Source organism: Mytilus galloprovincialis, chromosome 8 (assembly GCF_965363235.1).
Source record: "Mytilus galloprovincialis chromosome 8, xbMytGall1.hap1.1, whole genome shotgun sequence".
Classification (NCBI taxonomy): Eukaryota; Metazoa; Mollusca; class Bivalvia; order Mytilida; family Mytilidae; genus Mytilus; species Mytilus galloprovincialis.
In genome coordinates, this window is record NC_134845.1 from 35,712,208 (window position 1) to 35,856,386 (window position 144,179).

Below are 144,179 nucleotides of genomic sequence, written 5' to 3' on the forward strand. Positions count from 1 at the left end.
TTACAATGTACAAATAATACATAAAATTGAGAAAGGAAATGGGGAATGTGTCAATTCGACAACAATCCGACCATAGAGCAGACAACATGCCTACATGGAATACATATTTTGTTTTCGGTATAAGGTACACAAAAGTCTTAACAACACTTTGAATTAATTTGTTAGCCAATTACTCGATAAAAAAGTGTAACAATATAAAAATGGTAAACTTTATTTAATAGCATTCACTGCTTATATGTTTTATTCCATTGTATGTTATTGGCTGATTTGATGAACTATTATCTTATATTTACATTATTCTTGCAACGCTGAAAACGTTATAAACATCAAACAGTTCCGTTCCAGTTGTCATTTGTACCCAAACCATGTCTCCTTCTGTCAGAGCATAGTCGATAGATAGTGATGCCATGTTATAAGTTATATCGGTGAATAGCCACCCCAAAATAATTCCAGGTGCGGGACCCGTCCTTACAGTAAGGTGGGCGCTTTTAAAGCCAGACATCAAGGTAACAGATATTAAGTAAATACCAGTTTGACCAGTTGGAACAGTATATATACCCGTAGCGGGAACATATCCACTGCCCGTGTAAATTGGCTTGGTGTATTTGACTATACTTCCTGCATTCACATATAGTTTTCCTGATTGTAATGAATATGAAAATGCAGCTGAAAAAAAAATTAAAAAAGATTTTGAAAAGTATAATATACACATAAATACACGAACATAAAGTATGCCTTTTACAAATCATTTGACATTAAATAATGTATAAATTAGAGAGTGTGGTAGAGCAGCTTGTTTCTCCGAAATAACATTGTAAACCGAGGTGAGACAATTTGCTCTATCATCCGTTACATTCATTAGAAATGTAACAAAAGTGACGAGATGTATGTTAGTTATGTAAAACAGTATATGAAAAACCTTATAGTCAGAGATAGAACAAACTGTCTCCCTCGTATTAACCAATCAAAATCTGGTATGTCATCGTGAGTTTTATAACATATATTTATACCAAGTAACAACACGTTATTCTCCTACGATGTGCATAAGAAATTTTGAAATTTGATAGATATTTAACGAGTTTTATGCAGTAATTCCATTTTGCTGCATTTCAAAATCTTTTCTGTTTAGATTTGCAAACAATTGTGCTAACAATATGAAGTCAATCCCTTCTCTTCTAAACAAAATATATCAAAATCTGTTTGTAAAGTAAGTATAGAATGAATTGGTTGCAGTTACACTTTTGTCATGTTAATATAATGATCAATAGATGAAATTAATCTTTAATATGATAAATGAAAAAAGTTGAAGATTTCGTCAGGCATATAGTTTAATTATGAGTACAAATTTTGTCTATAGGGGGACAACCGTTGTCATTATAAACCAAGATAAGATATCAAAACTTCTATTTTTAGTGTCGGTACAGCAATATAAATTGAAATATAAAGTTAGATCTTAAAGCCGACGTAATTGTGTAATGTTAGATCTTAAAGCCGAAATAATTGTGTAATAGTTTTCAAAAGTACCAGGATTATAATTTAGTACGCCAGACGGGCGTTTCGTCTACATAAGACTCATCAGTGACGCTCAAATCGAAATATTTATAAAGCGAAACAAGTACAAAGTTGAAGAGCATTGAGGATTCAAAATTCCAAAAAGTTGTGCCAAATACGGCTAAGGTAATCTATGCCTGGAATAAGAAAATCCTTAGTTTTTCGAAAAATTCATAGTAACCGTTTTGTAAACAGGAAATTTATAAAAATGACCACATGATTGATATTCATGTCAACACCGTGTAAAGTTAGATCTTAAAGCCGACATAATTGTGTAAAGTTAAATCTTAAAGCCGACATAAGTGTGTAATCATTACAATAGTCAATACATCATACATTACTATATTTATTGATTGGTAATACTAACATACACAGTTTTGTGTTTGATTAATGTGAGCAAATTAATTTGATTTTCTAACAATCCTTGCATGTCAAAACTACGGATTCCTAATGCAGGTTCATTTTTGTTTTAATAACAAAAAGAAATAATAGGACTCTAAATTAAAGACGACCATCAGTTTTATAGTTGTACACCAACATTACTGTCATTTAGCATGTTTATATTACCCTGTAACCAAATGTTAAATATTGTCATAAATATATTTCTATTTAGAGTACGTATGATACCCTTGTTATTCGATGCTATCATAACCAAACTGTAAGCTTATGAATATTTACGGGCTGCTACATGATTAAACGGGTTAGAACTTTGCCTTCGACCAAAACCTTTTATGATTTGAAGAATATGGTCTTCGTTTATTTATGCAATGTACCTTATCTTATTTTAAAAGGGTAACAAAAGCGTTTTCGATATGCAAAAGGCAATTGAAAATTCCCTTGGAGATTGAATACATTTAGTAATGTATATGATAAGAAACATGGACAATTTAATGCAAGCTAGCGCCAGGCATAAGTTGAAATAGTAAATGGTGGACCAAGGCAAACGTTAACTACCATGGTTTAATCAAGGATGGTCGAAGTGAACTTTGTGCAAGACTCGTTTTAAAGTTATTTTAGTGGCTGATCCGTCTAAAATTATTTTTTATTGCAGTCACAAAATAGTCCCATGACAAGCAGTCGTCTTGTTAAGTTAATGATTGTCGTATTTGTTAGTCAGATTAAGCAACAGGATGTTCTTGAAACACTTTTCGCTATCAATACATTACATATTTGTACATTTTGGTGAATTAAAATCTTACCAGTACTTGCAAGACACATCGACACAAACAAGATCCCTGTTAGAATAGTAGTCATTATAATTGCCTTTGAAGTTGATAAGCGTATCTGCAAGAAAGAAAATTACCTGAATAATATGTATATGATTCGTTAATAGATAAATGCCATAAGGAAAACATTGTGCATGCATGTGTTTAAACATGCATTCATCTTATTCAGTAAAAAAGTATAAACACAAATATCGAACTCAAAAATAAATTTAAAAAATGAAAATTTCATAAAACCTAACCAAATCAATCTCTCGATTATATCAAACAACGGAACAAACGTAAACGATATTTCAACTCTTCGACTTAAGGCGGTCAAAACGAAGTTAAATCAAAATTTTAAAGAGATGTGCCAAATCTGGCAAAGTCAATATAAGCCAAGTAGTACAAACACTATATGGCTTTGAACGATCCGTGTGGTTAATTAACAGAAAAATATACCGGGAGTGAGTGTATCAATAATAGTTCATGTCAACGCGGGAACTCTGACACTTTGCCTTAGACAAATGACAACAATGTGAAACCATGGTATATTACAAAAGCATTTTCATTCAACAATTGAAAATATATTCAATAAATAGTTAAAGATAGAAAAATTTTACGACATTTATGATGTAAAAGAAGAAGATGTGATACGACTGCCAATGAGACAACCCTCCACAAGAGATGTTTGTTGATCATTATTTTCTACTGAACTTACAACATGTATGTATGAAAAAAGAATTCAGTATACCAGCAGCACAATGATATAAAATGTAAAGGAAAAAAAATAAAGATAAACAATCTTTTTTTATACAACTTATTTTTTAAAATAATTAGTTTTGCTAAATCCTTTTAATTTCAACTGTTAGCAATTATTGAAGAAAATACATACCGAAACACACACACTAACCTTTATAAATAATATAAGGCTCTGCTGCTACAACTCTGAAGTTGAAGTTTTGTCAATCAAAGGTGTGTGGATACATGTATGAAGGAACAACAGCTTATATACCCTAAATCAATGTCATGCATATTCATTTTTCTAACACATCAAACGAATAAAAAGCAGGATGCAATTGTTTACAATTAAAAAATGTAATAGAAATGTTAATGCATAGGAAATATATTAAGATGTTTATCGGTAAAATTGTCTTTACTTCTAAACCAAGTGAAAAACATTGCTTTACACCAAAAGATGTTATCATGAATCCTGAAAATGAACATTTAAAGGGAAAGATGTTCTAACATGAAGTATATGTGGATTTTCAAAAAGAGAAGGGGTAATAACTTTGATTGATATCTTAATGTGCCCTGTTTAAATTTTTGGTAACTTTTTTTTTTATTTGAATCGCAGTGTTCTTCCTGGTTTAACTTTATCTTCTTTTGAAAAAGACATCATAAAAACAGCTCGATCAATGGAAACTTTTTCTTATGATAATGATACAAGACAGTTTTTAATAGTGACCAGTTCATACTATACAAATATCCAAATCGTGGAGTCTTTCTTTAGATTATCAAATTGAATGCAAATTTTAGCAATAAAACATTATCGTTTACTTATTGATGATTTTTTTTTTAATTATGATTTGCTTAAAAAGAACCCACGATATATACCTTGAAGATATTTCAAACTCATATACATGTAACATAACGACATATAATTAACGGCGTCAAAAGCAAGAACAAGTTATAAAAAGTATAAAGGAAACTTTAGATTTAGCAAAACAACCCCTACTAAGTAAAAAGCTGATCTGGATAAAGAGCCGATTAATAGTAAATGACAACTACATTAAAAAAAATTTTTTTTTTAATTTAAAGGTTTATCACTCATTATTCTGATCTGCATTTTTTCAAAGGTCAACTTCAATTCTGAAATTTATTTTCCTTAAACAATACTTCAAGTTTTTTCGCAATATTTCATTATGAAATGTATAGTATTATTTAAAGTTAAGTCATAGCATTTAAAACAAATTACAAATAATAACAATTGTCTCCATGTATAAGGTATCAGCATTAAGGGTTTACTCATTTATATATACTTTAAATTTTAATCCTCGAAATTGAATACATCATGATGATATTCAATTGGCAAGAACTAAATTTAGATTATTAACTTCTAGAATTAGCGTGAGTATTCCAAATGAGAATTTATATTAGAATTGTTTTTCAGTTTATTAAGAACTTTCTATTAAGCTTGTTAAAGTTGGAGTAAGTAGGAAGAAAACACTTTTAAGAGGGGGGGGGTAAATTCTGTAAATAAATCTTCGTCATCAGGGACCACCTATTTGGGGAGAGCTTTTGTATAACACGGAAGTCATATACTCCTCTTGTCGGTTTATAACGTTGACAAAATACATATTGTTTGATAGATTGATCAAAACTGATTAAGGGCGAATTGAATGATGACACTACGATAGTTATAAATATATTTAAGAGTTTTTCCTCCCCATCTCTACCTCCTCCACCTTCTCCTCTTCCTTCTCCTCCCCTTCTCCTCCCCTAGTCCTCCTCGTCATCATCTCAATGTTAGTATATATTACTCTGGTTATGAATAGAATAAATAAAGTTGTGTTTATAAACTTGTTTGTACCCCTTATGTAAACTATGCAAGTGTGCATTGGTACTTGTAGGTCTTACTACCCTATGAATTCTAGCTTGAAAATAACTCTGCGCTCAGAGGCAAATATTTTCATATTATATCCCAGGTTTTAATGAAACCCTCTCAACCCAAAAAATGCAACTTCCAAAGGAAAGGATACCCTTATAACAACATAACCCTTTTTGTATAGCATCTTTCAGTTTTTAAACCATTCTGGTTTATGTTTAGTATTTAAAAAATATAGTCCCCTACATACATTATACTTTTGCACGATCATACATGTACAATACTTCTGTTAGAATAAAAACTACAGCAATCCTTTTTTCATTGGATATTATTATGTATCCTGTTTATACTCTAAATACATTGATTTTCTTACTGAAATATCACATGTTTTCTATTTTAAGGTGTTGACAAACAAAATTACAATGAATAAACCTCAAGGTATATTTGTTTTTGGTTAGCCATGTTAACCATTGCTTTTGTAATTGAATTTGCTTTTTATTCCGGTTTTGACAATATTAATTGAGTCATTTAAGTTTGGATGCAAACCTAAAGGCACACGATACAGTTACAGGGGAGTTAGTGACGTTTCTAAGGTTAACTGTTAAGGCAGCCTCAAACTCAAATTATGGGGGAAAGATGAGTTTTTCGAATGATTTCAATAATTAGCTAAAAAACGAGCACATGGTTTAAAATGACATTTAACTTGACACTGTACTAATGTCTTTTGTTCCAATTTTTATGAAAAATTCAACAACAATAGAGAAATATGCAGCCAAAAAATTTCGATTTTTTTTCTATAATCACGAAAAGTTAATACAAATGAATAATTTTATAAGAATTTTAACACAAATTAAATGAAAACTTTGTAAACAAGATTCTTATCTGTTTACAAAATACCACAAGTGTTTATCTGTTGTAACAAAAAATAATGTCTGAAAGATAAAAATGTCTAAGAAATCTCAAGTAAAATTCTAAATTTCAACGTCATTAATCCTGTCACGGATTTGGCTATACTTTTTTGACCTTTTGGATTATAGCTCTTCATCTTTTATATAAACTTTGGATTTCAAATATTTTGGCCACGAGTATCACTGAAGAAACATGTTTTGTCGAAATGCGCATCTGGTGCAGAAAAATTGATACCGTTCATGTTATTATAAACACTTAATTTAGCATATGAAATTAGATTTTTTATAACATATTTGAACTAATTAACAAATAGCTCGACTGTATTATTGGATCTTTTCGGAATACGGTCACCATGGGATCAAAACTGTATCGTATGCTTTATTATTTTTACGCTAAAAAGGCAAGCTCGAAATGTTAAACTAGAAATTTAATGAAAACATTTTGTAAGGTTAACAAGTAAACTGCTTCCTTTAAGCTATATTGTTTGCGGATGTACTATGTATAAGACAAATATTCGTATGACTGAATCTGTCATGGATTACCCGGAGAATTAAACAGAAAGGTCGAAATTTTTTACTATGGGCTTCTGAATTAAAAAGGTTACTGTTTGATTCAAGACACTTTTAATTTTCCCTCTTCTTCATAAACAGAAAATACACCACATGAATAAAATCAAAAATTTCCAATAGATTTCTTTCACAAAACCTCTGAATTTTGTTTCGGTCATTACAATATTTTGATGTCCTAGGGGACAAATTATTTACACTCTTTATATATTTATACATCTTTACATCAAATCTCATATTTGTTACATTTATAGAAACACCCTGATCACAAATGAGCTATTAATACTAATATAGGTTAATTTGAGGTTAAACCTCTTGCAGGTAGGTTGAGATTTTTTCATTAAAAAGAGATAACAATAAACTGATTTTTTAAAAATATCAAAAGGTATATGTATATATATATGACAGCTTTTAAGAATACTTTGCGCTAAATCACCTCTCTTTTGTTTTTGTTTTATGCATGGTATTGAGACGCAAATTCGATATTCTTTTCAAATTGTACCAAGCATTCAAGACAAAACTCCATCACTTAAAACAGGTCGGGGTCACTACCTTATATGGATATGCATAAATTATCATATTAATGTCCCCGCAAATATATTTTGTATTTACGTGTGACGACATGTTTAAACCTGTGTTTTTTACCAATTAACTAATGGGTAGCAATAGACTACTACGTATTTACGACGAACCGAGAACACGTGTTATTTGCTGAAAAACCACCTCTTTTTCGTGCATTGTGGGATGACTAATTTCGCTAAGTTTTTCCTCTTTTGTAATTACATTTATATTTCGTCATATAAAGAATTCGTTCCTTGCTCATATTAACGAATAGTTGTTTCTATGTAAAGAAACGAATGTTTGGATTACTTGAAGTATATGCATTATTATTATTGATGCGAATTGTCCACAAAACAGCTACAAAACGTTATGTATAAACCCTATTACCAATACGATGAACTATCATTCAGACGTAAACCTCTCAATTTACTTTCTGTCATTACAAGATTCTGATGTATTAGAGGCCGTATCAGTAATAACTATATCAACATTCATGTGTAAATTTTTGAATATTTGTTCATGTATAACAAAAACCAAAGCTGATTAATACACCTACGATGTCATTCAAGTCAATGAGTACCAAGAACATGTTACGAAAGCAATACACAGAGTACAGCTTTTTTTGGACATTAAGGTTGTTTATTTGTGGATTATAGGTTGCACTCCACTAGATATAGACAATGCAATTTCCTATAGGAACTCGTTTTACTTCTAAGATATAAGACCGGTTTTTATCAAAACACGAACTTCTAAGTGTGTCAACTAGAATTTACTTTTGTTTCAAATGATATTGAAAAGATAAGTAAATCTGTAATACCCTTTCCTGACCTTTTTGGTTATATCTATTTACATTCATGATACTTTTTTACAACTTTATATCAAATCTCATATTTGTAACATTTTTAGAAATGCCCTGATCGACAATGAGCTATTATAGACAAATATGTGGAAAATTTGAAGGTTAGCTTTTTACCAGTAGTCAGAGCGTTTATCATTTAGACATCAATAAACTTATTTTCCATTAATAACAAAAAGTATATGTATATATGAGAGCGTTCTAAAATACTTTGCACTAAATCAACTCTCTTTTGTTTTTGGCACATGCTTGAGGCGTAAATTCGATAGGCAATTCATTACTTTACACACACACACACACACACACACACACACACACCCAACCCTCCCCATCGCTATTCCCTTGCCATGCAAATAGCGTTTTTTTCTTGTCTTAACTCTTATATTATCATGCATGGATAACCACCAAAGTTAAAACATCGCACATAAAGCCAATTAGTATCCTGCAATTGGGTGTCCTACTATACAGATACAGCCCTACAGATATCGCTATGCTGTATCTGTATACTATACAGATATCGCTTTAAAGCTCCGCCCACTGCCGGACTGAGTATTGTTTGAACCTGTGTGACCTCATAATTTGTATTCCAGTTGCATTCCAATGACGATGACAATTGTCGATTTCAAAACTTGAATGTGTATGATTGTGTTACAAAATCAACCATGTCAATTTCAGCATGCATGTTTAGTGAATGTCAAGTCTGAAGCATAGGACAACTTGTGCACTTCTGTTTCAAATCTGACAATGTTTTGTTCTTTATTTTTACTGTTGAAATGTAATGTTAAAATAGATAATTATTCACATTGAGCATGTATTATTGATGACCATTCGAGATTCTTTTTTTGCGAACCCGTCTTCAGCGTAATGTGTGATTTTGATATTACTACGCGGGCCTCAAGGGATTACAAATCGAAAATAAATGCTAAATATGATAGTTTTTTTTTTGTCTTTCAAAACACAAACAATATACAGAATTAATTGCAGGATAAAGACAATAACTGTTTAGTGTCTTTAAATATCAGCTGTATTTGGACTCGGCTACAAACAGGTGTAGTAGCTCGCTAAAAGCTCGCATACACCTTGTTTCTTAGCCTCGTACAAATACAGCTGATATTTATAGACACTTAACAGTTATTGTCTATGTAACCTTTAGTATTCATCTACACTACTAGGTATGTAATATTTGTTTAAGGTGGTACCTATTTATCATTAAATTAATTCGGCTCGTCTAATTTTCATAATTTTTTACATAGTATTTACTTTGACCCTTTAACAAAAATAGTAAAATTTAAATAAAAAACTTGGCCAAGACACATCATCGGAAAAAACTGGTTGGATATATAGCTGTTTGGCAAACACTTATTTTGATCATTGAGAAGCTTCATATTTTCGAACGTGATTAAAACGTTCAGTTGATTTTACAGAGTAAAAATCTCTGTAGTATAATGTACCACCTTAACTATTTTGATTAAATCCCAGCATTAGTCGTCCGTAGCAGATTTGTTTTTAGTATTCGAGATGGATCCGTGTCTAACAGGTCTTTCCTTCATGTTATTGAAAGATACATTGTACCAAACTCACCGGCCAGTCAAAGTTCAATCTCTTAAAATAGGTCGTAAACACTACCTTATATGGATATGGATATGCATAAATGATCATATTTATGTCCCCGCAAATACATATGTTTTCACCTCGAATGACAAGTACATTTCAATCAATTATACACAGCTTTAAAAAAAAACAAAAAAAACTTGTATGCCCTTTTTATTTTCTTTACGTTTATTGCTTCGTGTGATACGATCAGTTTTCAGACACAAACGGAATAAAAAATAAAAAAAAAGGATGACTAGTGTTTGGTAGTGATATCTTTCAAAGACACTTAATTGTGATGGCACTTAATAAGTTTGTAATAACTGCTTTATTTTACATCACTTAGTCCTTCAAACGTAAATCCGGTTATTTATGTTCGCAAAAAAATCTACTCCGTACCTTAAATATATAAGTGTTTTGTAACTTACGTGAACGCCTTCAAAATGATAGATTTTATTGAAGTTGACAATAAGATGAATAGCTTACTTATTTTTAGAATAAATTAATTTTGCAATTAAAATTAGTTACTCATCGGAAAAGATGACAAATTGTGGCCTATCATTTAGGGGGGAACAGTTTTGATGTTTTTTATCGAACAAACTTCAAGTTAACTGACGTTCCTAAATAAATATGAAAGAAAATGTGAAATGGGTAACTGCATTTACTATAAATCCAGGTGTCATTCTGTATGTAAGCTCTGCTTTGTGAAATCTTTTTATTCTTTTTGACTCTCAGAACATATATTGTTGATTTATTGTTAATTTGATATCGTCCTGCATCACTTGTGAAAGCAAATGCACGAAACTTAGGAGATAAACAAAGCACTTCGAACGCCTAAATGTTATTTGTTGTTTTCATTTTGAACTCGAAAACCTGTCCTCAGAATATTGTTACGTTCTCTTGCTACAAACATTTACTTTTAAGGATTTAAGTTTATGTAGGGTCACTGGATTCATCTTGAATCATCCAGATTTTAAATGATATAGACTGAAAAAAAGAATCCGATGACCAAATAATTTTTTCATACAATTTATTACGGAAATATTATTCATTAAGGTAGCATTTGATTTTAAAACAAAATTTTAAAAATGTTCTTTCTACAATGTATATGATAGAGGAAAACATAAAGTCGCCCTCATTATCATGTCGAACAATCTCACTTCGTCCATTTTGTTGCAATTTAAAATTACAACATTTCACCTTTAGCATGACAATGACTGTAAAATATCTCTACAAACTGTAAGATTGGTCTTTCACAACAACAAGAAAGTGGACGAAAATCAAGTAGGATTGTTAGTATGTTTTATTTTGTCACCTTGCATTTTTACATTTTGACTCAACCGTTTGTTTATAAATTCTGACCAGTTTAACAGTTTGGTTTTGAAAAACAAATTGCTATTTGGTCAGAGTTTTGAATGAGTAACATTAGGTTGAGAGCAACACTAACAGTCAAGTCACTGTAATGTGTTACCAAACAAAAACAATAAACATATGGAAAAGATGGTATACCGCAACATTTAACATGGAGTGCAATAAAATGCAGGGCGCAGCTTGATACGACCGCAGAGGTCGAACCCTGAACTGTGGCAATTATGGACACAACATTCAAGCTTGATACAGCTCTGAATTTTGATTTTGATTAAATATTTGACACATTATAGGTTTCTGACACAGAATGAATGTGGTCTAAGAACTTAAAATTTTTAAATTGGACATTTACCTTTTTATGGTTTGTAGATTCAGCATATCAAAGAACCCCAAGAATTCAATTTTAGATGAAATCGAACAAAAAGTTTAATTTGGGACTCTTTTGACCTCACTGTAGACCAATATGATAACGGGCCAAAAATTCAAAAATCTACACGCATGGCTAGATTCAGAATATCAAATAACTTCATACATTCATGTTTTGTCAAAATAAAACAAAGTTTTATTTTGGACCCCGATTTGGACCAACTTGAAAACTGGGCCCATAATCAAAAATATAAATACATGTTTAGATTCAACAAATCAAAGAACCCCAATAATTCAATTTTTGTTAAAACCAAACTAAGTTTGATTCTAACCCGTTGGACCGTAATGTAGACCAATATGAAAACGTGACCAAAATTCAAAAAACTAAATACACATTTGGATTCGGCATATCAAAGAACCCCAAGAATTCGCTTTTTTGATGAAATCAAACAAAGTTTAATTTTGGATCCTGTGGACCTCAATGTGGACCAAGTTAAAAATGGAGCCCAAAATCCAAAAACTTAATGCACTGTTAGATTCAGCATATTAAAGAATCTTAAGAAATCAAGAATAAAACCTTATTGAAATATAGTAAAGTATTGCTTTTGTCCCCTTTTTTGCCCCTAATTTCTAAAAAGTGAGGTTCATGACCCCAAGAATCTATCCGAACCTTCCTTATTTGGTTCGGAACCTTATGGTACAATTTCAGAGAGATCCATACACTTACACACAAGTTATTGTCTGCAAACTTGAAAAATGCTTATTTGGGCCCCTTTTTGGCCCTAATACCTAAACAGTTGGGATCATAACCCCCAAAATCTCTGTCTTCGGACCAATATACGACCAAAAAATTTTAATTTTTGCTGTCATATACAAATTGGTACACCATATCCGGATTTCGACTATTAATTTCTCTTCAGCGATGTTATCAATCGAAACGGTATTTGGAAGGTCAAATAATTTACCACAATATAGGGTAGACCTTTTAATTTTGAATGAGTCGAAATACATTGAACCGATCATATAAACCCGAAGGCAAATATAATACAAGCCAAAAGCAAAAATTAGAAACAAGTCTAGTTTCTTGTGTACAATTTGGAAATTAGTATGGCGTTCATTATCACTGAACTAGTATATATTTGTTTAGGGGCCAGCTGAAGTACGCCTCCGGGTGCGGGAATTTCTCGCTACATTGAAGACCTGTTGGTGACCTTCTGCTGTTGTTTTTTTCTATGGTCGGGTTGTTGTCTCTTTGGCACATTCCCCATTTCCATCTTCAATTTTATCTTAATTGAAAAGAACGTTCAAAACTATGATTGCGTTTGATAAAAACTGCATTTTTATACGTGTGCATGCAAAACAAATTTCTTGGTAGGGGTTATAAATACAACACAAACAACATTTTCCAAAAGACAAAAAAGTGAAAAAAGTATATTTTAGCAAAACTAGCATGTCGAACAACTAATACGCTGACTGTAATTGACGATTGCCAAATAAATGGATAACCAGATGTAACAAAATCAATCTAATTATTAATTTATTACCAAACAGAACACAACAAACTTGTGGAAAAAATGGTATACCGCAAACATGAAGTGCAAAAATTTGTACACCATATCCGGATTTCAATAATTAATGTCTTTTTAGTGATTTTAGTAATCATAACGGTATTTGGGAGGCTATATAATTTTCCTCAAGTTAGGGTAGACTCCTGAATTTTGAAAGAGTCGAAATAGGATGAACGGATCATTAGTAACCCGAAGGCAAATATAATACAAGCCCGAACGAAAAAATATAAACAAGTCTTACTTGATATCAACGTTCAAACCTACGATTGCGTTGGATAAAACCGCAATTTTTATACGTGTGCATGCAAAACAAATTTCTTGGTGGAGGGGTCGAAAACAGATGTTCACCTGATTTAACAAAATTAGTCATTAATTTAGTACCATAGAGAAAACAATATTCTTGCGTAAAAGATGGTATACGTAATATGTAAGACCGAAAAAGCGAAATGGTATATTTCAACAAAATGAATTTGACTAGCATATGTGGTCTACCATCTTTTCCGAAAGAATATTGTTTTCTGTTTGGTAAACAATTATTAATTATGATAATTTTTTTTATTAAATCTAATGACTGTCATAGCGATTACCAAAAAAAGGATCACCAGATGTAGCAAAATGGATCTTACACTTATGGCCCCATTTCCCATGTCATAACAGGAGACCTTAACATCGTTTGCGACCGAGAGTTAAAATAATTCCTCAGTAAAGGACCTAAATATCGTCCCCCGTCAATTGTTAATTGGAATGAGTGTCGTAATATAATCTACGACTCACTCCGTACCTACTGTTTGAAATGGGTAAAACGGGAAAAAGCTGATAAAAAATCTGTGGACTCTTTTTTTAATTCAGTAATGAAGATAGTTGATATTCGTATACAACATTTTAAAGAACATTGTACTCTTAACAACAACCACAAAACCCCTATTTCGCGTATCAAACATAAACTAAAAGAACTAGCCAAGGCATTTGTGTTTGTCCCGGCTGATAAAGCTGCTAATAATATCATTATTGTTTGACGTAAATTTTATATTGAGGTTCTGCAAAAGGAAATCACGAATTCATCAACATTCCAACTGACTTCATTTTCAGAAAATGACATCTGTAACAAACACAAACGTTTAGCTACTTCCTTACAAGCCGAGCAAAATACAATGAAAGTCCCAACTATGTACTGGCTTCCGAAGCTACACAAAAAACCTTACAAATATAGATTTATTTCATCTTCAAGCCACTGTTCCACTCCTAAATTGTCTATTCTACTTACTAGTACACTTGGTACAATACAAAACCTGATAATAAATTGTTCAAATAAGGCCTTTGAAAATAGTGGAATAAACTACTTTTGGAGTGCCAAAACTCGTTGGAAGTGTTTGATAAATTGCATGCATATATTGGTGATTTTGAATCTGTTCAAAATTTTGTACACCATATCCGGATTTCAATAATTAATGTCTTTTTAGTGATTTTAGCAATCATAACGGTATTTGGGAGGCCATATAATTTACCTCAAGTTAGGGTAGACTCCTGAATTTTGAAAGAGTCGAACCATTGATTTTTCTACCCTATATACCATTTTGCCTCATATTCTTATTAAGAAAAAATTCACATCCATAATTAACTGGGCATTTAAAAAGTCAGAATGTGAGTACATATGTTCAAACTCTCTTAGGTCATTTTTTAGTAGCAATAAACAAAAGAACTATGTCAACTGGACATGCTTTGATACTATATCTGCGCTTGAATTTTTACTTGATAACATTTTTGTTCGCTTTGGAGATTCCGTATATCGTCAAGTTGTTGGAATTCCAATGGGGACTAACTATGCACCACTTATTGCGGACCTATTTTTGTATTGTTATGAGTTACAAGTTATGACTAAAATTAGCAAGGACCCATCGAAACAACATTTGATACAAAAATTTATCAATACTTTTAGATATTTGGATGATATATTGGCTCTCAATTATGACGACTTCCGTTTGTATACTAAATAAATTTATCCTGTTGAACTTACTTTAAATAAAGCTAATACCAACAATGACCACTGCCCTTTCCTCGATCTTGATTTCTATATCATTAACGGGAAGCTTAATACAAAAATTTATGATAAGAGATGATTTTTCATTTCCTATTGTTAATTATCCATTTTTAGATGGTGACGTTCCCTTGTCACCATCTTATGGTGTTTATATATCTCAACTTGTACGATTCGCTCGTGTATGCAACAACGTATTAGATTTTAGCGAGAGAAATTTACTGAAAAATTATAACACCAGGGTTTTCGATATCACAAACTAGTCAAAGCTTTTACTAAATTTTCTTTTTATTGTGCCTGATGTCCATATGATGAAGACATAATCTTTCAATCAGTTTAATTGAGGTCTGGAGCTGGCATGTCAGTTAAGTGCTAGTAATCTGTTGTTATTTATGTATTATTGTCATTTTGTTTATTTTCTTTTGTTACATCTTCTGACATCAGACTCAGACTTCTCTTGAACTGAATGTTAATGTGCGTATTGTTATGCGTTTACTTTTCTACATTGGCTAGAGGTATAGGGGGAGGATTGAGATCTCATAAACATGTTTAACCCTGTCGCAATTTTGCGCCTGTCCCAAGTTAGGAGCCTCGGGCCTTTGTTAGTCTTGTGTTTTTTAATTTTAGTTTCTTGTGTATAATTCGGAGTTTAGTATGACGTCCATTATCACTGAACTAGTATACATTTTTTTAAAGCACCAGCTGAAGGACGCCTCCGGGTTCAAGTTTCTCGCTACATTGAAGACTCATTGGTAACTTTCAGCTGTTGTCTGCTCTATGGTCGGGTTGTTGTCGCTTTGACACATTCCCCAATTCCTTTCTCAATTTTACTTAATCATTAATTAAACACCAAACAGAAAACAATAAGCGGAAAAGATGGTGTACCGCAAACATGAGGCGCGAAAATTGGCACAATATATCCAGATTTCGACAATTTTCAAATGTCTCTTCAGTGATGTTAGGAATCGAAACGGTATTTGAAAAGCAATATAATTTATCCCAATTTAGGATTAAATATATTTATAAGGAGATACATTTAAGGCATGATTCTCGAATATGGATCAAGTATTTGGTCACTGAATTTAAATTTTATTTTAAATGTTGAAGCTTTAGAGAAAGTCCTGCGTAGGTGTACTCCTATAGCCAGCAATTCATTCATTCATCCCGGTGGGGGATTTTCTAGCTGTGTTGAAGACCCTTTGGTGGCCTTCAGCTGTTTTCTGCTCTATGGTCAGGTTGTTGTCTCTTTGACACATTCCTCATTTCTATTCACAATTTTATTAAGCCTAATGTCAGAATAGGTTACAAATCTGTCTTAGAAACTATTTAAATTGCCAGATTTTTTTAAGGTTTATCACTTATGATATATAAATAATATGGATAAATACATATTCATAATGTATTACTAATATTACTGTATGTAAGTTTGATGTGTTGAATTTGTTATGCTTGAAAATATTAAAAAATTATGAACAAAAAGATGATCACTTATGCATGATTTAGGGAATTAACCTCATAACACATGCACAACCTTAATCGGACATAAGGTTATAAATATGAGACAGTATAATGCTTTTGGTAGGCAGGACATACAACTGTGAAATTAATTTAAGCAGAGATTAAATTAATAGCAGTTTACTAGTATATCATAACTTTTTAACATACATTGTAATTGTAATGCTTTGTTTTGATTTATAATATCAAAGAGCAACACTAATTATATGAGATTAATTATTCTTCTAAAACATATCATGTATATTTATGGTTATATAAATATCAAAAAAAAAACAAAACTAAGTCATACAGAATATGCATTACAAATTGCACATTACTTTAAATAATGCATGTTGTATAATTTATAATTAACATTACAAAACTGTGATAATGTAAATAATGCATATCAAATTTATAATTTAACATTACAAAACTTTGATATCGTCATTAATTATAAAAAAGCAAAATATTTACTAATGTATATTCAAATCAAAAATAGAAGGCTCTAGGGAGTAGAGACCCTTTCTTGCTCCCATGATACCTAACTGGTAATACCAAGGAGTTTATATGAGGTATAACCTCCTTGGTATATGTAGTACTGATAAATGCTTCTCACATATTCAAAATCAGAACATTGGTTTTAATTGGATACATTAACAAGATTCTTGGCATCAAATTTCTTTACCTTGCCTAACCTGGATGGTTCTAACTTGTACATCTATTAAAGATTTCAAACAAATTAAAATTTAAATAATTATATTATAATAATAAAAAAAAATAAAAAAACAAATATCATAATGTAAATATATATAAATATTCTTGAAAAAAAAATAGGAATGTCATATCACAAAACAGAAACAAAAACATTTATAATGCTATGAGACCAGATCTAGAACAACACACAAAAGTATACCCTTTCCCATACTTTTCTCAAAATACTCATTATAGAAATTAGATTATGATATACTTTTATTATCTGGCTGTTACCTGTAGTGATTCTTACATTTAAAATGGTCTCTAAGACAATAAAACTGATCCAATAAAAAAAAATATAAACCCTGTATACTCAATATAACAAATATTATGCGATTAAACTTCTACATTTTTATATTTCAATAAACTTGCTTGGGGAGATGAAGAAATCTATTTCAGTATCTTACTGTTGCAGAAAGAGAGACAGCAATCAAACCACATCTTCTTTTTCATACTAACCACAAAATCTTAACAGATAAACACAGGTTAGATGAATCCTGTCAGACAAACATGAACATCTTGCAATCATTTTATACAATTAATATAGTTACCAATTCAATGTGTATAGTATCTGAAAAACAGTCATAACCATAAAAATGATTTCTTGGTTGGATGAACCCTGTTTGAAAGACATAAAACCCTTGTAAGATTACTATGTACATGTTAGATTATGTAGTTACCCTATCACTCAAAACAAGTGAGAAAAAATGTGATACAAAGTTTTTAAAGCCTGAACCATGAAAATAAGATATATAACAAATTGCAGACAAAATTCTGTAACATAACTGACTCAGCGGTACATAGTATCTGTATTCAAGTAAAAAAGTTAAGAATTTTTATTAAACTATTACACATTTAAGGCTGAAATCTCAGGCCCTATAACACAGTTATTTTGTAGTGCATTTCTTTGATACAATAAATAAAAATTAAAAAAAAACTCAGCCTCACACAGCATTTTTTCAATAACATTTGTTTAGTGTGGTGTACTACTTTTGAGACAAATTATATAAAAATTATAGAAAGCTTCATCGGCTCTAACTCGCAGTATGGACAATTTTATGGTAAGGGGTCTTGAATTCTTTTGACAGCTTCAAAAATAATAATCTTTTAGCTGGACCAAATCACTACTTTTCTTGAAAGTGCATGGATAAAATGATTTAACCATTTAATTTCATCCCCCTTTTTGCTATTTGAGGAACAAAACAAGATGAAATAAATTTGGAAAGGGTACCAAAAAAATGGCAAGTATCACATTGTCCACACAATGTAGGGACTATATTTGTAGACAAGAAAAAAAATTGTGTTCCCAGAACCTTTTATCATATCTAATAAACTATGTAATGTATAACTAATATAATAACACTTCTCCAACAGCACTCTGACGCTGTTAAAAGACAAAATCAATATAAAAATGAAATTCACAAATTTTTAATATCACAAACACCCTGCAACTCAATACAATCTTTTAACAAAATTGTGCATAGATATTTAATAAAAAAAAAATCTGATTTTTCAGATTTCTAACTAAATAATAGATTTTATTTATAGATGTAATTTATTTCATTGTTCTCATTTAATTGTTATAAGCCTATTTTTCATCCAAACACATGAAAAGTGATTAATTATTTTCTGTCAACAGGTTATTTCAATTTCAATTTTTTTAAGAGTTTTTTTTAACCAATATTGCTTGAATGAAAAGCATGCAACAAGTTGTAGTGATTGGCTTACAACATCCTAAACAATGAAAATTTTAACTAATAACAAGTTATATTAATCATGGGGTATGCAGAATGAAATGACTCATAGTCCTTTAGTGTTTACATTCTGAAATGGTGATTTAAAGTCTCAATTTTACTAATTATATGAAATTACACTATCTGATTGGTCTAGGTATATGTAAGCATTCTAGTTCCATTGGAATCTCTGGTAAATGACTTTTTGTCTTGTGACCATAGTAATCCAACATTGAGGAAGAACTATTGATGTATGATGAAGCATATTGGATGCAGTATCCAGATCTCTGGTTTATTCTTGTCAATAAAAATATCAGCTGTCTGGAAAATACAAATAATAAGTTATTAACTGTGTGACAGGATTGCTTCCCTTAGAAAAATGTGGTAAATACTTAGTCATTATATAAGCGGTAAGGTTAAGAACATACTTCTTAAGCTCAGTCGGTATACACGCTGCCTTGTAACACAGAGGTCCTGAGTTTGATTCCCAGTGGAGACAAAGATGATTTTGTAATATGAATCATGCTCTCCAGTGACAACTGTCAATATGAAAAAGAAAATGTGGTATGATTACCAATGAGACAACTGTCCACAAGAGACCAAAATGACACAGAAATTATCAACTATAGGTCACCATATGGCCTTCAACAATGAGCAAAGCCCATACCCTATAGTCAGCTAGAAAAGGCCCTGAAATGACAATGTAAAACATCAGACTTTTTTTGGAGGTTTTTATGAATGCAAATAATGGAACTCTGTGAATATCGCAATAAAAAAAAACCTTGTAAACTGATATATGATATCTTGTATGCAGATTTTCCTAAATTCGCAATAAATAATTTCGCATTATTGTTCATTTTTTAAAATAGTAACAACAAATCTACACAATTACTTCTGTATTTACAGTACTGTTAACTATTTTCGCATAGCTTTTCAATTTTATGTTGTAGCTTGTATATATATTTGTATGATGGAACATTTATTTTGTTAAAACATGTCTCAACCAACACTGACCCTGTCCCTCTTAAAATAATTGAGAACTACCACTCAAATGTATCCCTTACTATGTCATTGTATAAAGACAGACTATTCGTAGACAGTCAGCTGTATTTCATCTTACATAGATTTGATCTGATTTTAAATGTTATTAAGGCATCTTTTAAGCACTGCTTTTGGGATATTTCGTGGCAGTCAGTTTTTATTGATGGAGGAGGCCAGAGTGCCCAGAGAAAACCACTGTCCTTCCATAGGAAAACTGACAATCCTAGTCAATTAAGATTGGAGTCAATTGCAAACCATTCACGAGCAGGGTTCGAGCTCACAACCTCAGTGTTGACTCCAGGCTAGTGATTATAGTAGTAACGACTTAGACCACTCGGCCACCTAAACCCCTCATCTTATATAAAATAGTGATGGCAAAGATGTAAGTTAGTAACAACATATATTAATGTTTGAAGACTTTGAATGTAAGTTGTAAGTTCACATCATTGACATTAACATTAGGGGTTTCCCATAAACTTTCAACAAGTTTTGATCTGGAGGAAACAGCATGCTGTATTGGCATGATAACAATCAAGTTATTCTATCCATAATATTTTTCTTATAAAATTTCAACTTTGCTACTTGAAAATTCTTTTAGATGAGTTGTTACAGTGACTTGACTGATAGTGTTGCTATCCACCAATTGCAATTCATTCAAAATTTTGACCAAATTACAATTTGTTTTATTAAACCAAATTGTTCAACTGGTCAGAAATTTGAACAAATTGTTCAGTCAAAATGTGAAAGTGCAAGATGATACTGTGCTTATCCAGTGACCTTTGGGGTATCACAATAGCAATGGCTCAAACAGTTTACCAAATTGCAGTTAGATTTCTTCTCCAACTAACTGATCAACTGGTAAAATATTTTAGCAGATTGCTCAAGTGAAATGTTGTTATTATGAAGTGAGTGCTGTAAAATACTTACCATCCAGATCCAGTTAGTTGATATCTTTGTCATTTGTTTCAAACACAAAAATGACTTACTATAATATGAGTCACTGAATAAGAAGGTCTAATTTTGACATGGAAACTTCTATCATAAATAGATTTTATAAATAAATAGTTGAAAACATTGTTTTGTAAGTCTATAATTAATAGCTCCGTTTTCCAACAACAAGTTAGTGCATAATTGTAATTTGGATTTTTTTTTCTAAAGCAATTACTTATCTGCTACCATTAAAGGGAAATAATTTACATTACTGAAAATCAGCAAAATGTTGTCACAATTTTTGTCTGACAAATATCAAGTTTCCTAATTTAATTTGTTTGTAACATTACTTTTATGATTATTAAACTTTTATCCTCTGTTTTGAAAAGAAACAATGAAATTTATTTTTAAGATGATTAAAATTTTGAAAAAAAATTGTAGGCAAAATCAGAAGCCAGGTATCATTGATTAATTTTTTAGTGTACAATAATTCAATAAAAATTATTTCCCTTTAATGCCAGCAGATCAGTAATTTGTATAGAAAATATTATACGAATCATAATTACACAATAACTTTGTCTTAGAAGACAAAGCTATAAAATATACATCTACAAAACAATGGTTTGAACTATTTATTTATAAAATCTATTTATGATAGAAGTTTCCATGTCAAAATTAGACCTTCTTATTCAGTGACTCATACTATAGTAAGTCATTTTTGTGTTTGAAACAAATGACAAAGATATCAACTAACTGGATCTGGATGGTAAGTATTTTTGATTTCACAGCACTCACTTCATACTAACAACATTTCACCTGAGCAATCTGCTAAAACATTTTACCAGTTGATCAGTTAGTTGGAGAAGAAATCTAACTGCAATTTGGTAAACTGTTTTGGCCATTGCTATTGTGATACCCCAAAGGTCACTGGATAAGCACTGTAAAATAAATCATACTTACAATCCTATAAGACTTTAACTCCACTGTGCTGATGTTATTTTTAAATTAGTTTATCAATCTGTATAGTTATATATAGCTATTACCATACTAAAGGTGAACTGTTTTATTTGTAATTGCTATAAAAATGTCCAATCTAAGCTTTTATATAGTTTTTCTTTCAAAATGTATTCTATATTCATAAGAATCACACATTATATGAATAAAAACATCATATTCAGTAAAATATTTGTAAAATTGCAATATATTTGTAGGAAGGGGAGATAATCTTTTTTGGTTTCAAAAAGTCTTTATTCAAAAGAATAGGATTTTAGGTTATTTCCCCAAGGAAACTTATCAATAGCATATTGTTATTTCACACATAGTTTACTGAATATATGATGTATTATTTTAAATGATGTATGATTCTTATAAATATAAAATCCTTTTCGAAAGAAAAACTATATATAAGCTTAGTTTGGACATTTTTATAGCAATTCAAAATAAAATAGTTGACCTTTAGTATGGTAATGGCTATAATATAACATATATGATATAATATAATTATACCAATTGCAACTCATTCAAAATTTTGACCAAATTGCAATTTGTTTTATTAATCCAAATTGTTCAGCTGGTCAAAAATTTGAACGAATTGTTCAGTCAAAATGTGAAAGTGCAAGGTGATAAAATAAAATATACTTACAATCCTATAAGCCTTTAACTCCACTGTATTGATATATTATATCATATATGTTATATTATAGCCATTACCATACTAAAGGTCAACTATTTTATTTTGAATTGCTATAAAAATGTCCAAACTAAGCTTTTATATAGTTTTTCTTTCGAAAAGGATTTTATATTTATAAGAATCATATATCATTTAAAATAATACATCATTTATTCAGTAAACTATATGTGAAATAACAATATGCTATTGATAAGTTTCCTTGGGGAAATAACCTAAAATACTATTCTTTTGAATAAAGACTTTTTGAAACCAAAAAAGATTATCTCCCCTTCCTACAAATATATTGCAATTTTACAAATATTTTACTGAATATGATGTTTTTATTCATATAATGTGTGATTCTTATGAATATAGAATACATTTTGAAAGAAAAACTATATAAAAGCTTAGTTTGGACATTTTTATAGCAATTACAAATAAAACAGTTCACCTTTAGTATGGTAATAGCTATATATAACTATACAGATTGATAAACTAATTTAAAAATAACATCAACACAGTGGAGTTAAAGTCTTATAGGATTGTAAGTATGATTTATTTTATCACCTTGCACTTTCACATTTTGACTGAACAATTTGTTCAAATTTCTGACCAGTTGAACAATTTGGTTTAATAAAACAAATTGCAATTTGGTCAAAATTTTGAATGAATTGCAATTGGTGGATAGCAACACTATCAGTCAAGTCACTGTAATTTATTACAATAAATAACCAAGATTGCTCGTAGATTATAAACAAATAAATCTACAAAATGTAAACTTTACATTTGTCATATTAAGGCCTTTTATAGCCAACTATGCAGTATGGGCTTTGCTCATTGTTGAAGACCTATAGTTGTTAATTCCTGTGTCATTTGTTCTCTTCTGGAGTGTTGTCTCATTGGCAATCATACCACATCTTCTTTTTTATACTTAATTGATTTTTAAGAAGTAAGTACCTATGTCCTGGTGGTATTACATCTTGTGTAAACATAGAACCCCTGGTGCTCATCAGATTTGTTGATTTGGAACAATCTTCCTGTATTGCAGTATACTGCTTTTTGTCTTTGTTTTCAACTATTAATATTAATCCATCCCATGAAAGAGTATAGGTTCCAGTATTGCCCTTCAAAGTCTGAAAGCATTTAGCATAATAAAATCAATAAAAATTAAAAATTAAAGTTTATCTTCAATCTAAGTAATAAAATTCTATTTTTCAGCAATGAATGTTGAAAAAAAATCATCTTCAATATGTTTTGTATTCATATAAAATATGACTCAGATTATATGCTTGATATTTCATAATTTTTTATAAGACTGTTTTAATATGTGCATAAGTATGGTTTAGAGAATAAGATCCTTTCAAATTAACAGACAGACAACAACTACTCAAAGAGAACATGCAGACACCAAGTGACATTATTAAATAATATGAACAATTCAGCTCTAATACAGATTAATCAATTATCATTATGAGCAATACTGATGACTTTGCCCTGTCAATATAAATCTGGAGTTAATATTACTTATTCACACAGAGCCAATATGAAAAATCGTACCAATATTCTAATAGGCAATCACTATGCTTTCACTTATTGTTTCAATTTTTTTTACACCTAAGCTTTCTTAACTTTGGAGGTATTGTTCTGCATGTATCATTTTTTTTAATTTCGTATCATAACAAAAAGTATTTTTAAATCCATGGTTCCATCATTATAAAGCAGACGATTCAAGATTAAGAATGGTTTTACTGTTTTAACAATATTCTACCCAGCCACTCTGCATTTGCTAGAAAAAATGTATTTTGTAATAGCATATATAAGATTAAGTATTTGGACAAAATAATCAGAAATTACATCTGACAACGTTGACAAAAAACCATCGACATCGTGAATGTGAAAAGACAAGTTCAGATATGAATTTCTGTATCTTCATCAGTGTAAGTTTCTTAGTTTAATGTTATAGATTCTCAATTAGCTGCATTGGCCTCAACTCTTCCGCTATCCGGTCCAATATAGCAAATCTTAAATCTTTAACAGGCCATACAGAAACAGCCAGTTAAATACCACTATAATAGTACTTCCCTTATGGGATGAGTTAGCTTGTATTGGAATGACTAAATTAGTGTACCCATCAAAATGAATTTATAATGTAAATTTCGAAATTTTTGCATTTTTTTATTATCTAGAATAGAATAAGAACACTACCATGACTACCACACCTTAGTCTCTTCTTCATTAATTTTTGAGGTGAGACAAAAAAACTAAAATGAATGTGAGCATGACTAGCAAAATCATCAACAAAATTCATCTAATGAGATATATTTTTATACCTTTCTGTCTCCTTTATCAACCGCTAATTGTATCAAGGTATCTGCCAAAAAGTGTGTGTATCCAGCATTTACAGAGTCATTCTCTTCTACTACAATATTCTGTGTACTGTGTATTGTCAGGACAAAATCACGCTGAAGATTGACTCCATGTTTTCCTGAAAAATTGATACCAATAAAAAAAAGCTTTAGATATATTTTCTTTTTTACAATTTTTACACTTTTAGACATTTTTCCTAATTTTTTACCATTTTCAGGATATTATATACATCCATGCCGTATTTAAATACAAAATTCTAATGTCAAAACAAACACATCCTTAGGAGTTAGTAATAAATAAGTTATAAATGAAAGAAGGCAATATTTTCAAGTATTTCCTATGTTTAAAAGTCACAACTTCTACAAAAAAAGTTAATCTCAACAAATTCAACTCATCTGTATATTCTTATGATATATGTGTATATCATGTATAACAACTAAATCTTATTTAAGCCTTACAGAAGAAAGGTACAGAAACAGATAGACTAGCAGAATAACAAACAAGCATACAGACAAACATATTGAAAATTGTCTGAAAATTAGTAAAGATTGTAAAAACTAATTATTTCTACATGTATTATGAAAGTGAAATAGTGCTTCTATAAAAGAATCAGCATGGTTGGCAAAGAAAAGTGTTTTATTGCCTTAAAAAAGAATCTTTGAAACTTTATTGAAACTGAAATAAAAGTGTCAATTTCACCCTATAAATTTTAAAGCTACTTTCATAAATAAAAAAGATTTTCACACAGTATAGAAGAGCGGTATAGAGGGAGGGTTGGGATCTCATAAACATGTTTAACCCAGCCTCAATTTTACGCCTATTCCAAGTCAGGAGTCTTTGGTCTTTGGTTTGTCTTGTATGATTTTTAATATTAGTTTCTTGTGTATAATTTGGAGTTTAGTACGACGTTCATTATCACTGAACTAGTATACATATTTGTTTAGAGGCCAACTGAGGGACGCCTCTGGGTGCGGAAGTTTCTCGCTACATTGAAGACCGATTTGGTGACCTTTGGCTGTTGTCTGCTCTATGGTCGGGTTGTTGTCAGTTCGACACATTCCCCATTTCCTTTCTCAATTTTTTATTTTTTACTAATTCAACCTAATACCTCCATCTAAATGTTTAAAAGCCAGACATGCAATGATGTATTCTCCACTTTGTAGATGTTCAATTTCACATCCCACGTAACTTTTGATGTCTCTCTTACTATTACCCATAGTTCTCATCTTTCTACCATCCAGAATCTCCATTACCACTATCAACATGTCAACAAAGTCCTCGTAACTATGGTTACCCCTAATAAATAACATTTTGTAATCACAGTCTTCAGATGACCAATCAGATTGCAATATAAATTTTCACACATGTACATGTAACACCCACAATGTTCCGTCAGTTACTTTGTTCCGGCGGAACTTTTCAACTAGTTCTTCCGTTTAGAAGAAACTTTCAAACTAGTTGTTTTATTCCAAGAGCAGTCGAAAAGTTCCGGGAAAAAGTAGCTAGTTGAAAAGTCCCAGAACAATGTAGTTAGTTGAATAGTTCTGGCAGAACAGAACAACTAGTTACATTGTTCAGAATATACCATATTTTGTCCTTTTTGTAGAAAGAAGGGGAATATTGAGGGGTGAGTATCAGTATAAGAGCAAATCATTAATTTACAAGAATACTCAATGCACTGTAAGGGAACAAACTCCCCAAGCAAAATTTAAGTTGTATTTCATAGCTCTAATAAAACAGAATAAGTTGCATTATCATGCAAATTAAGTATTCATAGTACCCTCAAGAGAGGAAAGAATACCCCCCTCCTCATGTGGGTCTTTGCATCAATTCTCCAAATGGAACTTTGTGACTGGTTAATAGGTTCCCTTGGAACTTTTGGGCTAGTTTGCTAGTTCCGGTTTTGACTTATTTGACAAAGAGGAACTTTGTGGCTAGTTGATAACTGCCTTTTGACTTTTGTAATCAGTACCTTGATTTCCCTTTGAAAGGTTCAAATATAATATGTTGCGCTTTTACTTTGCATCGATTCTCCAAATTAACAGTAATATTTTTTTGTCAAATATACATAAAATATGAAACAAGTTTATTAATATCTGAATATTAATCAAAACTTCAAATTATATTTTGAATAAATGAATTATAAACTAAAAGGTTAAAGTTAAAAAAAAAATGCAAAAGTCTTCACCCCTAGAAAAAAAAAATGATTTTAAAAAGTACAGAAAAGAGAGTTTAAGCAACACTACATTAATAGCTTGAGCATCATGTAAACATATAAAGTTTGTTAGGAAAGAGGATTGATTTTCCACAACTGAGTTAATAAAAGCTTCTACTAAAACAGCATTTGTAATTATTATTAAGCTTTGTAAGTAATTTACTACTTAGGCCACACCAATTTAATTTCTTGTTCTACGGGTTTTTGGACTCCAAAATTTGGGGCGAGCGAGCGATTTGAAAATTTTAATAAAAAAATATTTAATTTGCAAATTTTTGAGGCGAAGCTTGAAAAGTAAAGGCGAGCGATTATAATTTTTTTTTGTAAACATAAAATAGTAGGTTTTGACAATATTAAAGCTTGATTTATCACTTGTACTTTGACATTTCTTTAATTTCTGAAGTACTTTTCCCCTGTTCACCAAGAAATAATTAAATCTGGTCTATGTATGTGTGACTGACAATGAGACAATTCTCCATCCAAGTCATAATCAGTTTGGGGACAACCCCTTAATGTTATAAATATCCCTTTTATATGTTTTATGAGGGATCAATATAAGTTATAATATATTTGTTTGTACAAAAGGGCTCATATTTTCTCAAAGAACTATATATCTATCTGGTATTAAATGGTCAAAACATGTCCAAGAATTTTGTAATATTCCTGGACTTTAACCATGTTAACACATTTACTTTAACAGTTTAATATTATTCAAAATAAGTGTACCCCTCTTAAAGAAAAATATGATGTAACTCTCCTTTTTTTTAGTACAAAATTCTAAGTTTTCAAAGGTTTTGTATAGAAAAACTAGATACAAATCCTTGGTATTTCTATTTTCTTTTCAACATCAGTAAAATGACCCCTTGTCTGAGGGAGGGTTGTTCTCAACCTGATAATAACAAACACAGGTCAAAGTATGGCCTTTTACACAGGGCTTTGATACAGACCAAACAACAGGCTATAAAGGACCCAAAAATTATTAGTGTAGACAATTCGAACAGGAAAACCAACGATCTAATTTATATATCATGTATACCCAAACGGGAAAATACCAATGAACAACATCAACAAACGATAACTACTGAACGACAGGCCCCTCAATCAATCTGGACAGGTGCATAAACATGCAGCGGCTATGGATAGTTTTGTTTCGCCAGTATACAATATAATTGCAGTTGAAGGCAAATCCTTCAGAACTTCTTTGTACTTTATTCTCTAACAACGACCATTTTTTTATAGGGAATATAAGTAACGGGGAAAGTAACCAATTTTTTGTTCTTTACAGGTATTTTCACTACTGTTATAAATTTATATCGGAGCACTCCCACTTTGGATAAATAGGTTTCATGCTGAAACAAATATTCTCACAGATATTTACAAAGTGTGGTGGGGTGCTTTTATGTTTAAAATCGTTATATACAGGTTAGACTGTGATTTAAAAACAAATGTTGATATCTTTTTATAATATTTACCAAAAAAAAACGGTGTGGGAAATGGACATGATTACATTTCCGGATGCAGGAAGCGGGAATATAAAAAAATAAAAAAATTCTGTTTTGAAAAAAATAGGTGAGGGCGGGTCCTTCGAACAAGGAATCAAATTGATGTGGCCTTAGAGTGTTTTATTTTTTTGATGGAAAGGGGGACCTTCAGAAGTTAGATGAGCAGTAGCAATAATACACTAATTTTGCCAAAAGCTAGGCTGATATCCTGGCTCAATGAAAGTGACAGCAGACTACTGTAAATTCAGAAATTATTGTATGCATTTATTATAGCGATTTTGTCATTTTAGACTTCAATGCAATTTAGTACCCAATATATGTGCATTGTTCTGTCAAAAACAGCCCATTTTAATGTAGCAGAAGCATTCTACTTTCCAATAAATAACTAAAACTTTCCATTTTTACAATTTTGTAAAACTGCTAAAATTTGGGGCCAAAAGGGGGTCTTACTGGAGCTACTCCTTTGAATAAACAAACAGATCACCTATCAATTGTTTAGGCTATTTGCACATTTACAGTTATTTGGTCCCAATAACTGCAAAATAATGGGTCATGTGAAGTCTTTCATGGCAATCTTTATTTGTTAATTTAATTAACTACTATTAGCCTATCATACCAGATTTCAAATAACAAGGTTTTAATAAATTTATTAAACATACAAACAGGTGACAATTTAAGTCATTATGCCCCAAATAATTTTTTGCATTTCAAAAAGGATTACCGTTTATTCTTTTGGTGTAGTCCTATACACAGATCTGTTTTTTTCTGGACATAAACTTTAGCAAACTTCCATGGTCCATCAGCAGTTGATGGAAACGATCCTTTGATTCTTGTTTCATGCCATTCTCTTGTTTTACAAATTTCTACAGAACCAAAATACCTGAAAAGAATTAAAAGCACTGTTCTTTGAGAGTTTGCTGTTATTGCAATGTTTTTATTATTGCCTAAAATGCACCAGGGTTATAATCGCAATAATTTAAATTTATATTTTGAAATTATTTTATATGAATTCAACAGGGTTTTTCTTACAATAGCTGCTAGCATAAATTTAAATCACATTTTAGTCTAAAATGATATAATTGGAATAATAAAGGCACACAATAATTTACAGTAGTTTTTGGTATATAAAACATGCCTTGGTTTTCTTGTCTGAATTATTTTACATTTTATCACTTGCTATGTGGTCCGAGTACACAGTTATTTCGTAGTGCATTTCTTTCAGACAATAAATGAAAATTAAAAAAATCCCACCTGCGCTTTTTCAATAATATTTTTACAATGTGTTGTACTACTTTTGGGACAAATTATATCAAAATTATAGAAAACTTCATCAGCTCTAACTCAAAATATGGACAATTTTATGTTAAGGGGGTCTTGAAATCTTTTGACAGCTTCCGAAGTGCTAATTTTTTACCTTTTTCAGCTGGACCTAATCACTACTTCACATTAATATTTATGACCCAATTTTTTTTACAGTGTCATTTCACCCCCAACTTGCTATATGAGGCATAAAACATGGAGAAATAAATTTGGAAGGGGTATAACAAAAATTGGCAAGTAACACACTGTCCACACTAAGGACTATATTCGTGGACAACGAAAATCAAAGGACGATAACTGTGTACTCGGACCATGTGGTATTGGTTTTGCTTATTGTTGAAGGCTGTACAGTGACCTATAGTATCTATCATGTATGTCATCATATCACATCTTCTTGTTTTATATGCTTTGTACCTGCGCTTCCAAAGCATATTTGAGCCACTCAGACATTTTTTTGTCTTATTCCGATTTCAATCCCTGAAGAGTAAGTTACAAAAGACAAGCATTTTAATCAGTAAGGCATCGATATGAAAAACGATTGAGACATAAATGATTCTAATTTAAACTGGACCTTTGATATATATATATATATATATATTGACTCGATGTTCTGACGTAATATGATATTATTACGTAAGTATTTCTGTATTGGCCTTGTTATTGGTCCGAGGCTTGCTGTATTGGCCTGAGGCGAAGCCGAAGGCCAATACAGCTGGCCGAGGACCAATAACAAGGCCAATACAGAAATACTTACGTAATAATATCTTTATTAATTAACTACAGTGTTGCAATATTTTCTTAATATCATTTCAAGAGATAAATATTTTTACCTTGAAGTGGAACTATCCAAATCTCAGTTTGTTTCTTTGTATTAGATGCAATACATAATGATCTGGTGCTGTTTCCAGGTGTCTTCAGCATTTTCTCATCTGATGAATTTTTCTACCCTTTTCAGTCACTATAAAGTGTTACAACTTAAATTTAGACGCAACACATAAATAGTAATTGGAAAGGTACTGCCATTGCATGTGTTATGCAGAAACTAATTAAAAATCGATGTGTACAATCGTGAAATTATGAGGTCGTCAAGAAATGAACTTTGTGATAATCTACTCGTTCCCCAAACCTGAAATAGTTCTATCGTCTGCTTTCAAAATACCTTTTAAATGAATGTGACTGTCTTTCGCCTGAAATGTATGCCATACTGACATTTTCAGCATGTTTAACTAAATGACAACTGCGTCTTCAAAACAACTGTTTACTTTCAGTTTGTGTTTATCATGACGTTCCGAATTCCTGCACTTGTGTCAACTCGGCCAATATAGAATAACTCGGCCAATACAGAAAAAAATCTGTATTGGCCGAGTTATTCTGTATTGGCCTAGTTTACACATTATATTGCATAGGCAGTTTTCATCATATTAAGTCCAATAACAGTGTAGTTAATTAATAAACTGTTGAATTGACAGTGCATCATTCAAAGTGTGGATCACCATCCTACTAATATCTGCCTTAGACTTTTTATTTGTGGAAAATTATGCTGTTAAGAACTATGTTTTTCGATTTATTAAAAACAAACATTTAACATATACCAGATATTGACTTGACATTTGGGAAAAACATTGAATCTGTACTAATCTAATAATTAAAAAAAAGTAATCATCATAATTAAATACAATACTTTCTAAATTCCTTGAACTCTATCCAGAATGTTCCATGTTTATTTCCATCTGGTTTCAGTTTCTTTTTGACCTCTGGTTTGACCTTCTGCCATGTTGGAGAGCTATCACTCCAATCACCTTTCCAGGATTCAGTCCCCCATGGATTTCTGATTTTCAGTAACCTATGGAAAACAAATATTTAAAACATTAGATTATCTCCCCTTTAACATCACATCAGAAAAGAATTATATTCCCTTTTACAATACACAAATAGTGTACATTCTACAAGTATGTGAAGTTTAATAGGCACCTAAAGACTAAATAAACATTGGAACCACCTGTGAAAATAATCCATAACCAGTAAATAATACTATCACTCGTAACAAGTAATATTCTTTCCAGATTGAAGCCTTAGTAATTACTCACTTTTCTCCAGTATCCATATCATATACATCTAGTAGAGAGTAAGCATGGCTTGTAATTAGTCCTAGGGATTTACAGTGTTCTGGAGTAAATCCATCTTTAGCTTCACATGATGTACACATCAAATACCTAAATGATATATCAAAATTAATGTAGTTGATGATCATGTTTATAGTATAAAAACATATATATTTATAAAATTCAAAGAACAACATTTGAGTTTGTTGAATTTCTTTAATGGAGCAGAGATATAGGCGATCCCCTGAATCTTGTAATTGAGGACAGAAAGGCACACAAAATTGACAAACTTTTGTGGTAAAGAACATTACAAAATATACCCTTTTTCACAGTTTATATGTGTATTATGTGCACATACATGAGAACTATAGAGAACTATATTTCAGTGTGAATACATTTACTAACAGTAGCTAACATGTCATGTTGTTAGGGAGGCTGGTGCCTAAGGAAAGAATTAGAAAAGTTCCAATCTTTCCAAAAAATGGTAGATCCTTTGATTGGCATTTATTCACAACATTTTTTTATTAACATGCATACAGTTCATTATCTTCAATGTTATGAAGTTGTATCTGTATAGGAGAATAAGAAGAAGAAAATACAAATCTCTATTTGTTTATAATTTGGACTTCCTAGAAGCTCACTTCCTAAAACTTGAATCTGATTTATAATCAAAATTAAATAAAAGTTCTTTTGCTTGTTGGGAAGGAAGTATGCTGGTAAAAACACTAATTTGCTGCTGCGCAGAGTAACAGTGAAAAAATTATAAAATAGAAAACAACACATTTCTTTTGTAAACAAACATTTCAAAATTTGTAAATGAGTTTGATAACTTATTGAGTCATACCTACATACAGGACACTTTTGCAGGGGATTTCCCCCATGGAGGCCCCAAAAAAGAAATTTTGAAAGTGCAAAAAATATATTTGAAGGCCCCCTTGAAGGTTTTGTAGGACTATAAGAGCCATCTTGCATGTAAAACCCCCATGGGCATTTTGAAAAGTTGGCAGGTGTGACTAGTATTTTGGAAGACAAATATTTTCAAAACCAAATATTGTCAACAAATCAACATGGATTAAATCATTCATTTATGACTCTTCTTTGAGATTCTTTGTTGCGAAGTAGTTATACTTTTTAGAACAATTTGTGATTAAAAAATTTAGTTTCTGGAAAGAACTTTTAATTAGTTTTTCTTTTTACTTTTCTTACCCACAATCTCTTGCATGTGTCAACTTTGACCAGATCAACATGTTATCAATGGTCTTTGAAAAATCCTTGTGTTCTAAAAAAAAATCCATAGCCAATTATATCATGTATATTTAACAGAAGAAAGATAAAAATTCAGTTTTGAAAAAAAGCTTATTTTAGAATAAAGAGATAACAACTTTTAAACAGATTAAGAAAATCATAGCTTTGCCAATTTCTTGTAGCTTTAATACAGATACAACCAAAAAACCATTCAATCAATCAAAAATTAGAAAATTACACAACCTAACATATTTACTTTTAAAATAATATATTGCGATTTTCATTCACATGGATGCACATTACAAATAGTTTCCAGTATATAGAAATATAAAACGATTGAAATGATTTATTTAAGAAATAATTCATGCAAGCTATACTTTATTGCAGTTTTAACATGGGTAAGCATTATATATATATTTTGCCCGAGCGATAGTGAGGACTAAAAAAACACGAATATAATGCCTACCCATGTTAAAACTACAATATAGTATAGCTTGCATCAATTATTTCGATTCTGATTAGGACAATTAAGGTTATTTCTATGTCCGATGTGTATAAGTGTAAATTGTTTGTGCAGGCTCTTCCATGAACCCTCTTTTTTTTTTTTTTTTTTAAAGCAAACAACTGGCAACTTGATTTTCAGAGGGAGGAGTTTGAACAGCCAGCATGAACCGTTGTCGTATCTAGGTCAAATATATCAATTTCGAATTGCAACTCGATCATTACATTCATGATAAATGAATTAGTAACAATATGTGCACCATTTAATAGTTTAGAAGTGTTTTAATTTAATGAAATATATTAAATGCATGCCAATTTGATAAAATTCATTATTCTGCAGTAGTCAATATAAGCATGTGCAAACAAATTTTATTGGATTTAGAGCATGGGTTTATTCACAAAGCAAAATAAGCACGTCATATTAGAAGTTTATTTTAACTATTGGCTATTTTTTTACCATTTAAAGACAGATGTTCACATGGTTCACCAGTAAGCAATGACAGAGACTCCACAGTCCTACCAGATCCTAATGCTTGATAACATCTGTGTATCTTTGCTGCAGCTTTCTCTATTAATGGAACCCATAACTGACCTCTTCTTGCCTATAATTACATTCAGAATTATAAAGACATTAGGGCAGTACAAAAATTGCTTTTTAACCTTCCTTGATAAGTTGATTCAAACTTTCCTTACAGCAACAAGCTGTCAAATGGCAACTCTAATTGAGGTGCTTTGAGATTCAAATAAATAAGGAATACATGTTAATAGGACACAGATGATGCCCCCTCTTGCATTTCACATTAAGTTATAAATGGACATAACTGAAGAATGGTAAAAGTGACAATACGAAAATTTGTTTTTGATCTGTGTTTTGTGGTTATAAGTATTGTGTGTAAGATTTATATTATTTGGTTGAGCCTAATTTAGGTAAGAGAACAGAAACAAAAAAATCAGTAATTTTTCCATTTGTAAAGAGGCATAACTCTTAGACGGTTTAAGTGACAGAACCAATACAAACATATTTTTTTTTGTGATAATGAGCATTGTGTTTATGTTTCATAACATTTGGTTGAGGCTAGTTTAAGTTAGAGAACAGAAGCGAAAAATTCAGCATTTTTTTCATTTGCAAAGGGACAAAACTCTAGAACAGAATAAGTGACACAACCAAAATTCAAATTTGATCATTATTTAGTGGTTATTTGTGTATAAGTTTCATAACATTTGGTTGAGGCTAACTTAAGTTAGAGAACGGAAAAGGGGCATAACTCTAGAATGGTTAAAGTGACACCATCATAGATGATAATTCAAACTTGATCTGTGTGTTGTGGTATTAAGTTTTTGTGTACCGGTAATTTTACTCATTTGAATGCGTTTTGAAGTGTTCACTTTATAGAATAAACAATTTTAAAAATCTATGAACAATACAATCAATGAGCTGATCTCCTTTTCCTTATTTGGTTACTTTTACCTTAGAATATTTCAGTCTGTTGTACTGATCTACAGGGAAGTAGTCATCTAAGACGACAGTTTTCCAGATGCCATCTTTACATAGTCGTACAACATATGCTCCTTCTGGACAGTAATCTTTGGTAACAACAATTCTCTCAAGCAGGTTCTTTCTCTCGGCTACAACAGCTAATGCACATATAAACCTAAAAAATATCACACACATAATTATCTAATTGTACTATTTCTACAAACAATTCTAATATGATACATTTCTATTGCTGTTTAAAAAAAATCATGCTTCAAATATAAGGTAGTGCACATGTGCTACTAAGGGGTAAGCTATTTATCACCCTTCCTGAGGGTCTCCAACATTTGTTTAAAGGGAACATGTGCTTTACATCATAATAGAATGTGGTTCATCACTTGTTTTTAAACCATGCAGGTGATTAAAAATTACACAAGCACTTTGCATGGGTGCATTACAAGGGTACAATCAGAATCTTTATTGATTTGGAAAAAAAAGATTATTGAGTGAGGTTCTTGTTTGTTTGGTTTTTTTGATGATGCAGACTGTTAAATATGCTGATAATTTATGTTACATTATGTGAAATCAGCATTGTGACTTTGACTTTTGACCTACTGACCTACATTAACAGGGGTCTTGTCCTTTTCTGCAGATTGAATGGGTATGGGCTGCCTAGGTATACCAAGAATTTAAAGAATTATCTAATACAGACTTAAAAGCAGATTTAGTCAAAACTGTGAAATAAAATATCCACTAAATAAATTTCCTAAATCCCTGAAATTATTAGTCATCATAAAAATGAATGAATCAACACAAAACTAAACCTTAATCCAAATTTTTACCCAATATTAGTATATCAAAAGCTAAGTCATCAACATATTATAAGCTGAATGATTAATTTTAAATATAATTCAACACAAATTATGAAAAGCAATTGGTCCAGCTTATCCTCTTACCAGCAGTTTCCAATTTTTCCCTGTATAATATCATTTGCTGTGGGTTTGTCATAGACCTTCAAATGTTTAGGAACTTTCCCATCATTATCTTTAACATCTTTTAACCTCAACCATTGTATATTACTGCCACCAGGTCTAGGATGTTTGAAGAGGGAGAAGTCATTTGGTGGAAATTCTTTATCAGTGAAGTTTTTCTTTTCCTGTAACAGTCAGTAATCATTTAACGTATGCATGTGTACTAAATAGTATTATGCAAAGATGACCTTCATGACCTTTAGATATAAATCTAAATATTTATGCATTAATTTTTTTATCTAAGTAAACATGGTAAAAGATTTCTATGTTTTCCTGTTTCTTTACCTAAAAGTTGCTAAGTGCTAATGATGAGGCTAAATAACACACTGTTTAAATGTCTCATTCAAACTATTGATTGGGCGTGCAAATGATAAGGCTAGATAACACTTACTAAATGTTAAAAAAGCTAACATTTATAAACTTCAATGTTTATCACCCAAAATTAAGAGTCAATAATTAAACACAAACCTGTTGGCAGTTTTGGACAATTAGTTTCCATTTAGCCTCTACTTGTTTTGTTTTAATGGTCCTCAAATCTTTAGCTCTAACTGATTCTCTGAGATCACCTCTTAATGGCTTAGATTTGGGTCTGTCGTTTAAATTAATCCCAGTAACTCTAGGTTTACTGAAACGACAAGCTTCACAAAGTCTGCTTGAACTGCTGTTATTTAAAGAACATCTTTCACAAGTCCATTTATCTCCCCCAGGCAATGGACTCTTCCCGTCATGATCAGTTGAATGTTTTTCATCTTGTCTTGCTTTCACTTTATCTAAGTCATTTCTAGGTCTTGGTGAATCTGGATCTTTTTTTTTCTTTGAACAATAGCTACACCTGTTAAATTTCTCAGAAGTAAAATTATCACATAGATGACATTTCCAAAGTTTGAGATCATTACAGCATTGACCCTTAATGTGACTACACATTTCACAATTACCTTCTTCTTCACCATTAAAAAATGTGCAATGGCAACATTTCCATCGTGACGCTAAACGATTATCAGCTGAACGTGGTCTCCTATGTTTATCATCAACTGGCCTAACACCTAAATAGTTGTTCTTTGCTGGTTCTTTGTCACCTTTATCCCTAGGTAGACGATCAGCAGAGTGTGGACGTTTCCTTTTCCCAACACTCTCTGTCCCAAACTTTCCACATTTGGCACACTTTTTTTCAGTAACATCATTCCAGTGAAAACAGTTGTGATCATAACATCTCCATTCAGGATACTTTAAATGTTTGAAACATGCATCACATCTCTGGTTGGATGAAGGATTTACTTTTGTACATGCTGGACAATGTGTTGTTGACATTCTGAGTGCTTACTTAATAAATCTAAAAAAATAAACAAAATCTTGATTTCAATTAGTATTGTACTAATACATCTATTAGATGAGCAAAATAACTTAGATACCCTTTAGTAAACTACACAATTAAAAGGGGATGTCAGGACATTAAGATAGATAGCTTTGATATGATTGACTTTTGGCACACACACATGCACTTCTCTATAATTGAGACTGTTTGTTGACCTACATGTGCCTTTTTTGGTTCTAAGGTGTTGGTTTGATGTATATCACTGTCATATATATTTTTATTTCAAAAACTTCCCAATCTGAAAAACATAAATTTAGAAATTCTCTTTATCTGGATAATGACCATGAAGATTTAGTTTTTAATACAGATTTTAGTCTATACCAAAATAAACATTTCCAGATCAGACAGGAAAAAAGAGACAAAAATTAAGAAAAAATAATAGAGTTATTCCTCTTTGTACTGGCTCCCTCCTATCATATACATCTGTTTTTTAATTATCATATTTCCATATTTGTTCTAAATTATATTTAATTATTAACAATCAGTATGAATGTTTGATCACATGTGTTGTTTGTGTAGATATTGTATGAACTTTGTGATTTGTGTTGATTTATATGCTCTTTAATGGCCCTTTGATTCTAAGAATAAAGATATTTGAATATTCAATAGACTATTCCATTGCATAGCTTATTATAGGGTATGTGATTGGTTTTGCTCATTGTTAAAGGCTACACAGAGACTTATAATTGGTTAAATCATATTTATTTCAACTCAATTGACTCTAAGACCAGTATATCACATCTCCTTTTAGTTAATGAATTGGTTTACAATGCCAAAGTGGACAAACTAAAAAATATGTCTGTTTCCTATTTCCCTACCTATATCTTAAGCTTATACAAATAGGCCCCTTAAAGTTTATTGTCATTTTTCAATAGCACTGTTAAAGTCAAATATTTTCTTGATGATGTTGTAAGAAACACACACATTATTTTCTTTAGCCTAACAGTAAATACTTATTAAATAAAAGTATGCATGTATATGGAAACTAGCATTTTGTGAGTACTGCATGGCAATACATAGTCCCCTACTGGATAAAAATTCATTGTAATTAACATTAACACATATTTTTTTTAATTCAACAGTCTTATTTCAGCAGTGAAAGAGGCATGAAAATAATCTTTCACTACAGAATCTTACAAATTATTTTGTCCTTTTATACCATCATGTCTGCAATATTTTTAAAACATTGTAAAGGATCAAAAGATATATGTATTCTGTACTGACAAGAAATAATGTTATTCCTACTGGACAGCTTAAGTGGGTTAAAATTTTAGGTGAACAGAATCTGAACTGGAAAAAGATTTCCAGACTTCCTTTTGCTGTTACTAAAAATAGTAAATTATAGTGGTTGCAATATAGGACTAACTATTGCATTATTGCAACAAATCAGTATTTAGTTAAAATAAAATTGAAAGATGATCCTGACATTTGTAAATCAGAGAATGAGTCTATAGAACACCTATTTTGGAATTGAAATACTGTACAAAATTTTCTGCAGGATATTGATAACTGGTTCCTTTCTAGTGGAATAAGTCTCCCAACATTGCCCAATGAATAAATTAAAATTTCTTTTTGGAAACTTATCCAAGATATTCCCCAGCAACCCATACAACATGATTTTCTTTATATTAAACAATATGTGTATAATTCTAGATGTTTTAGAAAGAATCTCTCATTGCAAGCAATTATGATAAAGCTGAAAGATATGTATAAATTAGAGAGTATAATAGCTGTAAAAAATCAAAAAAGAACTGAATTTGACAATGATGATGGAATGTTTTTGAAAAACTTTTATTGAAAACCAGCTAATGTCTTTTTTGTTACAATTACTTATGTCTATTTCAATATAATCTATTTTAAAGAAAATATCATTGTCATGTTAAATACTTCAACTTTATGTAATTTGATTACATACAACCACTAATTATGACACCTGTTGTGACTGTTGATTAGCGTAGGGTTGTTAACTTGTCATAATATGTCCCCAGGTAAAATTATAGATTTTTAAAAATTGATCAGAAAGACTTTCAAAATAGGTAAACAATAACTTTTTCGGGTATATTTGGTGAAAATCGGGATTTTGACTAGTTTTACGATCCCGATATCGGGATGAGGGATGAGGGATAAAAATCGGGATGATACCGTGAAAATCAGGATAGTTGGCAGGTCTGACTTGATGTGTGTTGATTGCTGTTACGAAAGAAATATGTCTAATTAATTTTGCAAAATCTTTTCGATATGAATATTGGATATTTAAATATAGATAGTGATGTAACTGGATAATCCTTTTGTGTTTTGTGTTTTATTTTTCTTTCTGCTTTATTTATTAATTTTTTTATTTTTGTTTTTTAATTTTTTCATTTATCTTTCCAATAGAAAACGTAAAATATTTCCAATTAAGATATATTTAAAATAATGACATTATATATATCTTATATATTATATTGTACATTGTATGTATGTTATGTATGTGTTGTAATTCATGTAATGTTGGAAATAAAAAGTTTAAAAAAAAATAAAAATTCATTGTAATGGAATAAAATTCTAATTTGATGCGCAACCCTAAATTCCCCTTTGACTTTGTCGGTAGGGGACTATTAAGCTGAAAGAATCCAATGTTAGGAGTCTAGTCAGGAGTGGGTGTCCATACATTGGCATACTCTGAATACACTCACAGGGGTGCATATCATAGATGTTTACGGGCGAAAATATTTGCCAGTCGACTGGTATTAATTAGCATTATACATTGTGTTCCGCCCCAAAACATCTACATGTATGATATGCTCCCCTGTGCCCTGACCACTTTGTATGAGAGGGATAATCACAGTCGCCTGAAGATTTCATCAGTATAGCAAAAAAAATGGGGGAAATAAAATATTTTTAGTAGTATTATATTTTTCGCTGTAATTTTGAAATCTTCAGTCTTACTACTAAAATATTTTATTTCCCCCATTTTTTCACTATAATTATGAAATCTTCAGGCGACTGTGGGATAATTTAGGAAAAATCTTCTGACAGTTAGGACTCAAACTTCGAAACTGTCTGACTAACGAGTTTAAAAAAAAAGATGTTGGACAAACAAAACAACCCCTGTTCCTCGTTCCTACTTTCGTTTTGCTTATGAAGTTATGTTAAATTCACATGTTTTAAAATGTGTTGACAAAATGCACACATAGAATTTTGAACATTAAATATACATGCTGCAACTATAACTTTAACATCAAACCGTATCATGATCATCGCACGTCCTCCTCATGTTCAGGGTCATTGTGTTCCTCAATTCTACTTTCATTTTGCCTTTGGCTAAAATTATATCTAAAATAGGTATTGACGATCCCGGGTTCATAATACACGGCTTTCAACATTTTCGAGTTGGATTACCTTTAAATAGAGCAGTGACGGATCTAGCAATTTTCATAAGAGGGGGCCCACTGACTGCCTAAGAGGGAGGGGGGCGATTCCGTCACACTACAGTGATTCCCTCTATAATCAACCAAAATTTTTCTGAAAAAGGGGGGGGGTCCCCCTGCCCCCCCCCCCCTAAACCCGCCTCTGTAGAGAGTGTTTTATACACACATTAAATTTAGTTTTGAACAAGAAAACATATGCTCTTGTTAAATTCTTTTTTTCGACACTAGTATACTAACTGATATTAGTAAAATTTAATGACTTCGTTTCGTAGCACTTGGACATTTTGTCAGGAATGTCAGGGACACACCTTCTAAAATTAAAAATCCCATGTCAAAAGCTGTTTATTAAAATATGTTGGCCCTTAACATACATTTAGAATAATTAAAGAACTTATATTAAGCTGAGACTACTATAACACATAGTAGTCTCAGTATTAAGTTAAAAACAGAGACATATAAAACATATATATTATATAATACTATAGTGTTATTAACTGGCTGTTTCTGTATTGGCACTGGTATAGATTCAAGGTTTGCTGTATTGGCCTCGAGACCCGTAGGGTCGAGGGCCAATACAGCTGACCGAGAATCTATACCAGTGCCAATACAGAAACAGCCAGTTCATAACACTTTTATTAAATGATTATAAGAAAATTAAAAACCGGAAGTGAACGTCCCGTATTAGCCCATGGGCCAATACGGCTTTTTTCCCGCTTTTTTCAGTATTGGCCCTGTTTTTTCCGTTTCAAAACTTTAAGACGTAACAAAACATTGCACATCATTTAACCTGTTTATTTTATGATTTTAATTTATCAATAAATATTATACAAATGTTTTTATACATAACGATACTTCCAAAGTTAAGTAATGGCGTAAGAAAATTGAAAACCGGAAGTGAACGTCCTGTATTAGCCCTAGGGCTAATATGACTTTTTTCCCGCTTTTTTCTGTATTGGCCCTGTTTTTTCCGTATTGACCCTGTTCGAAGAGCAATATTAAATCTTGATTTATATCGACAGTGGGACGTTTTCAGTATTGCACATGCTGATTTATCCGTATTAGGGCTTATTTGCTCATATCATTTAATAAATTCTAATATGACGTCCTTATTACGCTTTCACTGCTTGCAAAGGGAACGATTTTGTATGATATGTTTTACCGATTCCGATGTCTGCAAAATTGACTCACTCTTATCATCCACTATGTTCATAGAAATACATACAGATGAAACAATAAATGAACATATACGTACTATATCTAATAATTTGATTCCATACTTTTGGAGCAACATAGCAAAGCCTCTTTTCAAACAAAGTAAAAAAAAGTCGTGCTTTAGGCCATTAATCAACTGTAAAGAAACCGATCAGTACTGCAAACTGATATTATATATAGTAGGTAATATATACATATTATATATATACATGTATGTATATATGTATATGATCTACTTATCTCGTATTTCTAATCGACTTATATAAGTTTTAAATCCTTCCCCGTTATAGATTTACATATTATTTGTTTAAAACATATGTGTACAATGTTGTTTTTATTATACTTTTTTTAAAACCATAAATGTTGATTAATTATACCATTTGCAGAAACAAATAAATATTTACTTCAGACATGCTAACCTGAAATACCATCTCCCCGTTGACTCATTCATAATAACAATCAGGGGCGGATCCAGCCATTTTAAAAGGGGGTTCCCAACCCAGGATAAAGGGGGTCCAGCTAAATGTCCCCATTCAAATGTATTGTTCTGCCAAAAAGGGGGTTCCAATCCCCGGACCCCCCCCCCCTTTTTGGATCCGCCGATGACAATAAGTTTAAAACAGACTGAAATAAAAGGTTGAGGGAGGAAGTTCTCAACACTTTACAATAGAAACAATATATTCCCTTTTAGTTACAACTGAAAGAAGTCTGATGTTGTCCTACAACTGTAACGTAAAGGAAAATATACAGTAGTGTATACTTTGAGGAACAATGACAAACCCTACAACAAAAAGCGAGTTTTACTTGTAAAAAAAATACACTTTTATTTTGGAGGGTGTGTCATTGTTTTTCAAAGTATGCACTACCGCCTATTTTACTTTTAACACACATACTTTCTATTTTCGCAAGAGATCACAGCTTTTCACACTTATCTCAAGAAAACAAACGGTTGCGGGCAGAATTAGTGATTAACGTCTTCTTAAATCATTTTTTTTAATCTTGTATTTACATTTAAGGAAACAGGAAACACTCTTTAACAATAGAGTCCCCAGTGAAAAAATGTCATTCTGTAATATAAATGATAACAGTAGAATAAACTATTTGATCCATTTTATATTTTACAAACAGTTGTGATAAAATATCTTTATCAATATAAACTTTAGGAATAAGAATAAGAAGAATAAGAATAAGAATTTTATTAGTTTAAAATCCAAACAATGAGATTGTTACTAATTAAAATACAAAACAAAAACAGAAACAAACAGACAGACAGGCATATTAATCACAAAACGATAGACATTTAACACTACAAACATTTAGCATTGAAAGATTTTTTTTTTATATAGATTATTAATTTTAATTATAATACTATTTTTGACAGCATGCCTCCTCTTTAAAATTTTTAATTCAAATATTATGCTTATATATCATGTATATGTAGGACTTGGAACCGCGATGGTACTCCGAACCGCGATGGCCACGCTGAAGTGCGATGGTGTACGCCGAAGTGCGTTGGTTAACACGCTGAAGTGCGATGATAACAATGTGACGTTAACTTGTTGATATCTACGCTGAAGTGCGATGGTGGTTACGCTGAATTGCGATGGCGGCTCTGTCAGATATGGTCTAACTATAAAGTTGAAACTGTGTGATGGTTTATTCCAGCTAAATGCGATGGTCGGAAGTAAGAACTCTATTGAATGAGGTGTGGTGTAGTGGTTAGCGTTCTAGCATTTGGGAGATTGGTTTCAATTTTTAGTCAGGTCTAATAAAAAATACTTACAATTCTAATTTGCTAATCATCCGCTTAGCACGGAGACGTATGGAGTCAAAAAAAATGGGCTAGATGGCATTAACTTAGTATACGAGATTCGAGTTGGAGGAAATGTCAAGTGCGCCAAAAAAAAGAGTTCAGCGTGTCGGTCTATATAGTGCTACACAGGGTCCATCTCATTTTATCAAATAGAACTTGTTCTCGTCATATCATAGCCGAGAAATTGCTCATAAGACACTCATTCATCCATTTATATAATATCGTAACAGTTTTTAACAAATAAAAGCCATCAAGTACATGTATATATGCTTGACTTATAGCGAAACGTGACGCGAGTTCTGTGAAAACTTTAGAATAAGCTGATTTTCCGCTATTCCGCAGACTAACCTGTTAAGATTTATACTGTAAGAACAAAAAATTAGACATATATGTAGTGCGAGTTTTCTTACAAAGCAGAATTCATCTCAATAATAAAGCAAAATTATATCGACTCGAAAAATAAGATTGCTTTTAATAAGTTTTATTTTATCTAAAAAGAAATCACATATAATTTACTGAAACATACTTGAAGCAAAGCACCAGACTTTTATTGGTCGTACAAAATGTTTGCGGCATAACACCGAACGCTAGATAACCAATCTGCAGACCAAGATCATCTTTTAGCCGATTTGTTCCTCATGATTTGTAGCATGACTTAGTTATAAATTATTTTGTAACCTCAACCTCTTACGCTCAAAACTGTTCTGAACTTAAATTGTTCGTTACCTTGTTTTGTTTTGTTTTTTTAATTCCTTTGTTCGCAATTAATCTTAATCTAAACAATCTTATCCACCTGCCTGCGAATCCGTGTTGTTTAGAAAACGTCAAAACAACTAAAAGTCGTGCTAAACCATCGCACTTCAGCGAAAGGACCATCGCACTTCGGCGTAGACCATCGCACTTCAACGTCCTCATCGTACCTCCGAGTCCTACATATGTCTATAATATTATAAGTTTAGACGTCAATTACGCAGTTCATATAATGACATTATAATTGTTTCTCTCATTATACATTTCACTCATATAGTTAACAAAATAAGTAAAATATCACAATCTTTACAGGAAAATATAAAATCAAATTTTTTTTCTTCACTCATTAGATTAAAACTGGGGACAATAATAGAAATTTCATTAAACATTTTGATCCTAGTTTTATTAATTTCTGAACATGTTATGATAAAATGAAATTCATCTTCCACCTCTTTGGGAGATATAAAAAGACAACTATTGAAACCTTACAAGTCCATTTCTTTTAAATGTTCGGGTGCAGTTATAAATAATATTGTAAAAACATTGTCAAAACACATGTTTATGTTCTAGTGTTATAAATCACTTGGACTTGGTATACTATTCACAGGATATATATACTATAACAATAAAATACGTCTCAAGTAAATTCAATCCTTGACGAAATCTACTCGACATTGTTAACTTTTACTCCCTCATTTATTCAGTTTGTGAGAGAGAGAAAAGTAACATCAGCGATACCAGGCTAATAATTTTTTATAAATTTCGTTATCAAAAGACTCATTTTCTCTTACCTGAATTAATACAGATTTAATTCTTTCAAAATAGGTGGAAGTAGTGGTGTGATCTTCATTATCTTGTTACATTGCACATCTCAAAATGTGTTTCCTTTTTAATTATTTATTGAATTTTGATTACAAACCCAGGACACTCTCGTTTTATGGGTACATCTTTATGTTAAACTCCATAGTTTCTTGGATGTTGAAAATTGTAGAGAAAGTTGAATATATATATATACAACTCGTCTAAACATCAACCCAACAATGTTAGATCTGTAAATTTGCTTTCGCAAATTTTTTGTTCTTCCCTTGCCGGGATTCGAACCCATGCTACTGAGATATCGTGACACCAAATCGCCTGCACTGTAGCCGTACTGCTAGACCACACGACCACCTGGGCTTCACAATAATAAAGCTTTCAGTGGCCGTGTGTTACCTTTCCTCGTCAGTTTTAATCTAGCGGCGTACTACAGTACATGATATATAAGGTATGGAGATGTTATTGTTACAGATCAGCTCAATTATCTGTAGTTAAGGATCCTACAAATTAATGCAAGATACAGTCACAGAAAATAATTATATTAATAAGTACGTCTGAGTCAGTGACAACTCTACAACAGATGTATCCATCGGATCACCAGCAATGATGGTGATACATGGCTGTGTACATTATGTATATACAACTCGTCTATATATATATATAATAAAAATAAAAAATTAATTCGCAAACTACATTTCACATCAAATAATAACAGTTCGTTAAAAGATTGTCACTAGTGCTTTCATGCCTTCTGGCAATCTTCAGGCGACGTTTTATATATATATATATATATATATACCTGCATTTCATATTCAGTGTTAATCTTGAATCAACATTGCCACATTACTTTTTCAGTAAAAGCACTCCATCTTCAAAACATAAAATAAAGAACTATAAAATGGTTGCAGTTTTTTAGTTTTTAGATGCAACTCATGTATTTAGTTTACCACATACGAAAAATAAAAATGGATCAAGTATATATATATATATATATATACCAATTATACATAATTGGTAACAAAATTGGAGTCGACTCTTTTTGCCATAATATATATATAAGGAGATTGGGTATGAGTGCCAATGAGACAACTCCTCATCAGAGTCACAATTTGTAGAAGTAAACCATTATTGGTCAAAGTACGGTCTTCTTGACTCACTCAAAAGACCCCAAAAATGACTAGTGTGAAACCATTCAAACAGGAAAATAAACGGTCTAAGTTATATAAAAAATCCAGAAACGAGAAACACTTATGAACCATATCAACAAATCACAACCACTGAACACTAGGTTCCTGGCATAGGACAGGTGCAAACAAATACAGCGGGTTAAAAACGTTTAAAAGTTATAGACGCCAACCTTCATCCAACCTGAAACAAAAGTGTAACATCACAACATCATGTTTATTTCTAAACCGACTCTAAATTTCGATTTCTAGGCGTATAAGTAAACCGTTTATAGATACATGGGCTTTATTTTTAGTATCCTGCATTTCATATTCAGTGTTAATCTTGAATCAACATTGCCACATTACTTTTTCAGTAAAAGCACTCCATCTTCAAAACATAAAATAAAGAACTATAAAATGGTTGCAGTTTTTTAGTTTTTAGATGCAACTCATGTATTTAGTTTACCACATACGAAAAATAAAAATGGATCAAGTCGGCAAAGTGTAAAACACAGATGTTCTCCTAATATTGAAAGTTATGATAGCCAACAGAATGGAAAAAAAACTTGTTGCAAGAGATAAAACCTTTAAAACTTGATGCAATAATCATCGACACCAAAGTGAGGCGATCAAAAGGACATTGAAACTATTTAGTCGAAAATAAACTGCCAACGCTTTGACATAAACAGAAAAAGATCAAAGATTAACGTTAGAACACACAACAATATTTCTGTAGAGCCTAGGTAGTCGAATGGTCTAGCGTCGGGCATAATACAAGGCGATTTGGTACCACGATATCTCAGTAGCATGAGTTCGAATCCCGGCGAGGCAAATTTACAGATCTAACATTGTTGAGCTGTTATTCATACAAATAGTATATAAATATACACATATCTGACCATCATGAATGAAACAGCTTGTGTATGATTGTATTCCTGTCACGAGGTATTGTCATTTTGCGGTTTTTTTTAAAACATAACCATACAAGAGATAGGTTTGGCTAGCCATACAAATAGGTTAAACCCACCATTTTTCTCTAAAATGTCCTGTACCAAGTAAGGCATATGGCAGTTATTATCATAAAGTCCTTTTCCATGTATTTTTGCGTTTACTGATTAATTCAACTTTGCAACTTGTTTCCGGGTCATACTAATTATTTCACTTGTAGTGATATGTATATTCCAAATTTTACATATTGTACAGCTTCAGTTTGAATAATACAATAATTATATTTAAACTACTTTGAAATAACACAACGAGCTAAACAATGTTAAAATTGATTTCAATGTCTTGTGGGGGCCTCATCATTATAATGTGTGAAAAAGTTATCAAGTACTGCACCATCAAGTGTCTGTTCGCATATAACAATAGACTTTATTTCTTTGTTAATCTTTTACAATGTATCAGGAAGAAAAACACATACTCCGGTCATATCCGAACTTATTTATAAGCAGAAAAAAGAAGTGTAAGTTTAAGCGACACACCATTTTCTTATTATAACAAGAACATGGAAGACATAAGTTATCTGTGTAATCCTATGGTAGAACCATTTGTTTATGAAACTATAAAAGACAAGTTGGAAAGATACTCCAAGGAAACGCCAGATAAAGAAGCCATCGTATTTTACACACCTGAATTTGAGAGACAATCTTTGACTTTTGGAAATCTATATAGAAAATCATGGGAATGTGCTCAAGGTCTGATCAAGTTAGGAATACAACCAGGCGACGTTGTTGGTCTAGGTTTACCGAACATTCCAGAATGGATTTTCTGTCATTTTGGGATTGCTCTTGCTGGAGCAATCACTCTTGGCCTTTCGTATTTGTCAAATGATGGACAAAACATTGTTCAAGCACTAAATCAGAGTAAGAAATGCACGGCTATTATATTCGGAGATAGCGCTGAAAAGATTGATATAGTCCGTCAATTTGTAAGTGGCACTAACGAGAATGGAAGAGTTTTAAAAACAGAGGTTTCATCGCTGAAATATGCTATTCGGGTTGGAACAGAAGATGCCGGCGATTTTCCATTCACCATTGGTTCACTTCAGCAATTAGCGGAATTTAATTTTGGTATAGAACTACCAATTTTGCTACCAGATGACGTCTGTATAATTATGATGACCTCTGGAACAACCGGTCAAAGCAAACTCATCCCAAAAACTCATTTTCATGTATCATCTGTACTACCAATGACCAACCAAGTGATGAGGATGGAAAAAGAAGACGTAATCTTTAATTCTCAGCCATTTATATGGATTGGTGGTTATGTCTTTTCGTTGTTAAATTTTGGCAACACGTTGGTGACAGTAACTAGTTATTTAAACAACATAAGCACCGCGAGACAATTTGCAAAACTTACAGCAAAAGTAATTGAGAAAGAAAACTGCACTTTCGCTGGGATATATGGTCCATCTTTGCTAGAATTTTCGGATGGCGAAATAAATTGTTCAAGCTTTCCACTGAAATGTGTGACTACAGCAGGATTTCCATTATCTACAAACTATGCTTCTGTAATTGGAAAAGTAGCCCGCCGTTTTATTAACGTTTATGGAACAACCGAACTTGGATCTATCTGTTACAAAGAAATAGTACGACCTGAAGACTTTGAGGATTATTCAGTAGGATCTCCAGTCAGAGGCATAGAGATAACTGTTCTTGACCAAGCTGGTAAACTTTGTAAAAGAAACGTCACGGGAGAAATAAATGTTCGATCCAGTGTTCGTTTCCTTGGATATTTGAACAACCAAGAAAAAACCATCGAAGTTTTAGACCAATCTGGTTGGTTTAAAACAAATGATATTGGGTACGTTACTTCTGATGGCCAGGTTGTCGTCAGTGGTCGTTTATCGGATGTTATCATAATAGGAGGTTGGAAAATGTCTCCTGTACATTTAGAAAATGTACTATCTGCGCATCCAGACATATTAGATGTCAAAGTGATAGCTATTGAAGACAAGGTGATGTTCCAAGAAGCATGTGCCTGTTTAATGAAGAAACCGGAATCAACAACCACATGGGACGATCTTAAAGCCTTAATTCCTAACAAAGGCATCACCAAAAAAGAAAACATACATAACAGACTTGCTGTTCCAAAATATCACGTGTTCATTGACTCGTTCCCTAGAACAATTAGTGGAAAGGTTGACAAGAAACAACTAAAAGAGGAAGTTCTTAAAGTTTTAAAAGTGAAATAATGACCGAGTTTTACCAATTCAATCAAGTTCCAAACAATTTGATGCTACAATGATCTGTGTATTGTTAATGTATACAAATACTATAATTTCTGACCATTGTAAATAAATTTCTTCATTGAAAAACCATACAACATTGATTAATTGAATTTTATATAAAAAAAATAGTAGTTACTATGATTTCCAATGAGACAATTATTCTGCAAAGTCCTAATGACGATTGTGTAAACAAGTATATCCAAAATTGAAATTGCTTTAAGCTCGTGCAGGGCTAGTTAAATAACTGTATAATAACAATAATAACAAGGAGTTTTGAATATGAAAGAATTGATCAAATACAGAATAGAAAAAATTATTCCCAAATACCACGTGGTCTTTGACTCATTTTTAAGAACAATAAGTGTAAAGGATTTAAAAGTTATGTTACATATGAAGGAAGACTTATTTTTGTTAACAATGTTTCAAAATATTGTCATATAAGTAAACACCACTTAATGTTTGGATAGTGTGGTATTGTTTGTCAAAGTATGCACTACCACCTATTTTACTTTTTACACATATACTTCCTTTTTTCGTAAGAGATCGCAGCTTTCACACTAATCTCAAGAAAACAAACGTTTGGGCCGGAATTGGGGATTTAAAAAAGATGAATTCTTTTTTTTTATCTTGTGTTTGCTTTTAAGGGAACATGAAACACTCTTAATAGTTATCAAAAGTACCAGGATTATAATTTTATACGCCAGACGCGCGTTTCGTCTACATAAGACTCATCAGTGACGCTCAAATCAAAATAGTAAAAAAACCAAATAAATACAAAGTTGAAGAGCATTGAGGATCCAAAATTCCAAAAAGTTGTGTCAAATACGGCTAAGGTAATCTACTCCTGGGGTAAGAACAAGTGAACAAGAGATTTTGTAAAAAAAGATGACTTCTTAAATCTGTTTTTTATCTTGTGTTTGCTTTTAAGAAAAACGAAACCCTCTTAAATAGAGTTGCGATTGAAAAGTGTGAATCTGTAATATGAATGATAACATTTAAAAAAAATCCATACATCAACTTAAAAGGACTATAGCTACGAGATATACATTTTTCAAATTTTTTGTTCGATCATTAATAAAAGTGATAAGGAAAATAACAATTCACCTTTAGAACCATATTAGCTAAAAAAAAAAAATCACTGATGAATTATTCTCTTGCAAGTTAACGATTCGACCTCAATGAAATCTTCAATTTAATCTCATAGCTAGAGATGAATAACGAATGTATTCATCAGTTATAAGGAAAATAATGTCATCCTTAGAAGTGAACAAGGATGAACAATCTGGTTGATTCGATCCACAAACAATAATTCTTATACAGGTAAAACTGATGACAAATATGCTTTTAAACATACACTATGAATTAGACAGGATCTCGAAAATCCAATTTCACGTGGTCGCTATATATCATATCAATACTTATGTTTATATCATGTTATATGACCATCAGTAGTATTCGTAGTTAACCCCAATAAATAAAAAGACAACGTCAAGTTAACGTCACACAAAATGTTGATACATATACTCCGTGCATTTTCAATTGTGTATTCTAGACGTATTGTAATTTGGATATACGTTTTAGTATGTTATGAATCAAATATTTGAGTCAGATTGTTGAACATGACTTTGACATTTAATGCCGCTTTAATGTTTTACGACCAATGGTCAAAAAACTATCTATCAATATAATATAAAGGCGATAAGATATGTTTGCCAATGAGACAAATATTTAAACCTTTCAATTCATCATTTAAAACTGTTCATTTTAAAAAGACGTGTTTTGATTGCCAATGAGACAACTTTCCATCGAAGTATCAGTTATAGGTCAAAGTACAGCCTTCAACACGGCGCTTTGGCTTTTACCGAACAGCAAGCTATAAAGGGCCCCAAAAAGACTAGTGTAAAACAAATCGAACAAGAAAACCAATAGTCTTATCAATATGAAAAACAAGACGATCAACACTAAAACAACATACCTTCAAATGACAACCCCTGAACAGCAGGCTCCTGACTTAGGACAGGTGCATAGAAATGCAACAGGTTTAAACGTGTTATTAGGCATCAACCTTCATCCTTACCCGAGACAGTAGTGTATATTACAACATAAAAGTCGCTCTATGAAATATCAATTCAAAGGACTTTACTCGATAAAAAAATTATTTTAAAAAAAAGTAAACATACACTGAACAAATAAAAGAGGGGCGAAAGATACCAGATTTAGAAGAACAGTTAAACTCATAAATCAAAAATTAAACTGACAACGCCATGGCTTAATATGAAAAGACAAACAGACACAAGACACAACATAGAAAACTAAAGATTGAGCAACACGAACTCCATCAAAGAGTGATCTCAGGTGCTCCGGAAGGGTAAGTAGATCATGCTCCACATTTGGCACCCACCGTGTTGCTCATATTATTACAAACCCTGCAAATTGTCTAATTCGGTAGGTCACATTCCTGGAAGGGGAGATGATTGTAGTTACAACGGAAGAAACATATCCGACATCATCTGTGAAACGGTATTTCCATAACGATCAACCAACTCGTGATGGCGTCCGTAAAATTATCGAAGGGACGATTTCAACTTCAAAATTTGGAAATCTTGGTATAATAGCTTCTTTTTGAGCAGCGACCCTCTTTCAAGGAAATCATTATAGGAAAAACGGGAATATGGTATCCATTTGGAGATATATACTCCGTGTACAGGCGCTGCTGGAATGTTTTTACATAGAAAAGGAAGATCACAATTGGGAAGCTGAAATCATCTCGTTTGTCGTAAAGGTTTGTTTTCAACCGACCCTCATTGTCAATTTCTAGATGTGAGTTTAGATATAAGGCAGACTTAACTGTATGTATAGCACCCTTTATCTCTAGTTCTATAGAATAGGTGCATTCAACATAGTCACCAAATTTTGAATTATGTAGTGAGAGAACATCAACTATAAAGCGGAAATTAAAGTTAAAGGGTATTGCTAACTTCTTATTTTTCATCCTAAGAAACTCTTGTATGAAGTCCGTCTCATAATAATAAAGAAACAAGTCGGCAAGAAGAGGGGCACAATTGGTTCACATTGGAATGCCGACAGGCTGTTGAAAAACATGTCCTCCAAACGTAACAAATATGTTGTGAATCAAGAAATCAGGCATCTTGTTAATGTCTGTTTCAGAGAATGTTTTGTTTGAATCAGTTTGATCCTTAACAAAGTAAGATCTATCCCTCTCTAAGACAAGATACTTGTATCTATATATATGTTGACCATTTTTTTTATGAAACAAAGCAATACCAACTCTTTCAATTTGTCTTTTAGTTTGGAAAAGGGGAATACTTGTGTAAAGTGTAGAAAAGTCAGATGTTTTAAAACTATTGCAAGATGAAAGAGTCTTAGAGTGTATATACTCTTAAAGATCCCTGGATTTTTTTAGTATCCACATCTGATTCACGCCACCTTTTGAATAGACAGTTTCACAATAACTTTGAAGCCCGGCTTTGATTGCTGATAAAATAGACGTTAATAATTTAGAAAGAGGTTTCGTGGAGCAATTGGAAGACCCAAGAATGTACCGTTGTTTGTAAGGACACGTATGTAGTTTAGGTATCCAATACAGTGATGGAAGATCTAGTTCTTCATCTTTGATTGAAATTCCAAAGGAACATAGAACAGACCTATGATTATCCAGGATTTCTTCTTTGGTAAGTGTCGTGAGGGTATATGCCGAGTTTCCAAGTGAATTGTGTCAATACCTAATTCAGTGATCAAGCAATTTATGTAATGAGTTTACACACATAAACGATGTTGTTTGGGGGCTTTATTTGTGGTGACAACAACATATTTGTCATGGAGGTAGGACAAGTGTTTTGCAACATTAGGGTATTTAAAGATTGACTTAGAATGGGTATTGATAGACCCATTCAGTTTCTTAATTCTGATTTGTATCAACGACCTTACAGCCTTAATCCATTCGGATCGGAAAGAGTATCTATGTCTTCCTTTGAATTCTCGCGCTTAGCCAATTACCTGGCATAATCCTCGACTGAATCCAATGAGATTTTGAAGTTGTATTTCCAATTGATGAATTTAGGCGTACGATATTTCGTACCTTTGGATTACACACTTTGCAGGGAAGTGTTATTGACAAAGAGTCGATAATAAATTGGCCAGTCGGCCGATAAATTGTGATTTTGGAACTAACAGAAGTGCAATCAAGTTTTTAGTTGCAATTGGTTTGGTACAGGTATAAGAAATGATTAGTACAGTCTGATCTTTGAAATAAGGAGGTATTTTCGATTGACCTAATTTGTGATGAAGGGTATTGCCTAAGTTGACGCCATCGAGACCTTTGTTGGCAAAGGAAAGTTTAAGAAAACATCTTTTCTCTTTTTTTCTCTTTTCCAATGAGAACTGGTTTGAAAAGTTTGTGTCTTGCAATATCCGAAATGATAGCTGTAAAAAGTAAAATGACAAAAATACTGAACTAATTGGAAAATTCAAAATGGAAAGTCCAAATCAAATGGCAAAATCAAACAAATGGACAAGAACTTTGTATTGGTTTGACTGAGGGTTTGTAACAGTGGTTTCCAAACATAAATTGAACAGAGAATGAAGTTTTGAAAGGGGTAATGAATAAAGATTCATGCGAATGCGATGAATACCTAACGGCTTTTGTATAAAAATGCAGGAAGTCATTAATAGAGACATCATGCAGAGAAGGTGATGTATAATGACGATAAACATGACTGCGTCTACATCGCATAGAGTTGAAAATATTCACCACATTCACCGAGCTACACGAAGGACTAGATACCATCAATTATGAATTAATATAATAGTTATCAAAAGTACAAGGATTATAATTTAGTACGCCGGACGCGCGTTTCGTCTACATAAGACTCATCAGTGACGCTCAAATCGAAATATTTATAAAGCCAAACAAGTACAAAGTTGAAGAGCATTGAGGATCCAAAATTCCAAAAAGTTGTGCCAAATACGGCTAAGGAATGCCTGGAATAAGAAAATCCTTAGTTTTTCGAAAAATTCAAAGTTTTGTATACAGGAAATTTATAAAAATGACCACATGATTGATATTCATGTCAACACCGAAATGTTGACTACAGGGCTGGTGATAACCTCGGGGACGAAACGTCCACCAGCAGTAGCACCGACCCAGTGGTTTAAATAGTTATCAAAAGTACCAGGATTATCATTTAGTACGCAAGACGTAGACGTAAAAAAGATGTAGGAATAGTTTCAAAAAGACAACTCTGACTTTGGACTTTGGACAAAATGGTGTTAAATAAAACAACGTACACTTGTAAATGTAAATATAATCATTTTGTTATTAGTAGTACGGAAGTAAACATTTGTCACAAGATTGATATTTTTTTTGTTCACAGAATTTATCGTCATACTAAATACTAATAAAAAAAAAGACTTGATATAACACAAAATATTAAGTAAACATTGCAGTACAGAAATGCATTACAAATTGTGTCAACAGGTCAAACTAATACAAACATACGATTTGAGTTTACGCGTAGTAACTGAAAGCTAGAAAAAAAACCTTAAAAAAAGCACTTGATAATAAAAATCATTCATCAGAAACTAAAATCATTTAAAATATATTCCAAGGATTGGGTGGTTTTTTTTATACAGCGGACTGTCAAAAAAGACAAGACTTGTGCAATGTCACTTATCGCCAGGCATTACGATCATTAGGATTTAACCTTATATTAAATATGTATTATGTTATATAGACAAAGCAAAAATATACGTGGATGTGTTTTTAACGCCGTGTGTACTTATACATCCCAAAAACCATTCAAATATAATTATATATTAACATGTAAATGACAAAATCGATGTTTGTGCTAATGCAAACAATATTCAATGATCTTATTACCACATTAATAAGATAACCTTTACTATTGGTACCAGTAAATATACATGTGCATATTGTTTACATTGAAATCTGTGGTAACCTTTCATTCGAGGTAAGGATAGTTAAGAAAATTAGCGTTAGTTTAAACTCTGAAAAGTTCAGGGCATATAAACGTTGAAAATATACCGCACAGCCCTATATTTTGACCTTTAAAAAAAATTGTGGTGCATATGAACTTTCAATTCTAGGATAAGATTTTTTTCAAAACTTCATAGTAAAAGTGGTACAGTTTTAGCCGTAAAAGGAGTTCCTATGGGAAATTGAATTGTCAATATTTACAGAAATGCAACCTTTAAGTGCAATTTTACCGTAAAATTTCGGATTTGAAATATGGTTTTTGAAAATTTTTCTACAGGTATAACCAAGTCACTTTGTATCTATGACAGATTTAATAATAAAAAAAATACTTCTTTTATGGAAACGAAATCCCTGAATTAATAATACACCAGTGATGCAATGATTACGTTCGTTAAAATGTAAGAAATAACCACACAAACGGGCATAATGAACAAGCTGGGATATATAAACAATGTATGATGGAGAAAAAAAATATTGTATGGGCTTTGCTCATTGTTAAAGGTCGTACGGTGACCTATAGTTGTTAATTTCTGTGTCATGTTGGTCTCTTGGGGAGAGTTCTCTCATTGACAATCATACCACATTTTCTTTTTTATATTGTCGTCTAGAAAAGGAAAATTAATAATACGGAACTACAAATCGTTTCTTTTGTCGTAAATTTTAGTATAGATATTCCCTTTAGAAATTGAAATGTCTAAATTTAGAAAAGGACAACTGCTGTTTATGTACGATTCATCTAAAGTTCCTTTGGGAAATAACTTGCAAACTTAGTATATCGGAATACTACGTGTGCACATATGATATGAATGCCAATGAGACATCTATTCAAATCTTTCAGGTCATTACTTCGTGTAGAGTTACACGCAGTATTGCATAGTATTGTGTACAGTTGAACCATTGTCCGAATACGAAACGAAAGGTTTTAATTCTTATGTTCTAGTGTAAAATATATCTTGTACATGGTAGACGTCATGGTACATGTATATATAAATATAAATTTACTTAAAAATTAGAAAAAGTCAAAATTTAAATTTATATTATTTTCTGTCATCATTCATAGTTAAAAAAAACAACCTTGCTGATATATTTAGTATAAATTTTCTCTACAAAAGGCACATCAAATACACATAAACTAAATGTTAAAAGAAACATGTACGAGTTGAGAATTGTGTGCACTATTACATTAAAACAAAGTAAACCGTTGGTTTCCCTGTTGTTTGGTTTTACACTAGTCATTTTTTAGCCCTTGATAGCTTACTGCTCGGTATGAACCAAGGTGCCGTGTTGAAGACCGTACTTATACCTATAGTGGATTTCTTTTACAAATTGTAACTTGGATGGAGAGTTATCTCAGATGCACTCATACCACATTTTCTTATATTTATGTATTATATTTCAAGAATATCATACGGTAAATACACTGCTTAACTTATCTCATTAGGATATTTATAATAGTCATTTTAAACCCTCATAAGGTTATACAGCTGTTAAATAATCTACGCCATTCTAAACAAATGCATATTAACTTCATTTCACATTACACACCGAATGTTAAAAACAACAATAATTATATAAATTATTATGTACATTTACTATACAAATCCGTCTTTTCAAACCTATCCATAATTATAAAATATTTTAAGTACCTAAACACAAATAATAAATAGATACCGTTTTTAAAGAGTACAATAAAAAAAATACCGAACTCAGATGAAAAGTCCCTAATCAAATGGCAAAACAAAAAGATCAAACACATCAAACGAATATATAAAAGCTTTCATATTCCTGACTTGGTACAGGAATTCTTTAATGTAAAAAATGGTGGATTAAACTGTGTTTTATAGCTAGGTAAACCTCTCACTTGTACGAAAATCGCATAAGATGCCATTATATTAACCACGATGTGTGAACGAAACAAATAGATATTATTGGTAAAAAGTCAAAGATAGGGACACAACATCGTATTATAACCGCAATTAATGAATGTTTTGTGTATTTTAAGTCACTTATATTTAGAAGTTTATTATTAAGAAATTAAATTCATATGATATGATGTTTACTCTCATATGTATATTGGTGTATTAAAAGGGGGGGTGTCATACAGAAGAAGATGTTAAAAAATCTTCTATAAAAAGTATAAAAATTATAGTTGAAGGACAATTACTTAAAAAACTGTTAAAATTCATTGACTGTCTATACAGGTCAAGTGATCTTACTTGTAGATCTTGTCTAGCCGGAAATATTTTGCTTCCTGAAGTTTCTATCTTGTTTTAAGATTATAAAAAAATGTATACAAATGGTCATTTATGAGAAGGTGATTGGTGTTTCAACCACATTGAATTATTTGTAAATCTTACATATCTTACAAATTTCTATTGTGTCAGAATTTAGAATCAACTGCAATATAGGTTTAGAAAGAAGAAAAAAAGAAAGGTCAAGTTCCATTGTAGATCAAATCAGATTTCACGCTTGCCATATATCACTGGTTATTAAGAACATTTTGAAATTCACTAACACCAAGTTTATGAAATTATTATATAATAGAAAAAAAAATTCATTGGATAAATATAATAGTATGTATATTGTAAATAAATATTTATATATATATATATGTAACTTGAATACAAGGATGTAGACATAAAGAAGGAAACAATAAAATGCATACATAATGATATAAATCTAGAAAATAACACTAAAAATTTTTTTGTTCTACAGAACAATCATTAAAAAAATTCAAGTACTAAGTACTGTTAAATTACATATATACTAAAATGAAGCACATAATACACATAACTTAGACTAAGATTATAACAGGCTTGTTCAACAAGAAAAAGGGGCAAAAACTTAAATTGTCCATCAGATAAATAAAATTTTAAAAACAAACAAAAAAATAACCCTCATAGGTTTGAAATCTTAACAAAGATCTTAATTACACTGCAGTAAGGTGTCATCCCCCTTTCAACAAAACATTTAGAAATGCCTTTTTAAATGCAAATTTTTCGAGTGTTTTCCTAGAAAAAGCCATGTTTCATTTTTCCCATTTTCTTTACATTTGCAGAAGAATCAGAACCTATTTAAGCTTGCAAAAGAATCAGAACCTATTTGAACCTATTTAAGCCTGTGTTATCCAAAGTTATACAGACGATAACTTATTTTCAGGTAACTTGTAATTGAGTTTGATCTAGATCCAATTGGGAAAGTTTTGGTAGGTTTAGATTAAAAAAAATATATATATATTATTCTGTGAAACAACTTGCTTCATCATGCGACTCAAGTCTATAATCTTATATCCATATGAGCAATTTTGTATCATTTTTAAAAACAGTCGCTTTTAAAATAAATAGAAAAAAAAACATTGGCACTCACACCACATCTTCCTATATCTATAAATGTAACTTGTTGACAGAAAACAAATTGTTTGTTAATATTTGTTTACGTCTTGGAATAACTGTCAGATATATTAACACTATATTTAATTTACTTTTAAACTCATTCTGAAGCAGATAAAAAAATCCAATAAACATACATATTCTAAACATAATATTTATAATTCTATAAATTCTACCGATCAAAACAAAATTGACACTGAATTCAGGATTTAGTGTAGTAAGACAAATCTTGATACTAACAAACAGTCTGAATTTACAGACATCAGATGGTGATGATTTTTTTTTATTTATAATGAATGTGTTAAAAATAAAACAGTTGTTTTGACTTGACATACACAGACATGATGCGGTGTCCTTTTAATCACCATTTTAATCATTTCATAATGTAAATATCATTTACCATCTAATTATGGTTCACACTATTTATATATCATAGTAAAAGAATGTTTGATGAATATATAGACTGATACTTGAGGAGGAAGATCAACTACTGCAAGTCAATTGACTCTTTTTTTTAATTAAAAAAATAACTTCAGATATACACATGTTATTAACTGTAATATTTAGGTAGTAAAATGATATACATAGAACTTTGTGGGGTCCATGAATGTTAGTTATTATTTGAAGCACGTTTAAAAGCAAGTTTTCAAATTATCAAATATGCTTTTATATACTGGTCTTGAAAACCATTGAATTGTTTTCAATTTCTTCTTCGTATGTTTTTAGTACAAAAATCACTTTTCCGTATTTGATCAATCAGCCTATTTGGTTCACCACATTAACAGATTTGTATTTATTGTCAAAAAACAAGAAAGATATTGCCACAACTAAAAAAAAGGTTTAATTTTCTGAAGGTATATCAAAAATCAAATAGTATTACTTTATGAAAGTTACATAATATTTTCTGAATACAAATCAGGCATTCTCTCCGAAACATTATCTTATTTGTCTAGGTATATGTAAGCATTCTAGTTCTCTTGGAATCTCTGGTAGATGACTTTTTGTCTTGTGACCATAGTAGTCTAATGTTGACGAATCGTTACTTATGTATGATGAAGATAGATTGTAATTGTATCCAGCTTTACTGTCTATTTCTGTCAGTAAAAATATCAGCTGTCTAGAAATAAACAAATGATATGTTATTTTATGGTAACTGTCATCGCAACAGAAGATTTTGCATATACTAATTTGAGTAATATAACCTTAACGTTAAAATTTAATTTGTTTTATACTGGAACATTCACATTAGTTCACAATGTTTTATCTTCGACTCCACTCAATTATATTCCATGTTGAAAAGCAACCACTTCAAATAATATCCAGGTTCGAATGTCTCAGTAAGCCATAGTACGAGAAAAATAATATTTTACCACAGATAAATATGATAACAAAAGATAGTAACAGTTGCTTTGTAAATCTTTACCAAACGCAGCAGATTCATGTTTACAAATAAAAATAATTTGGATTAAATTTTCAATTACATGAAGATTTCGCTACTTTCAATCTTAAGAATGTTTGCTTGTCATGTTTTGGAATTTTTATCAGATTTTCGAAATCCTCTGTTTTATCCATTTGCATGCCTCAAAATATTTTGCCCATGGACCCCCATTTTTCTTTTTATAAATCTTTTACATGTATAATTATAAGTCATTTGTAAAAGTCTTATTAAATTTTATTTATTTTTTAATAGTCTTTGAGAATTTTAACAGGTCAATGATACAGCTATGAGAAATAAAGAGAACATTTTCCCGACAAAATTCCAATTGCTTATATCTCGAAAACAAGCACACTGACCCTTATATATTTTTTTGCTTTTTTTATTCCTCAATTAATACCCTATCAATATATTCTAATGTTATGGAAAGCTATTTTTTTTTAAACTGAGCAGCGAACTTCCTTAAGAGATGTTTTACCATAAAAAAAAAAGATGCAACGGTATCAAAATTCCTTTAGAGCCCTGAGCTATTCCTATACTGATGATAAGCAGTGTTATGAAAAGTCAAAAGAGATCCAGATGATCTATCTTACTTTTAAAAGTAATGTCAGAATTTTGTACATCTTGTTGAATATCACCTACATGTATAATTTAGAGAAAAACCAGAATAACAACCACTTAAAATATAAAATCAATATTAAGTATCACAAAACAGACATAACTTTAATTTTCCTAACATTGCTGCATGATAAACATGTTATGAGTTAATAATTTTATGAATTAAATCTGAGATATTGTTCCTAGTTTTAAGCAATTAAATTTATAAAAGTTGAGGTTATTTCTCTGCGATAAATACCTATGTCCTGGTGATATTACATCTTGGGTTAACATAAAGCCCCTGGTGCTTCTAAGATTCCTTGATTTGGAACAGTCTTCCTTTACCGAAATATACTTCTTTTTGTCTTTATTTTCAACTATGTATAGTAATCCTCCTAATGAAAGAGTATAGGTACTCGCATTATCTTTCCACTTCTAAAATATATAAGCAAACGAAACCAATTACAGGCAAAATGAAAGTCAATCTGGAGCTACTAATTATGATATTCTCTTTTCAACAAAAATTACAATAGTGTTCTTGTTCTTTTTGTTTCACATGTTTCATTAATAGACAATTACCTTTTATCATAAGATCCTAATTGATTTATAATATTTTGTACATTGGTTAACTATTATCAAATCTAATTCTGTTTGTAAATAAAGACATTTGCACTCATTCCACATCTTTTATATATACTAGTATGTTCAAAATAATAATTTTTAACTACAATTATGATTACAGCCCTTTAATTATATGTAAATTTTTGCAATATAAAACAAAAATGACTGGAGTAATTTACATCTTAATAAGTATTTACATTTTTCTCTCCTTTATCAATCCCTAACTGTATCAATATATCTGCCAGATAATGTGTGTACCCAGCATTTAAAGAGTCATTCTCTTCTACAACTATATTCTGTGAACTGTGTATTGTCAGGGCAAAATCACGCTGAAGTTTGATGCCATGTTTTCCTGAGAGAAAAAATAAGTGAACAAACTACAAGTTATATGACCATCTAATTATTATTACAGTTCTTTCCTATTATGTTTGACCCTTTGTAAACATCCGAATACATCTATACCATAAAAATGTAAAATAAAAATATAAATGTCCTGTGACAACCATATCACATCCTCTTTTGGTTTAAACGACAGGCTTGGATGTGTTTTTACTGATCCATTTAATTTTATTTCGGGGAAAAAGTTAAAAGATTTAGAAAAAATAAAGCAAGATAGAATTCAAAGGAAAAGCATTCAGCTATCTTATAAATTTAAAATAGATAACACAAATGCAAGTTCAAGAAATACAATAATAAACAAAGCATAATTATGCACACTATTACCGAAAAAATTCTCAATTAAACGGCTTGATAATGATTTTTGTCATAAAGTATATGACACAGAGAAATTATTTATATTTCTTTCGATACACATCCTTGGACGATGCTTTCATTTTTGTTGAAAGTAATGACTTTTCTACTCTCTATACTATACTTCTACATAATGTTATCAAAGTATATTTAATCGCATAGCCCTTTGACAGTTCGATTGTAAATGAATTACCAGCAACACAAATAAAGTATTCATCTGTATCGCAATAGATAAATATATATATGTTGTGTACAAGTTGTAATGTTGTACATATTATAATTTGTACAGATTTTTTGTACAAGTTATCAGTGTTTTATGACCTGATGAACACAAATGGATGATGCAAGCTCACAGTCTTTTGCTTCGCATATTTCTGTTATATTTTCACAACTTCATCATACAGTCTAATACTGAGTATTGATACAAAAATATTATAAGACCACACAAAGATTTTGTATGGAGATGAATATGGTATAAGGAAAAAAATGAAATTAGAATTTAAACCATTCAGGTATCCTCATTTCCAGTTTGAAGACAAGGAGAATAGCACTAAATGTTAGGTTGAGGTATAATATTTTGAATTTAAAACATTCCACTGGTACATTTTATAAGTGACACCTGTATCACCTGTTGCAAGAAGGAAGGTGTCAAAAAACTTATAACTTGTACAAAAACCCTGTACAAATTATAATTTGTACAAACTTACATCTTGTACACAACATATATACTACATACACTTAATGTAATTAGGATGGGATAATTAAAGCTGCTGGGTTTATTCTTGATAACATATAGGTACAGTTCGTCAAAAAAGTTTATCCTAATGCTGTTGGTATACCTATGTAACTGTGATTTGTTAGCAAAAGATTTCATCATGTGTTGTAAAATCATAATGCATGCCTAAATTATGTTAAGGTATGTCTAAATTTAATTAAAATTTAATTAAAACAGAGACAAATTATCAACACCCAAAGTTATCTTGATGATATTGTTATCTTAATTGCTTATTAAAGTAAGATTATATGCAACGATTTCTCTTGGGCTATAATTCTGATGAATAAATATTATTTTGTGAAAAGATGTTTTTCAAGATCTTTCTTTTTGAGTAAATGCTTTTATAGGTTGCACTTTGTAAATATATTTGTTTCACAAACCACGCATCTTTTGGGGAGATATATAATATTCATAGATATTTCATTTTGTTTAAGTACTGGTACCCAGATATTATCTCTATCATTCATCTCATAGAGATTATTACCAGGATATACACACATTGTTGCGACAAATTATTGAACTCTGAGAAGGATCAAAAGTGTTTGGAGGGTAAGTACAGAATTTTAGTATAAGTGCAAACTTTTAGAAGTTCAGTAAAATGTTGAAAATATGCCCCACAGCTCCATATTTTGTCCATGGAATGATTCATTCAAGGATCTAATTGTTTATGATACTTCACAGTAAAAGTTGCACAGTGTTAGTCGATAAGAAGTTCCTATGGGAAATTGCGTTACCTATACTAACAGAAGTGCAATCTTAATATTCTGCAGATACTTAACCAAGAAAGTGTTGACTTTTAAAATATTACAAAACAACTGTAAACATGTTTTTGTAGGTCTGGATATTTAAGTTCAACACGACAAATTCGACGATTTTTCCAATTCGATTGTCAATTATCACTTTGATCGGTGATGTACCGTTGTCAACAAATTGATTTAGGGGATATTGTTGTATACACAGTAGAGGTGACAGCTATAAAAATGTTACTTGCCAATCACTTTAAAATGAAAAGTACAACAAAACGATATGTCGATAGACAACCATTTTTTCATCCTCATTTGAACTATTCTATCAATATGTATATGTCTAACAAAAATAACTAATAACCTCAAACTTACATTCCAATTTCATGAACGGACTTAAACAAATTTCTTTTTACAGCGAAAAAAATTCTCGGTTTACATAATTTGAAACTGAAAAAGATACACTTGATACATTTTTTTATTGGCGCGTTAGTTGATATATTAAATAAACATTTGTTTTCAACAGATAATACTGATTCCTGTTTGAACCATTTATCAGTTTCTCTATGCTGACAGATGCATACTACCATATTCTTCAAAAGAAGGCTTATAGAGACTTTTTAAAAATATGCAAATGATCTAGAGTTATTATTTAACCTTATGCTCCATTGCGTGTAGTTTAACGTTTCACTGTATAATTCAATGCATATATGTATGAGATTTATGCTAATATCATCTTTCATTGAGAAATCAAAACAAAAAAATATATACCGACACAATTTTTTTTCTACTTTATAACTTTGATCACATCACAAGGGTTGGTGGATATCCAAATTTATAACACGAGAAATGCAATCAATTTCTCATGTTTTACTTTTCATTTATCATGAACACAACATTTCAGCCGAATGTGCGTACACAGTACATAAGATTGTTGGCCATACATGACAAACAAACTTTTTTTACTTTATTAAATCGGACCCTTTACAGTTCTATCTGAACATACAAAAAAGTAAAATTACAAAAATACTGGAAAATTCATAACGGAAAGATCCTACTCAAATGGCAAAACCAAAATCTCAAACACATCAAAAGAAGTATAAAAAACAGTGAAAATTTAACTTGAATATATACAAACAAAAATATGATCCATTTAACTTACCACCTCCATCTAAATGTTTAAAAGCCAGACATGCAATGATGTATTCTCCACTTTGTAGATGTTCAATTTCACATCCTACGTAACTTTTGATGTCTCTCTTACTATGACCTACAGTTCTTAACTTTCCATCCTCCAGAGTTTCCATCACCACTATCAACATGTCAACAAAGTCCTCGTTGCTACTTTTACCTCTAATAGATACAATTTTACAAATTTTCATTAATTCTTGACGACCTTCAGATTAGCAAACATATAGTGCCAACCATTTTCTACGCATATGTAAAGAAGGAAGAGATAAAAATCAAAACATTTACATGTAGATATTTTTTGTGTTTTTCGGTTACTTTCTCATTGATTTGTACCCGTTTTATTCGTACTCATTTAAATAAATGATCATTCATTCTAATCATAACAAAAGTTATGCCAAAAATAAAGTAATGTTAGATCTAAATGTTTGTTTTGTTCAATGGTTGTGATTTTGTCTTGACTATTAATCGATCGTAAAGAAGTTTTCCAGGTTTCGAGATTCAAATTATGTCTTTGTGTTATAGATTAGAGAGAAAACATTAATCCACGAATTAAAATTAAAACCTCATTGAAAGTTGCTTATGAAGCAAATAAAACAGGGACCAGCCATTCATTTATCTATATATTCTTTCAGATTATAACTTGTACACAGTCTCCCTAAAAGCATAAAGAGCTTTTAGCACATTGTATTATGAAAAGCGGAGTATGAAGCTTTTCAGTTGGACACGGTAGCTAGATAGAGCTATTAGAAAAAAATAACAATTTGTAATTCAAGAACAATATGCACATTAACAGCCTAATCAGCTAATGAATTTGAGATCAAATTTATAATTTTTTGTGCCGAATTGTCCTTGCCTTTTATTCTTTTGGTGTAGTCCAATACAAAGATCTGTTTTCTTCGGGACATATAGTTTAACAAACTTCCATGGTCCTTCAGCAGAGGATGGGAAAGATCCTTTTACTCTTGTCTCATGCCAGTCTCTTGTTTTACAAATGTTTACTGAACCGAAATGCCTGAAAAAATATAAAAGAACTACTCCATAGGAGAATCACATGTTGAAAATTACAATATATTGAAGGATATTATTTGTATAGCAAGACATTATTTCCAATAGTTTCTCTATTATAGGTTGCACTTCTGTAAATACAAACAAGGCATTTTTTTATAAAGGAATTCCCCTTACGGCTTAAATCGTGCCATTTCTTTTACTATGAAGTTACATAAAAAGTATATCCTCTGTTAAGTTGATATGCACTACTATTTTATTCAAAGGTCAAAAATGCTGTGCAGCATATTTTCAACGTTTCTGGTACCATTTCCAAGTATTGTCTCTATGGGATGAGACATAGAAATCATGTCTGGAAACCAATAGAACCAATACGTAAACAAAACAAAAATCTATGAATCTAAAATATATCGACAAAGAGGCGTGGTTTGTGAAACAAGCTTTACTTAGTGTGCAATCTTACATTTATATACATAGAGGATGAATAGTTCGAAATATAGAAACAGAAGCTTTTTTATGTCGAAATGTTAATGTAAAGTAATTTGCCTTTAATAACTTTTACTTTTATAAACTTAGGGGAGGGTTGGGATCCCGCTAACATGTTTAACCCCGCCACATTATTTATGTATGTGCCTGTCCCAAGTCAGGAGCCTGTAATTCAGTGGTTGTCGTTTGTTTTTGTGTTACATATTTGTTTTTCGTTCATTTTTTTATTCAAATGAGGCCGTTTGTTTTCTCTTTTCAATTGTTTTATATTATTGTCATATCGGGTCCTTTTATAGCTGACTATGCGGTATTGGTCTTGCTCATTGTTGAAGGCCGTACGGTGACCTATAGCCTATATATTGGCAATCATACCACATCTTCTTTTTTTATATTAAGCTTGTATATCTAAGCAATGCATACATCATACAAATTGACAACCAGACTCTAAACTGAAATTATAGTTTTAAAAAAAACTAAAAAATATTGATAAATACATTACTTTCTATATTCATTAAACTCTATCCAGAATATCCCATGTGAGTTTCCATCTGGTTTAAGTTTCTTTTTGATTTCTGGTTTGACTTTTAGCCATTTCGGAGAATTATCACTCCAATTACCATTCCAGGATTCACTGCCCCATGGATTTCTGATTTTCAATAACCTATGAACAAATTATACTGAACTTATCTATGTATACATATATTGCAAATTGGAAAATTTGAATATCAATAAGAATAACCGTATATGATATATTTTACTAGCAAGTACGATCATCACCTGTTGAATACAATTGACTAGAGTTACATTCTTTTACATATATCTCTACTACAACTGTGTAAAAAAATCAATAACCAACCAACACGTCATTCGAATGAGCTTGCAAGTCACACATAGATACAGACAAAAGGACGTATATGCGGAGTATTTCTATACATTACTCCAACCAACAGAACAATTTCTGTGTGGTATGAATACCTTTTTGGGGTTCGCTCTATGTTCCTAAACATTGTACTTTATTTTGCTTTTATTTTTATTTTTATTTTTATTTGATCGTCACTGATTTAAATTCAGAATGGAAACGTGAAATGTGTCAAAGAAACCACAACCCGACCAAAATTGGGAAAACTGCACAAAGCATTCAAAAGATCTTTATCACCGTTAGAAAATCCCGTCCTCAGAAGCTGGCTTTAACTGGTTCCTTTACAAAAATGTCTAATCGTTCAGCGAAAAAAGGACGTTACACTTAACTCCGAAACAAAGAAATGAACCAAAACACCTACAAGACTAACAAATGCCAGAGGCTACTGAACTTCGACAACCGCAAAAATGCAGCAGTGTTAAACATATTTTTTAGATCTAAACAACCCTTTTACTTCTAGCCAGTGTTGAATACAGATACATACAGCAACATCACATTAATTTTAGCCCTGGTATAAATGATGCGGTTATTAACATTAAACATTGAAAGTACTATCAATGTAGGTATTTTCATTTAAGAGAAGCTTCAGTGTACACGTACCTTTCCCCAGTATCCATATTGTATACATCTAGAAGAGAGTAAGCATGGCCTGTTATTAGTCCAAGTGTTTTACAATAGTCTTGAGTAAATCCACCTTTAGCTTCACATGATGTACACATCAAATACCTAAACAAAGATTCAAAATTAATGCTCCTGTTACCACTTCAGTCGATCATGTTTACCATCAATATCATCATTATTTTCCTATGATGTAATTACCATAACGAGTTATACTTTTTAACATGTGCATGAGTTCAAATATGTTGAAGTATATACTTTCATTTTTTTTATCATCATTTGTAAATTTTTGACTGTTAGATATGAAAATAGATTTAACGTGTATATCTGAATTCTAATATTTCATTTATTGAATTAAAAAGAAATTCAGAAATCATTATTGCAAGTCAGAAAAAAAACCTGTATAAACGGAGAGCCGTGGTGTAGTGGTTAATGCAGCGGACTTCTAACACACAGGTTCGTGGTTCGATACCCGCCTCGGGGAGAAAACTTCAGGGACTGAATGTTCGGCTCTCCCTTGACACCATTTGCGGGAATGGTCTTGAGAAACGATGATAGTCTGTCGGAAGGGGACGATAAATGACTCAACCGTCTTAAAAGAAAGCAATATCTCTTGCCCGTAAAAGACACTCTTGTAGATTCGAAATAGGCTAATGCCGCTACAAGGCCGCACTCGCACCCGCAAAGTGAAAAGGGATTAATATAATTTGCCATAACTTGTTTCATTATCCACTATAAATAAATATGTTCAAACTAAAGAATTGTTGCTAGTGAGTTAAACACAGACATATTATGTAATGATTATTTACGTCGTTCTCCTTCCCGGCATAATTCCTGAAAAGAATGGTTGATCAAACTCGTTCATGTGTCACTGATATGTATAGAATAAAGGCCTTTTTGTTTTTGACACTGACTTTATCACTGTAAAATATTTATCGGTAATTACGAAATAATGAAATATCTACAATAATAGAGAAAATAACAAACGAACTATATTATCGCGTCGAATCACGGCGAATCACACTTGACGTCACAGGCTGCATTACGTCATTTGAAATTTTGTCACAGTGCAGTAAACATGGCGTTCTCTTGTTCAAAGTATTGATAATCAATCATTGCATGCGTTTCATTAATTCTGCTTTGAGCACTTATTCAAACAAAACATTCTCTGAAATGGACTTGATGATATCGGATATGTTCTTTTTGTCGTAACTACAATCCACTTTCCTTTTCACCACGAATGTGACATACCGACACTACAAAAGTCAAAAAGTCTGAAAATACAAAGTTTTGTCTGAATTTTCATGAATTTTTACTCGACATTCTTTATTTTTCTGAATTATTTTTAAAAATTCTTAACATAGTATGAATTTGTCTAATACTATTCTTGAGTTTTTTTACAAGTGTCTTGACAGTATGAACATTGTCTGATAGTTTCTCGACACTTTCTGTATCATCTGATAAGAGTCTTGATTAGTCTCGACAAATTCTTGACTGTCTGAATGCGGGGTTCACACATTGACGATTATTACTCCCGTTTGAGATCAGACAGCGATACGACACGAAAAGTGAAAAAGTCGGATTAGTATCCTCAATTATCTGGAATGTCCTATTATTGTCTGAACGCAGTCGTTTTAGTTCGTAGCAGATTCCTACCGGTCGGGAAGGGTCCGAATAGTTCGACAAAGCACCCCGACAGTTAGGTGCGTCCCGTAACATTCGGGGAAACTCAGCCGATTTTGTCTAGTCGTATTACAATCGTGCCTATGTCGTGACAGATTCTGCTGTATCGGATCGAATTCCTAACAATGTTCTGTGTATTCGGGACGGTGTCCTGCGGAACGGGAATGATCTGGAGAAATTTGTTCGAACGGATAACTTCCGTCAGCGTCGGTTTACTGTCTTGTCACTATCTGATCTCTGTCGGATTACATTCGGTAGAATCGGGACGCAGTCGTGACAGACTCGGTCGAATTTTACCTGGCGAAAGATACAAATCGGATTAGAAGCGGATTTAGAACGGGATTATCGGGATAAATTCGCTTGGAAACGGTTGAATATCGACGCTTCCTGAACAATATCTGATTGTTGTCCTGATTAAATTTTTAAAGTTTGAATTTACATCCACGATTCATAGGATCTTGATCAGACTTTTGATAAATTTTAATCGGGAATGGTCCTGTCAAGGACGGCAGTAAAAATCGTGAATATGTGACCCCAGCTTAACTATGTTTTGATCAGTCGATATATTCGGAAAAAACTGTCTTAACATATCTCGACACATTTTTGACGGTCTTAAAGATGTCTTGACCCTATCTCAACAGTATTAATTTTGTCTGAAATGTGTACAGACACATTCTGCACTGTTTATGACTTTCTATTGCTGTTAAATACTAATTGTTTTTATCGCTAATCTAAACTTTGAAGAATCAAGGATTTATTTTGTAAAGTAAGATACCCTTTGTGTGCACCTAAGTGGGAATACCCCGAATGACCCCAATGTAGTTTAATTTTGATTTATTTTTATTAAACGTTTAATCAATTTTTTTCACTTGGAATATGTCACAGTTACTGACAAACAGGATTTAGATTTTTGCCGTTCGAAAAACTGCCAGTGAAATATGCTTTACTAAAATGGGTGACTAGAAAAATGTGACCATGTGTCTCTTTTGAACCCCATAGTTCATTGTGCTTGTGTGGGTAAAAAAAAAGGGGGGGGGGCTTTTGTTTGGGTCAAAGAATTTGTTCCTATCTTGACTCAAAAATGAAACTACTTCATTTTTTTAGAACAACCCAAAAAAAAAAATTATTCAAAATTGAGTGTTGAATTTCATATTTATTTTTATCAAAATTAAATATCTGTGATAATTCCCTCCTGATTTTTTTACTCAAGAAATCATAGAACGAGAAAAAATGTTAAGATCTATATTGTGCATGTCTGTTTGAGATCCATTTCATAAGACCAATGATTTCTATAGAAATCATTTATGAGACCCTTTATAATTACAGTTTTATTTTCTTCCCAGAGTAGATAACAATTTTCTTGTAATCTTGGGAAATTATTAAATTCATTTTTATGTTAAAATAATTCACTTCATAATTTTTATGGGGAAAATCCATTTTAATTAAAAAAATTTAATTAAACTGATGATTTTCATCTTCATCTATCAAAAAACTTTTTAAATCGTAGTGGCATGGTCAGTCAACTGATAAGTTGCATGGCTGATTACAGGTAAAGCAGTAATTTTCAATATGACGGTGTCGTGTACCCTGGGGTGTGGAATACCTTAATGTTATGGGGAACATCCTATCCAAGTGTAATCCTTAATATATATTGCAATAGATGACATTACACAAATTTTCTTCTGTTAAATCAAGGATTTGTATACAAATCTTTGGAAGAATTAGGATACCATCATACTTTGCTTTTTATAAAAAGCACATTTTGGTACAATAATTATTTAACATATTAAAATTGAATATTATGAAAGTAGAATGAAATTTTTCTACAGTATAATTGGTTTAATCATTTATCGATTATTTATAAGATTCAGGAATTAATATTTGAAATTATCTAAAAACCCACATTCAAATTGTTTTATATCAACATTTGTATTATTAATACTTTACATTGGATAGCCATATTTGTATTTGAAAAAATATTTATGTAGTTTACACAAATTTTCATTTACTAGTATTTTACATGCCCGATTTTGGTTTTGTTGTAACAAGTGTAACTTGAAACAACAGTCATAATTCGTAAATCTCAGAATTGTCAAGTAAATTTAAAAAACGATTAAAATATTCAGAATATGTCGAGCCATACTGAAAAAATAAGAATGTCGAGAAATAGTCTAGAAATTTCAAGACAGTATTCAAATGTCAAACATTTGTCAAGAAATTTTTTGACCATACTTAGAATGTCGAGAATTTGTCGAGTTAATGTCATACAAATTTAATATAAATGAGAATTTATCAAGAAAAATTAAGACACAAGTCATACTTTGGGAGAATGTCGAGTAAAAATTCATGCAAATTAAGAAAACAAATTGGCCTTTTCAGACTTTCAGACTTTGTAGTGCGAATTAGACTTATTACCGGGTTTGTAATAACACGAGCAACATGACGGGTGCCACATGTGGAGAGGATCTGCTTACCTTTCCGGAGCACCTGCCATCACCCACAGTTTTCGTAACAATGCCAAATATAATGTTAGCATACCGGTTAGTCAAATTTCTTTACTTTTTCACAAAGCACAGAATAATACAATATGAATCAGCAGATTTAAAATTCCTCATTGTTTTAGAAGTTCAATTTAAATATCAAATATTTGGCTTAGATGAATTGATAACATTTATCTTGTCATTATACGCTCAGTGTTGACCTAATCCAAAACATTAGACTACGTTCATCCGACAACGATCACATTGATTTCAAATCAGTTTAGGAAAGCACTGTGTAAGCAGAAATTTATTTACAGACAAGTGGTATCGTAGCTGCGGGACTGTAACTCTTATGGTCGTTATTATATTTTCTTTGATTGTGCGGATGGTCTGCAAATTGTCAAAAAATATCAAAATATCCTAACAGCTACGGTTCCGCAGCTAGAACCAACGAGTCTGTAGGCAGACTGTTAATTATATGAACAAGCTCATTTTTTGTCGACTTCATGAATATTTCAAACAGTCATTATAATAGATGTCGGTCAACCTTGGTCTATTTACTTTCGCTTAAAATTCTTGATTTTTCAAAGTCATGTCATTCATGTTTCAACAGGGACCAGAATGGCAAAAATATGAGACTCTGCAGGCACTGTTGCGACCTTTAATTTTAGAAACAGATATAGAGGAAGGAAACCCGGGTAAACTCTTGCAAGGCTATATTTATGGTTAATGTAGAGTTTTTACCTGTTCCACACCAAACATTTACAATTTTCTAGTTTAAGGCTCCAGTCATCCCTTTTTTTAAATGATGTATCCTGGATACGCATTTGAATTTTTTCTTAGGTTTATGAATATCTGAACAATGAACCACATCTCCTATATATATGATGGTCTCTCAAAATGTCGATTATGAGTACATTTCATTTTTTCTATCGGCTCCCATGCGATAGCGAAACCTTTTTAGTCACTATCTAAGTGTTGCCTTTATATATGAATTGAAACATTTTATAGTGACTGAACAGGTTAAACAAATACTTCCCAGAAGAAACAGAAAAAGACGACACCTTGGAACAGCACCATACTATGAATGAATAAAAACTCAGATCGGCATAGCATGGACGATATGTTAGTTATACAACGTCCTTTTGAATGATAAAGTAAGCTATCAATACGACTGCAGATAACGCCTTTTTTTAAGTCTATCGGGTTTTTCACAGAAAAGTTCAAAAGGCTCAACTAACTTTTTCTGAAAGTTTCAAACAATGACAAGTGTTTCATTCACACAAAAACTCGTGCGTTTCTGCAAACAAAACCACGATTTTGTAAATGAAAGGGAAGGTAGATCCTTCTGATGTGCATGCGTGTATGTCAATTGCAAACTGACCATATTATCTATCTTTTTTCCACGACCAGCAAGTATACATCAAAGGGAAAATGCACAAATTACGGATAAAATTTTAAAAAGGTGACGGGATGATAGCGCTAACAATGCAATGTTCAATAAATTTAATATTTTCTAAGGTTAAACATCATCAAAAATATTTCATTAGCATCGAATTGCGAAATCTTTTGAAAAATATTTCTAATATGCACTTGTGATATTGATTTTATAAAAATCTGGTAAGAATTGGACGATTGAAAGCGCTTTTAAGATCAAACATGCCAAACAGACGTCAACTTATGAGAATTATCACATGATTTGTACTTGCATGAGCAGAAACACAGGTGTAACATGTGGATCCGGACAAACATAAATTCAACCCAAACATGATTTTGGGTTCGTATTACGTCATCTATGATCTCTTATTCATGTTTTTCCTTTATCTTTTCGTCATCTTTCTGGTATGTCGCCTGTCGTTGTCAGTTTGTTCTTTGGCTTTGGAGCTCTGAATGTCCCCTTATTATCTTTCACGTAAATGAATTAATTTTATCATTTTTTGAAAATGAATGTATGATATCAGTTGTAACTTATCCATATTTGAATCAAATTTGAACAGAAAGATCATTGTCCTTAGTTTGATTCTGGAATTCACTCAGATCTGACAAAACGTTTGTTCTATAACTAAATATGTTGTATTGCCTTTTGGATCAAATAACTATGGTAAAGTAAACATGATTATCTACCAGCCAGGAATAGATTTGCTCATTGTTGAAAGACATGATTGGCCTGCTGTTGTTGTAAACATCATTTTTAGGGGTTCTCAATGGATAGTTGTCCAAATGGCTATAACACAACATCAACCTTGTTATTATACCGTTTAATTATTCTTACCCACAATCTCTTGCATCAGTCAACTTTGACCAGATCAACGTGTTATCAATGGTCTTTGACAAATCCTGTTTTTCTAAAAACAAATCACATAATAATAGATATAAATTTATTAACAAATACCTACTTGCAATGGAAACTCCTTATTGAACAAAGAAATAAACATATTTCTACAACACATGATAGAAAAGTCATATTTTATCCTTTTTTTATGCTGATTGTTCAGACTATTAAATAACTGTTTCTATATAGCTTTTTAACACGATGACACTTTTTTCCAAGTTTCGTAAATTTTCATTGACATTTTACAAAATTATACATGTCTAACTCCGGACTGCAAGCAGATGTTATCTTAAACAGAAACAATCAGTCTCCTTTTAACGAAACACCAAAAAATGAAATCACTGTATTTTCTAAAACTATTGATTCATGTGTTATTTTTTAATTATTGAAAAGGTTCTTGAAATTCTATGATTCTTTGGTGTCCTAAAGTAAGAACAGAGACTGCAACCACATGTTAACTGCAAATATATTAATATTTGAGTAAAGGATTAATACAGTCTTTAAATTATGGAGAGACCTCTGCTACACTTTCGTTAATTCCATAAAATTTTGACAAAATTATCGACGTATTTAAACAAATTAATCTAAAACTAAACCTTTATAACGACAAAGTCGACAAAGATTGGATAAGAGAGACTATGTCGCATTTTTTTAAATTCTAACTCTAGTCACAAGCGATACAAGCGCGTATATACGTAAAGGTTAAACATATATAAAGTTCCGTAAATGTATATATGAACTTAGTATATTATAGTTTTTCATCAGATGCATGCACCTAAAAACATAATAAAATAGTAAATAATGAAGTTATAGGTATGTTGAACTAATATTTTAGAATAATAAAGTACCTTACCATTCAATGACAGATGTTCACATGGTTCACCAGTAAGCAATGCCAGAGACTCCACCGTCCTTCCAGATCCTAATGCTTGATAACATCCGTGTATCTTAGCTGCAGCTTTCTCGATTAATGGAACCCATAATTGACCTTTTCTTGCCTAAATTGCAAATAACATTATGTAAATCAATTACAAAAGAATAAGTACAATCACAAAGTGAGTACTGATAACAATGTATAAAATTGTCAAATGATTTATTCATGGGCAACAAGACAAATTGCACATGGCACATGTTCCACTGAAGCGTCCTATCTTTACGGGCTACATTTTATTTGGAAGATCGTATTGTACATTCTTTATTTCTTATTGTTGTGGTTTATTGACTGTTGTTTACTTTAATATTATTCGATGACTATATTAGTATTTCAGTATGTTATGAGTTTTGATTGTCTTTTTGTTATCTTCCGCCTGTTGGCAAAATTATCTCTCATATCAATTCTGACTTATATCAGAGGCCATCTTACATAAACATTAATTTTATGTAAAATGTTAAGTGATAATGTGCTCACTGCTAACAGTCTGTTCTGGGATTTTTCTGTGGTGCTTCTTTTTAACTGGTACTGATATTGTATAGTTTGTTCTCTAAATCTAGTTTTTATTTTAAATGATGAAAAATTGTTCTTATATCTTACCCAGTTTGTACTCAGACTGCTGAACAATCGAATAAGAAAGCTGATATCTATTTTTGTATTATAATAATTAGGAAATTCTAACCGTTGAGTATTTTAGTCTTTGGTGCTGATCAACTGGGAAGTAGTCATCTAAGACAACAGTTTTCCATATGCCATCTTTACATAGCCTTACGACGTATGCTCCTTCTGGACAATATTCTTTGGTAACAACAATTCTCTCAAGCAGGTTCTTTCTCTCAGCAACTACAGCTAATGCACATATAAACCTATAAATCAATTTATCATATTTCTTAACATTGCCAATTGCAAAATAACAAATACTATTACTAAAAAGCAGAAAACGAAGAAATAATTTAAATTTTATGAACATTACCTTTGTGTAGTCTGTTAAAAAGTCATTTGCCAATATGTTTTTGTACTAAAGATGATGTCCGGGTTTGTTGATATGATTTATGTTTCAATTTCAAGTAAAAATGTTCGATTGAAGGCCATAAATATTTTCTGTTGTATTGTATGACATGAAGTTATGTATATTTATTTAAAACAGTACTTTATAGTATGTTTTTGTTCTTGTGTTTTAAAGCGGTATAGTCACATGTACTTGTTAACATCTTTATCATTTGTAATTTTGGTTGATATTTGCATCATTTACGGATGTATTATTATTTTTCCCTTTTTCTACTGCATTTTACTACAAAGGCAAGTAACAATTAGTAGAGTTTTTGATTTCTTATATTTATTCCTTGTAAGAACAAGTTCAGTATAATATATATTAAATATTTGTAACTTTATCCTAAGGAATGGTAATTACTAGCATACGGAAGATCCTTATTTTTCAAAGAACTGATACCAAATGATATATTAAAAAACTAATCTAAATGAGTTATATAAGAGCAGATACAATCCTGTCCTCCTATTTTATATAATTGTTTTGAAATTATTTAAAATTCAGGAATGCATCTCCCTCATGCAAAGCTCTGGTTCCTTGTCCGGTTTTGGCAATACTTTTCTGTCCTTTTGTCGTTTTGGTTTATAGCTCTTTATCATTTTAATAAGCTTTGGATTTTTAAATACTTTGGTCTCGATCATCACTGGAGAGACATTGATTTTTGAAATGCGCACCTGGTGTGGAACAATTTGTACAGGTAATGTTGTTCATTAAGATTTAAATTTGAGATTTATAAATTACTGACTCTATTAAATCATTCGACATGTTCAACACCAACCTAATACCAGTCAGCAGTTAAAAATTGTATTCATACCAGCAATTTCCAATTTCCCCCTGTATAATATCATTTGCTGAAGGTTTGTCATAAACTTTCCAATTTATAGGACCTTTCCCATCCATATCTTTCACATCTTTTAACCTTGACCATTTTATGTTGCTGCCATTAGGACTTGGATTTTTGAAGAGGGAATTGTCCGTTGGTGGAAATTCCTTATCAATGAAGTTGATCTGATTCTGTTAAATTAAACCATAGTAGAAGTCTTTCATGTTCTGATCTGGACAGAAAATATATACTTAAATAATGTAATAGATTCCATTTGTTGATGGTCGTACGGTTGACTGTGATTTCGTAAATCCACTTCATTTATGATATGGTTAATGGGTTAATAGTTGTCTCATTGGCAATTATACGTATATCATATGTCCTTATCTTTACATTCACATATTATGTATTGAAATTGCATTTTTGCATAGCCGTTTAATTGCTAATGAAGAGACCATGTCATTAAAGTTATTTACAGACTATTTCTCTAACATCATGAACATATTGAGCAAACATTTTCATATACAATTGTGTTGTTTCGTTGCTGTTCAAATGGTTTTTACAACAAATCTGGCTATATTTTAACTATAAATATATATAAAGCGGCTTCAGATTTTTTTTAACCTTTAAATTGTTGCAAAATGTTACTTACATTCACATATAATATTTAGATCAAGAGAATATACAACGACCATTATGAATAAAAGAAGATGTTGGTAGTTCGTCAACAAAAAAAAACTGAATTACACGAATGGACTAAATATGTACATTTCAGCAGAAGTTTTTTTTTGTGTATACCATATGTTAAGATCCAATCTGCATTGATTTTATCAATACAAACCTGTCCGCAGTTGAAAACTATTTTTCTCCATTTTGCTTCGACTTGCTTTGTTTTTACAGTCCTCAAGTTCTTAGCTCTAACTGACTGCATAAGATTATGTCTTAAAGGCTTAGAGTTAGGACCGTCAGTACAGTTGGTCCAAGTTACCCTAGGTTTATCACTACTACATGTTTCACAAATTCTGCTTGAAACGTCTATACTTGAATGACATCTTTCACAAGTCATCTTATCAGGACCCTTGCTGCCTATTTCAGTTGGTTTTTCATCATCTGGCTTTGTTTTCATTTTACCTAAGTCTTTTGCAGGTTTTGGTAGAACTGGATCCTTTCTTTTCTTTGAACAATTACTACACTTTGTATATGCTTCAAAATTAAGATAGTCACATGCATGACATTTCCACTGTTTTCCTTTTGGAGCATTACAACATGAATCCTTCATATGATGACATTTTCCGCAAACATCTGCATCAACAGCATTAGAAAAATTGCATTGGCAACATTTCCATCGTGATGCTAAACGGTTATCGGCTGAACGTGGTCTTCTATGTTTATCATCAGCTGGCGTAACACCTAAAAAGTTAGTCTTTACAGGTTCTTTTTTACCTTTATCCCTAGCCAGACGATCAGCAGATTGTGAACGTTTCCCTTTCCCAGTACTTTCATTCCGAGACTTTTTACACCTTGAGCATTTCGATTCAGAAACAGGATTTAGGTACTGGCAGTCATTGGTTTGGCATCTCCATTCCAGTTTATGCAAATGTTTGTAACAAACCTCGCATCGCTGTTTGTAGGAAGGATTTTCTAATGTACACTCTGGACAAACAACTGTTGACATTATGCTCGCTTGTTTGAAAACTCTAAAAATATATAAAATCATATCTGACCATAGTTGTAAGTTAGAAAGCAATTAAAGAGGATGACACAATTGAAAAAAATTAAATCATAAGGAAAATGTAAGCAGAAAAACAAGTCAGATAAGTAAGAAAAGTAAATCAAATGAAAAAGGAAACAGCTAAATCTTCAAAATCCTCAAAACAAGTAAAGTCAAAAGTGTTCCAAAAGAGACAATAACAGTTGCTGGACTGTCTGGACGTACATTGAGAGGAGGGTTCATTAGCATGGATGATTTAATGGAATTGCTTTGTATGCAATCGTCCCTGCCTTCTTCAAGAACTAATGTAATTCTATAGTGTGTGCCTATTGTGTACAATAGAAAATTATGGTCATCGGGTTCATCTGAAATAGTGTTGTGACAAAACTGTGCTTAGGAGGCATGACAGTCCTTGTCACAGTACCCTAATAGAGGAATGAGAGGTTATAACTACAACATTCTATTATAATCAACCAATTAACAATTAATATTAAATTCACATTGCTTTTGTGCTACTATTGTTAAAGTGAATGAAAATTTCAAAAGTTGTTGATAAAATTAAGTTTGTTGAACAGTGTTAACTTTAAAGAATCCGGATTGAAGCAATTTTTCGATTCTCAGGTACGTGTTAGTGGCTTTTACTGGTCTGTTTATAGTGTGCTTTTACTGGTACTGATCATTATTTGGCAGTCGGTTCGTAATTATAGCAAACATAATTTTTTCATTGTTGTTACCATCTAATATATCAACTGTTTAATGACTGAAATATATTTGCAAGTTGTCAATCTTTTATTACATTTCGCTTTCTAATTCGTTTAAATGGTGAATTTAATTCAGAGACAAAAACACCCTCAGGTGAGTCATTACTGGTTCCTCGGAGATATGTGTCGTTAATGTTTGTAGTAAAATTGATAGAACAAATATTATATATTTCAGTATTCTGTATGGGTTGCATATTGTGTCATACTTTCTATATCACGACCCTTCAATTTAACAGAAAAGAGACTCTACTCCAAATTAGGACAGTTAATAGTGTTCAGTTTATGGTATGTGTCGTTAATGCACGAGCATATTCCAAAATACTATTTTATTATCGTTTTTCAGTAGATGTAATAGAATAAAGGGTAATTATAAATAACAAAAAATCTCATGAATATAAAAAAAAATCAGAACTAAAAAGAACTGATGTATTAGACGTTTCCTCAACTACCATGACGCACAGTAGTCTGCTCACCACCATAATTGGATGCTTGATAATAAAAGGTACACTATACATAACGTTACAGATACAACAGAATATAGATTATTAGTTATAATGCGTCCGTCAAAGCCCTTTTTGCTCAATGCTAAAATTTAAACATTTAAAAGCAAAGAATGTAAAAACACATTGAAGCATAAAGAGCTACATGAACAAAAAGATATATAAAGAATATCAAAACACCTGTTAGGTCAACTTTGTCTGACAAATCTGCTGTATAACTTCTGTATTTATACATCCGCGATGAGTTTGAGAGAAATATATCTTTAAGTTATTTATAATGATGATGGTAAATTTGGCACATACAACATTGATCTCGGTAGGGTAATGTTCCTAGCATAAAATAATAATGCTCGTTCGGTAACGAGAATCTGTGTTATATTGCTGAGTTCAATTTTTCAATTGTAAACTTCACATTTCTGAACAGTAACATACCCCTTTTACCATCATATAAAAAGAAACGTTACATGCTTGTAAGATCATTAAAAAAATTCATTAGAAAAAATTGATAACAATAAGTTAATGGAACAGTTAGCTTTCAAAATTTTGAAGAGAACAATAACAAGTTTTTCTCTTTTGAAAACAAATATGGCACATTTTCGAACAATTTTAGCAGAACGAGTACAGAATTCAGGTCAACATGTCAATACCTTGTATGACCACCTCTTGCATTTATGACCAATTGACTCCTCCGTCGCTTGGAATCAATAAGACGTCGAATGAAGTCTTGAGGGATGTTGTTCCATTTTCTGAAAAGTGCTGTTCGAAGTTGGGAGAGCGTTTCCGGTGGATTTTGTCTATTTCTGATACGTCGTCCAAGTTCGTCCCAAAGATGTTCAATTAGCGATAAATCTGGAGACATTGCTGGCCAAGGCAACACACAAATATGGTTATTCTCCAAAAACGTCATCGAAATGTGTGCCCTGTGACAACGGGCGTTGTCCTGCTAAAAAAAAAGTGGTTAAAACGATGTCTTCGGAGAAATGAGAGAACAACTGAGCAAGAATTTCGTCCATATACCTTGTTGCATTTAGGTTACCAACGATGATTTTGAGCTCGGTGCATTTCTAGTAGGTTATTCCGCCCCATACCATGATTCCGCCTCCACCAAACCGATATGTTACCTGCACACACCCATCAGAAAATCGTTCATTGCGCCTCCGGTAGACCCTGACTCAGCCGTCGCTAAATTTCAAGTTGAATTTAGATTCATCGGTAAAAAGAACCTGTCTCCATGTTTGCCTATTCCATCGAATCTGTACCCGAGTCCAATGAAGTTGGGCCATCCTGTGACGCTGCGCTAAGGATAGGTCCCTTCAATAGACGACAAGCTCTTAGGCCAACTTGACGCAATCAGTTCCGAACTGTTTGAACCTATATTCTGTTGTTATGTCTTCCATGGGTTTGTCGTGCAGTTTGTGACGCGTTTACAAATCGATGCGACCTTTTGTTAACAATCGTGTTCGACACAATTAATGACCAAAAGGACAACTCGAGTTCATCTCTATACAGGTAAATTTTTGAAAAAATGGTTGTTTTTTTAAAATCAGAAAATGACGTCACGTCATTTCCGATATTTTCATAAATTAGTAAATTTGATGGATAAATCATTCAGGTTACTAGTTTTAATCATGAAAATATTTTAAATTATCATATGTGATATTTTCAAATTAAAAACCAATGTAACGTTTCTTTTTTCGACTAGTATATAACGTTTACATATCTTTTTTTATACTTAACGCTAGTGCATGTTACAACTTTGTACTTGTTTGGCTTTATAAATATTTTGATATGAGCGTCACTGATGAGTCTTATGTAGACGAAACGCCCGTCTGGCGTACTAAATTATAATCCTGGTACCTTTGATAACTATTTACAATTACGGACCTCATTTACAGGGTCGAGCTCCTTACGTAAAATTATCCAGAACAAATCAGTGCAAAAGGTTATCTTAGCATCACTTATAATGATATGACATTTCATCGACCAGTATAATCGTCTAGGACTTTAACCGACTGTGGCACTAATTCTATATTGCGGAATCGATGCATGCATTGCTTGAGAAATTTAACAAGTCGATGCATCCTGTCTAGCTTCTTTTTTTTTTAAGTCAATCAGGTTTTGTTTGTCCTTTGATATATATCTACCTAACAGATTTACGGGATTTGAACATATCTAAACGACTGTCGCGTAATTTTCTTAACCAGTTATAAGTGATGCATCCTTGATTGATTTAAAATACTGTCAGAATATGAATATGTATAAAAGAGTTAATCGCTTCATCTATTATTTAAAATATTTCCTTTTTAATTCTACATCGATAATATTATTAGTTACATAGTGTGCTAGTGACCTAATACGGTATATATGGGGTCAGTAAATTCCATATGGGGTGAGAGCGAAGCTCGAATCCCCATATGGAATTTACTGACCCCATATATACCGTATTACGTCACTAGCACACTATGTAACGAATTTATCTTACCGACTATCTTAACGTGTGAAATTAATACTAGTGGTTCTCAAAATGAGCAAGTCTGCAATACTGTAAGCACTAAGAAAATACTTCCATTGATCCTACAAAAACAGATGCCCAAAATAACATGTAAGGTTTAAATGTGTTTTATGAATTTGTTTCAATCTTAATCATCTATTTCTTCGTCTGTTGGAACTTTTAAGATTTTTTTTCTCAGTACCGGATTGTTTTTTATAAAGGGACATAACACCATTACTAACCGTGTATGAAATAAGCCCCGCCCCCTTCTTACCTAATAAGGAATATAAAGGGACGTAACTCCACTACTAACCGTGTATGAGATAAGCCCCGCCTCCCTACTAACCTAATATCAAATATACACGGTTTGCACGCGGACGCTTTTAACCAATCATATTCCTGGAAATGTATAGGAGGTAAGATAAATCTTGTTATAAGTTCTATATTGCAGGCATTAATATCTAAGGTATTTTGTTATGATTTGTGGAATTTTATTAGTTACATAGTGTGCTAGTGACCTAATACGGTATATATGGGGTCAGTAAATTCCATATGGGGTGAGAGCGAAGCTCGAATCCCCATATGGAATTTACTGACCCCATATATACCGTATTACGTCACTAGCACACTATGTAACGAATTTATCTTACCGACTATCTTAACGTGTGAAATTAAGACTAGTGATTCTCAAAACGAGCAAGTCTTCAATACTGTTAGCGCTAAGAAAATACTTCCATTGATCCTACAAAAACAGATGCCAACAATAACGACTTGTAAGGTTTAAATGTGTTTTATGAATTTGTTTCAATCTTAATCATCAATTTCTTCGTCTGTTGGAACTTTTAAGATTTTTTTCTCAGTACCGTTTTGTTTTTTACAAAGGGACATAACACCATTACTAACCGTGTATGAAATAAGCCCCGCCCCCTTCTTACCTAATAAGGAATTTAAAGGGACGTAACTCCACTACTAACCGTGTATGAGATAAGCCCCGCCTCCCTACTAACCTAATATCAAATATACACGGTTTGCACGCGGACGCTTTTAACCAATCATATTCCTGGAAATGTATAGGAGGTAAGATAAATATCTATATTCGCTGGTATAGTTACATTCACAGTTTTACCTTAGTCGAAAAATTAAGAATTTCGTTTTGATTGTATTCCATGAAAGAATGTAATACGTAAACATGTATACTGTTCATATATTCATTGATAAATAATATATTAAAGTAAAACGATCTTATCTATTGCGACAGCTTCTAATCAACATTTAAATCGTAAAATTAAAGGAGTTCAAATATTTTAGTTGTATTTACTTTGAGGTTTAGTATTAAAAATAGATATATAAACATACTAACATGACCAATTTCAATCAATATTATTCATATTTGTGTGAGTCAAACTTCGCAAACCCTTCTTTCGAGATAATGAAAATATTCTTCCTTTCCTATGTTCCACTTCTAAGAATTCATTATTGAAAGGTATATATAGGTAAAATAAATAAGAGATTTATGACATATTTTTACGCGACAGAGTCTTAAATACTGGTGTTAAATTCTTACCTGTTAATTATCTATTAAACTATCTTTTGTGTAAAATATACGTGTAACAAATCTTTAAATGGTATGTATATCTATGTTTTAACCTGCTCACACGTTAAAAATGTGGTAGTTAACAATAATATGACAGGTATATATATGTGCTTATGGCCAAATTCACCTAATTGTATTTAATATTAATATATCACCTGTTTTCTTTGAATGACTTTCACATAATAAAAACATTGGTATCGCCTAAAGATAAACACCTACTCCCTTAGAAATTTATAAATCAAGAGATTTAAGACGAAGAAAATGATACGTATACATTTTTTTAGAAATGTCTACGTCTGTATTTTATAGATACACTTCGATATTATTCTAATACACGAAAAAGTTTACAAAAACAACCTGGGAGGTTCAAGCTGACAGATAACAGCAAGATAGTAAGAAGTGAAAAGTAAAGGAAGAACAAATGGTAGAAATTGAATTATAGATAAATTCATTAATCCCATAGAAATCAATGGAGGATAGAATATGATACGCTGTTTTAAAATATCTCTTCAAAAGTCGTCCTACTGTTTCAATGTAAGATTTGGTAAAAAGTGAAATCATGTTTGAATAAATGTATTCCTCTTAAAAAAATACCAAAATAAAACCATATAAAACCAACAAAAGTCTAATTATATCCGCGCCCTACTGCATTTCCTAATTAACATTTTTTTTTTAATAATGTTATCTACATTTCCAATAAAAAAAAATCATAAATTATTTATATGTCTTCAGTTATGACTCTCTAATTGCTAGATCATGAAAGGTCTGATTTTTTTTATTTACCCTGGTACAATTTCAAAATAAAACAAATTGCTATATAACAATGTAAAAGTTAACATACCAATATTTTATCCACAGCTTCGAACTCCTGTGAAGTAAACTAATAATTCACCTTTCAAGCTATGTAATGATTATGTTTAATTTACCTTTATTTGCTTTCTAAGAACTCGATACGAAAAGTATAAAAAGGTAAGATATATTATAGATTATCTCATATTTCTAAGTAAATTTAGATTTTTGAAAAACATTAAATCTTTACCTGTTAAATAAATATATTAGAGTATACTTTAATTGACGTGCACAAGTTGAAGTAAAAAAATAGTATTTGGTAGCTTTCGCTTTACCCAGCTCCCCTCATACGTAGTTTGTACTGATCGGATAAAGAAAATTGAGAAAACATGCCAAAGGACATTCTAAATTTTGCAGTCAAATAAAACAAAACAGACAAAACCATTGAATAAAGTCTAAACAGCTATATCAAGACAGCGCTTGTACCTGACACGTAAAAAATTGAAAACAACACGTTTAATAATTTCATGCGTCCGAAGCGCTTTTCTGGATTTACCTTCATCAGGAACGCTCAAAGTCAAACATTTGAAATCCGACGATAGATAAGTACCGAAAATCGTTGAAGAGCTATATGTCAAAAATATCTAAAAGAAATGGCCAAATTCAGCTAAAGCCAACTTTGCCTGAGAGAGTTGAAACCTTAGTTTCATAATAAATTCAAAATTTATTAACGGACAATTTTAGTAAAGTTTGTTAAATCATGTCAGTACCGAAGCACTGACTACTAAGCTGATGATACCCTCGGGGACTGACAGTCCACAGGTAGAGGTATCGACCCCTTAAATCTGACATTAAACATTCCCCTTAAATCTGACGGTTAAATGTTCATAACGCTGAAATAAATATGTAGATTTGTTCTAGATTAAAACGTTACCTTAGTTTTCCAAATACAACAATTGTATAAGGTTTTTGGTAAATCTATGTCAATAAAAAAATTTAGTGATCAACAGGTGAAAAAGGTATGAAAATCTTACATTTTAGACTTTTAACTCTTAGATATCAAACCATAACAATTTCAGAATCAAACTGGATACAACATTAGAGCTATCCGTCTTATTGTACAAAGAAAAATACCAGACTCATAGATAGAAAATAAACTGACAATGTCATGGCTAAAAAAGAAAAGACAAAAAGACAAATAATAGTGCATAAACACATAGAACTAGAGACTAAGCAACACGAACTTCACCAAGAACTGGTAGTAATTTTCTTCAGCATTTACGACTAACATTGGATACTTCGTAATCAAAAAGTAATTATCGTTGTGTACACTGGTGATATTTTACATTTTCTGAAGACTTGATATAGTTATTAACGATCAATTTCATTAGAAATAATGATTTTTTTTTATCAAAGTTCTGTTCTATTTACGTTTTGTAGTTTATGACGAATATTCATTGATATCGAAATATACAATTGTTTTCGTACGACATGCTAGTAGATATAATCTTGAAGGGATCAGAATGTATAACTGTTGTTAAATTACTTTAAACCAACTTATTTTCGCGGATACTTAATTTTGCGTTTTACTCTTACTGATCAACTTCGCGGCTATTTAATTTCGCGATTTTTTCATTTAAATGCCGTAGCCTAATATTGAAAGCTCCAAGTTTTACATATTCGCGACGATTTATATTCGCGTTATTTTTCTACTCGCGAAAGTCGCGAAAATAAATCGCTCGCGAGAATAAGTTGGTTTACAGTATAAGTAATGTAACATAGTCTACTGATCATCCAAGTGTATTATAAAATTTAACTTGGGTTAATCAGAAAGAAGTAATAGGTATTGGGAATTCAATAATTGAGTATCAAAAATAATGATAAATAAGAGCTAACCAGACACTGAACTGGTTAATATTTGTTTAAAAATTGAGCATAAGACACGATGAAACTTAAAGACAAGAGACACAGATGACAATGAGAGGTTCGTAAAATATAACAAAAACAATAAAGAAAGAAGGGTAAAAGGGACACACATTAGATCTCGAGAAAAATAGGTTTCAAGAAAAAGAACAATTTCTTATTGTAATGGGATAGAAAAGAAGAGGTAAGTGAAAAAAATCTATAAACTAACATAAATGGGTAATTTACCCCTGTTCGAAAGTCATAAATCGATTGAGAAAAAACAAATCCGGGTTACAAACTAAAACTGAGAGAAACACATCAAATATAAGAGGAAACCAACGAAACAACAGAAGCACTATATGAGATGAAGAGAATCTACACTATAGAACAAAGATTGTTATAAAACTTGTGGAATGTTAAAGTTTCTTACAACAAGTTAACCAAAAAATATAACATTAACAATCGGTATTCAAACTTTGGTATTTCTAAAGGATACACGTAGCTTTAACGTTTACTTACAGATTCCAAAGGTTTGCCATATGTTTTTTTCTCAAAGAGTAAAAAGGATATACGAAAGGTTATCAATGAGAGTTAAACTGGTTTATTCTAAAAGAGAATGTGTATCGAGTTTAATCTGAGAAAAGCTCCAGATGTAATAGACTATGCAGACACATGCAATATTGATTAGGCATGTGACATTGTAGATATTACAAAAGAAACATTTGATTCATAAGGAATGGTATTTTATGTTTAGACTTTTGAATCATATCGGTTTATACTGTTCTTTTATCAACTTTGATGAAACATGTACATAGATATACAAACATGTGTTATCATCATTGAGTAGGTATAAGCAGTTCAAATTGAATTGGACAAAATTGCCCTTTTCAGCCCTTTTGTCTGTTTTAAACTATGATGTGTATATCCCATCATATAAACATAGTGTTCCAATGCGTTTGATAACCTTTCTATCCGCCTCTAAAAAAAAACATTTCTTTTTTTTTAATGATTGCTGTGTGTATATTTGTCGATCAGAAGTGTATAATTTATAGCCAGCATTTAATGTTTATAAGAATATGGAATAAAAAAGGATTGTTTAATGTGTATAATATCTATACATAATCTAGCGAGTATACAAGTAGTAATTAAAGTCTTAATCATGGTTATCTGTCATAAAAAGACTTGTCCATAGGTCTGTTCTGGGCAGACCTGTCCATAGTTCTGGTCTAAAAAAGACTTTCCAATAGGTCTGCAGCAGTCCTAAAGAAACATACCTAGGTCTGGTTTAACAATTTCGAAGTTAACTTGCTTGTCTGTTTAAAATTTTTCAAGTTAACTGAGCTGACGAATCTGGCAAAATCATTACTGATCGTGAGTCGATATTTGAACATGTAACTTTTAAAAAGAAACTATAGAAAATCCGCTACTTAATTTATTGAAACTATTTTTTTGCAATTAATAAAAGTTAAAATTTCGAGGTAAAAGTGTTTTGAATTGTTTTAGTTTAAACACATATGCATGAAATGTTATGATAATAGTCGTTTTAACAAAATAAAATAAATGTACAAATGTTCACGAAGTCTATTTCATAATTTAAAAAAAAACAGTTAACGCGAAAGGTGAACGTGCGTTTACTTGCAAGTGCACGTAAAGTTATACTTGTGAAATATGTAGTAAACGTTGGTTTACTCTTAAGTTCACGTAAAAATAAACTTGAGAAACCTGAGGTAGACGCCCATTTAATACTGACAAAACGGACACAGACAAAATCGAGTAGACATTAGAATTTCTATTTTGACCGCATTAACGTTATAACAGTACTGCTAGTAAACAGGAAAATTGAAGTAAACTAATAATATATATATGTGCACGCAGCGTTAACGTGCGTTTTTTTTTTATGTAATGCTTGGCCTGCATTGAACTGTAAAACGATGTGGTAATTGCAAAAAGCAAAATATACTTTTTCGTTCTTTTCAGGTTTTTTACTCAATAGACATTAAACAGAGGGTTTATAATTAGCATATCAATTAAGATCAAAATCGTCAGGATTTGTTTGGAGATAAATCATTAATAGCTCTAGTGGTGTTTTCCAGACATGATAAAGGAGGAATGCCATAAAATAAGAAAAATAGATAATACTTCTACATTTGTATTATGATTTTTAGAAATGCAAAAGGGGCACACATTATATTTAGATCAAGAGGAAACATCTAAAATGTAATCCTTTAATCTTACAGTCCTGGGAATCTTTTCGACTTTGCGAGCTAGTTAAAGTTCAGTATACCCACAAAAAAAAATTCCAGGAATTTGGACAGTTTATAATAATGCTGTTACATTGTTGTTAAAATATTAGTTTTCATTTTGTATAGACTATTTGACATGCAATGTGATCATTAGATGTGTACCATAAAACTAACTGCAATTTGTCAACATCATACCTGCGATCTTACACGTAAGCACCATGAAGATGACAATACAGTTTATCCTTGCCTTTCTAACTATGGGTGTTTGTGTTTCAGGAGACTGTAAAGCTGGTCATGGTAGGTGTAATTATTTTGTGTTATTAATAAATTGATAGATGAGACAAATCTTAAATCCTAAGGTGAGCCAAAAAAATGCCGTACGTAAACCTAATGTAATGAGAGGCTGATAGCGGAAATAATATCATTAGTGTTTGTTAAACGTCCAAAGACAAATATATCAAGCAAATTATAGACGATGTTCTTTAACGTGCTTCTTTTAGATCGTTGGTTTCCCGTTTTAATGGTTTTACACTAGTAATTTTGGGGCCCTTTATAGCTTGTTGTTCGTTGTGAGCCAAGGCTCAGTGTTGAAGGCCGTATATTGACCTATAATGGTTTACTTTTTTAAATTGTTATTTGGATGGAGAGTTGTTTCATTGGCACTCACACCACATCTGCCTATATCTATTCTATCCGTTCTGAATTCTAGGTATCAGTGTACAATTGCATATGCTTTTCAGTGAACTCTGTTCAGCGAGAATATTAATCATCATATCATTTATTGAGTATCTAATGATTTTCTAGAAATTAAAAATCATATTTCAAAGGTTAATTTGAATTGTGCTATAAAATCAGCAAATATAATGTTGGCATACTGAAAACAGACAGTTATAACATGCCTGATTTGTTATGAACTTCCTGTGGTGCAGTTTACAGTGATGTTGAACCATCAATATTAGATTGAATTATAGCATTATTTCTTAATTGAATTTAAGAACTTTAAACTGCCTTTTTTTGAGACAATATTGTTCTTTTAGTTTAGCTTATATTTTTTATGTGCTGTTTGTTTGATTGTTAATTTATTTATTTTATTTTTTTATTTTTTTTTTGTGAGTTTGTTTTTTGGGAGAGGTTTTGTTTGCCTTTCTTCTAGGGTTGTAATCTATCGTTTTTATCGAAAGAAGTTTTCTTGGACATTTCTTGTAAATGACATTATTGCTAGTCTTTTCTGAATATATTCACAGCTTAATGAGGCGTGTGCGATGATCATGTTGAATATATTACCAAATAGATGAGATATATCGATCGGTATCGTGTTTGGAGTAAACAGACAAAGTGACATAAAACAAGGTATACTTTGTTTATTTGAAATTCTTACATCAAGTACTAAAAGTAAAGGAATTACACAGAGATTGTTCAAAGAAAACCGATCAAATAATCTTAGAAATGAATTTTTTATTTATTATGTTCTTAATGTTAAGCGTTATAAATACATATTAGTTTGTACTTTAAGAAGTATTTTACATTAATGCGTTTCCCTCGGTGTTGGTTTAAGACCCGGATTTGGGTTTTTTTCTATCGATTTATGAGTTTTGAACATCGGTATACTACTGTTGCCTTTATTTACAGGAAACTGACGACGGTTATTGTTCTCACGTAGAAGTGATAAACTTGCACTGTAGTAATAACTTAACGTTGCATAAGATATTATTGTAAAGTTGCTTGTTTGTATGAGTTTTTTCTGATGTGTGTTGTAGTTCGTCTGCTTGTAGTATTAATATAAATAAGACGGTATTAAAAAAAACTACTTTCACAATTTTTACACTGTACTGTCATAAAAATAGCATTAAGATATTGAATCTATTTGTTGAAATTGTTTATGTAAAACCAAATATTATCAAGAATTAAAGTGGTCTTGATCTATAAAAGTTATTCCTAATTAAAAGTTAAATGTTTTCGTTTCAGGACGAAAAGAGAGAACTGCTTTCCTGGCCTTCGTGAAGAATAATCCAGTTATGTCCAACAATGTGATAAAGTTTGATGATGTGGAAACAAATATTGGACACTATTACAATCCTACCACTGGAGTTTTCACAGCACCTAAAAATGGTCTTTATATATTGTCTTCTATGATTATGGCATATGGAGGTATCACATTTCATTATGAATGGCGAAAGAATGATGCTGTCTTTTCTTACGGATATACTAACAAAACCCACAGTGGTTCTCAATCTCAGACATTCATCATGGAACTGAAGAAAGGGGATCGCATGTACATAAAGCACAGAATTTCAAGTGGTGAAAAACTACACGGCGGACGTTTTTCTTATTTCAGTGGCTACCTTTTACAATAAAGGAATAAACACATGTTCATATTTTGACTTGATTTATATAACATTCGGCCATACATGTATAATTTTTTACCTATATCTAAACTTTTATTATCGATGATTGGGACAGATACGAGCGACCCTTTTTTAAAACATATTCCCAAAAAATACTGTTTAGTCATGAACATTTCAGTACTACTAATCAATTTTAATCGTTGTATTAAAATGAGATGCTAATTTATAATTTTTAAGTCTGCAGTGCGTTTTTCTGCGCATGACTCATTACAAGACTTTTCTAATCATTAAAAACACTTAGTTTCAGATGTAACGCATAAAAGGACAAGTAAACTCAACATATATAACAAGCTTAATATTTTGTACACCAGTGAATACATGTAATTACATAGGTCAAATAGGTTTAAAACAAATTATACCGATTAAGTCACGTCTGATGGGCAAGATAAAAAGGTAAAAGGGCCACAAGTTAGTTCTCGACAAAAATGTGTTGAGTTGAGGTGGAATTAGAAGAATCGGCACTATGAAACAAAAAACAAATCTTTTGAATGTTTATTTTGTTGTAGAAGTTTCAAACAAAAAGTTAACCGAAAAAAATAAAATGACAGAAAGATAGAAATATAGTGAAAGTAAAGAATAAACTGTATGATGGAAAAATTAGTTGAGGAATGTATATGTTACATGGCCGAGTTATTTCGTAGTGCATTTCTTTTAGACAACGAATGTTATTTCTTAGAAGTCCCACCTGCGCTTTCTCAAAAAGAATTTTACAATGTATTGTAATATTTTGCGGACAAATTATGTCAAAATTTTGCTCTTGCTCAAAATATTGGCAATTTTATGTTAAGGCGGTTTTGAAATTTTTTCATAGCTTCCCAAATGCTAATTTCTATACCTTTTCCAGCTGGACCAAATTCACAACTTAACATCAAAATTCATGGCCCAATTTTTTTACAGTGAAATTTTATCCCCCTACTTCCTATTTGAGGCATGAAACATAAAGACATTCATTTGGAAGGGGGTTGAAAAAAACGGACAACAAAAATCAGACGATAACAACGAAAAGCAAACGATAACTGTGTTCCCGGACCAAAAGTCACCTAAAACGAAACTTGATATATCTCCATGGTCTTAAAGCATTTCGGTAGAATTTTTGAGACAATCTTTGAATTATCTTAAATTATGGTATGTGGATGTCCTAAATATTGGCTACGCTAGACAACTTTTATCATGTTTACCCGTACCAGTACAAATACATATAAACTAAGATAAAGGGATATCTTAACCCTTTCCCTTTCATGCATTTTAGGACATCTGGGACACCCTTGACCGAGCCCGATGGAGCAAATGGGGTAAAAAAAGGGGGGCAATTTTGCACACACACATTCTTTTAAAAAAAAATCGTAGGTTTCCTTTTTGAAATTGAAAGTAAAGTTAAGTTACATTTAATATAGGAAATTATTTTTCCAACTCCGGCAGTGAGATTCGGACTTTCAATCTTAGCGCCTTGGGATAGATCAGCGTACCCCTGCGCCACTGGCATTGTAGTGAATTTATCGAAATTTAAGTCTACTACTACGGAAGAAATTTAAAAAAAAAATGATATAAAGATTCTCACCCAGTTTGTTTTCTTTTTGGAAATATGTGTTCAGATGATTATTTTTTGTTGCCAAATGCATGATTTTTACGCAAATCTAGGAGGAATCCACTCTTTAAACTGTCATTTTTCATTGAAATAGTCATGTTCCTTTATTCAAACAAAAGTGTTTTCAATTTTAGTATACCGCAACACTTACTAAACATGTTTTGTTACATCTATTTCAACTTTGCAAAAACAAATTCAGAATATTTTAGCGGTTTTTGTCTCTTATCTCATAATATCTTTAAGAAATGACTTCAGATATTTAGCGTAATTCAAGTTTGTGATTGCGCTGCTACACTAAAAATTACATTTGCAACTTGTGTACAAGTTAGAACTATTAGTTTAATACTATTCTTCAAAAACTCACTGCACAGTTATTGAAAAAAGACATAAATCCTCTTAAAAGAGCAGTTTTCTTTGCACTTCTTTTTGAGAATATCCCTCAAAATTCAAAGAAAAATAAATGGTTTTTACAGAAAAAGTACACATCAGTAAGGGGCGACTTGTTTTTTTAACTAATAATGATAAAGGTGTGATGCACATTAAATCGCATTGCTGGTTATCTGAGGATTAATTTGAACCCTCAACCACATCTGTACGTCAGCAAATGGCGATTAAACAAGTCTAAATGTCCGAACACAATCTTGAAATTGGTTTCACCGGTAAGCTGTACCGGTGTGAAAGGGAGAGGGTTAAGCATCTAGACAAGAATAGTCCTGATTTACTTCTTAACAATAACTCCAAAGATATGTCACCTCTTCTTGCTCAAAGATTAAGGGTATCACTAAAAAATATCAATGAAGACCAAACCAGTTATGCCGAATTAAAACTTTATTATGTAAAATCTGAAACAAATTCAAGATGTTATAGACTTTGCGGACTCTAACAATATCGGGCTGATCAATATGTTTTGTAGATTTTGCAAAAGCATCAGAATCATTGGAATTGTTTTTTTATGTTTGGAACTTTGAATATTTTTTCTGTAAACTAATTATGTATAAACTGTGTTAACATTATGTTTTCACAGATACAAACATGTGTAATCATCGATGAGAAGATTTTAGAAACTTATAAGGGAAAACTCAGAATGCCTTTAGTAAAACCAAATGTAATAGTTCAGAGGTTGATAGGGAGAATAGTGTAATAAGTGTTTGCTAAATGTCTAGTTGCAATGTTTCCTCTAAATTTATGGCAAAGCTCTTAAAAGTGTGAGTAGAAATGATTAAATTTAAAAGTTATGTTGTGGTTTAAATTGGCTCTGTTGATTTTGGAATATTTAATTTGTAACACTATTTAAAAGGATGTACATACGAATCATTTCCTGGAATTTAGACTATTTTTATTCCTGCTGTTACATTGTTGTTAAAATATTAGGTTTCATTTTGTATTGACTATAAAACATTTTATCACTAGATGTATAACATTTGCATAAAATCAACGAAAACCTGGCAACATCATTCGTGTTATCTAACAATAGTGAGCACTATGAAGATGACAATACAGTTTATCTTTGCCTTTCTAACCATGTGTGTAAGTGTTTCAGGAGACTGTAATGCTGGTCATGGTAGGTGTATTTAATTATTTGTTTTGGTGAAACATTTGTGTATAAATTTGGAGATGAAACAAATCTTATACCTATGATAAGCCTCAAAAAGTCTAAATTATACCAACGTCCAGTGGCAAAAACATGTCATGAAAATTTATGACGAAGTTCTTAAAATTGTTTCTACCGGTTTTGAATTGTAGGTACCATTGTGCATTTATACCTATTTTTGCAATTGACTCTGTTTAGCGAACATGTTATTACCAAATCAAATTTTAGAGTATCTAACGATTTTCTGGAATTTAAAAGAACACACAGTTTAAATGTTTTACACGTATAATCGAAATAAAGAAAATAAATAAGCAAATATGCTGTCGGCTTGTAGATAGTTATAGCATGCATACGTTGTTAATGACTTCATGTGTTAGAAAGTAAAAGTATGAAAACTACTCTGAAATACCATCATCGATGTTAGAGTTAAAAAATAGCATGATTCATTATTATAGTTACGAATTTTGAATTAGTCTATCTTTCAGCATAAGCCATTATTCTTTTAGAAGATATTGTATTTTTTGTTGAGCTTGTATTTAATCATTTGTATCTGTTTATTTAACTTATTTTGTTTGTTCGTTTGTTTGTTTGTTTATTTGTTTTCTTTTAGACATCTTTCAATCAAGTCATCTTGTAAATGTGTTGCTAATGACATTTATAAATATGTTTAAATATATTCAAAGTTTTGGTTACTTCACATATTGTTGATATAGACAAATACATTGAATAAATCGATTGGTACCGTATAAGGACCTCAAAACGTCCTTTGCTGTCTTTTCTCAAAGTTTGGTTGCATCCGCAGAGAACATTTTTATATATTTCATAGAACTCCATGCAGCGAATAGTGTTTGGTCATTACTGTAACGAATCAATTAGCAGTAACTGTGAAAGGTTAACTCACTTGTTTTGCACTTGTTCATATTGTGTATTGTAGGAAAGACATCATGTATTACAGAAGATCTACTTCAGATGTTTTTGAAAGTAAACAGGCAAAGTGACATTAAACAAGGTATACTTTTGTTATCTAAAAATATTCTTATACAATTAAAAAAGAAAGAAGTAAATTAGAAGTTTTTTTTGATAATTTTTAGAATGATGTAAGTATAGCAGGAGACGCACCCTTTCTTACTTCTGAAGAAGGTTTTGATTTTTATTTTATTTGTATCTCTTTAATGATTTTATTAGAAATGGGCATTTGTATTATGCATTTACTTCTACTTATACTCAAGACAAAAGAGATATTAACATTGATTAATAATTAAGACCTCCTATGTAGCCAATTCATGGAATGATCCGTATGGCTCTTATTTGTCATGCAGATCAAATTCACAAAAGTTGGAAAGAAAAACAGAACAAATATTCTTTGATAACGATTTCTTTATATCGCACAATCCGACTGTCGTACATATATATATGTATTCATATTTACAAGAAACTTACAAATGTGATTGGTTTTTTTTCTTATTAATTAAATTTTTCATTTGCATAATTTTTTTAGATTACTAGATTGAAATGTATAAATGTATAGTATTTTTGTCGATTTAAGTATATTGAGTTATGACTGTGTGTTCTAGTTTGTATGAATATGAATTACATTATGTGTGTTAAAGAATTAATGCAAATATTATAGAATGATTTTTTAATGTTATGTTAAAAAATCAAGTACAAACATTATTTCGTAAAGTTTTCATGCCAAAAAAAAATTATTCAAATTTACGCTATTACGGATATATCCAAGTTAATAAAACTATATCAGGTTTTCAGGACTGAAACAAAGGATTGCTTTCCTAGCTTTTGTGAAAGGTACGTCAACACTATCTAATAATGTGATAAAGTTTGATGACGTAGAAACAAATATTGGAAACCATTACAACCCTACCACCGGAGTTTTCACAGCACCTAAAAATGGTCTATATGTATTGTCTTCAATTATTATGGCATATGGTGATGCAAAAGTTGAATATGAATGGCGAAAGCATGAATCTGTCTTTTCTACAGGATATACGCACAAAGCAATCGGTAGTTCTCAGTCTCTGACATATGTCTTTGAACTAAAGAAAGATGATCGTGTTTACATTAAGCATCGAACTTCATCTAGTCAAAAACTATATAGACACCGGTGTACTTATTTCAATGGTTACCTATTGCAATAAAAAAACAAGTTGGGTTGAATTCGTGTCTTGTTTTATATTACATGTATGTGTGAGTATTCATGTCTGTGTTAAAATCATAGCTATACGTTATGGAGTTTTTTTAAATACCTAGCTTTACTCTAATTCCTTAGAACACTTTATGTGGTTTCAATCTAACATTTGTATGGTGAATTGGAATTATTTTAACTATTTTTTTCGAACTAAGAAACTTAGTATCTATTTTACAAAGTTTAAAAAACTAAAAACTTACAAAATGATTGCATGAATATTGCAGATGTGCATCTTCTTTTTTACAATAATTTGTCATTTCTTTGGCAAATTAATCAAAACGTGATAACAATTTTTATTATAACCTATATCTTTGGAACTTTCCGAAGGTTTGCAAAGCTACTGGTTTTGTGCTTTCAATATATAGTACATTTAAGATTTCCCCTCTATTTGGCTAACCCGGAGATCCTCTATCCCCTTCCCTTTCATAAATGTGACCTACCGAATTAGACTACCGGATTTATTATCGCATAAGCAACACGACGGGTACCACATGTGGAGCAGGATCTGCTTACCCTTCCGGAGCACCTGAGATCACCCCTAGTTTTTGGTGGTGTTCGTGTTGTTTATTCTTTAGTTTTCTATGTTGTGGCATGTGTAATATTGTTTGTCTGTTTGACCATTTCATTTTTAGCCATGACGTTGTGAGTTTATTTTCGATTTATGAGTTTGACTGTCCCTCTGGTATCTTTCGTCCCTCTTTTACGACTGCGTCGGCTTGGTCAACATTTTGTGGTTTTTTTTCTTGGAATTTCATGAAGCTTTGACAGAAGTTTCATTATTATTCAGAGACAGAATCTAGATTATTTTTTTAAAGAAGAACAAATTCTGATTTTTTTCACATTTGACAATGTAAATGGACATATTTTTATCGCTGTTAAACTATTAGGTTTACAGTCTAAGGTAAATTCATTTATGTTCTTATTAAAATCAATGATTATTTCAAACCTTCGTCAAAATTTTATGAAAATTTCACGGAAGCTTTTATATTACCCAAAGACAGTATCCAGACCAAAAACTCAAAAAACATTTTGGATTGTAATTTACTTATAAATGAACATATTATAAAAAGAGATGTTGTGATATGAGTTACCATGAGTCATCTATCAACAAGAGACCAAATGACACGGAAGTAAACAGTTACTAGCATTACTGCATATTCATCGGGATTTCAGTGTGAATATTGACAAAGTAATAGAGATTATAAAAAAGAAGATGTGGTATGATTGCCAATGCGACAACTGTCCCCAAGAGACCAAAATGACACAGACATTAACAACTATAGGTCATCGTATGGTCGTCAACAATAAGCAAAGCCCATATTGCATAGTCAGCTATGAAAGGCCCCGAAATGTCGAATGTAAAATTATTAAAAAGAGAAAATTAACGGTGAAAAAAAGAACGAAAACAAATATGTAACACATTAACAAACAACAACCACTGAATTACAGGCTCCTGGCTCCTGGCTCTGTTTGCTTTGTTTACACGTTGTTGTTAGTAAAATGAAATGTTATCCGACTGTGATACAAGTGCGAGGTTTAGCTAGCTATAAAACAAGGTTTGATTCATCATTTTCAACTTCAGAAAATGCCTGTACCAAGTTAGAAATATGACAGTTGTTATCCATTCGTCTGATGTGTTTAAGCTATTGATTTTGCCACTTGATTAGGGACTTTCCGCTTTACATTTTCCTCGGAGTTTTGTATTTTTGTTGGGTTTTTTTTACTCAAAACTTCGTTAAGGGATCAGATTTGTTTGTCTCGCCTGCGATCATTGCTGTCAAGAAAATACACAATTCAATGTTTGCCTACTATTCAGCTCATCTTCACTGAAAGGAAATGTGAGCTTTAGCCATCACTTGGTATCTGTTGTTGTCCGTCGGCTGTCGGTTGTAGCATGTTGGAAAGATCTTTTCTTTTGAAACTACTGAACCAATTCCAACTAGACTTAAGCTGAATGATTCTAAAGGTATTAAGATTACAGGTTGTGCTTTGTTTTCTGTTTGATAAATAAAACATGAACAGCATGGCTAAAAATAGAACAAAGGGGTAAATGCAGTTTTGGGCTTATATTTCAAAAACAAAGGCATTAAGAACAACCCTGACCAATGATTTAGTTGTCATCTGGTCAAGTTTTATCAGCCTTGAATTTTTTAGATAAATCTAACAAGACATTTTTGAGTTAATTGGAACTTTTATTTGTTATTCTCATCGGATTTTGTCTAATGCTTAGTCCGTTTCTGTGTGTGTTACATTTTAATGTTGTGTCGCTGTTCTCCTCTTATAGTTTCCCTCAGTTTTAGTTTGGTACGCCGATTTTGTTTTCTGTCCATGGATTTACGAGTTTAGAACAGCGGTATACTACTGTTGCCTTCTTTAGAAAATTTGCAGTTTTTTAATTATCATCATGATTATTATCCAAGAGACAGATAAACTGTAAAGAGCAAGAATGTTCAGCAAAGAAAGATCTACAAATAAGTTAATATGACAAAAAATGTCAATTAACCCAAAAATTATTAGTTGCCCCTTAATAGACTATCTTACACAAATTGTTTATCATTCTTTCTTACTTCTCTTCTAAAAATTACTTAACCGAATTAAACCAAACTTAAGTTTTTGTTTTATTTTCTGTTTGCATTTTCTTAAACAATATGGCTGCCATAGCTAAACATAGAACAGAGGGTAAAATGCAGATATTGACTTGTATCTAAAAAATCTAAAAAAAAACTATAGCATTTATAGCAAATTGGACAAGAAGTTGAGTACTTGTTAGGTTGAGGTCTATCTGCTCCGAAATTATCAGCCAAATTAGGATATCTGATATATAGTTCATTGCAATGAATTGATGATTTTAACGAAATTTTGCAGTTTTCGGTTATTTTTAAAAATATTTCTAAGATAAAGATAAACCGTTTACAGCAACAACAAAAAAGATCTTCGAATATGTTTTATGACCAAAGTTGTCAATTGAGTTTGCTTACTTTAAAAAATCTTCTCTTTTGAATCTTCTGAATAAAATCCACCCAATCTTGCACTACTACTAATTTGAATTTTGAATATCTGATTGGTATGATATTAAATGATTATGGTTTTGTTTTTATTCTAATTTTATAAATTATTGCACAATTACATTATCTGAGCTGATTTGTGATATATTGTTCCCAATGTTTCTTTGAAGTTTAAGCAGATTTTACTGCTGATATTGTACTTCTCAATTTGCATATCACGCCCATTCAATAACGCTACTCATGTAACAAATCATTTAATAACGCTACTCGTGTAACAAATCATTTAATAACGCTACTCGTGTAACAAATCATTTAATAACGCTACTCGTGAAACAAATCATTTAATAACGCTACTCGTGAAACAAATCATTTAATAACGCTACTCGTGTAACAAATCATTTAATAACGCTACTCGTGTAACAAATCATTTAATAACGCTACTCGTGTAACAAATCATTTAATAACGCTACTCGTGTAACAAATCATTTAATAACCTACTCGTGTAACAAATCATTTAATAACGCTACTCGTGTAACAAATCATTTAATAACGCTACTCGTGTAACAAATCATTTAATAACGCTACTCGTGTAACAAATCATTTAATAACGCTACTCGTGTAACAAATCATTTAATAACGCTACTCGTGTAACAAATCATTTAATAACGCTACTCGTGTAACAAATCATTTAATAACGCTACTCGTGTAACAAATCATTTAATAACGCTACTCGTGTAACTAATCATTTAATAACGCTACTCATGTAACAAATCATTTAATAACGCTACTCATGTAACAAATCATTTAATAACGCTACTCGTGAAACAAATCATTAAATTCCAAATTGCAGTTAACAGATAAGCATCATAGAAAAGAAGCCCTGTCTATTAACTGCATCCTATGTTTGAATATCACACGTAGAATGAGACAACGGTTTACAGTAATTTCTAACGATTTTTTTACTGTTTATATATTGTACTTTATTATACAAAGTTTTCCCTACAACGGTCTTGGTGCATGGAGACCTTCTACATCTAATGTCAAATATGGTTCATGATTAACTTCAGCTGGTGCCAAGTTTCCAAGTCCTGTTGGTGTCATGTTCATTCGATGGAGCTGTCGTCTTGATACATTGAAGCATACTGTACTTTCCAGTTGTGTTAAAATCGTAATAAGTTGTCTGCTGAAATAATTATATAAAACTTTCTTTAGTACTGTTTAATGCAAAAGGATATTGGAATAAAAGAGGGACGAAAGATACCAAAGGGACAGTCAAACTCATAAATCGAAAATAAACTGACAACGCCATGGCTAAAACTGAAAAAGACAAACAGACAAACAATAGTACACATAACACAACATAGAAAACTAAAGAATAACACCAACCACATTTAGAATAACAGTTGTCCATATCAATTTATTCCTTTGGCTAAATCAACAGATTAGATGCATTTGACTTGCATACACTTTACTTCAAACATTATTTTTGATGTTCTCACTCTTAACACAGTTGAATTATACACTGTCTTAAGCATGTACAGATATTCTGCATGCATATCCAACTAAATAAGGGCTATTCTAGGAAAAAGTCTCCTGGGGCACATCATTTCAAAATTGTTCAGGGGGATGGGTATGGGTAAATCTGCATTTCTACAAAGTACATAAGTCAAATCTGCCGGTCGTACCAAAAAGTTTCATGATCATTCTGCTCCCAAGACAAAAACTCTTTTTTTTTTGGGATAGCCCTTACAAGATTTATATTTACGTGAAATAATATAAAAACAAAAGAATCGTACTATTTTATTATGTCCTCTCTAACCTACCTATGAAGTGGAGGTATAGAACCTATAGATGTCAGGGTGCCTCTGGTTGATACAACATTGGTACTCTCTTTACAGTCACACTGCACATGTATAGATTTGTTAGGGGACCGATTCTCCACTGCATATATACCAACCGACCATCCTTACATCAGGGAATACGCTGTCACTGATTCTCGAATCTACAAGATAAAGTTTGAAAAATAATCTCTGTTTACAGAAGACTTATTTTTTGTCTTTTGTGTCATTTGTTTGCAGTTTCAAAGACTATTCTCTACATATCCTTGAATATTGATAAAAAATAAATATTTAAATGAATTTTCGGTGTGTCCATGAATATCCATAATAAAGATGCATGAAACGTTTGATCTTGTCAAATGAATTGTTTTCAATAAATATCAGTTATACTGATGTAAGTACCAGAACATTCTAAGTCAATACCATCATGATTTTATTTTATGTATTCTAGATTCTATCTGCTCCTGTTTTTAAAACGATTTGTACGATGTTGACGTAACCATCAGGTGGTATGATAATGCCACTTTTTAGGTTTCTTTGATATATTTCTACCAAATTACATCTGTCTGCAAAAGACTCATCAGTGACGTTCGAATCCAAAAAAGTTTTAAAAAGAAAGGACAAATAAAATACGAAATTGAAGAGCATTCAGGACCAAAATTTCTAAAAGACTTGCCAAATACATCTAAGGCCTTGTATATTTGATAGTTTAAACAAGATATGTTATTCATAGATGTAAGTAATTTTGTTGTTGTCATTTATTGAATTTATCTTTTTTTTTATTTTTTCTAATATTTTACATAAATATATTTTCAAATGTCATTATAACTAAAAGGTAAAATCACAAAAATACTGAACTTAGAGGAAGATCAATTGGGAAAGTCCATAATCACATGGCAAAATCAAATAACCCCTTCTCTCTGTTCTTTACAAATAGCCAGTTGGTATATGGCATCAGCTAATGCATATTCAGATTTCCTTGTTTTTGTAAAAATGTCCTCTACCATTAATGATTTGGAACATCTTATTGATATCACATAATTGTATCTCTCTACTGGAGGTTTGGTAACTGCTAAAAAATACTCTTTTATGTTGAACTTCCAAGTATTAATTTAAATGAATCTCTTCGTATATTGTTGTTACATTTATCTTGTAGAATTGCTTACTATTTAGAAAAATTGCAAATTATCCCTTTACCATTTTGTTTCTGTCAAATATGTACAGACTACCATTTTAATTTCTCTTTGAGAAAAATACAAATACTGTGGATGCGTTTTTTTGTGTATACCAACTTTTGGTTTGTGTCTAATGGATATTTGATTTCAAAGGATGTAATGTATTAAAATAGATATTTCGTTTTATATCTAAACTTGCTATTTTCCTTTTCCCACAAAATTGATAAAAATTGGTACCCCAAAAATAAGAAGTACTTTAAAAGCATGAGTTTGTACAGCCAATGTATTAACAGCTGACTTAAAATAACATCTTGGAATTTTGACAATATATGATTGATCTTATCAAAAATATAAAACTAAATCTACAGAAATATACCAGAAATGAGCGTGTCAATAATATTTTTATCACCACAGAATCCTGGTGCTCCGATTTGCTTTAGACAAATCACAACAGTTTAAAAGCTTAGTATATTACAAAAGCATTTTCAACCAACAATTGAAAATATAATTACAGCAGATTTCATTGAGTATGTAGCCAAAGGTAGTATCTTTAGTTAGCTTGCTTGTTAGCTGAACCGTGAATTCATTATCAGGTCAGGTATACTACCCTTCTTTCGAAATAGCCTAGTCCAACAGACAGATAGATTGGTTATCTGCCGGACTAGTTTACTCTTAAAGGAGGATAGTTTACCTGACCTAACAATGACTTCACGGTTCAGCTAACAAGCAAGCTAACCAACGATATTACCTTTGAATACACACTAAATGAAATTTGCTGTAAAGTAATAAGTTACGACATTGATGATGTTTGTTGTTTATCATCTTCTAATGAACCAACAACATGTGTGTATGATAAACGAATTAAATTTAGTATCCGTGTAAACAAAATAGCTAGATATTATAAAATGTAAAGGAAAAATCAGATATAGGTGAACAATCTTTTTTTTTTCATATTGCTTACTTTCTGAAATAATTAGTTTTGCTTAATCACTTATGTATGTCCTTTTAATTTTAACTGTTAGCAATTATTGAAGAAAATACGCACTTACCTTTATTATAATGTGAGGCGTTGTGCTACAACCCTGAAGATGAAGTTTTGTCAATCAAAAGGTTGTGGATATATGTTCAAGGGAACAACAGTTTATATGCACTAAACCACTGTCATACATATTTTTTTTTCAAAAACAGAATGCAAATGTATGCAATTAAAAACGGTAATGGAATTTATAATGCATAGGAAGCATTTAAAGATGTTTATCGGTAAAATTTCTTTACTTTTAAAACAAGTGAAAAGCATTGCTCTACACAATCAGATGTAATCATAAATCTTGAAAATGCATAAATGAACATTTAATGGGTCGGATGTAATAACATTCTTTAAAAGTGATTTTTTTATTATTAATCGGATGTAATAACATGAATTTTATGTGAAGTTTCAATTAGAGAAGGGGTAATATCTTTTATTTATATTTTAATTTGCATTTTTTTACTCTATGGTAATGTTTTCTCATTTGAATTGCACCTATTCAAGGACAAAAATGGTTTTTAGTGTTGTACCTGGTTCAACTATGTCTTCTTTTGAAAAAGACATCATCAAATAATCTCGATCAATGGATACTTGTTATAATGTTAATAATACAAAACATTTATTTATAATGGCCAGTTCATGCGATACGAAAACCCAGAGAATATAAATCCGAATTTAAGCAATATTACATTATCGTTTACTGAACGATGAATTTTTAATTGTGGTTTGCTTTGAAAGAATTAACGGGAAATACCTTAAAGACATATCAAACTTAAAACCGAGAAATACAGGCAATGTAAAAAAACACAGAAGCACATAATTAGAAGGTAGATAAGAATTGTTTGTCAGTTTAGTAAGACGTTTGGGAAAGTTGGAGCAAGTACAAAGAAAATTTCATATAGTGGGGTAAATATAGTTAATAAATCTATGTCATCAGGGACTGCCTATTTATTTCTCCTCCTTCACCTTAGTTGATATTCCTCTAAAAATGTATACAATGATTAAAGTTGTGTTTATAAACATGTTGGAACCTCTTTTATTAGCTACGGAAACGTGTATTGATTTTAACTTTTATCCCTCTATTAGTACTTGTCAGTGTTACTAAAATGTGAATCCCAGATTTTATGTTTTTATGTTTTATGGTTTATGTTGAAGACTAATCATATAGTCCCCTACAAACACTATACTTTCGCATGATCAAACATGTGCCATACTTCTTTTAACATAAAACAACAACAATCCTTTGAAGTTGATCATAATATTCAATGAACATCAGTATATTATCTCTTAAATACCATAAATACATTTATTTTATTACTAAAATATCACATATTTACTATTTTGAGGTTATGAATAACAAAAAAAAATTAACAATGTTAATCATGTGTGTCTGCTTTCGCAATATTTTTTGTTCTTCCCTCGCACTCATGCTACTGAGATATCGTGGGACCAAATCTCCTTGCACTATGCCCGACGAGCTCAACCAATCGATCTCTTAGGCTTTACAAAAAATAAAGTTTTTGGTGGCCGTATGTTACCTTTTCCTCGTCAGTTTTAATCTACCGTTGTAACACAGTTCATGATATATAAAAAAAAATGAACTGAATTATCTATTGTAAAGGATCCTACAGATGCCGTCACAAAAATAAGTATATTATTAGTACGTCTGAACCAGTGACGACTATACAACAGAATTAATCCGTCGAAACACCAGCAGTGATGGTGATACAAGGCTGAAAATACAATTTGTATTATTATTCGTCTAAACATCAGCCCAACAATGTTAGATCTATAAATTTCTTTTGCAAATTGTATGTTCTTCTCTAGCCGGGATTCGAACTCATGCTACTGAGATATCGTGGCACCAAATCGCCTTACACTATGACAGATGCACTAAACCACTCTCTGTTCGTCTGTTGGTTCATGCAAGGGTTGCGGCAACAAACGATATCTGACTTGCAAATCAATGAAAAAATACCCAGACTCTAAACAGACACTCCACTAGTAGAGAATACACATTATTTTGCAATGTTGATTGCAAGACAACAAATGATATGTGTCTCCTACTGTGTTATCGTTGTAAACAGTATTTTGGCGAGTCAGAACAGACATTTCAAAAACGAATGAACGGCCATCGTAGCAACTACGAATGCAAGCTAGACGTTCCTCTCAGTCGTAATTTGATATTATTTTGCCGCACTAAGGTAGATCTCAATTTCTTGACCATTACAACCATTGACCGCAACAAAAGATTCATAAATGTTTTAAACATATATTTCTTATGAAAACTAAATAACAATTGTACAGAATCTTCATATTGTATAAAACAAATCCACATGTAAACAGAGAAAATAATCCATAAAAAGGATGGGAAAAGACCAGTTTTTCACAGATCCGTTAAGGAACAACCATGTAAACGGCAAAGCAATGTTGTACAATTATTCAGTTATTTAAACACAAATAACAAACAAGGTGTGTTCAAATATTCATTTTTTTCTACACGATTTAGATCTGAACTATCAATTGGATTGTTTCCATCATAATTATGAATTTCAAAAATTTGCATATCGCAATACTACTGATTTGAACTTTTTATATCTGATTGGTATGATATCAAATGGTTTTGTCTTTTACTTCCAAATAATTCCACAGTTGCATTTTCTGAGGTAATTTTAATATATTATTCTCAGTGTTTCATTGAAATTTAGTCAGATTGTACTGCTAATATTATACCTCCTTAATTTTCATATCATGGCCATATGATAACGCTACTCATGATAAAAATCATTTTAATCCCACATTCAATGTGTGAATGTCAGGGGTATAATGAAACAACACTTTACGGCGATTCTTAAGAACTTTACAGTTTATAATGTAATTGCATATTCAAAGATGTTCACTACAATGGTCTTGGTGCATGCAGACCTTCTACATCTAATGTCAAGTATGGTTCATGATTAACACCAGCTGGCGCCCAGTTTCCAAGTCCTGTCGTTGTCATGTTCATTCGATGAAGAAGTCTTCTTGATACAGTGTAAGATACTGTTCTTTCCAGTTGTGTTAAAATCATTATTACTTGTCTGTAAAAAAAATATTCAAAATTTCTTGAGTACTGTTTAACATGTTTATGCATAAGGATATTGGAAGAACAGTTGTCCATATTAATGAATTCCTGAACCAGCAAATTAGGTGCATTCGACTTGCATACATTTTGCTACACACATTAGTTTTGATGTTCCAACTCTCATGGTTAACACAGTTTAATTAGACATGAGTCTGTCTTAAGCCTGTAGAAGTTAGTCAGATGTTTTTGGTTGCCGTCTGCTTTTGGTTGCTTTAATGTAAGTAGTTAAATTCGGGCCATCAGTTGTCTCTTAAAAATTCATACCTATTTTGTCTTTCATGGCTTTATATCATTTACCATATTGTACACATGGGTTACTTTAATTATTGAATGGTGTATGCTGATCTTTTATTGTTCAAGTATATACTGAATAGTTCGCTTTTTAGATATTGGTATGGTTTATTTTATTATATTCGATTAATAAAATACAAATCCTAAACATTTCAAATAGAGGTTGTTATAAATGACTACCCATATTTTGTTCCAAAAGTGTTCATATATTGCAGCTACCTGTTCATCCGAATATCATTAAATTTGTCTTTGTCTATACATGTTATTATTTCAAGTGTTGAATTAATTTGGCTATACATGTTATTGTTTCAAGTGTTGACTAAATTTGTCTATACATGTTATTGCTCTATAATGGTTTACGTTTATAAATTGTTATTTTGATAGAGAGTTGTCTCATTGGCACTCATACCACATCTTTCTATATCTATTATTTCAAGTGTTGACTTAATTTGTCTATACATGTTATTATTTCAAGTGTTGACTTAACGTTCATTGTATGTAGACCCGTTTCTATTTTAGATCCTTTGCAATATTTCGTTAATTGTTGGGGTTTTTTTGTGTAAAATAAAGCAGAAAATATTTAGTAATATTGTCCATTCAATATTTGTATTTGGCAAAACTGGGCAAAATTATTTTCAATGGTCTTCAACTTGTTCATATTCTTTAGCCTTCAAACTGTGTTCGAGTGCAGACTGTAGAATGGTCTGGCATAAAAAAAAAATTAGCCAGGGTTCTATGCAGATATTTTTTCATTCATATCCAACTTAATTAGGACTATTGCAGAACAAAGTCTTCTCGGGCACATCATTATAAAATTATTTTTGGGGAGGGGGTTGGGGTAAATCTTCATTTGTCCGAAGTACATTTCACAAAGTACCTAATTTAAATCTATCGGTCGTACCAAAAAACTCTTATGGGCATTCTGCCCACAAGAAAAACTCATTTTTCTGAAAGAGCCCTAACAAAACGTATATTTATGTGAAAAAGGAATAATACAAAAGAATCGTACTAGTTTATTATGTAATCTCTAACCTACCTATGAAGTGGAGGTATAGAATCTATAGATGTCAGGGTGCCTCTGGTTGATACAACATTGGTACTTTCTTTACAGTCACACTGCACATGCATTGATTTGTCTGGGGATCGATTCTCCACTACATACATACCACCGGCCCATCCTTGCATCAGGGAATATACTCTTACTGATTCTCGAATCTACAATACAAATTGTCATTATTAAATTGAGAAATTATCTCTTTTAACAGAAGACTTATTTGTGGTCTTTTGTATCTTTTGTTTGCTGTTTCAAAGATTATTCTCTACAAATCCTTGAATATTTGATAGAAAATAAATGTTAAATGAATCTTCGGTGTGTCCATGATTATCAATAATAAAGATGTGTGAGCCGTTTGATCATGCCAAATGCAGTGTATTCCAAAAACATTGATTTATCTAAGGTAAATATCATAACGTTCCCAGTCAATATCATCATGATTTTATTTTTTTTTATTCTAGATTCTATTTCTCCTGTTTCTTAAAATGATGTGTACGATGTTGTTGTAACCATCAGCTGAAGGAGAAGGTTTGATAATGCCACTTTGTTGGTATCTTTAAGGTGGTACCCAACACCTTGACTCAAATTATTTTGGCTCGTTTAATTTTCATAAAATTTTGACAAAAGATATACTTTGACCCTTTGAATTTTTTTTTTTTTTTAAATCTTAAAACTTGAACCAATCACTTTCTCGGGAAAAAATGTTGGATATATAAAAGTTTGACAAACCCTAATTTTGATCTTTGAGAAGCTTAATATTTCCTTAACAATACAACGTGATTAAAACGTTTAGCTGATTTTACAGAGATATCTCCCTGCCTTTAATTACCCCTAGTGTTGGTGGGGTTAGTGTTTCTTAGTCTGTAGCTTTTTATGTTGTGTCTTCTGTACTATTGTTTGTCTGTTTTTATTTTATTTTTGGCCATGGCGTTGTCAGTTTGTTTTCAATCTATGAGTTTGACGTATCTTCTTGTATCTTTTGTCCCTCTTTTAAGTACCACCTTAACATAAAAATTAAAAAGTATTATGATTCTACTCAATTACATCTATCAGCCATGTGTTTTTGAAACATAAGATATCAGTTCTTATATATTTCAATTTCATTACATGTGAAAATAGCCTTTAATTTGAAATCTCATCATTTATATTTAAGTATAAGCTTAGGCCTTGCCCAATTGGCTGTCTGTTTGTCTTTTTATTTTTTAGATATGGTGTTGTCAGTTTATTTTTATCTGTGAGTTTGACTGTCCCTCTGGTATTACCAATGTTATTTCAACTGATCGGGCGGAGTTTACGTTTTAATTTGCATAAGGACAGTCTATTTGAAGATATGTGTGATAAGGATGGTGACCGTTTTAATTATAATTGATTTCTAATCACCTATCAGTGTCCAAACCGATATACAAATGAACTGAGTGTATAATATGGGACGAATAACTGTACACTTTATTGATGAGTTTATCCCGAAACACCTGTCTATAGATGGATTGGTCTTAAATAAGTGAACCGGTTAAACCCCGCCCAGTCAAGTGAAATAAATCAAGTAATATCATTTGCCTATCTTTTAATTAACATGTTTTTCAAAGATAATAATGTGTGTAATTTGTTGTTGTCATTCATTAAGTTTATCTTTTCTTTATTTTTTCTTATATTTAATATTAATATATTTGCAAATGTCATTACTACTAACCCCTTCTTTCTGTCCTCTACATATAGCCAGTTGATAAATTGCATCAGCTAATGCATATTCATATTTCCTTGTCTTTGTAAAAACTTCCTCTACCATTAATGATTTTGTACATTTTATTGACATCACATAATTGCATCTGTGAACTCGAGGTTTGGTAACTGATCAAACAAATAAAAATACACTTTAAGTTGCACTTCCAAGCATTAATTTAAATAACTCTCTTTGTAAACTGTTGTTATATTTATCTTGCAGTTAACTTGGTATGTAGAAAATGACATATTATCCCTTAACCATTTTATTTCTGTCGAATATGAACAGACCACCATTTCAATTTCCCTTCGAGGAAAATACAAATACTGTGGAAGCGGTTTTGTTTGTGTACCAACTATGTTGATTGTCTAATGATAATTTGCAGTTTACCTTTACCCACTAAATTGATGAAAATTGGTACCCCACAAATAAGAATTAAATCAAAAATACTAGTATGTACAGCCAATGTATTAACAGCTGACTGCTGGTGGAGATTTATTTCCCCGAGGGTATCACTAGCCCAGTAGTCAGCACTTTTTGTGCTGACATGAATTATCATTGATATTGTTATATTTATAAATTAACTGTTTACAAAATTTTGATTTTTTTGAAATACTAAGGCTTTTCTACCTCTGGCATAGATTACCTTAGCTGTATTTGGCAACACTTTTAGGAATTTTGGATCTCAATGCTCTTCAACGTCGTACTTTATTTGGCTTTTTTCAACTTTTTTGGATTCGAGCGTCACTGATGAGTCTTTTGTTGACGAAACGCGCGTCTGGCGTATATATAAAATTTAGTCCTGGTATCTATAATGAGTTTATTTTCATATCATCTTGGAATTTTGAAAATATAAGTTTGATCTTTGTAAAAATTATTTGAAATGATACTGATTTCAAATATTCTAATATCAAAAAGGGGGAAGATACCAGAGGGACATTCAAACTCATAGATCGAAAACTAACTGACAACGTCATTGCTAAAAAAGAAAAAAGACAAACAGACAAATAATAGAACAACATAGAAACCTAAAGACTAAGCACCTACGAACCCCACCAAAAACTGGCGGTGATCGAAGGTGCTCCGGAAGGGTAAACAGATGATCCTGCATAACATGTGGCACCCATCGTGTTGCTCATGTTGTTACATATCCAGTAAATAGTCTTATTCGGTAGGTTGCATTCGTGAAAAGGGAACGAGATTGTAGTTACGTCAGGAATAATCCGATATCATCTGTGAAACGGATATTCCATAACGGTCAACCAACTTGTGACGGCGTCCGTACAATTAACGAAGGGATGATTTCAACTTCACCATTGTGAACTTTTAGTTTGAAAGCTTCCTTAGGAGGAGCAACCCTTTATCGTTGAAATCATGATAGGAAATACAAGCTCGGGAATACCGTATCAATTGGAAGATATATACTCCGTATGCAGGCGCTGCTTGAATGTTGCTACATAAAATTTGAAAGTTCACAACTAGGAAGCTGAAATCCTTTATTTTGTCGTAACGTTTTGTTTAAAACCTACCCTTATTGTCAATTGCAAGATGTAAATCGAGATATGAGGCAGAATTAACTGTATTTGTTGTTTTCTTTATCCCTAGTTGTATGGGATAGATACGTTCAAAACGTTAAAAACATAATTTTTGATTATTTATTGAGATAACACCATGTATATACCGAAAAGCAAAGTAATTGGATATTGCTCACTTCTTGTGTTTCTTTAAAAAAAATATAATTGTGACTCCAATAAAATAATGTATTGGTGTTTTGTGTATTTTCCATTGATTTGGGTTTTTTTTTTGGGGGGGGGGGTAAGTTTTTTTTAATATCATGCTACATTGGGTTTCTTTTAGATAATTTGAAGTAGAAAATGCTCTCTAGAAACTAAAGTTAGCAATTCCGTAGGCAAATTAACGATAAATATATTATCAAACGTCTTTTCAACTCGCAGATACTTGTCTGTCACATTTCATCTTAGGGATGATGCCCTTTGATGCAATTGTAGATGGAAAACACCCTCTGGTTAAAAAAAATCATTTATAACATTCAATTATAAGTAAATTTTAACTTCAAATAAATTAAACCAGACTTGAATTAACAAGAATTAAACTTCAGTTTGAAATCAGTTTCGATACGACCTTAATTTATTAATCTTACTAAATGTCCATATATTGAAGGCAAGAGTAACCACAACATATTCGCCTGGTTCTAACATAGATCGACATCTGACAGAACTCTGGAGTTGTCGTTCATTACTGGTTACCAAAGGTCCAAAGGCTTGAGTCGGGCTAGAGGAGTCCCTAAGTATCAGTACAGTGAGATCAGCTGTTGACTGGATACCATTACCGTTTCCTCTGTTAACAAAATTAAGATAATAAGACACTGTTAAAATGTGTGAAAGTTAGAGTTTAATTTTAAAATAACATAAAAACATGAACACATAATGAATCAGATATTTCTTTTTATCATGAAAATACACCTGTTTAAAACAATTTAAAACATTTATCTGAAGTCTAAAGAAATATAAGAGAAACTTAAAATTAATTTATTACTGTAAATTCGGTATTTGTAGGTATATTTTTTTATTTATGAGAACATTGCAAATGGTAAGGTATTTAATTATGAGAACTATCTTGCTAAAATCTAATTATATGCAGCTTTTTTTTTAGATTTCAATATTTATTCTCAAACTTTTGTCTACGCTCTAAAAATAGCCCAAAAAAGAATGCAATGATTTCTGAATTTACAGTATTCAACAATCTGATTTAATAAGAGATCCGGTTCCCTAGCTTTGCTTTCAATGATTTGAAAATGCTCTGGTCTACCTTATATGTAAAGACCTTACAGTATCCTGTGTTTTTACGGATTAAAACGTGTCTGAAAAATCATTGGCTTGTGTGATAATTACCAGACCAGAAAGCAAAATGGAGCGTTTTCGTTACCTTGTTGGCAAATTTTGGACACATGATCTGTATTTTAATAAGATTGTATATATAAAAAAACGTACGTTTCATCTTTCTGGGTGACATCAACTTCCACTTCCGACGTATAAAATACAGTTAATTTAACCATCTTAAAGTCTTCTCGAGCATTTATGGGAAATGTACCATTAACCCTCGTCTCCTTCCAGTGAGACCTAGCTTTCGAGATAAGTACACTATCGGAATATCTATAATAACAGAAGTTAAATTTCTTATTGTTATGAAAAAAAGTAAATTAAGATACACAACTGCATATCCCAAAAAATGTAGACTGGCAATAGAAGTTCATATGACTAAATCCAAATATCATTTATAAATCATCTTGATCACGGGTTGTAACTCCGCCATATCGAGGAGCGGTTAGTAAAGTGATTTTGTCATAGTTTCTTTGTTTATAGCTAATATGTTAGTACATCAACATTTGCATTATAAAGGTTATAATTTGACACAGACTATTGCTTTCGTATGCCCAAATTTAAAAGATGTGATGCGTATCTAATGCATAAAGAAAAGTGATTTGCTCACTGTCTGTTACATCACGTATTTCGATATAATATAAAACTGCCGTCAAGCATTCCACAAAATAGCTACTCTTGCACACTATTTCAACAGAAAATTTGGTGTCATGTTTTTGAGTCGTGTCATGGTTTATTTCATGTTTGACATTGTTCAGTTAAGTGAATCTTGTTGTATATGAAAGAAGAGGAACGATCGAAATAAACAGATATCATTCAAAGGACATATGAACGCACATAAAATTTAGTATTATATAATTAGTACATGCAATTTGTTTGTCAATCAGATAACTATCCACCCGAGACCAAACTGACATAGATGTTAGCAACTTTAAATCTTTGCACGACCTTCAAGAATGAGCAAAATCCATACCATTCGCAATAATCATTGATAAAGATGGACATTATATCGGCTTCATTCTACTTTGAAATTGTGATCATTTACATATTCAAATTTTGAACTTTGTGAGTACTTTATCATTCTTATTTCATTATAATTTTATAAAAGAAATAACTTCTAACTGTTGTTCGTGTCACGCGTTAACATTTTGTTATGTTTATAATTGAAGGTGTCCCTTTAAAACCGCTTTGTAGTTGGGATACTATAGGTTGCACTTTGTAAATACAGCTGTTTCTCAAACCACGCCTCTTTTGGGGAGATCTAGAGTATTCATAGAAAATTAATTTTGTTTACATACTGGTTCCCAGTTATGCTCTCTGTGTTCCATTTCATAGAGACATAACTTTGGAATGTTACCAGTAAATATACACGTGCATATTGTTTACAATGAAATATGTGGTAACCCTCATTCGAGGTAGGGGTAGTTAAGAAAATTTGTGTTAGTTTAAACTCTGAAATGTTCAGGGCATATAAACGTTGAAAATATGCCACACAGCCCTATATTTTGACCTTTGAAAAAAAATTGTAGTGCATATGAACTTTGAATTCTAGGATAAGATTTTTTTCAAAACTTCTTAGTAAAAGTGGTACAGTTTTAGCCGTAAAAGGAGTTCCTATGGGAAATTGCATTGTCAATATTTACAGAAATGCAACCTAAAAAATGGATATAACCCCCACATCTCCTTTTATTCATCACAGACTGGTTCAAAATTAAACAAGACATGTTTAGTTTGCTAGTAACAAAATGTAAATTAAAAATTCGTTTTCTACTTTCAGTGGACGCCTTCAACTATTTAACAAGTCATGTCCCTCACGATACTCCGACAGAGTCAATCATGGTCATAGGGGAAATAGTCTATGTGAAACAGAAGCAACATTTTCTGGTGGGTTTTTTTTTGTAATTGATTTATCGAAAACAAGCATAAACGACTAGTGACTATTTAAGTATAATCGCAGTAAAATAAAAAATAAAATACCAAACTTTGAGGAAAATTCTAAACGGAAATTTCGCAGAAAATGGCACAATCAAAAGCTTGAACACATCAAACGAAAGGCCAGAGGCTCCTGACTTGGGACAGGCGCAAAAATGCGGCGGGGTTAAACATGTTTATGAGATCTCAACCCTCCCCCTATACCTCTAGCCAATGTAGAAAAGTAAACGCTTAACAATAGGCACATTAATTCAGTTAAAGAGAAGTTCGAGTCTGATGTCAGAAGATGTAACCAAAGAAAATAAACAAAATGACAATAATACATAAATAACAACAGACTACTAGCAGTTAACTGACATGCCAGCTCCAGACTTCAACTTTAAACTGATTGAAAGATTATGTCTTCATCATATGAATATCAGGCACAATCCTTCCCGTTAGGGGTTTAGTACCATACCATCATAACGTGACATAACGTGTCATGCCAACAACTGGTTTTTGAATAAATGTGTGTAGTTCCGATGCAAAGACCCTATCAGTGAATCAATATTAACGCCAAAATATGCAATCTTTAATGACCTGACAACAGTATCGTAACTATATCCCTTCTTTTAAAATAAGCCTATTCACTGGCGGAAAATGTATATTTACCGCGCAAATAAATTACCTTTGTTGTAGTTGGCAATACTTTTACTTTTTAACCAAACCGTAGCAATTTCAATATTTTACTTATTTTACGTTAACTTCTAGAAAACAACAATTCTAGATCGATTGACTTAAAATACAGATTCATTTGCTTTTTATTTGCTCGTTTGAATTGAGGCAATCGTTCGGGGAAGTAATTTAACTGTAACATGTTCAAACTATGACAAACAAAATAACTGTTATAAACGCTCCACGAAATGACGAGGTTATTACCTGTGTTTCTAGACTGTCTGTATCTACCTTCCTTGCGTGAGATATCTATGTTCATACTTAACTGTTCCTCATTGGTAATGTACTTCCCAACACAAAAACTATGTTATACCTGATTTTAAAGGAATTATTGAATAACAGGTTTTAAACATGACTGCATGTCCAACGGACATCATGACACGCTCATACTACCATAGATGTTTGTCCATTTTAGTGAAGACATTTCTGTATTGATCGAAAACCATCTGTCAATTTGTACAAGAAAACATTTAGGTAGAATTTTTATCAACACTGTTATAATTTGTAAAATAATATGGAAATTTCCCATTAGTGACACACTTTTTTACCTATGGCTTGAGATAATGGAGCTACAACTTCCTGGTAAACTATATTGATCATACATGTTAACCACACATAGACAGTTCAATATTCAGTGACCAATTCAGACACAAACATTTTAGATGAGGTCAAGAGTTTTTGGAGATATTAAAAGTGTTTCTACTTGTTTTCAGTTGTTAGTACTTTTATGCTATTAGACCTATCTTTGCAGTTAACTCTTTTAAACGAGCATGTAGATCAATAGTGATTTGCTTATTTTACAAAAGTAATTGATTCATTGAAATGGTATTTTATGTTTTGAACTTTATAGACTTTTTGTGAAATCTTATCATTTATTAAAACTATGAACACATATTTACATATTTACAAACATATATCATCCACAGAGAGTAAGTACCAAGAGCTTTTATCAATTCATATAGAACTAGACAAGAATGTTCTTTATCAGCTTCATTGTCTGTTTTTGTCGGTGAAAATTAATGCCTCAGATCGCTAAAAATGTAAAAGTAATCATAACATGAAATTTGTCATGGACTTGAAAAGTTATTTTGTGGTTAAATTTGTCTTTGTTGATTTGTTAAATAAATACATTGCAAAGATATAGGACATTAAGCGATGAGTAAAAAAAGCTAATGTTGTCTTTTCGACCATGCAAGTTGGCAAATATTTTAGATAGAATGTTTAATTGATTTGTCTCAATATGTTGACGAAATGATTACAAAATTGTATAAATAAAGTGCAAGTTATGCAAATATATTTATTATATTTCTTACAACAAACCTTAACATGATTTTCAGCATGTGTTACTTAGTTCTGTATCTGAAGAAATACTGCCAATATAAGCACACATTCAAACAGTATCCTTCACCACAAGAAATTATAACCCAAGTTAAGAACAAGTCTGTTCAACTACACAATCTGTATTATTAAAATAGCTTTTTCTTTTCAACAACCGTTACATACAGTAAAAAATGTAGGTGTTTTTTGGGCGTAATCTGTATACACGCATGTATACTGATAACCAACAACTAGGATCTTAATCTACACTACACAAGATTTTGCTTAAATTTCACTATCTCTGTTAGCTATTTTCTCAACCAATCTTTTTCTGTCCTGACTGAATAGGTACTTACCGTTTTGAATTTTCCTCGGATTTCAGTATTTTTGTGATTTTATTTTTTCATGTAATTAACACGTGGACAAAAATGTGATATAATTTCAGGACCCTTGATTCACAGCTTACATATTAGACTACAAGTAACTGTATTATTATTGAATGCAACTTGATTAGATTGAACAGGTAATTGTTCGTGTTGCAATTTTGATTCTTGAAGTAATTTTTACATTTGTTTGCAGTCTTTGTTGAAATCAATAGTTGTATGAACTCGATGTTACATTGACAGTTCAAATATTGAAGAGTTGTGTACACCTTTAAATCATTAAGAATCTTGTTGGTTCAGTAATTCCGGACTTTGTTATTCATAAAAAGATTTACCTTGTTTTGTTAACGGATTGTCCAAAATGTTTGCTACATGTTATATCGTATATTGTATGTAATAGTGGAAAGACTTTAACCATAAAATTTCATTTTTAATGCACCCTCCTAACACACGGCTAAATTAAATATCATACGAAAGCTACTCATCTGTACTTTCTGTTTTGCCCGGTCATAAAAAATCGTACGGTGCAGTTTTTGTCAAATCAAGATCAAAGATCAAGGACGAATATATGCATATTTTCCAAGATTTCAGCTAAATTGCATATTATGACTTCCATATAAAAAATTCACGTATGCAAACAATTTTAACTTTTAGCAGAGAGGTTAACAGTCATAAATCAAACGCCCTTTTAAATCGTCGCTGGGCTTCCGAAATGTCGTATATGACTTTTTTGGCTAAAAATACTTTTTGACACCAATGGTCTGGGCGGGAGAAATTCTTTGGTATTACAAAATAGAATACAGTTAGACCAATCAAAACGTTTGAAATAAGACATATTACAAAATTGCCAATGTCAGTTGTTTGTAAAGTTTGCTTCCAAAATGTTGTATAAAAACTTGCAAATCGATGTGTAATGGCTTTAGGAATGAAATAATTGTACATTTCTTTATTTCTGTGAATATAATTAAAGTTCTCAGATACTCCAAAAATGTCAAAGTTTTTATTTCACTGCTATTTACAAAAATGCTCGAGTTCACATACGACATTTTGGAAGCATGCATTTTGTCAAAATTTTCAAAGACAGTTTGTGAGATATTTTTTTCTTGAAAAAATTGTAATTTACAACATTTTGGAAGCCCAGCGACGAAATATTTAAAGCGTGTTTTTGATAGACAGCACATGTTTTCTGAAATTCGAGTAAAAGTTAACAAAATGAGTGAAAACCCATTTGTTTTCTTTCTGATGCAACTGCTTATCACTTAAAACTAAGATTAACCCTGTAATAACTATTTAAGAAGTGTTTGACACCATCAATTTCCTATAATTATGCTTACCTCTAATCCAACAGCAAATCATTACAACTCATACAGGTCCCCAAATTATCGCCATTTGCAGAATCACAGTTTTTAAACTCTTCTTCCTTTTTAAACATTGTATGTGGTCAATATAAAATCTAATAAACAAATTCTTAAGAATATGAAAAATCAAAAGTAAAAAAATATGTGCGAGCATCATACTATTGCTTGAAATAAAGGGCGCGAAACTGTGATATTGAAATCTGCATTGTAACTACCAGACTGAAATAAACATCTTTCGACTTTTCTTATTGATTGATTTGTAGTTCCATATTATAAACATTGACGTGGTGAAAATATTTTTTATTTTATTTGAAAAATTAATTGATGAAAATTGAAATTTCAAAGAATTGAAAAAAACAATTAACACATTATAAAACTTCTTGATTGCTTAAATTGCGTTTTTTATTGATTAATTGCATAAATTCAACGAAAAAGAATGATTTTGAAGAAAATACACCATTAATAAATAACGATTATGTAACAACTAGACTTCCTGAATAGCTTTTATACGAGGCTGACTTCATGCAAGAGCTATTATATATGTTTTCCACTATATAGATGATGTCCTCTCACTGAATAGTGTAAAGTTTGTGACAATGTTGAACGCGTATTCCATTGAAATTGAAAATAAAAGACTCAACAGATACAGTTAACTCTATCACATATCTTGTTGAGAACAAATTTTACGACAAAAGAGATTAGTTCAGCTAGCCAATTATATATTTTTTTATTTCTATGTAGCAACATTACAGCAACGCCTGCATATCTATATTACTAAAGAGAGAGACCGATTTCATTGAGCTGCAACACCTCTTAAACTAAAAAAAGTCAGAAATATTTAAGGTATGACGTATAAATGTAGTGTTTTTATTTCCTAAATTTGTCTTTGCATGCTCAGTCAACGTACTGCCGGAATTTTTTTTAAACTCTTTGTTTCAACAATTGCACAACTGTAACGCGATTTCGAGGTGTCTTCTTGAGGAGTATATATCTCAAAGTTGATACAATATTCCAGACCATGCAATTACTTCATTTATTTACAGACACGCGAATCAATGAATGTGTTTGTAGATAGATGTTTTTTGTGTTCTATTAAATTGTTCCTTTTAAAATTGTTACACGATGATGACTGCTGTACCCATATGTTGACTATTTTATTTATTATGTCTGTTTAGTTCACGCATCATTGTAAATATAACGGAATTTGATGAGACTGTCATCAAAGTGAGAGGTTTAGCGCTTTAAAACCAGGTTTAATCCACCATTTTCTACATAGGAAATGTTTGTACCAAGTCAGGATTATGACAGTTATTATCCATTCGTTTGATGTGTTTGAGCTCTGGATTTTGCCACTTGATTATGATTATATCTAGATATTGACCATGAGGGTCGGTTGAAAACATAATTTTACGACAAAACAGATGAATTCAGCTTTCCAAAAGTTGAACATTGGGAAGCTGAAGTCATCAATTCGATAATTTTACGGACGCCATCACGAGTTAGTTGACCGTTATGAAATATCTCTTATAGAATATAGATGATATCGGATATGTTCCTTATGTCGTTACTACAATCCCGTTCCCTTTTCACGAATTTGACCTACTGAAATAAACTTTCTACCATTATTTTTGACATTTGTACCTATTGTGTCTGTTTGTTTTGTTCACGCAACATTGTAAATAAATTTGATGCAACTGTCGTACAAGTGAGAAGTTTAGCGCTATAAAACCAGGTTCAATCCACCATTTGTTACATTTTAAAATGCCTGTACCAAGTCAGGAATATGACAGTTCTTGTCCATTCGTTTTTGATGTGTTTTGTAATTTGATTTTGCCATGTGATTATGGACTTTCCGATTGGATTCTCCTCTGAGTTCAGTATTTTTGTGATTTTACTTTTCACGATTTCCATGATAGTATGCTACTGCTCACAATGGAGCTATTAAATAAAGGCAACTATAGTATACCGCTATTCAATAGTCATAATTCGATTTAACTGAAACAAAACCGGGTCACAAACCAAAACCGAGAGAAACGCCTCAACAACGGAATAACAGAAACCTGAAATGCTGAAAAAAACAAACGCCAACATACATAGAAAACTGTCATATGCCTGACTTAGTACTGTTCATTTGAAGAAAAATGGTGGTTTGAACATGATTTTAAACCAGAGTTCAAATGCAAATTTGAAAACATCCCTTCGAAATTTTTAAGGACCCAGGTACATGTTGGTTGACAGATATGCACTATCTGATTCCCCATATGACGACGGTTCAGTTCCAATCGACGCAACCAAAATACCGCCATATCTGCCTTGATGTCACCTGTCATAAGGCTTTTCACGGAGGAAGGAATTACATGAGCCACAAGACTTGTGTTACATGTGGAACAGGATCTTGTTACCCTTAGTTCACCCTAAATGTTTTTTGGGGTTTGTGTTACTCAGTCTGTACTTTTATATGTTCATTACTGCAATTTTATGGTTTTAAACTAAAATGATACCAAAGGGACAATCAATCTCTAACCATGAATCAAAGGAGCATAAATAAAATCATGAACAAAATAAAATTGAAGTCCAAGAGACGAACATCAGTTCACAAAACACAGCACAGCATGAAAACGGTCACTGCCTATAACAGCGACTGTTCTTATGAGGTCAAGAAGAGTATTCAACCTTTTCATCTTTAAATAACACATAACACAACTGCTTATAATGTTTTACATACACAATGACCTGCATTTGTATTTTAAAAGCATATGTTGAAAACACTCAAAACATCTTTTATTCGAATAGTTAAAATTAGATTAAACTTCTAAACACATTTAACATGTACAACACGTTTTTAAACAAAATAAAAAGCAGCAGCATTATATGTAGTTCCTTTACATCCCGCTTAAGACAACCAAGTGTTTTAAACGATGGTTACTTATTTCAATTTTGCCTACGATTTAGTCGCAAAGTTACAAAAGGTAAATAAGTTTGACAGTGAAAAAACCCATATTTTTACCTCAATTAACTCGTATATTCCTTTTCTAACTTCAACAGAAGGCTGTTCTATGACAATAGCGTATAATTGCATCTTAAAATTATACAATAAATATTCCTTGACCTAAAAAAAAAGCATTTATCTATTCTTTTAGCATACAAATATCGATCCCCCCCCCAGATATGTTTTGCTCTTGAAAAAAATGATTTTTTTAGGATCTGTTATAAATTTCAAATTTCGGGAACATTGCGCAACTAACCTCTTAATTTTTGTTTGATTTGGAAATAATTTTTCATGTTATATAAAGTTTAAATGATCTTTTGGTAATTTTTATGATACAAGAACTAGAAAATGGCTGTTTGTTTAATAATTGCAAATAAATTGGATTTAACAGAAAATGCACCGTACGATTTTTTTACGACCGGACAAAACAGAAAATTCAGATAATAAGCTTTCGAATGATATATAATACAGCCGTTTGTTAGACGAGTGCATTAAAGTTAACTAAGCGTCTTTTTGAAATATGTCACTCGCCTATAAATGGAGATCTTTAATATCTACGAATAAAACCATTACTAGTGAAATATTTTTATAGAATGCCGTTAATGTTTTAAAGTGTAAATATTTATGTTTAAGTACAAACATATATGCATGATAAGACAAACGATACAGTAGTTATCCAATAATTAGTGTATGACAAGAATTTTCATTCTAGCTTAATTTTCTTAGTCAATTCAAATAGATTATATAACATACCTTCATGTGTTAAATCTAGAGATTTATGATGTTGAAAAAATTAATATATCAAAGATACCGAACAACAAGGAAAATTCTAAACCGAACGTCTTAAACATATTGCAAAATAAATATCTCAGCACAACAAATAGAAAAAAGTAACTCGCCAAAAAACTATGAGGAAAACTCAAAAAGGAAAGTACCAAATCAAAATAGCAAAAATCAAATACTCAAAAAACAAATCAAACAGATAAACATGTCTTGGTAAAGGCATTTTCTCATGAATAAAATAGTGGATAAACCTGGTTTTATAGCTAGCTTAATCACTTTCTTGTATGACAGTCGCATTAAATTCCATTATATTGACAACGATATGTGAACAAAACAGACAGACATAATATGTATGAATTTCAAAGGTATGAGTACAGCAGTCAACATTGTGTTATTATCCTAATCGCTATAAAAACATACAAATATATCAGAACTTTAACACTATGTACATTTGATTTGAAATTATTTATTTATCTTTTTTTGCAATTCGCTTATATATATATATAACATGACACTAAATTTTATAAACAATGTTAAAGTCTCTTAATTATATGTATGTTAAATAACGATTCAAACAGTGCACCATAAGCCTATTTGACTGGCTGAAGTTTTATATTATTTATTTAATGTAACGATATACTTTATATTCAGATTGCACTATATTCTTCTTCTTCTTCTTCTTCTTCTTCTTCTTCTTCTTCTTCTTCTTCTTCTTCTTCTTCTTCTTCTTCTTCTACTATATTAACAAACATCTACCATAGCATAACAACACAATGACGGGATGAACAAGTTTAGAGCCACAAAGAAACACAAACAAAGCACACAAACAAAGCATACTAGCAAAAATGAAAGACAAGAATACTCAAACTATCAAACAACTATGGCGAAATGTATTTGACAGAGCCACTATTTTTTCAGTTAACTTAATATCAAAATTTCTTTGACATTTCAATCTTTCAGACATTATCATTTTTTTTTAAAGAAAGCCACTTGCGGTGTTTTGCGAAAATAACGATCAGAATAATTTTATTTCCAAAAAATTTCTCTTAATTTGTGTAAAAATATTATCAAATTTTCTTAACTTCTTATGATTATAGAAAAAAATGTCATATTTTGCTGCTTATTTATACAATATAAAAAAACAAATAGCTGTTGATTTATTTCATAAAAATTGGACCAAATGAGTTAAGTACAGTTTCAAGTCAAATGTCATCATACAACAAGAATATTACAAGTACTCGTTATCAAGCTAATTTTCAAATAACCTCGAAAATGCATCTTTTATCGATTATATCGCAGTTTGAGGACGCGAAAAAAATACATTTTATCTTAGCAACATCATTACCTCCCTTGTAACTGTATCGCATGCCTTAAGGTTTGCATCCAAACTTTAACCACTCAATTACTTATGTCAAAACCGGCATCACAAACAAGTTCAATAAAAAAGCACTTTACCAAAAATTATACCGTGTCGGTTTTTTTATTGTTTTTCTTGTTTGTCAATACCTCAAAATAGAAAATATGTGATATTTCGGTATAAAATAAATGTAATTAATCTATAATTTACTGCTTATATTTTGGGGTCCAACGTCTATTTTTATACTATCTTAGCTGCGCTGAAAGTGTTATAAATACTATACAGGCTTGACCCGCTGTTCATTTGTATAAAAACTTGGTCGCCGACTACCAGATTAACGTTGATAGTTTGGGGTGGCTTATCATAATCTTTATTAGTGAATAACCACATCAAAATCTCCCCATCCTTTCTTAGAGTAAGGTGAGAGGTTGTTGTATGGCCTGACATCATGGACACAGACACTGAGTAAACACCAGTTGTTCTAACCGTACAAATACCGTTTCGATTTTCATTTTGGTGATCCTTCGGTATTAACCAAGACATCGTTGTATTTGACTTTATTGCCTACACCCACTACTATGGTACCTGATTCTAATGTCGCTAGAAATGCACTGAAGTGAAATTTAAAAAATGTATAATATACACATACACATACATAAACGCCCATAAAGTTCTTCAAGAAAAAGGTCCTACTGAATCTATATAATATTTATCCTGCTGTCAGCTGTCTATTGTAATTCAAATATTCACTGTAAAATAATCCTAATTCTTGAATATTTACTGTATGTGTTTTATTCGAACAAATGCATATTTTGTATTGTCTGCAAGTCAAATCACCTGATTATGTCAAACGATTCCAATTGATGTCGAATGATACAAATCTTCATTATAAAAATTAACAATCTGGTTTTTTTCATAAAATGCCTGATAAAATTTAAAACAGCTGTAATTTCTAAATAACTATATTAATTTTATTTAAAATGGTCAGCTGTGATGTATAATAAACTTTAATCGGAATACAACTGCTTTCATTACAGTGACAATTTTTTGCAAGAATTTTGTGTTCAAACTTCCATTCGAAATGAAGATAACATTTTTTAAAATTTGTTATTTCAAAGATCTGTAAATTTAGGAGTTAAAACTCTTTTGTTTTTACTTGATGAGATATCTAAACATCTGTTTTAGTGTCACTTCAGTAATTTGAATTGAAAGATGTAAAGTCAGATCTTAAAGCCGACATAATTATGGAATCATTATTTAAATCAATCAAACATGCGTTACTATATTTATTGATTAGTAATACTGACACACATTTCTGTTTTTGATTAATAAGGGCTAATATATTTTCTATAATAACCATCCTAGTATATCAAAACTAGGGATTTACAATACAGGTACATTTTTGTAATGAATTGACCCTCTGAATTAAAGACGAACATCGGATCTATATACGGTGCAGGAAATGCTTACCCTTCCGGAGCACCTGATTTCACTCTCGGTTTTTAGTGGAGTGCGTGTTGTTTCTTATTTTTTTATTTATAACTGTTGATGTAAATGTCTTTTGGTTTTGTGAGTTCTTGTTTACTCCTTGGGTTTGATTGTTATTGTGTTATTGTTGTACACCAATATTGCTGTCACTTAGCATGTTTGAATGACACTGAGAGACCAAATGGTAAATACTGTGATAAACATATTTCTATTTAAATGGCGTATGTAACTATTGAAAATCGATGCTATAATAACAAATTTGTAAGCTTACAGATATTTACGGGATGCTACATTATAAACAGATTAGAACTTTGCCTACGACCAAAACGTTAGAAAAAAACAGGACTTGCAGAATATTGTCTTCGTTTAAATATGCAATGTACTTGTCATTGCAATTTGTCAATCAAAAGTGTAACAAAAATCGATTTCGATTTGCAAACAGCAAATCAGAAATATTATTATTCCCTTGAAATTTGAATACCTATTGTGATGTTTATAATCAGAAACATTGACAATTTATCATACGTTATCGTGCAACCGATGCAAGCCAGAACCTGGCATAAGTTTAATCCTAATCCGTATAGGGTTGACCAAGCCCAAAGTTTACAAGTATGGTTAAATCAAAGATCATCGAAGTCATTTTTTTTTTTGCAGAAGTGGTTTTAATGTTAGCTTATCCGTCTACAGTTAACCTTTTCGGCAGTCATTAAATAGTCCTTCGAACAACAGTTTGCTTGTTAAGTTCATGATAGTGTGTTTTTTAGTCAGATTTATCATCATAACTTTCTTGAAACACTATTTGCTATCAATACATACATACTTGTACAGTTTGACTTAAGATCGTGATTAAATCTTACCAGTACTTGCACGACACATCAACATAAACAAGATGCATATAAAAAAAGGCGTCATTATAATTGCCGTGACAGTTAATAAGCGTATCTGCAAGAAAGAAAAAAACTTAAGGAAAACATCGGACACGAATATGTTCAAACATACATTCATCGTATTCAGTAAACATGGTAAAGAAAATAAACAAGCATATCAAACTCAAAAATGAATTTTTAAAATGGGAAGTCCATAAAACCTAACCAAATCAAACTCCCGATTATATTAAACAACGTACCAAACGTAAATGAAATGTCTTCTATTCGACTTTTGGCGTTACAAATGAAGTTAAATACAAAACGGCGTTTTTCTTTATTAATAATGAAATAATTTAGAACAATCTCACGAAATACAAATATCGTTATTTCTAAAGCAATTTATTTATTGAAGCCACCAGTTTTACTGAATTATAATTTGTATAAGATATTTAAAATTCTAACACATCTTATCACTGCTTATATGATTAGGATTGCGGTTTGTTGACAAAAGGTGATTTACATTCCTATTGCTGTCTTATTTCGTTACAAATATTATCAAGGTCGTAACGTGTAATACTCATTGAAGATACCAGGCTTATAATACACAATGCATGCTTCATCTCAAAATTACAAACAAAGAAACAGAGCACAAAATTTTTAAATAGATGTGCTAAATCTGGCAAAATCAATGTAACCCCAGGGGTACAAATACCATATGGTATTGAAACCTACGTGTGGGTAATCAACAGAAAATATTCTGTTAATGAGCGTATTCATAATGTAAAACAAGAATTCCTTAATTTTTTTCTAAATTTTGTCAATTTTCACTCAGTTTAGCGAAAGCAAACTCTGTATTATTTTAACATAGTGGTACACCATTTATAAATTTAGATTACATTGATAATTTCATGATTTTCCGAATAAAATGTTTTATTGTCCTATTGTGAAGTTTTAAAGCCATTCCAAGTCAGTATCTCTTATAAATTAACTTTATAGAGGATTTTTAACTTTGCATTATAGTTCAAAGAATATGATATGGACCTCCTCGTTATTTTGACGCTCATTTATAGATTGTAGTAATGTTTCTAAACTTCCTGTCGACAAACTACGAAAAGTCCTGGCAATAACAGAATGCATACTTGCTTTAAACATAAACCTGTTAACCCCATTTCATCTAGCTTTGGCATTACAATTACACCATGAGTTTGGCTTTAAATCTTTTTTTGAAAATCCAAACTCTTATGGTTTTTGTGCATTCTATTCTGAAGTACGTATATATCGGACTTGTTTAGCAAATTTGGAAATAGACAGAATCCAAGAAATGTCCTAAGTACCTAATGGTATTGCTGTATTTAGAAAAGGTGGTCGTATTATACAGGAGAGAGCAGAAAATATAGTCTTAAATGCTGAAACAATCGATGGTAAAAATACATTTAACTCCATGGCATGGAGTTGTATTTCAGTATAAAAAAGAATCACCAAACGCCATCATGAGTTCCATAAAGGTTAAACGGGGACTAGAAAGATCTTTGACGTTGAATGATTCGAATAAAATTGAGAATGGAAATGGGGAATGTGTCAAAGAGACAACAACCCGCCCAAATAAAAAACAACAGCAGAGGGTCACCAACAGGTCTTCAATGTAGCGAGAAATTCCCGCACCCGGAGGCGACCAATCTAATGGCATGTTTACCTTTCGTCAAGCCAACAGAAAGGTAGGGACCTCCTCGTTATTCTAATGTTTGTGGGAAGATTGTGTCTTGTTTAATCGAAAACAGAGATATATCTGTCCTGTCTTTGGTATTTCTGCGACTTCTTTCGAGACAAAACTTAGATTCGATTCCATTTTCTGCAGAAAGCACTGAACAAACAGTTTCATTTTGAACCGGTTCTTACAAAAGGCTAAATCTGAAATTTCGTCTGTAGCCGGTTATAAATGCCAAGCCTCGACATAGCAATAGTATTTACAACTATAAAACAATGTTTAGATATATCAAAACGTGCTGGTCAACAATATGCTGTGCAAACATTTGACAACTAGTTGTATGCTGTTGCCCGAATGTAAAATGGTCTATTCCAGACTTGTTCGAGGATAAACTTTTGTATATGAGGCTAGCTCTCATGGCTCTTTTTTGTTAATTAATTGGTGTTAAGACGAAAATCGTTAATTAATATTGAACCAAATGTATGTCACAGTTCATTTGCTGAAACACCCAAAAGCGCTGAAGGTATTGCACAGGTTTTTTATCTTCTAATTTTAAAGAATATATGTTCCCATTGTTTGAAGAATTCAGAATACACTCTTGTAAACTATCACTAACCTTCGCATTTTGGGATATGTTTCTTCATGCAGTTGAGATATTGTTACAGAACATTAGGGTTGAACGGAATGCGTAGTGGCTTTTACATTTGAAAATGGTAGCTGCAATGTTGCGATGCTTTTTTTTACCAATCGGACGAACTATGAACACCAGCCTACATATTGGGTATGTTGAATCTGTCTGGAACGGTAAAATCTGTCTTTATGTCAGGTGAGTTTTAAATCAGACATAAAGCTGGAGCCTCAAATAATATCAAATAGTTTCTGGAGTGATATAGCTACAGAGAATTTTTTTTATTAAAGATTCTAAAGGCTGTAGAGGCATCATATGACTGACAAGGAAAAAGAAACACTGTACTTCGATGGATGCTTACAAGACACATCCTTGCGCATTTTAGTTCTGATATGAGATCAAGATCGGGATTAGGCATAGATGCAGAAATTGAACACGAAGAAACCAGCGGCAATGACACGAGACAAGAAGAATTTCTCTGATTTGATAGGGTATATGCATTCAAATATGACCGATCCATTTAACGTTGCCGATTATCATTTACTTTACTTTGTTAAGAGACTGTGGTCAGGATATTGGCATATCCTATTGATCCCATACCTTTAGCTATGTTCCATAATGATGGTACCATGTGGAAATGAGATATAATTCATCTCCTTGAAGAGGAAATTTGCTATGCTTTCAATCTTCCAAGTTATGATCATATTTATCAAAGGTACCAGGCTTATAACATGATACGCCAGACGCGCGTTTCGTCTATAAAGACTTATCATTGACGCTCAGATTAAATAAGTTAGAAAGCCAATCAAGTATAAAGTTGAAGAACATTGAGGACAAAAATTCCCAAAAGTTGTGCCAAATCCGAGTTTTCAAATGGGAGACGACGATGAAAACGATGAATGATTTCAAGTTTTCGAAAGTTGTCATGCTCTTTGTTTGTTGAAATACCACATACAACCACTTTTTCTGGGGGTTCATGCGTGCTTTTGCAAGGCAAAGGCACATAAAACATAAAACGTTGATAGAGCTAGAATATACGCTGAAACTTTAGTCCATCATTAAACTCATTTGATTTAATTTCCCTGTGAAATATTTGTGACTGGCAATAAATATACATCAAAGAAAAAACCAAATTGACTTCTATTCTTTTTATAAATGCCGTAAAATTATCTTTAGAAGTACATGCGATGTAAAAAAAAAAAAAAATTAATTGAGATTCGGTTGTTCCATCTTCTATTTTGTTGCTAGTCTGAATTCCCTTTAAAATGTGCATTTGGTGGTTTCATTATTCAAATTAAGTTGAAAATGAAGTGTCACCGATTATTTCATTATGAATTTCTTGTTTAGTAACAATTTAGAGATTTTTTGGAGATTTTTTATAACCTCTTGTGAAATAAATTGACATTAATAAAAAATTCAATCAATAACCTTTGACCTTATTTTTAAAAAAATTTCACCATATTTCAATTCTACGACAAGGCAAAAATTAAAGAATAAGTATTTCTCTTTGCAAAAAGTCATAATTTAGCCTGCAGGTAGGGTTGTCCATTAAAGTTGAAAAATTGTTGGCTTGGTCACTCCACTATAAATGGATGTATAACGTTTTAGAATTAAACACTTTAATTCATATTTTAAACATATAATTCTAATTTCCTTATATTTTAAACGTTTAGAAATAATGAATCCACAAACTAGATGTTATCATTTGTATACGCCCGTCTTAGTCGGGACACATAATGGTATAAATATGTCCGTCCGTGCTGATGTCTGTCCGTCTGTCAACAGTGGCGAAATAGTAAGATAGGGCAAACTTCCGAAATTGACGAGACAAAAAAAAACGTTCACATCTGGTCTAGTTTATTCAAATAGTCTATAAGTTAGCCAGTGTTATCTTTCATTTCACTTTATATTTTCAATGTTTTGCTTATGACAGGGAGTGGACAAAAACAGAAGTTCCTTTCTAAAGTGGCGCAAAAGGTTGTTTCGACTGTTTTTAAAGTCGACGGATGGTATTTCTTAAGGTTAATTTTGTGCGGCAACAACCGAATGTTAAGCGATTATTATTCTTTTTGAAAATTTGAATATGGGTTTCAAACGTCCAATGTGCCATTTTTTGTCGAGTAGTGCGCCTGTAAGGACAACTTTAACTTTGACGTCAGATTCCATGTTCTGAAGTTCTGAAGAAAGACAACTCTTTGCCTTAAAACGAGAGAGAGAGAGAAAACACATGAAAATCACTCAGAACTTTTCTGAAAGGTTGGTGACGTATTCCTTTTTTTATGTTAATGAGTACACATGGCACTTTCCATCTTGTAATTGTTATGAAGAAATCACTCGTAGATATTTTAAAATACTGGAAACATTTGTCATTCTTACATATTTTATTTGCAGGAATGAAATAAATTATATTTTTTAAGATCGAAGTAATAAGTTTTAGAGTCTTAAACTCTTGAATATGTATTCAATAGGGATAAATCTACTCTTTAAAGTGAAACAAGAATTACTCTGTATGCTTGTAGGTTTGATATAAGGGATTTTTTTGATAGTTTGTATAACAAACAAATATCGTTTTAATTTTTGGGAAACACGAAACTATGGTTGCTTTTGTGACAAAAGTAAGTCGGTGACACCCAATTTTTATACGACCGCACAACCTTTTTTTTTTGTTCGTATATTGGTATCACATTTTCGTCGTCGTCGTCGTCAGCGTCGTCCGAAGACAGATGGTTTCCGGATAATAACTTTAGTATAAGAAAATATGTTAACACAAGGTTTATAACTAATAAAGAAAGATTTTGATTGATTCTGGGGTAATAGTCCCAACTGTTTAGGAATTTTGGGCCCAAAAAGGGGCCCAAATAAGCATTGTTTTAGTTTCAAGACAATAACTTGTGTTTAAGTGTACGAATCTCTCTTAAATTATACGACAAGTTTCCATGCTACAAAGGGTGGTTAGGATTGACTTTGTGGGGTTATGACTCAACCATTTAGTAATTAGGGGCAAAGAAGGAAAAAAAACAAGGGTTTTTCTGGTTAAAGGACCATTGAGAAATTTGTCATCCGTCGAAAACTATTATCAACATTGCCTAGCCCCGGTTGATAAGGTTATTTCGAAGAAACAAGCTGATCTTCCACCTTCTCATATATGTCCTATTCATACATTATTCAAAGTCATAGATGTATAATTTATGTTGTTTATGTATGCGTTTGTACTTATTTTACATTTTTTTCAATCTTTTTTTAAATCTTTATTTCAGCTTACTTTACAATGACATTACCTTTAGGTAAAACAACAGTGGGTGTAGGATATACAACGTGGTCGTTGACACTAGTGAATATAATTCCGGTACGGGTGTTTTAGGGTTCAACCAACTACAGCTGGGCCTGGATCTGGAGCAGGTGTTTACGGACTGTCTGTGTCTATGATGTCTGGCACTAAACCCGTTCACCTTACCCTATGGAAGGATGCAACTATTTTGGTGTGGCTATACACTGGTAAAGATTATAACATAGCATCCCAAACTATCAACGTTAAGCTGGCAGTGGGTGATCTCATTTTTGTACGAATGGAAAGCGGGTTGGACCTTTTTAGTGTTTACAACAATTTCAGCGTAGCTAAGATACCATAAATATTAGATAATAATTCATCAATCAGCCTTAAACATAAAATGGGCCCAAAATGTAAGCAGTGAATGCTATTAAATAAAGATTACCTTTTTTATATTGTTACACTTTTTTATCGAGTAATAAGCTAACAAACACATTCAAAGTGTTGTTTAGACTTTATACGTCAGTACCTAGAATCTATACTTCAGGACCATCAAGTATTATTGTGAAATATATACGGAATATTTATCAACAAGGTCTTTGTATCTTCAGATGAACCTTTTTAGAAAAAGAACAAGACGTTCTTTGACATAGCCTGTTCTTCAACTGTCTTCTCCGACACTGATGACGTTTTACAAAGTCTGAGAAGCAGCTGCAAGCTCTTGCTGGTTGATGTTTCGTCCTCGAGGATATCACCAGTCCAGTAGTCAGGACTTCGGTTTTGACTTGGATATCAATTATATGGTCATTTTTATAAATTTAATGTTTGCAAAAGTATTAATTAAACTCTTTAAATAAGCGACTTTTCCCAATTTGTCACTCCACTATTATTCGAAATGCCAAGGTTTTCTTATATATTGCTACTTTGATGGGGGAAATTGATAATTTCAAAATTATATTTCGTCTCGTTTGTCATGAGTACGGAGAGGACCACTTATGCCAATTTCGAGGCATCAGTCTTAAAATGATCCACAATAAGTTGTGTCTGTTTTGTCTTTAATTTCTAGTTATGGAAGATATATAAATGAAACCTATTCAGAAATGTTTGGATTGTTAATGGAAAGAACATCATCAATGTATCTGAATATGAAATTAGATGATCTGGCGTCTTTTGTCTTCTTGTTTTTTACTAATGTCTAAAGGAACTCCGATTCATATGAAAACCAAAAGAGGTCGGCAAGGAAAAGCGCACAGTTCGTTCCAATAGGAAGGCAATTTGTTAAAAAATAGTCTGCTTTCAAATTTAACGAATAGGTTGTCAATAAGAGACTATAGAATACTGATCACTTGTTCCTCTGTGAAGCAGTTTTTACTTTTTTGGCTTTAACAGAGCGAAACATCCCATACCCCAGAGGTGGGCGTCATATCACCCTAAAAACACAAGTGTACTAGTTCAGTGGAAATGGACGTCTCATTTAACTCCGAAACATATAAATGAACTAAAATCAAAAATGCATACAAGACTAATAAGGCCTGAAGGCTCCAGACTTGGGAAAGGCACAAAATTCAGCGGGCTTTAACATGTTGACTTAGATCTCGACCCTTCCCCTATACCTCTAGCCAATGAATAATAAACAAACAAACAGTAATACGCACAGCAAAACTCAGTTTAAAATAAATCCGAGCCCAATATCAATTCAATTCAATTAAATTCAAAGTTTTATTTCGATATAAACTTTACAGTTTGTGACATATATCACGACATTATGACTCTATGAGTAATTCAATATCAAATCCTAAAAATGCCATTTCTAATTATCTGACAAACGTATCTTAGCTCAATCACTTCTTAATAAGTCTGTATAAAGGTTTGGTTAGCTTTTGGGGTGGATGATGTAATTTTTCGTTCTTTGTATAGAATAGTACCATAAAAGAATGGATTGGAAACATCGAATATATAAGATGCCTGCATGTTGATTTATATTTACGAATGACTTATACCGATGATAAAATTTTGTTCATGTTTTTAATAGTTTCGGGTATCAAAAGCACTGATGTAATAATGTTTCTTTAATACAGAGATTTAATCTATTTCTGGGAATTAAGTTCTAGTATTTTAAAAATTTTCTAAGTTTCCAAACTGTTTATTTTTAATCATCAACATATCAATTACAAATATGACAATATTAAAAAAATGACTACTACCCTCACAAGTAGATTGTCGATTTAGCACTTTTATCGGACTGAAACCAATTCCTTATTCTGATATTTGAGTAAGAAATCGAATACACTTGGATTTCATTGTTTTTTTTAACCACATTATCGAAACTATTTCCTAGCAGAAAAGTAGTTCCTTAGCAACAAGAGCACACCTTGCTAGCATTTCTTATAGTTATTCTTACTAAGACAACAATTTCGTAGTAATATTTAGTTCCTTACACCAGGACCTCAACTTGGTCTAAGTTCTGTGCTCCTTTTCACAAAAATCACACCTTGGTACCATTTCTATGTTTCTTTTCAACAAGAACACAACTTGGTATGTGTACTATTTATAGGTTCCTTTTTGTCAAAACCTCAACTTCTTTCTATGTCTAAGACGTTAGCCGTGTTTGGCACAATTTTTTGGAATTATGGGTCCTCAATGCTCTTCAACTTTGTACTTGTTTGGCTTTATAACTATTTTGATCTGAGCGTCACTGATGAGTCTTATGTAGACGAAACGCGCGTCTGGCGTATAAAATTATAATCCTGGTACATTTGATAACTATTTATGCCACTTGGTCGATGCCACTGCTGGTGGACGTTTCGTCCCCGAGGTTATCACCAGCCCAGTAGTCAGCACTTCGGTGTTGACATGAATATCAATTAGATGGTCATTTTGATAAATTTCCTGTTGACAAAACTTTACATTTTTCGAAAAACTATGGATTTTCTTATCCTAGGAAAAGATTACCTTAGCCGTGTTTGGCACAACATTTTTTGGAATTTTGTGTTATCAATGCTCTTCAACACTGTTCTTGTTTGGCGTTATAACTATTTTGATCTGAGCGTCACTGATGAGTCTTATGTAGACGAAACGCGCGTCTGGCGTATTTAATTATAATCCTGGTACCTTTGATAACTATTTACACCACTAGGTTGATGCCACTGCTGGTGGACATTTCGTCCCCGAGTGTATCACCAGCCCAGTAGTCAGCACTTTGGTGTTGACATGAATATCAATTATATGTTTATTGTAATAAATTTCCTGTTGACAAAACTTTACATTTTTTGAAAAACGAAGGACTTTCTTATCCTAGGAATAGATTATCTAAGCCGTGTTTGGCACAACTTTTTGGATATTTTGGTCCTCAATGCTCTTCAACTTTGTACTTGTTTGGCTTTATAACTTTTTTGATCTGAGCGTCACTGATGAGTCTTATGTGGACGAAACTCGCGTCTGGCGTATTAAATTATAATCCTGGTACCTTTGATAACTATTTACACCACTGGGTCGATGCCACTGCTGGTGGACATTTTGTCCCCGAGGGTATCACCAGCCCAGTAGTCAGCACTTCGAGGTTGACATGAATATCAATTAGATGGTCATTTTGATAAATTTCCTGTTGACAAAACTTTACATTTTTCGAAAAACTAAGGACTTTCTTATCCTAGGAATAGATTACCTTAGCCGTGTTTGGCACAACTTTTTGGATATTTTGGTCCTCAATGCTCTTCAACTTTGTACTTGTTTGGCTTTATAACTTTTTTGATCTGAGCGTCACTGATGAGTCTTATGTAGACGAAACGCACGTCTGGCGTATTAAATTATAATCCTGGTATCTTTGATAACTATTTACACCACTGGGTCGATGCCACTGCTGGTGGACATTTTGTCCCCGAGGGTATCACCAGCCCAGTAGTCAGCACTTCGATGGTGACAGGAATATCAATTATATGGTCATTTTTATTAATTTCCTGTTGACAAAACTTTACATTTTTCGAAAAACTAAGGATTTTCTTGTCCAAGGAATAGATTACCTTAGCCGTGTTTGGCACAACTTTTTAAAATTTTGGGTCCTCAATGCTCTTCATCATTATTCTTGTTTGGCTTTATAACTATTTTGATCTGAGCGTCACTGATGAGTCTTATGTAGACGAAACTCGCGTCTGGCGTATTAAATTATAATCCTGGTACATTTGATAACTATTTACACCACTGGGTCGATGCCACTGCTGGTGGACATTTCGTCCCCGAGTGTATCACCAGCCCAGTAGTCAGCACTTCGGCGTTGACATGAATATCAATTAGATGGTCATTGTAATAATTTTCCTGTTGACAAAACTTTACATTTTTCGAAAAACTAACTTTCTTATCCAAGGAATAGATTACCTTAGCCGTGTTTGGCACAACTGTTTGGAATTTTTGGTCCTCAATGCTCTTCAACTTTGTACTTGTTTGGCTTTATAACTATTTTGATCTGAGTGTCACTGATGAGTCTTATGTAGACGAAACGCTCGTCTAGCTTTAAATCATAATCCTGGTACCTTTGATAACTATTAGTTTCTTTTCACAAAGACCACATCTTAATACTATTTTTAGTTCTGTCATACCAAAACAACAATTGTATTAGAATAATGAATCAGACTGTTTTTGTCAATAGTGACGAAAAACAGAATCATGATCCTTTGTTTCCTAATAATCTTGACTTTAGTTTGAGTAACTGTATCATAGTAAGTAAGTAAGTAATTAAGTAAATTTTATTTATAGGCGGGCATGATATGTACAATTCAACAAGGTAAACATGAGCTCTGTAGAGCTCTTAACCGACTTGATATTTAAAACAAATAACAAATAATCAGCACATTTGACAGACTACACATACAAATAAAAGACATGCATAATATAATAGCTAAGCAAACATGCATAAATCAAACCAAGCAAGCTAAATGAAAAGACCATTGCAATCATTGTTTGTCGAAGTGTATGATATCGCCTGTTTTCTTTTATACTCCTCCACAAATAGACATAATAGGTAAAATGTAAAAAAAAAAATAGGGGTAGAGCAGCATTATTTTATAATCTAAATCATATTTCAAAGCCAAAAAAACACAAAAGGGCATGCACACAAAGCACATTAACAAATATGGACGACAAGAATCTGAGTACAATAGTTAGAAACATATTCAAAGATCTCTTTGAAGAAAACAGTTTCACTTGAATTCAGAAATATTGTAAAGGTTCATTTCGAAAGAATTTCTTAAACTTTTGGTCTTGATTATATTAACTACACCTTTATCGATATGTCCACATTTGTGATAGAAAGAATGTAAGAGCTATCCGAATTGAATAGATATTTTCAACATTAACGCCTGATATAAGATATGAAGATGTTTAAGATGATGCAGCTGGTAACACATATTTATGAGTACAGAATTACTTAGTTTTAAATAACTTAGAAAATATGATATCAACAATAGTATAGTCAATCGTAGGTCATACAAGTTTAGCTAGCTATAAAACCAGGTTTAGTCTACTATTTGCTACATAACAAAATGCCTGTACCAAGTCACGAATTTGACATATGTTATTCATTCGTTTGATGTGTTTTAGCTTTTGATTTTGTTATTTGATTTGGGAATATCCGTTTTGGTTTTTTTTTTCAGAATTCAGTAATTTTGTGATTTTACTTTTTTCAAATATTTCCTGACATTTCTGAGGAGTTATTTAAAAAAGGATTAAGGATGAGAATGATGTTCACGTTATAGTTTGGACCATGTTGTCCACATTATTCGGTATCTTGGAATGAGGACAATTTGTTCATGCTGTAATATGATTTTAAAATATCAGGTTTAATTTTGTTTTCTATATTAGACATGCAATGTGATCATTAGTTGTAAAGGTTGGCATAAAACCAACGACAAACAGTCAACATCATTCCTGCTATCTTACTCTTGTGAGCACCATGAAGATGACAGTACAGTTTATCATTGTCTTTCTGACTATGAGTGTTAGTGTTTTGGGAGACTGTGACGCTGGAAATGGTAGGTTTATTTAGATGTTTTGATATGACAAATTAACTTAAAACTAAAATGTATAGTACGGTTACCAATAAAATAAGTCAATATAGCACCACACGTCGTGAGGTGGATGAACATCGTTATCATAGATAAATGTATGCCCTTACCATACCATTACGTTAGTGGCATAATGTTTCATATCAACACAAATAAAAAGATAATTTGAAACCTGTCGAAATAAGTTCACGGAAATTATGAAGAAATGCAAATGAAAATTACATTGTGTATTACCTCAAGTGTGCTTGCATGTGACATGTAGATATTATACGTATACAAATATGGCGGGAATTTAAGTATTATATTCTAAATAATAGGTCTATATTTAAACAGCAGCAAAAGAATAACACTTTTCTTAAATATGTTTTTTGCTATAGGTAAGACAACTTGTATCACAGAAGACCTACTCCACATGTTTATGAGAGTAAACAGAATTGGTGTTCCATTACAAGGTATTTATGTGTGTGCGTTTTGTTTTTTAATTTTGTATTTTCCTATTATTAAGGAAGTTCGCATCTCAGTTTCAAAATAACAAGCTTTTCATTAAACTTGTATATATTGATAGAAGATTAATAAAGAAACTTGTTTTCGAGATATTCGCCATTAAAATTTAGGCGGGAAAATTTTCTCTTTTCTTTTTTCTCAATTTTTTATTGCTGATTACTTTATTGCATTTTTTTTTAATTTTCATAGTAAAATAATTTAAAAAGATTTATATATTCATAAAGATCCAGATTAATGTATATGTTATTCTTAAGAATTTTCTCTTAAAATTTCAAGTTTTTACTAAAAATGATAATTTATATTTTAAAGGTTTTCTTATGTAGCTTTAAAGCGTCCATTTTATTGAATTCCATTATTGTATATTTTGACTCTTGTATTTAAAATTTGGTAGAAAGTGTTAAAATAATATCCATCTGTGCAAATTGTTTACATATAAATATGATAGTTTAAAAAAAACCCATTGCCTTTGGCTTTATAATCAAGGGATAAATTTGTACTTAATAATTAGTTAAGTAAAAGGAATAACCTGAGGCTAAGCATATTAATTGTAAATTGTTAATTGTAAGAACAACGTGTTTCCAAATTGCATGTAAATAAATTGGTTTTGTTTTTAATTTTTAATTTTTTATGTAAATATGTGAAAAAGTAATGAAATAAATACAGATAAAGTTATTGTGCATGCTATAATGATTGATTAACTATGTTGGGGATATATTTCATCATGACAAATGTTTAAAAAGAATTAAGGAAAATGAATTCACCAAGTACATATTAAATGAAGGGAAAATACAAGTTGCATCAGAAAAGCCAAAATATTGAAACTTGCAATGCAATTATTTAAATGTAATTCAACGTAATTGAAAAGTAATTGATAATTACATGGCAAAATGGCAATGTAATACATTACTTTCAATTAAATGTAATTGAAAATATGCCCAATAACACATTACATTAAATTACTCTCAAAATTATTTACAGCTTATTACATTTACATTTTAATAACCCCAGGCCTGCTCGCATGATTTTTCATAGCTTTATCATTAGAAAGTTTAAGTTCTCAAAAACTATTAAAAAATAACAAAGATTTATAAGACTTTTACAGATGGCTTATAATTATACATTCAAAAGATTTATAAAATGAAAAACGGGGGTCAGTATATCAATTGTTTTATGCAATCAAATGGATAAAATCAAAGGATTCCGAAAATCTGACAAAAATTCCAAAACATGACAATCGAACATCCTTAAAAGCAAGAGAAATGAGACCGTAGTGTACAGATTCTTATGTTTTCAATTAAAAAAAATGGAATAAAGCTTAAGATCAAAAGGGTTCAAATTTCTCAAGCTGCTAACTACTCAGAGGACTTTTTTATTTAGCCTTTTAGTTCTTTTTTTTTGTAGAATATGTAATATGTATTGTAACAAAGAATGTATACTTAAAAGTAAGATGATACTTCGTAACAGTCTTAGTTCGACAATGTTTCAACTAGATGCTGCTACTAATATTTCCAAAATTTAACCAATATAGAGTGAAACTATACATACCTGTATATCTTTGTATTACAACATAAGCACCTTCTATCTATTCCACTGTTTTAGAACAAAAAAAGAGGATTGCGTTCCTAGCTTTCTTAAAAGGTCACTCAAAACTATCCAATGAGGTGATAAAATTTGATGACGTAAAAACAAACATTGGAAGCCATTACAATCCTACCACTGGAGTTTTCACAGCACCTAGAAATGGCCTGTATGTCTTGTCTTGTATGATTATGGCGTTTGGTATTACACCAGTACATTATGAATGGAGAAAGAATGATGCTGTCTTTTCTTATGGTTATGTTGACAAAACAGACTAGTTCGCAGTCCCAGACACTTGTCTTTGAACTGACCAAAGGCGATCGCATTTACATCAAGCATCGAACATCAAGTCAAAAACTGCACGGTGCTCAATATTCTTATTTCAATGGATACATTTTACAATAAAGAATTAAAAACATATTGAAATATTTTTATTATTCTATATTAGTTATTACATGCATTTTAATATCAGTATGTACATATTTTCATGGTTTTCTTTATATGGGCAGAAACGAACATGATGTATGGTGCTCTTATAGATAAGCATATATGATTTAAGGTATTTATTTTCAAGGACCCTATTTTTGTAGTCAATAACCCTTACTTAAATTGTTTTCTGCTATTAGGTCGGGTTGTTGTCTCTTTGAAAAAAAAGTAAAATCACAAAAAAATACTGAACTCAGAGGAAAATCAAATCGGAAAGTCCCTAATCACATGGCAAAATCAAATGACAAAACACATCAAAAACTAATAGACAACTACTGTCATATTCCTGACTTGGTATAGGCATTTTCAAATGTAGAAGATGGTGGATTAAACCTGGTTTATAGCGCTAAACCTCTCACTTTGTATGATAGTCTCACCAAAATTCCGTTATATTAACAATGGTGCGTGAACTAAACAGACATAAAAAATATGATAGTCAAAATATGGTTACAGCAGTCATCATCGTGTTACAATTTAAAAAAAAAACAATTTCTCGTGTCTGACGTCAGAAAATTTATACTTCACATATTTTTGTTGTTCAATGTTTATACAAACAATTTTAAAATTTCACATGTGCAATGTTAGCATATTCTTCATTTAACATATTCCTCATTTCCATTCTCAATGTTTGTCCATAAACTTAATCTTAACATTCAATATAAAATTAATATTTATTCGTGTATAAGACAGATCCTTATAGGTTTTTGTTTATTACATTAAAACTGGTTTAGAGATTACTAAAGATGCTATGTTGACAGTCAACTAATCTTTTGTCTTTTGTTATGTGGCTTATAAAAAAAGAGGATGTGGTATGATAGAAAAAAAATTTAATGAGACAACTATCCACAAGACACTCAATAACACAGAAATTAGCAACTATAGGTTGTTCTCGTATTGACATGATACCTTCATTGTTTTGCTTTTGTTTATTTGAATGGAAATTTTTCCTTGGATACACAGATCTTTCTTTCAGTTTTTTAAATCGACAAATGCTGACGATTCTATGATCAAATAATTATCGGAAATATAATCCCGTCTACTTTTTCTCAAATGTGACCTGCCGACTTAGCACGTGCATAGCTTCAGCGGGTTCATTTTACTCTTAGCACCTGAGATAATCTCCAGTCTAAGTGGTGTCGTATTTATGAGTTTTTACTTTTATTTGCTGTGTTTTGTTAACTGTTGTTTGTCCTTTTTTTTTAACATGGCGTTGTTGGTTAATTTATCTCTGATGAATTTGAATGACAAGGAATTACTCTATGGTTTATTAAATAGTTTAAGTAATAAATATATGTAGTATAATGGTCAATGAAACAACTGTGAATGTAGGAAATTATGTGAATGGTTATTATAAATAGATCTATGATTGTCAGACTACCCAAACCAAATGTTTGCATAAGTTTTCTTGAAATTTACAAATGGTTTAACTAATTACAAAACAAATAATTTATGTATCTTTGAAACAAACGACTTTTGTCGTAAAATGTACCGCCGGTCAAGGGAAGAAAATCAAATCTCTTACAGAAATTAAAAGAAAAAATAAACACAATACACGAAAATTTCAAAACAAACAAAAGTTTTGCAATAACATTTTATTAATCTGTAATCAACCAATATCCTTCTTTTCAACAAAGCAGTATTTTTTATACCTTAAGGTCAGTATTGTATTAGCTCATGAGTCCAAAATGTCCGCTTCAACACCAAACATGTCTTCCATTGAGTCTTCCATTGATATAAAAATCTTTAAAATCTTTTAAAATCTTTAAAACAAAAGAGATACAGAAATTTGAACAGGGATAAAAATGTGTTTTTACTATCATATAGGATTTTATGCACTTGAATGACACTTTTTCCTTAAACATTTGTATTTCTGCCTTTAAACTTGAATATATATTTTATATAACTAATATATAAAAAGTTATCAACAATACGATATCTTCAAAATACCAAATGATTTCAATTTAACTGATCCCATATAGAAGTCATGACTTATCAAATTATGATAGATTGCCCACTAATGGTAGGCGTTGCCCATCCCTAAAGAAGTCTTATTTTTCATCGTTTAATGTATTCAGAAAAAACAAGACAAGGACAGAAATTGAATAACATCTAGAACACTGATGTGTATTTTTCAAATTAAAGGCCATACAAAACGGGTTCTTATTTCTGAGGTACACAAAAAGTTACAGAAAAAAAATTGAAGTGAATTTATATAAATTCAGTTACATAACTTTTCAAAATTTCAATTTGATTTCATTTTTCTCTCCAAATAATCATGTTTATAACATTTGTTGTATAATAAGAATATAGTGTCCTGATAAATTAAACAAACAATTTGATAGTAAGGTCCTTTGACATGGTTGAATTATTGTTGGTATTTGATTTTGTATACACCAGTGCAAGTAAGTTCTTAACATTGAAGTCTGCACAAGAAATCAAGCAGAAAACAAATAATACTATTATAAAAATTGCGTTTAGATCCTTACACAATCATAAGCACATTATTGTCCCACTTTTATAAACACTAAAAATTACCTTAACACGTTTTCTATTTAAATGTGTTTAGCATCGATTTTGATAAAAAGCAGAATCACAAAAATACTGAACTCTGAGGAATTTTCAAAAACAAAAGCTCAAACACATCAAACTAATGGAAATACCTGACTTGGTACAGACATTTTCGTA

The 144,179-nt window shown here is 31.5% G+C and overlaps 6 protein-coding genes and 1 long non-coding RNA gene across 9 annotated transcripts; 3 read left to right on the forward strand and 4 right to left on the reverse strand.

Moving 5' to 3' along the window:
- Positions 1 to 63: 63 nt before the first annotated feature.
- LOC143043258 (uncharacterized) lies at positions 64 to 3,753 on the reverse strand. Its single transcript, XR_012968276.1, has 3 exons — positions 3,667 to 3,753; positions 2,751 to 2,835; positions 64 to 666 (listed from the first exon to the last, which is right to left on the reverse strand). It is a non-coding gene; the product is annotated as an uncharacterized LOC143043258 (long non-coding RNA).
- A 12,420-nt stretch (positions 3,754 to 16,173) lies between these two features.
- Positions 16,174 to 41,245, reverse strand: LOC143085667 (calpain-15-like). Of its 3 annotated transcripts, none has more exons than XM_076262154.1 (13): positions 41,156 to 41,245; positions 37,026 to 37,887; positions 36,483 to 36,682; positions 35,521 to 35,704; positions 34,510 to 34,654; positions 33,513 to 33,585; positions 32,292 to 32,417; positions 31,886 to 32,047; positions 29,606 to 29,764; positions 26,276 to 26,463; positions 25,131 to 25,285; positions 23,758 to 23,933; positions 16,174 to 19,481 (listed from the first exon to the last, which is right to left on the reverse strand). In XM_076262154.1, exons 2-13 carry the CDS (start codon positions 37,863 to 37,865, stop codon positions 19,301 to 19,303), a joined length of 2,589 nt encoding a protein of 862 aa, XP_076118269.1. In that variant the 5' UTR covers positions 37,866 to 37,887; positions 41,156 to 41,245; the 3' UTR covers positions 16,174 to 19,300. The 3 variants fall into 3 exon arrangements, 2 of the variants coding, with proteins under 2 accessions (XP_076118269.1, XP_076118270.1); XM_076262155.1 differs by having other exon boundaries at positions 41,127 to 41,237; XR_012981399.1 differs by lacking the exons at positions 16,174 to 19,481; positions 26,276 to 26,463 and having other exon boundaries at positions 23,789 to 23,933.
- Positions 41,246 to 48,588: 7,343 nt separating this feature from the next.
- On the forward strand, positions 48,589 to 50,423 carry LOC143085670 (medium-chain acyl-CoA ligase ACSF2, mitochondrial-like). Its single transcript, XM_076262156.1, has one exon. It carries the CDS (start codon positions 48,604 to 48,606, stop codon positions 50,290 to 50,292), a length of 1,689 nt encoding a protein of 562 aa, XP_076118271.1. The 5' UTR covers positions 48,589 to 48,603; the 3' UTR covers positions 50,293 to 50,423.
- Positions 50,424 to 58,064: 7,641 nt separating this feature from the next.
- On the reverse strand, positions 58,065 to 86,148 carry LOC143085671 (calpain-15-like). Its single transcript, XM_076262157.1, has 13 exons — positions 86,069 to 86,148; positions 79,012 to 79,867; positions 78,162 to 78,361; positions 76,982 to 77,165; positions 76,222 to 76,366; positions 75,309 to 75,381; positions 68,856 to 68,981; positions 67,836 to 67,997; positions 66,699 to 66,857; positions 65,817 to 66,007; positions 62,584 to 62,738; positions 62,025 to 62,200; positions 58,065 to 60,850 (listed from the first exon to the last, which is right to left on the reverse strand). Exons 2-13 carry the CDS (start codon positions 79,843 to 79,845, stop codon positions 60,670 to 60,672), a joined length of 2,586 nt encoding a protein of 861 aa, XP_076118272.1. The 5' UTR covers positions 79,846 to 79,867; positions 86,069 to 86,148; the 3' UTR covers positions 58,065 to 60,669.
- A 5,342-nt stretch (positions 86,149 to 91,490) lies between these two features.
- On the forward strand, positions 91,491 to 92,533 carry LOC143043259 (complement C1q tumor necrosis factor-related protein 3-like). Its single transcript, XM_076215655.1, has 2 exons — positions 91,491 to 91,514; positions 92,130 to 92,533. The coding sequence occupies exon 2, from the start codon at positions 92,180 to 92,182 to the stop codon at positions 92,516 to 92,518; it is 339 nt and encodes a 112-aa protein (XP_076071770.1). The 5' UTR covers positions 91,491 to 91,514; positions 92,130 to 92,179; the 3' UTR covers positions 92,519 to 92,533.
- Positions 92,534 to 107,892: 15,359 nt separating this feature from the next.
- On the reverse strand, positions 107,893 to 118,183 carry LOC143043260 (calpain-15-like). The gene is made up of 6 exons (XM_076215656.1): positions 118,049 to 118,183; positions 114,194 to 114,355; positions 113,344 to 113,540; positions 111,153 to 111,310; positions 109,445 to 109,623; positions 107,893 to 108,073 (listed from the first exon to the last, which is right to left on the reverse strand). Exons 1-6 carry the CDS (start codon positions 118,066 to 118,068, stop codon positions 107,893 to 107,895), a joined length of 897 nt encoding a protein of 298 aa, XP_076071771.1. The 5' UTR covers positions 118,069 to 118,183.
- Positions 118,184 to 138,753: 20,570 nt separating this feature from the next.
- Positions 138,754 to 141,428, forward strand: LOC143043261 (uncharacterized). Its single transcript, XM_076215657.1, has 3 exons — positions 138,754 to 138,893; positions 139,304 to 139,378; positions 141,030 to 141,428. Exons 1-3 carry the CDS (start codon positions 138,815 to 138,817, stop codon positions 141,284 to 141,286), a joined length of 411 nt encoding a protein of 136 aa, XP_076071772.1. The 5' UTR covers positions 138,754 to 138,814; the 3' UTR covers positions 141,287 to 141,428.
- The last annotated feature ends 2,751 nt before the right edge of the window (positions 141,429 to 144,179 follow it).

Excerpts from the sequence above, each read along its gene's own strand:
- LOC143085667 (XM_076262154.1), bottom strand. The coding sequence starts at position 37,865 with ATGTCAACAACACATTGTCCAGCATGTACAAAAGTAAATCCTTCATCC. Across the intron at positions 36,683-37,025 it reads TTGTCCAAAACTGCCAACAG|GAAAAGAAAAACTTCACTGA; the intron begins GTTTGTGTTTAA and ends TGACTGTTACAG. Across the intron at positions 29,765-31,885 it reads GAGTTCAAGGAATTTAGAAA|GTATTTTGGTTCTGTAGAAA; the intron begins GTATTGTATTTA and ends AATTCTTTTCAG.
- LOC143085670 (XM_076262156.1), top strand. The coding sequence starts at position 48,604 with ATGGAAGACATAAGTTATCTGTGTAATCCTATGGTAGAACCATTTGTT.
- LOC143085671 (XM_076262157.1), bottom strand. The coding sequence starts at position 79,845 with ATGTCAACAGTTGTTTGTCCAGAGTGTACATTAGAAAATCCTTCCTAC. Across the intron at positions 75,382-76,221 it reads TGAACATCTGTCATTGAATG|AAAAACAGGATTTGTCAAAG; the intron begins GTAAGGTACTTT and ends ATTTGTTTTTAG. Across the intron at positions 62,201-62,583 it reads TTGATAAAGGAGAGAAAAAT|AAGTGGAAAGATAATGCGAG; the intron begins GTAAATACTTAT and ends TATATATTTTAG.
- LOC143043259 (XM_076215655.1), top strand. The coding sequence starts at position 92,180 with ATGTCCAACAATGTGATAAAGTTTGATGATGTGGAAACAAATATTGGA.
- LOC143043260 (XM_076215656.1), bottom strand. The coding sequence starts at position 118,068 with ATGCTGAAAATCATGTTAAG. Across the intron at positions 109,624-111,152 it reads GTAGAGGACAGAAAGAAGGG|ATTCGAGAATCAGTAAGAGT; the intron begins GTTAGTAGTAAT and ends TTTGTATTGTAG. Across the intron at positions 108,074-109,444 it reads TCTATACCTCCACTTCATAG|ACAAGTAATAATGATTTTAA; the intron begins GTAGGTTAGAGA and ends TTTTTTTTACAG.
- LOC143043261 (XM_076215657.1), top strand. The coding sequence starts at position 138,815 with ATGAAGATGACAGTACAGTTTATCATTGTCTTTCTGACTATGAGTGTT. Across the intron at positions 138,894-139,303 it reads AGACTGTGACGCTGGAAATG|GTAAGACAACTTGTATCACA; the intron begins GTAGGTTTATTT and ends TTTTTGCTATAG. Across the intron at positions 139,379-141,029 it reads AATTGGTGTTCCATTACAAG|AACAAAAAAAGAGGATTGCG; the intron begins GTATTTATGTGT and ends CCACTGTTTTAG.